The sequence below is a fragment of the Dreissena polymorpha genome, chromosome 1 (assembly GCF_020536995.1).
Source record: "Dreissena polymorpha isolate Duluth1 chromosome 1, UMN_Dpol_1.0, whole genome shotgun sequence".
NCBI classification, from domain to species: Eukaryota; Metazoa; Mollusca; class Bivalvia; order Myida; family Dreissenidae; genus Dreissena; species Dreissena polymorpha.
In genome coordinates, this window is record NC_068355.1 from 102169390 (window position 1) to 102313568 (window position 144179).

At 36.4% G+C, this 144179-nt stretch overlaps 3 protein-coding genes across 10 annotated transcripts in view; 1 reads left to right on the forward strand and 2 right to left on the reverse strand.

Annotated features, from left to right (window-relative positions):
• Nucleotides 1-9052: 9052 nt before the first annotated feature.
• LOC127865225 (malectin-A-like) lies at nucleotides 9053-42924 on the reverse strand. 3 transcript variants are annotated; one of them, XR_008042519.1, is made up of 5 exons: nucleotides 42492-42924; nucleotides 32481-32663; nucleotides 27429-27486; nucleotides 18620-19369; nucleotides 9053-18457 (listed from the first exon to the last, which is right to left on the reverse strand). XR_008042519.1 is itself a non-coding variant. In XM_052405231.1 (4 exons), exons 1-4 carry the CDS (start codon nucleotides 42876-42878, stop codon nucleotides 19146-19148), a joined length of 852 nt encoding a protein of 283 aa, XP_052261191.1. In that variant the 5' UTR covers nucleotides 42879-42924; the 3' UTR covers nucleotides 9053-19145. The 3 variants fall into 3 exon arrangements, 1 of the variants encoding a protein (XP_052261191.1); XR_008042520.1 differs by having other exon boundaries at nucleotides 9053-13216; nucleotides 13355-19369; XM_052405231.1 differs by having other exon boundaries at nucleotides 9053-19369.
• Nucleotides 42925-53765: 10841 nt separating this feature from the next.
• Nucleotides 53766-119916, forward strand: LOC127865161 (carboxypeptidase D-like). 6 transcript variants are annotated; one of them, XM_052405070.1, is made up of 27 exons: nucleotides 53766-54535; nucleotides 71335-71487; nucleotides 72596-72738; nucleotides 75854-76023; nucleotides 79045-79128; nucleotides 80593-80867; nucleotides 81540-81731; nucleotides 84465-84748; nucleotides 85561-85663; nucleotides 86993-87135; nucleotides 87626-87795; nucleotides 93999-94378; nucleotides 94534-94694; nucleotides 95306-95394; nucleotides 95702-95921; nucleotides 97720-97828; nucleotides 100754-100909; nucleotides 101729-101900; nucleotides 102827-103013; nucleotides 106382-106517; nucleotides 107518-107661; nucleotides 108285-108392; nucleotides 111137-111204; nucleotides 114747-114878; nucleotides 115258-115443; nucleotides 117466-117571; nucleotides 119033-119916. In XM_052405070.1, exons 1-27 carry the CDS (start codon nucleotides 53836-53838, stop codon nucleotides 119293-119295), a joined length of 5034 nt encoding a protein of 1677 aa, XP_052261030.1. In that variant the 5' UTR covers nucleotides 53766-53835; the 3' UTR covers nucleotides 119296-119916. The 6 variants fall into 6 exon arrangements, with proteins under 6 accessions (XP_052261030.1, XP_052261031.1, XP_052261032.1 ...); XM_052405071.1 differs by lacking the exon at nucleotides 53766-54535 and adding an exon at nucleotides 69853-69988; XM_052405072.1 differs by lacking the exons at nucleotides 53766-54535; nucleotides 71335-71487; nucleotides 72596-72738 and adding an exon at nucleotides 72845-72854.
• A 24068-nt stretch (nucleotides 119917-143984) lies between these two features.
• The window catches only part of LOC127865241 (uncharacterized), an 8082-nt gene continuing 7887 nt past the window's right edge, over nucleotides 143985-144179 (reverse strand). The window contains exon 3 of the mRNA XM_052405278.1: nucleotides 143985-144179. This exon is cut by the window's right edge and continues 5194 nt beyond it. The gene's annotated coding sequence lies outside the window, so the exon portion shown is untranslated.

The following is a 144179-nucleotide window of genomic DNA, read 5'->3' on the forward strand; positions in this document are numbered from 1 at the left end:
TATGTGTTTACCTATCGGAATACGTTTACGTGGGTGTTCAATACTCATTGAAATGTTCATAGACTGGTATACATTAATTTGTAATGAGAAGAGGCTAATAACATTTAGCCATAATTAATGTATCCGTTATACACCAATCGACTGTTTTAAATATCATTTTTAAGTCAACTGAACTGTGTCACAGTAAAAGAGACATTAAGGCGATTGTGGCCAGTTTGGATCCAGATCAGCCTGCTGTGGCTTAAAAGCTGTTTGCTTAAAAACGGTTTATCATTATTTGCATAAGTCAGAGGTTAATTCCGCCACGTCAGGTCAATAAATACGCACAATATCTATGAGTTAGCGGTCGATAGTCGCATAATTTGGTATAAATAATAATAATAATAATAATCAATAAATACGCCCAATATCTTTTAGTTATCGGTCGATAGTCGGATAATTTGGTATAAATAATAATAATAGTAATGTTCAATGTCAAATATCTCTAAAAGTAACAGATGTAAGGCGTCTTCTGATTGGCTAACTATCAAGGGTCAGTAAAGACTGAACGTCGAATTACAATTTTGTACATCGAAGTACAAAAAATGTACTTCGACGTACAAATTGTACGTCAAAGTACATTTCTCTTTTTACCTACTAGGTCTTGTTAACTTTCGACCCAAATGGTACGCCATAAATGTGTATTCATACTATTGCCTTCGAGGTACTTATCTGATGTTTGAAGGAAAGGGCCAAGAATGTGCGATTGTGGGTCAAGTTCCCCAGCGGTACTACGTCCCCGTACCCCCAATTTTTTCCGTACCAAAAGTTTTTCGTACCCAATTTTTTTCGTACCCAATTTTTTTTTTCGTTCCAAATTTTTTTTCGTACCCAATTTTTTGTCGTACCCAATTTTTATTGTGTAACCAATTTTTTTTGGCATACTTTTTTTGTTCCCAAAATTTTTGTACCAATTTTTTTTTCGTACCCACATACACAATTGTGATGATGTAGATCAACTTAAACTGGTGCTTTTATATATCCATCCTCTTCAAAAGCATCGTCACATTAGTACTGTCAGTACTTTGATTTCATATATCAGATGGTATGTATATTTCTGCAACGTTATGGGGACAAGAGTTTCCAGAATATAACACATTCAATGTTGATTTGTTTGAATTTTTAGAAAATGATATTTCATACTTTTCTGAATTTGGTAAAGATTTTGTTGCTGGCGATCTCAATAGTAGAGTTAGGAATAAATGTGAATATATTGCGCATGATAAAATCAATGTTGTTAATGATGATACCGATAACTATCCAGATATTGCCTCTGTTAGGACCTCAGTAGATTATTTGGTTAGGTAAAGCCATTAAAGCATTGAATACATTATTGATAAAATGTCATGACTTTGATATAAAACCAAAATATTATGTCAGTTGTTTGACTCCTTTGTTGGTTCTATATTAAATTATGCTTCAGAAGTATGGGGTTTCACGAAGTCAGATGACATTGAACGCATACATTTAAAATTGTGCAAACGATTGCTTCAGGTTAAAACAAATACACGTAATGTTTGTGTTTATGGAGAATTAGGTATATATCCATTGTTTGTAAACAGGGATGTTAAAACTATAAAGTTTTGTTTAAAAATTCTATACAATTCAAATATTATTATGCAAACTGTTTACAAACTAGCTTTAAACGATTGTAATAGTAAAAGGTTATAAAAATTGGGTCACAAATGTTAAGAACATGTTAAATAATTATCGATTCGGTTATGTATTTGAAAATCCCAATCCTTGTGCAAGTAAATAGTTTTGTTAGAGTTCAACTGTAGACTTGATGATAATTTTAAACAAGAGTGAAATGGTTAAATTAATAGCAGTTCTGAACTAGATATGTATAAAATTTAAAAATCCTCTTTAGAATACGAAAAAAATTAAGACTTATTTCTAGACGTTAAATTTTATTTTTTGTTAGATTTAATAAGTCTCTGCACATCCGTTGAGAAACCGAACTGGCAGATATGATCAGAACAACATTCCACGAAATGAACGTTATAATGTAATTCGATCGTATTTGCAGCCGTTAAACTGATTTAAGAAAAAATAAATATTAGCCGTATATTTTATATTAACCCATCTGTGCATAAATTCCACAAGTTGTTAGTTTCATGTGCTTGATTAATAATTCAAACTGTATGTTTATACATAAAAGAAGCTGTAGTTATAAGAAATGCGATCCTAAATAATACTGTTTAATAGATGTCATCACTCGATAGAACTTACGTGTTCTTCCATATATTGTTTTTTTTTGTATTTGTATTTTTTATATATAACTTTTATGTAACCTAATGATATGTTGTTATTCGTATTCACGTGACAGAAAATAATTTGTATATTTTAGAATGGAGACGATGTCCTGTTGTACAAGTCTAAATAAACTCTGTCTGTCTGTCTGCCCAGTTTATTGGGACCAATTTCCATGGGGTGTTTAACAATTATCACATGGCTATTTACGAAGGCATCAATCAACACTAGTGTAGCAGCAACAATGCAAGCACATTTATACATGTATATGAGTTTAAGAGTGTAGGATACTTCAACTTCAACAAGATACTATTCAACGCCTCGAGGACATCTACTGAAGAGGGCTAATAACTGTGCGAATGTAGAGTGCGGAGTGCTTCTTAAATTACGGATAAAAAAAGCGTTCGCCAACGTATAATACAATGTACAACTGGCCTACAACTCTAGGCGCGGAACACTGGCAGCGGCCGGACGGCACACTTGAATGCGTCCAGGCTCGGTGCTGTCACTACTGCGATGGGTAAGGAGTTCCAGATGGATACTGTCCTTGGGAAATACGAGCGTTGATATGCATTACTGATAGTTTGTGGAGGTATACAGTTTTGGGAGTTGCTTTGTCTGGTTGATCTGACTATAGAACGGTCTGGTAGATATGAAGCTGGTACGGCAATAAGACCATAAACAACCCTGTAGAATAGCACCAAGTCAAAGCATTGTCTGCGTTGTTGCAAAGTCTGCCAATTGAGTTAATTGATGTTACACTATCCGGCTGGTATGGGTTGAAAGGCTTGTTCACTACGAATCTGGCAGCATTACGTTGTATATGTTCGATTTGTTTCAATTGAGTTGTTTGTTTCTGAATAGGATTCCAGATAGGTGAAGACTATTCCAACTTTTGTCTTATCATTGATAAGCTTTTTCTTTAATTTGTTGAGGTTTCGTTTAATAAATCCCAAAGTTTGTGAAGCCTTTCCTTTGTTCGATGTGAGTGTCAAATTTCAAGTTGTCGTTTAATTCAACGCCTATACATGCATGATGGTATACAGTTTCTGAAGTTTCACCACTCATTGTATAATCATAGCGTACTTTGTTGGATGTGTTGGAGATATTTATTATTGTATACAGTCATCTGCAAATAATTGTACTTATACAGAGGAAAAGTCATCAGCAATATCATTGTTGTGAAGTGAATAAAAGGTTAAAATCGAAGTACTGACAGTACTGGTGTGACGATGCGTTTGAAGAGGATTGATATTAAAGTATCTATTTAAGTTTATCTACATCACAACAATTGTGTATGTGGGTACGACAGTTTTGGGTAGGAAAAAAAATTGGTACGAAAATTTTGGGTACAAAAAATATGCATAAAAATGGGTACGAAAAAAAGATTTGGTTACCAAAAAAAATGGGTAGGAAAAATAAATTGGGTACAAACAAAAATTGGGGTATGAGCAAAAATTTGGGTACGAAAAAAATTGGGTACGAAAAATATTGGGTACCAAAAATATTGGGTACGAACAAAAAATGGGGTACGGGAAAGAAGTACCCGTGGGGAACTTGATCCATTCAGCGTAACTGGGAGGCGGATTACATTCTCGATCAAATCTTTAAAAAGGTATTCGACCTGTATTTTCTGTACCACTTATTTAAAAAAAAAACGTTCTGTTGCAGTAAAACGTTTGTGGGTTATAACATTACGTTTCAGCATATAAATTCAAAACTTGACATGCTATTTAATTTCACATGTATATTATTCCTAACTGTATATTTCGTTCTTTCCTTTCCTTAGTTAATGATGCTATGTGTACGGACGTGATTTCACATTCCCATGTGCATGAACATATATTTTTCTCTTTTGATTATTGCTTTTTTCTCTAATTCAATAAGCTTAGGCATGTTTGTTCGTTAAGTACGGCAATACTTTCATGATGATTCCCGAAAGTAGGTATGAGCTCATAGCCGGACCCGTGTCGTAAGAGCACTTGAATACGTGAGTTCGCCCATGAACACATGGTAAGGTTAACTAAATCTCCGCGATATGACCAAATAGGTGTTTAAAACAGCAAACAATATCCAACAAACGAATGAATTATCAAACATAGTATGTGCACTGATGTGGCTCTGTAATTTCTTTTTGAAAAGTTGATTAAATATGCAAAATGAGAAAGCACGCATAAGAGCGAGTTTCACAGATGTCATATGGCTATTATGCTGTTTATATACCATAGTCGCTACAACGTTTACAAATTGCAGGTTCGAAATAATTCGTTTTCTTTACAGTTATGATCGTGTTGAAAGTTAGTTATACACATTTTAATTCTCAATGTATTTACCGAATCACAACAAATGTCAAATACAAAACAGAAAATGCATAGTTGTTTCATTGATCTATAAACATATAATGATCTATAAACATATAATGGATTGACTTTAACTGATTTAAATTAACGTTTTCAAACTATTTTTTTTCACATAATATGCTGTCCTATTTATAGCTGAGCGTCCTATACCTTTATCAATGATAATCAGCGAGGTATGCCGATTAGAAAAATCCAGCTATCTCAATCGGACTGGCTCGGTCTTTTACATAGGTCGCCATTGTGATTTTTTTTATGGTATGAAAACTTAGACGAGCTGCTTCGCATTATCGTCAAAAATGATTGATGATCAGCAAAAATTCTTGTTGTTTTATTGGGTTTACCACTATGTTGAATTTCTGCAAAAATAAAACAATCTGAAGTAATCGCAAAAATTAATTTGAGTAATGCAATCATTTTAATACGATATGTGGGTTGTTATGCCCTCGGTAGGATGGCATATAGCAGTTGAACTGTCTGTCAGTCAGTATATGTGTACGTCAGTCTGTCCGTCCGTCCGAAAAAACCTTTAACATTGGCCATATCTTTTTCATTATTAAAGATAGCAACTTGATATTTGGCATGCATGTGTATCTCGTGAAGCTGCACATTTTGGGTGGTGGAAGTTCAAAGTCAAGCTCATCCTTCAAGGTCAAAGAAAATAATTTCAAAGCGGAACAATAGAGGACATTGTATTTCTGACGAACACATCTCTTGTTTATCATGTTTCTGATTCCATGACCAGTTCCATCATCACCACCATCATCATCAATCAACATCATCATCATTGTGCACGAACATCCTCATAATCAGGATCAACTGGGGTTTACACACGGGCTGGACAGGATGTAAACAAAACGTTAAGAACTTTATTTTTTGCAAATATCCAAAGTTATTGAAATTCATTTGCAAAAATCTTTAGCCTATAAAAGAGTTTTCTTGTAGTTTGTTACGATATCTTAAGGTATAAGAGTAAATTCTTGAATACGTCTGAAATCGGTGACAAAATTTCACGTTGCGCGAAGCATAACCGTATAAATTTATGCAGTTCACATAGAATTTTTGAACAAGCACGCATGCTTATAAAATAATTCTGATGTATTTCACATTGCTATATGCAGCGTAAAAATCAGTCCTTTATGCACTAGTTGAAATTCAAAACAAAAAATTGCTTTAAAAGTTATTCGAAAACAAGGGACAAAATTGTCACAAAACCAGGTTTTCAATTTGAAAAAAGTCTGATAGACTTTTAAAAATGTGCATGGTTATCCCCTTGTGTAAGATACAATCTATGTTAACTCGTGGCGACCTTGATTTCAATTTAAAAAAAAAAGTCTGATTAAGGGAGACCAACTCAACGATGTGCATTGTTACTGATTGTTCAAAGTTACCCCCCTTGTTTAAAATCAATCTATTTTTAGTCGTGGCGACCTTGACCTTGGAGATATTGACATAATTCTTTCGCGCAAAACCGTGTCCAATGATGGTGAACAAATGTGCCAAATGATTTTAAAACCTCGCAATGAATGACATAGTTATGGCCTGGACAAGCTCATTTATGGCCATTTTTGACCTTTGAACTCACCTTGGAGATATCAAGGTAATTCTTTCGCGTGACACACCGTCTAAAGATGGTGAACAAATGAGCAAAATAATTTTAATATTTCACAATGAGCGACAAAGTTATGGACTGGACAAGCTTGTTCCGCCCGCCCGCCAACATTCGCCAATCTAATAACCAGGTTTTTCCTTCGGAAAACCTGGTTAAAAAAGCACCACTTACCGGTTCCCACAAAGTCACGTGATCCTGCACTCTGGTTAACATGGTTATAATATAGTTATATTAGGAAAACTAACGCTCCCCTTGTGGCCATGTTTTTCAACGAACCTTTAACATTTTCGAACCGAGCAGAGCTATCATTAGAACAAATCTTGGGACCAAGAGACATTGGACTATACATGTGACTGCAAGTGTTAACAAGAGAGCCAAACTGTCACAAGATACATCCGTTTGAAGGTTTTGGACACCATGCTCAATGCTTGAAATGAACTAAGTGACCTCGAGATCTAGTTATTGACCTGGCATGACCCATATTTGAACTTGACCTAGATATCATTTAGACGTAATATCTGACTAAATTCAGTGAAGATCAGATGAAAACTACTTCAATTAGAGAGCGGACAACATGCTAAATGCTTGAAATGCACTAGGTGACCTTATGACCTCGTTTTTGACCCTGCATGACCCATATTTGAACTTGACCTAAATATCATCTAGACACAACTTCTGACTAAATTAGGTGATGATCAGATGAAAACTACTTCAATTAGAGAGCAGACACCATGATTAATGCTTGAAATGCACTAAGTAACCTTGTGGCCTCGTTTTTGACCCGGCATGACCCATATTTGAACTTGACTTACATATCATTCAGATACAACTTCTGACCAAATTAGGTTAAGATCGGATGAAAACTAATTCAGTTAGAGAGCAGACACCATGCTAAATGCTTGAAATGCGCTAAGTGACCACGTGACCTTGTTTTTGACCCGGCATGACCCATATTTGAACTTGACCTACATATCATCTAGACACAACTTCTGACCAAATTGGTGAAGATCAGGTGAAAACTACTTCAATTAGAGAGCGGACATGATGCTTAATCCTTGAAATGCACTAAGTGATTCGTGACCTTGTTTTTGACCCGGCATGACCCATATTTGAACTTGACCTACATATCATCTAGACACAACTTCTGACCAAATTTGGTGAAGATCGGGTGAAAACTACTTCAATAAGAGAGCAAACATGAGGCTTAATCCTTGAAATGCACTAAGTGACCCCGTGTCCTAGTTTTTGAACCAGCATGATCCATATTCGAACTTGACCTAGATTTTGTCTAGACACAACTTCTGACCAAGTTTGGTGAAGATCGGATGAAAACTATTAGAATTAGAGAGCGGACACTGCTGTGGACGCTGCCCGCCTGCCTGCCAAGGGTGAAACTATAATACGTCCTGTTTTTAAAAACGGGCGTATAAAAAGGTTTTACTATAGCCACATAAGGAAAACTGCCCCTCCCCCTGATGGCCACGTTTTTTAAAAGACCAGAACCATTTTCAAACTCAGCTGAGCTATCCTCATGAAAAATGTTATGACCAAGTTTCATCAAGATTGGACTATAAATGTGACTCCTAGAGTGTTAACAAGGTTTTACTGTAGCCATATTGGGAAAACTGTCCCGCCCCTGGCGGCCATTTTTTTCAACAGACCGCAACCATTTTGAAACTTGAGCGAGCTATCATCAAGACAAATATTCTGATCAAGTTTCATAAAGATTGGACAATAAATGTGACTTCTTAAGTGTTAACAAGGTTTTGCTATAGGCATATAAGCAAAACTGCCCTGCCTGCCCTGACAGCCATATTTTTAATCCAACCGGAACCATTTAAGAACTCAACCGAGATATAATAAGAACATATGTTCTAATCAAGTTTCATGAAGATTGGACAAAAAAAAAAGACTTCTAGAGTCTTAACAAGGTTTTACAATAGCCATTAAAGGAAAACTGCCCCTCCCCCTGATGGCCACGTTTTTTAATAGACCAGAACCATTTTCAAAATCAGCTGAGATATTATAAGGAGACATGTTCTGACAAAGTTTCATGAAGATTGGACAATAAATGTGACTTCTAGAGTGTCAACAAGCTTTTCTCTAATGTGACCTAGTTTACCTCATGTGACTCAGTTTCTAAATCAACCAAGATATCATTGGAACAAATCTTCTGACCAAGTTTCATGAAGATCAGACAATCAATTTGGCCTCTAGAGTGTTACAATGTAACAAGGCAAAATGTTGACGACGGACAACGCATATGCTAAAAAGAGAACCTAAACATTTTTGGACACATGTTAAACTTAAAGGTCAAGTCAAAATCATCTTTTGGATACGTGAAGAACGCTGATGTTTACTATTGTGAAAATTAAAGCAAACAAATAAAACACTTCTTTTCAAGTGATTATACCCAGGTAAATCTTAAGAACATTCCCCTGGTAATTGATATAAACTTTAATGAACCATTGGAAAGAATAGATCTGGACTCCCCATGTAGTTGAGAATTTACTCTGAGACATAAAACAAACCAGGTCAATGGGAAGGAAATATTCACCTGTTTCTTCGAAAGTGCTCCAAAAATCATTGACAACAGTTAAAATACCATATAAGTGGATATCTTGAAAAGGGGGCACAACATTAGCAATTTTGAACCCACATGCATAACTACACATCATGTGGAACAAAGCCTCCATGTTATGTTAGTGTACGTTGAAACGTGTACTGTAGTAGAATGCCTCTGCACAACTTATGGTCAACATACATGCAAATGGACAATCAGACAGACATATACCTTTGGGCATTCTACTTTAGCCCCCTTTTACTATGTACCAAGGGTTATGATAGGCATCGCATAGAACTTTATTTATGTAAGAGCATGACAAAAGATTTACTTTGTTTTTAAGTGACAAATGAAAAAATGTTCCATAAACTGTCATTACTTTGTAAGAATGCATGTCATCTTGTTTCACCATCTCATCTCAATTACTTTTACATATTCAAATTTACTGTAACAAGATAAACAACCTTCTTATTTAAGTCAAACATTTATTGTTAAACTCGAATTGGAAAAATGAACTTTAATGAACTTTACAATATGATTCAATAACGATCCAATAACCATACACATTCCATAAACAAACTTATTTCCATGATAAAAGAAAATTATGTAGGAACAATTATTTAAAATAATAATTAAAAACCATGTGTTTTATAAATTTTGTAGCAAATGAAGCAGAAAAGCTATGCCCGTTAAGCATTTTTTTCTTTCAAACACTTTACATTGTTTCAAGTATAACATTTACACGTACGGTCAAAAGAATGAATCATACAGTAATCTACTTAACAAGCGTTCATGTAAAATCATATATTCTAACACAGCATGTGTACACAAAGCCGAAAATACAATCTGCAATAACCTTTATAATTATTAGTGGCATTAATACATTCCGAGAACATGTTTCAACAAACAATTGAGCCGATACATTTAACAAAGTGTGATATTTGTATTTTTATCGAAAAAGTCATGCAGATAAACGACTGCGTAAATTTAACCTAGTTTCCAAAGGCCTTAAAAATTCAATAATTCAAGCTATGAACACCCTGTAACAACGCACAGTGTGTTGTGATAAACTCAACGTTGCACAGTTTTGAAAGTTAGAGTTGTTTGTTTTTGTTACTTGTGCAACAGTCAAATGTTTACTTAAAGCATTAGCTTTTGTTGAAATTATTTCAGTTCAAGCTTACAACTAAGGTAATTAATTTCCATTCAAATTATGCTTTCCACAATAAATGGGGCTTAATAATACAAGAAACCTTTGGAGACGGATGATGCTCCCCAAAGTTTTTTTGGCCACAGTATTGCACTATATATTCAGATAAAAGGAAACGTCTTGAGGGGCATAACTTTGGACAAAATAATAATACGATGGATGGTTTAGCAACTTCAAAATTTCAAAGGGCCATAACTCTCAAAATAAATCATCTTACCAGAACCCACAAATAACATGCGCATCTCCTCAAGGTAGTTAAGCTTCCCATTGGCTTCATTGAATTCCAGTCAGTAGTCGGGCGGACAAGAATTGCACTATATGTACAGTTTATAGAAAATTTCAATAAACTCTGTGAAAAATCATCTGACCATAACCGGCTGATAATATGCACATCTCCTGTTGGTAGTGAAGCTTCCCATAAAGTTTCATTGAATTCCGGTCATTAATTGCTGAGAAATAGCTGCACGAAAATTGTGCACGGACGGACGGACACACAGACAGACGAAGCCGCGACTATATGCTCCACCCAAAAATGTTGGGGGAGCATAAAAACTGAGGGTATGCAAATAATAGAAAAAAAAGCCATTGCAACATTTATGGGCAGTACTTCCTAAAAAAATAGTACATAGCATCCAAGATTCAAATGAGGATAATGCTTAAGTCAAAAGCTATGTTAGAATAAGTTTATATGACAGTTTGTTGTACACTTATCCACGGCCTGAAGTTAAGATGTGTGGAATCTTGATTCGCACTCTTTGCACTCTTAGGCATCTCAACTTCTGGTCGTGGGTAAGTTGACAACAAACTAGGACAATCAAGTATTATTTCTTAAATAATAATAGTAAAATTAAACAAATCTGTTAAGCTAATGCAATGTGCAACTACATTCCATATACAAAAGACACTAATCATCTTACATCATATAACATGACAAACACATAACAATTAACTAAAAGAATTCTGCAATGCAATCATCTGAATGAAATTTCATTAAAAATAGATAGATAACAAGAGATTGCCAAGCAATATGGTCCCCTACCGGTGAAACTCCACCATTGTCAATGATTTTATTGTTTTTTACATTTGTTGCCATAGCAACCACAATTTTTGATGTAGGAACAAAATGAATTGACTTGCATAATCTCCATATTGCCATCTGTCCATGTTTCAAGTTTCATGAAAAAATATGAAGAACTTTTTAAGTTATCGCAGGATCCAGAAAAGTGTGACGGACTGACAGACAGACTGACACACGGAGCGCAAACCATTAGTCCCCTCCGGTTTCACCGGTAGGGGACAATTATTGATTAAGTGAAAATTCTTTCAATTCAAACATGACCTGCAAACATATCCTGAAATTGCTATGCAAACAACTCTATTTTCAGATTTGGTTCTATTTTTTCTTGTATATTTGGGTTATTTGAAAATTATACTTGAGACCATTTGTTTTTTTATGTTTAAATTCTTTTAACTGATGTCACTTATTTTATGAAACTATAGCAATAAAATAGTATAAAAGGTTCATATATAACTGCACTCTTGTCCTTATCATTGTGTGCAAATGATGCTCTATGTTGAAATTGATTTCAAACGCTGTGAGTTTATTCTTGCTGTTAAAACTAAATGTAAAAACGAGACTTTTCTTCTAAAAACGCAAACAAGACGTACACACAATCAGATTTAATCAGCTTATATAACATTGTATAATTCAATTGTGAACGCGTTGTCTGATTAATTTAGACATGACTTCTTCAGCAGATATTTTTCAATCTACTATTGTTTAACAAGTTTTAACAAGTTCTCCTAGGCTTGAGAGGTCTCAGATGCTTATCTCTTTCAGTGCTGGAACCGAATTTTGAAGGCCTTTGCAAACAGTTTGGATCCAGATGAGACGCCACAGAACGTGGCCTCTCATCAGGATCCAAACTGTTTGCTATTCTGATAGTATTCTTTAAAAAAATCGAAGAAAATGCTAATTATAGAAATTCAGCAGACGACATTTTAGCAGACGACAAATTTCCCAGCATGCAAAGGGTTATCTGAGATGAAACATAACGAAGATGCATGAAACCAAGATCAGCAGAGTCCATCTTAAATTCTAACTGATACTCTACTGAAATCCACACAAACATTTATATAAATATTGAAAACTAAAAGAAACTTTTACCTATATACCAACACCTCATAAAAACAATCAGAAATGAATCAAACAAAATGCTTTAGCAACCAAGTGAAGAATGACTATCTGCTTTTAATGCTCAAAGTTAATAAAAAAAACAACAGATGGCAAAATGTTACAACCTGAAATTGGTGATGAAAATGTTTAATTTTGATTTGCCTATTTTATTTTGAATACATTTATATGTAACATATTTCCATATGACTAAATTATTTGACAGCCCATGCAAACAATTGCATATTTGATTCTATTAATATTTAGAAGGATTGTCAAATTATTTTTGTCACTTGATCAATTATATAAACAATAAACCGTCAGAGACGGTAATGCTCCTGAAGTTTTTTTGTCACAATATTGCACTACATATTCAGATAAAAGGAAAGGTCTTGAGGCAAAATAAGTTGGGGGGACAATAATTTTTTTATAGAAAATTTCAAAGGGCCATAACTCTGTGAAAAATCATCCAACCAGTACCGCTGATAATATGCACATCTCCTCTTGGTAGTGAAGCTTCCCATAAAGTTTCATTGAATCCCGGTCATTACTTGCTGAGAAATAGCCCGGACAAAAATTGTGCACAACACACACAAAGCGGCGACTATATGCTCCCCCCAAAATAAATTTTGGGGGAGCATTATAACAAGGGCTGTTTGTAAAACACGCATGTCCCCCAAATGGGCTGTCAGTTGTAGTGGCTTCAGGTCACTGTGACCTTGAACTTTGACCTAGAGTCCTGAAAACCAATAGGGGTCATCTGTCTGTCATGAGCAATGTCACATGAACTTTCCTGATCCTAACCCTAAGCATTCGTGAGTTATCATCCGGAAACCATTTTACTGTTTCAAGTGACTGTGACCTTGACCTTTGACCTAGAGAACTGAAAATCAATAGGGGTTATGATTAATGTACCTATAAAGTTTCATGATCCTAGGCATAAGCATTCTTGAGTTATCATACGGAAACCATTTTACTATTTCGAGTCACTGTGACCTTGACCTTTGACCTAGTGACCAGAAAATCAATAGGGGTCATCTGCCAGCCATGATCAATGTGCCTATGAAGTTTCATGATCCTAGGCGTAAGCATTCTGGAGTTATCATCTGGAAACCATTTTACTGTTTCAAGTCACTGTGACCTTGACCTAGTGACCTGAAAATCAATAGGGGTCATCTGCCAGCCATGATCAATTGACTAAGACAGGTTTCATGATAAGTTAGGAACATTACAAACAAACTGCAAACAAACTGACATAACACTGGTTAAACTGAATATACATTTACAAATAAACAGACTTAATACATGATTCCATAATGCAATACAAAAACTTACATACCTAAACAATACTTAACAAGGTCCATTAAAGGGGTTTCTGACCTTGTATTTCATTCATTTGTTTCATACCCAAAAATTGAGAAAAGGTCAGTTTATCTATGATCGAACACAGACATGCATTTTTCGAGACCAATTAGCAACTATTACCTATAGGGTTACACGGTTAAAAATATTTAACCCTTAAAGGATATATTATGTTTTAGGAAAGAAGAAAATGCAATTTTTTTTATATAAAAAATGTGAATTAATTAAATCTAATTGACTAGGATTCACACAACTTGTATAAGAAGCATTATTTAACAAAACGAATCTTTCCAGTTAACTTCCGCTTTGCAATGATATTATATATGATTTTTGATTTACAAAACAAAATATCATAAAACAGCAATGTAAACTAAATGTTATATTAATTTTATTAAACTGGTGAAAATATCTAAATAAATGATGCGGTACCGAAAGCATACTATAAAGAAACCTTTTTATTTACAAATGAGGCATATACTGATATTTGAGCCACATTGTGCAAGAATGGGTCCTATGTCAGATGCAGCCAGCATAGCTCTAGACAAGCCTGCACATACAGACTGGTCAAAGGCTACCCTGTCAGTTAATGAGACCACAAAACATAGCATGACTTTATTGCAGGCATGTAGATGCCTTGCAAACAAATGTGAATATCCACCTAAAGCTATGCATTAAGCTTTCGGCATGGATTAAATATTCCACTACATGTGTACCTCAAATTAGAAACAGATTGTAATTTAATCAAGTGAGTACAGAAAAGAATCTTACTTTCATGCATTCATTGATGTCTTTTAGTCGTAGTATAACTTAGCCTTTCAAATGCACTCACTTTAGAACAAACAAGAGATGTGTTCATCAGGAACACAATGACCCCTACTGCGCCCATTTGAAATAAAATTTCTATTGATCAGTTTGCAGGTATAGAAATTATCTCCCTTTAAAGCTTATTACTTCCCTTGGATTTTGTCCAATCCAACCGGGGGGGGGGGGGGGGGGGGGGGGGGGGGGTCTGTAGAAACTGTATAAAGTAAAAAATGACCAAGTCACTGACAACCAATGCCTGTGGTTTATCAAAAAGATCATAGCCAGAGTTCATCATGTATCTATGGACATAAGTCCACAGGTATGTCACGAACCCTACCATTCACAAATTAGTACAGGAAAGAATTGATAATTATATCATTTAAAAAAAAAACTTTGACAAATCAATCATTTGAGTTATAAAAAATCGAAAAATAAAAAATCTGTGCAGTAACAGTGAAAAGAACTTAAATTCTTGGTAAGGAAATATTTAATCTGAGATTTATAATTATATAAATTACTTCCCTTGAAAATAATTGTCTCTTAACAAATCTCTATTTTTAGTAGCAAATAATTAAAAGTCATCACCGTGACTGTAGATTCACCACTCAAAATGTGCAGCCCCATGAGATACACATGCATGCCAAATATCAAGTTGCTATGTTCAATATTGAATAATTATCTCCCTTTAAAGCTTATTACTTCCCTTGGATTTGTATTTTTGACCTTAGACCTTTAAAGATGACGATGACCTTTTACCACGATGTGTTTGTCAGAAACACAATGCCGCCTACTGCGCCGCTTTGATTTATTTAACAAAAATATATCATTTGGCAGGTCAGATAATTATGTCCATTTCAAGCTTATTACTTCCCTTGGATTTGTTTTTTTCGACCCCGTGTCCTAGTTTTTTACCGGGCATGACCCATATTCGATCTTGACCTAGATATTGTCTAGATACAACTTCTGACCAAGTTTCGTAAAGATCGGATGAAAACTATTTGAATTAGAGAGCAGACACGAAAAGTGTGACAGACTGACAGACAGTGCGAATACTATATACCCCCTTTTCTTTGAAAGGGGGCATAAAAAGACTAACTTAAATATCCTTGTCAACACTATGCTAACACTATAACAAGATTTAATAATTAAGTTGCAATTAATGCTTACTGGAATCTATATAATGGTTTGAAAGAAGATATTTTTTATTGAAATGTGTGTAATGTCTTCTTAACCAAAATAATATTATTAATGTTTCAATCAATTTGAAATAGAATTTTTTTTTTGAGTATTTTTTGTTAAAAAACCAACAGAAACCCATAGCCTTTTTAAGTGCTTATGTTGGCAATGTGCATATTTGCTCAGTCTGGTCAGAAAGTTTTCTGTCTGCTATATAGTCATGAAAGGTTTTGTGTCCTCATTAGCGTACATAATAACTGCTCATCAGAATATATGGATGCCATATCTGCATAGCAACACTTTTCGGATATGTCCTTAGACGATGCGGCTCATATTGTCCCAGGTAGAAGAATGGTTTCAACCTGGGCAACATGACATACTAGACCAGTAAATGTTGTGACTATTTTGATACCTGTTTAGGAAATCATATACCCCAAGCTTTTGTGTGAAATATCCTTAACAAATCAATCTTCTTTTTAACTTTAATTTATTTTTCATTAAAAATCAAGCAATATCACATAAAATATATTCAAGTATGCAAGATTTTTTTTTAACTTGCACAGTCATAATGTGTGTGTATATTGCCATATTCAATCCATTGGACAATATAGCTGATGATATTTTACAAGTTCAGATGTTTGGATAAAATAATTAGCCCAAATCACACCTAACTTTATAGGATGAAAATGTGTACCATTATATACAGTTTCAATGTCAACATTTTAATCTTGTAATCTTAAACCAAGATGCAAATAAGACCAAGAAATGCCAACTTAAATTAATTAACAACCTTTATAGTACCATAAATCAGATAGTTTTCTTCAGTGATATACATTAAAAGGGAAGTTAACACCACAACCCACATGTATACTTGTAATTCTTGGAACAAACATCTGTGTGGTATGAATGAATCTGCACAAATTAATGGGGATTACAAACAGAGTATTGGTTTTGTGAACATGGAGGATTTTCTGCTGTACGGCATAACATTACTCGCCATTGTGTAAAACATCGTTTTTGTTTCAGGTAATACTAAGAACTTGTATTCTATTGTTTTTTATTCATCATTAGATGTGTTTTAAAACAAAAAGTTCTAAGACTGTTTTGATCAGCTAGTGTAGACATATCCATATTCAGACTGAAATTGTAACCAAGAATATAATTTTAGTTTAAGAACAAAACTTTAATATCTTACATTCTTTACAAATTTCAAAATACACTAATATCCATTATACAATTGATTAAGTTAGTTAAGAAAATTCATGAAGTTAATTGCTTAAATCATTTAGTTTGACTGAATACTTTTCAAAAATGCATGAAATTTTCAATAAGCAAAATAAGAAAAATTAAGTTTAAAGTGATATTATGGGCATCTTACAATTAATAGGTGTCTATCGCAACCGTTGTTTATTTTTGGTGTTTTCACTTCATATACACTTATATTTGTTAATGCAGCATCAACATACTAAAACAATATCCCGGAAAGAGAACAAGATCACCGCATAACGGGTGCCAGGCTTGGCTACGGGTGCAGTTTTTGAATAAATGAAAGCTTGTCAGAATTTATTGATTTTTTTTAAAGGTCACATTGACTGACCTTGACCTTTGACCTAGTGACCCAAAAATGGGTGTTGTGTGTAGAACTCATCAAGGTGCATCCACATATGAAGTTTCTAAGTTGTAGGTGGAAGCAATTTGATTTAAGAGCCAATAGCTGTACAAAACCATAACAAAATGTTAAGGTTTTAGCACGACGTGGATGACGAGCTGGCTATGACAATACATCGGGTTTTCTCCGAAAACGCCAAGCTTAAAATAATGCATTTGAATATCAACCGTACTTTCGTTTTGACGACTGATGACAGAAATGATTCGATTTACGATTTGAATCTAAATCTAGTTTTAGTGCAGATTCGTTCAAACGACACAAAGACACTATTTTGTTTTACGGATCATTTCGGTTTAGAGGACTGGGTGAGTCATGTAAAATATCGAATATAATATATACTTTTTATAAACAACTGGTAGGAAGATGAGTTGCAGATAATTGGTCAGTAACCACATTTTAACTAATTCTCTTGACCTATTAATTCTTTTCAGCTCAATTCAACAGTGAAAAATGCCCATAATATCACTTTAACAGTAACATAAAAAATATAATATTCACAATATCTCATTTTAAAAAGATTATACTGCGCTGTGGAAGCAGAATATATAAATGCTACATGATATTTGACCTGGGTTATGCAAAAATGGGTCTTGTACCATATAAGAGCCAGCATTGCTACAGGCCAGCCTGCACATTTGCAAAGGCTTGTTAAGGCAATACCCTGTCATCTACATATTATTACAAGTTTATGTGATGTCATAAGCAAACAGGGTACCTCCTGACCAGACTATGCATTACTCAGTCTGAGATTGATCTACAGGTATCTTGGCTGCATATGTCATACGACCCATTTATACAGATCATACATGTTAGTATCTATTACACAATAGTCTTCAATTCCTTAAAATACTTCTACTGGTCGCAGATTTGTTTCCAAGTCTGGAACCTTTAAGTGTTCATTTTTCTTTAACAACATCTCAAGATATATATAAAAAATATTAATAACAAGGGACAAAATTGTCACAAAACCAGGTTTTCATTGTGAAAAAAAATCTGATAAAGGGAGACAACTCAAACTGAACTTTTTAAATGAACAAACAAAATTAACACCCTTTGTAAGTTTGTTTTAAAATAAATCTATTTTTAGTCGTGGCGACCTTGACATTGGAGATATTGACGTGATTCTTTTGTGCGACACACCGTCCCATGATGGTGAACAAATGTGCCAAATGATTTTAAAATATCATAATGAATGACATAGTTATAGCCCAGACAAGCTCATTTATGGCTATTTTTTACCTTTGAACTCAAAGTGTGACCTTGACCTTGGAGATATCGACGTAATTATTTCGCGAGACACACCGTCCAATGATGGTGAACAAATGTGCCAAATGATTTTAAAATCTGACAATGAACGACATAGTTATGGCACGGACAAGCTCATTTATGGCCATTTTTGACCTTTGAACTCAAAGTGTGACCTTGACCTTGGAGATATAGACGTAATTATTTCGCGCGACACACCGTCCAATGATGGTGAACAAATGTGCCAAATGATTTTAAAATCTGACAATGAACGACATAGTTATGGCCCGGACAAGCTTGTTCCGCCAGCCCGCCAGCCAGCCCGCCAGCCAGCCAGCCAGCCAGCCCGCCCGCATTCGCCAATCTAATAACCAGTTTTTTCCTTCGGAAAACCTGGTTAAAAAACTTATTAATTACCACATATCTAGAACCTTTTATCACCTTCAAACTGTAATTGTAACTGTAACTGTAATTATATTATTCTCCCTGTTGATTATGACCATAATGACCTAAAGTATCATTCAGTAATTTTGTTAATAAAACTCTGAGACATACTGTCTTGTGCCAAACAATACACCAAACAGACTACACACTTAAAAACATTAAAAACTGGGAAAACAATGTTTCTTAATGGAATGAAGTTTGTGTAAAAAATTACAATATACAACTAACAAAACTGGTGTTACAATTTGCATAAACAATACAATAAAGGAATAAACGCAGCAACAGCAATGATTACAGGCAAGAGCATTGTGCTGGTATCATCTGTAGAATAAGGGTCAGTGACCTTGGGGCCTGAAGGTCGGCGCGAGGGTTTCTGTTTGGAATCGTTGAGCACTTCCTCGTCCTCCTCCTCCTCTTCCTCCATGGCGTCTGCACCTTGCAGGGGAGGTAACTTCGGCACGTCTGAAAATAGGAAGTAATGAGGAACATGTATCGACACACAAAGGTAGGTTATCAAGGTTTGGATTTTATACACATATAATGGGAGATTATCCCATTTGAAAAATTAATGGAAATTTGACCATAAGCAGGAGACTTTATTTTCAGGAGTCTATTTTTCGAACGTTAGAACATTGATCAAAGTTTAAAGTACCTTTAAAGTATGAATATCGGACAATAAATGTGGCCTCTAGAGTGTTAACAAGGCTACTACATATACATGTATAGCCATATTAGGAAAAATTGCCAGCCCACTGGCAGCCATTTTTTTTCCCCCAAAGGAAACCATTTTAGGCCTCGTTCAAGACATCATAGGGAAAATTCTTAAGACCAAGTTTCGTGAAATTCAGATAATAAATGTGTCCTCTAGAGTGTTAAAAAGGTTTTACAACAGCCATACACAGCTAGGTTATGAAAAAATAATGCCTTGTCCCCTGGCCGCCATATTTTTCAACCAAATCAAAACCATTTTTAAACTCGTCCAAGATTTCATTGGGAAAAATCTTCTGACCGAGTTTCATGATGATCAGAAAATAAATGTGGCCCGTTTAGTGTTAACAAGGTTTTACTATAGCAATATGAGCGGTGTCATTTTTCCTTATAATATAAGGAAAAATGGCCCCGCTTCCTGGCGGCCATGTTTTCCAACCCATCGAAACCATTTTTAAACTCGTCAAATATATTATTGGCACAAATCTTCTGACCAAATCAAATGTGGATTGCACAATAAATGTTTCATCTAGAGTGTTAACAAGGCAAATGTTGACGCCGCACGACAGATGATGGACAAATTGCGATCACAAAAGCTCACCATTCACCAAGAGCACATTGTGCTCAGGTGAGCTTAAAATGAATAGCTATATGGAAATACCCTGAAAACATTGCATGGAAATATAACATATCTATTTAAATTTTAATGCAAGTTAAAATAGTGATAATAATATAATGGATATTTCTTTTATTTTGCAAGCTCAATGATTATTTTAAGCCATATTTGCACTTTTAAACAGTGGATTTGCCTAATATAAAACTTTGAAATTTTGCTTTCAACCTTATTAAGTTATTTTTATTAATATGTTCCATTCCAAAGTAAGGTGCACATATATATATGAAAGTGATTATCATCTGATGATTTTTAGGTTACACATTATTTTGTCATTTAAATAAAACTTATATTTAACCTGTAGAAAACCCTTCAACAATGTGTGTCTGAGCATGACATAAATCATTCTGTCATGGCACATAATAAACATGTCACAATTACCTACATGGTGTGAAGATTTACAATTTATACAGACAATTGATTTTTAATTAAACAGTTGTCATAAGCATTTTTTAAAATACATTTTAATGTCCACCAAGTGTTACCAGTACAAATATGTACAGCTCTGCTGTTACACAGTTATGCACGTACCTGTACAGCGTTTTAGGAAAATATTACACTATAGCCTTCGTAATTTCATAATATGGCACAAATGAACCGATTAGCCATGCATTTCTAGCAAGTGACAGATTTGAACAAAAAAATGTTTTAAAATGTAACATGTGGAAAAACACATGGGTCCATATGTTTTTTAGATGTTATGTCCAGCTATTTTTATCAATATTCTTCTAGTTTGCCCTTATACATGTATCTAGACCTACATGTATATATTAGCTTAATTTATCCCTTAGTTTGATCCTCAAAATACATACATGTACACTTAAATGGGAGACATTGATCTGGGGCAGGGCCCTGTCTTTCATCTTAAAGGTTTTATGACAAATTTAATTTCAGACCTAATTTTATCATACTGCCTTAAAAGAGCCAGTGATGTGTGTCAACTTCGAAATTGCTATTCCAAAGAAATTAACAATCAAATCCGCCAGATTTTTGTTGCACTCAATCAAAATTATAATTTTCTTGTCAATTTGTCACTTTAAAAAAATAAGAACACATGCACGATGTGTGCACAACATTGTAAATATCAACTGATATTTAATTCAAATAAATTAAACACTGACATTCATTTTAAATACCCTGACAGGATTGGATGTCAAATTAAGGTATATCTCATATATTTTTTAAGATGAACAGCACATTTGCACCTCCAGGTTAACTTCTAAACAAAATAGCTAACATTTGTAAAATTCTTTACATGTTCAAAGTTTATATCAGCCACAATAGATAAAAATAAAATGTACTACGTGACCCGTTACCTATTTTTTAATCTTGCATGGCCCATGTTCAAACTTGGCCTTAAGATCATCTAGATAAAACTTCTGACAAACTTTGGTGAAGATAGGATGAAAACTACTTGAATTAGAGAGCGGACAACATGCTAAATGTTAAAAAATGTACCAAGTGACCCCGTGACCTAGTTTTTGACCCAACATAGCCCATGTTCAAACTTGGCATAGAGATCATCTCGATAAAACTTCTTACCAAGTTTGGTAAAGATATTGGATGAGAACTACTTGAATTAGAGAGCGGACAACATGCTGAATGTATAAACACACATAGTGACCCAATGACCTAGTTTTTGACCCGGCATGACCCATATTCAAACATGACCTAGACATCATCTAGATACAACTTCTGACCAAGTTTGGTGAAGATCGGATGAAAACTACTTGAATTAGAGAGGGGACACCATGCTCAATGTTTAAAACGCACCAAGTGACCCCATGACCTATTTTTTGACCTGCCATGACCCATGTTCAAACTTGGCCTAGAAATTATCAAGATACAACATCTGACCAAGTTTGGTGAAGCGCGGATGAAAACTACTTGAATTAGAGAGCAGACACCATGCTTAATGTTTAAAACGCACTAAGTGACCCCGTGACCTAGTTTTTGATCCGGCATGACCCATATTCGAACTTGACATTAACATCATCTACATACAACATCTGACCAAGTTTGGTTAAGATCGGATGAAAAGAAGTTGAATTAGAGAGCGGACACTTGACTTGGACCGACAGACCAACCGACCCACGGACAAGCTCACTCCTATATACCCCCCTTAACTTCGTTTGTGGGGGTATAAAAATGTACCTGTTAGTAGTTTGCAGGTATTGTGTTATCAGTATTTTCGGGTGGTCATAATGCAACAAGATCAAATGTCCTGACAATAGTAAAAAAATGTCCCAATCTTGACATTCAAACAAGAGGGCCATGATGGCCCTAAATCGCTCACCTGACTAACCAAATACAATCCAAACCCAGATTTCATCAAGATATACATTCTGACCAAATTTCATAAAGATCAGATGAAAACTGTGACCTCTATTGTCTACACAAGGTTTTTCTATTATTTGACCCCAGATGACCCAAATACAATCCCAACCCAGATTTCATCAACATAAACATTCTGACCAAATTTCATAAAGATTGGATGGAAACTGTGAACTCTATTGTCTATACAAGGTTATTCTATTATTTGACCTAGTGACCTAGTTTTTTACCTAGTGACCTAGTTTTTGACCCCCGATGACCCAAATACGATCCCAACCCAGATTTCATCAAGATAAACATTCTGACCAAATTTCATAAAGATTGGATGAAAACTGTGACCTCTACTGTCTACACAAACAAATTGTTGATGGTTTTTCTATTATTTGACCTAGTGACCTAGTTTCTGACCTCAGATGACCCAAATACAATCCCAACCCAGATTTCATCAAGATAAACATTCTGACCAAATTTCATAAAGATTGGATGAAAACTGTGACCTCTATTGTCTACACAAGGTTTTTCTATTATTTGACCTAGTTTTTGACCCCAGATGACCCAAATACAATCCCAACACAGATTTCATCGAGATAAAAATTCTGACCAAATTTCATAAAGATTGGATGAAAACTGTGACCTCTACTGTCTACACAAGGTTTTTCTATTATTTGACCTAGTTTTTGACCTAGTGACCTAGTTTTTGACACCAGATGACCCAAATACAATCCCAACCCAGATTTTATCAAGATAAACATTCTGACCAAATTTCATAAAGATTGGATGAAAACTGTGACCTCTATTGTCTACACAAGGTTTTTCTATTATTTGACCTAGTTTTTGACCCCAGATGACCCAAATACAATCCCAACACAGATTTCATCGAGATAAACATTCTGACCAAATTTCATAAAGATTGGATGAAAACTGTGACCTCTACTGTCTACACAAGGTTTTTCTATTATTTGACCTAGTTTTTGACCTAGTTTTTGACCCCAGATGACCCAAATACAATCCCAACCCAGATTTCATCAAGATAAACATTCTGACCAAATTTCATAAAAATTGGATGAAAACTGCAACCTCTATTGTCTACACAAGGTTTTTCTATTATTTTACCTATTATGTGACCTAGTTTTTTACCTAGTGACCTAGTTTTTGACCCCAGATGACCCAAATACAATCCCAACCCAGATTTCATCAAGATAAACATTCTGACCAAATTTCATAAAGATTGGATGAAAACTTTGCCCCCTACTGTCTACACAAACAAATTGTTGAAGGACGCACACGCGCACACACAACGGATGCCGGACATCACACGGTCACATAAGCTCACCATGTCACTTCATGACAGGTGAGCTAAAAATGCCATGTTTGAATTGAATTGCTTTATAAATCAAACCTTTAATTTAAAACCATTAAAAAACTTGACTTAAAGAGTGATTATGGACCGGGGAATGCAAACTCTACCATAAAAGAAACAACTAACTGTATTGTTCATGTCAATTAACAGTGATATATTACAAGAGCACCGCATAACGGGTGCCAACGCTCGGCTGCGGGTGCCGTTTTGAACAAGAAACTGTCAGAGACGGGTGATGCTCCCAAAAAATTTTTTTTGTCACAATATTGCACTATATATTCAGACAAGGGACAAAATTGTCACAAAACCAGGTTTTCATTGTGAAAAAAAAATCTGATAAAGGGAGAAAACTCAAACTGAACTTTTGAAATGAACAAACAAAATTAACCCCCTTTGTAAGTTTGCTTTTAAAAAAAATCTATTTTTAGTCGCGGCGACCTTGACAATGGAGATATTGACGTGATTCTTTCGTGCCACACACCGTCCCATGATGGTGAACAAATGTGCCAAATAATTTTAAAATCTCACAATGAATGACATAGTTATGGCCAGGACAAGCTCATTTATGGCCATTTTTGACCTTTGAACTCAAAGTGTGACCTTGACCTTGGAGATACACTGCAACTCCAATATATCGCGGTTGAAGGGGTCCAAAGATCGCGACCGTGATATATCCGGCGCGCGATATAAATTGTCAGTTTGTGTATGCATGTATATGTATACATTAGCATCATTATGCAATCTCAAAACACGCTATATATCCATATGTCATTCATTGGTATAACACAAAACATTATTCCATGTGAGTATTTTCAAATGCGTATAATTAAATTTTTAATCCGAAAAAGATTGCCGAGTTTTATTGTTCAAGAAAGCATGCACAAATTAGACCCATGTACAAAATGACGTCATTCATTTCTCATGAAAAGCATGCACAGCATGGGGTTTAATAGTAGAGCATTGTGACTAACTGATCTATATTGTATACTGTATCTAACGCACACAGATTGTTGAGATAGGTCAGTATTGACTTGTGACATTTACTGTTATAATTGTTTACACCTTCATGTGTGCACTGGTGCGTTTCGGCAGTTCAAAGCAAATTCAATAGAGAATTGTAACACCCGAAATGACCTGTCATGTTTGACAAATGGGTCTTTTGTTTATCGCAGTACACAGGTGTTAATGTGATGTACAATGTAAGCAAACAATCTGGTCAAAACTGGACAATGACTGTTGGATTAAAGTTGATGAAAAAAAGGGAAAAATACTTGCTTGAAACGGATTTTAATGCATCAAATTCTCAGATAAAAACATTTTATTTAAGGATTATGCTCGTCAGATTTTTGGGAGCCATAGCCGATTCGCGATATATTGGACAACGCAATATAACGGACCGTAATATATTGGAGTTGCAGTGTAATTATTTCGCGCGACACACCGTCCAATGATGGTGAACAAATGTGCCAAATGATTTTAAAATCTGACAATGAACGACATAGTTATTGCCCGGACAAGCTTGTTCCGCCCGCCCGCCAGCCAGCCCGCCTGCATTCGCCAATCTAATAACCAGTTTTTTCCTTCGGAAAACCTGGTTAATAAAAGGAAACGTCTTGAGGGCACTGTAGTTGGGGGGACAAGAATTTTTTATAGAAAATTTCAAAGGGCCATAACTCTGTGAAAAATCATCCCACCAGAACCCGCACATCTCCTCTTGGTAGTGAAGCTTCCCATACATAAAGTTTCATTGAATTCCGGTCATTAGTTGCTGATAAATAGCCCGGACAAAAATTGTGCACAGACGGACAGAAAGACGCACACACGGACAGACGAAGCGGCGACTATATTCTCACCCCAAAATAAATTTTGGGGGAGCATGATAAATGAAAGCTTGTCAGATTATTTTTTTAAGAGGTCACAGTGCCCTTGACCTTTGATCTAGAGACCCAAAATGGGTGTGGCATGCAGAACTCATCAAGGTGCATCTACATATGAACAAGGTTTGTTTGTAAAACATGCATGCCCCCCATATGGGCTGTCCATTGTAGTGGCAGCCATTGTGTGAATACGTTTTTTGTCACTGTGACCTTGACCTTTGACCTAGTGACCTGAAAATCAATAGGGGTCATCTGTGAGTCACGATCAATGTACGTATGACGTGGCATGATCCTAGGCAAAAGCGTTCTTGAGGTTATCAACCGAAAATCATTTTACTATTTCGGGTCACCGTGACCTTGACCTTTGACCTTGTGACCTCAAAATCAATAGGTGTCATCTGCGAGACATGATCAATCTACCTGTGAAGTTTCATGATCCTAGGCATATGCGTTTTTGAGTTATCATCCGAAAACCATTTTACTATTTCGGGTCACCGTGACCTTGAACTTTGACCTAGTGACCTCAAAATCAATAGGGGTCATCTGCGAGTCATGATCAATCTACCCATGAAGTTTCATGATCCTAGGCGTATGCATTCTTGAGTTATCATCCGGAAACCATTTTACTATTTCGGGTCACCGTGACCTTGACCTTTGACCTAGTGACCTCAAAATCAAAAGGGGTCATCTGCGAGTCATGATCAATCTACCCATGAAGTTTCATGATCCTAGGCGTATGCGTTCTTGAGTTATCATTAAAAAACCATTTTACTATTTCGGGTCACCGTGACCTTGACCTTTGACCTAGTGACCTCAAAATCAATAGGGGTCATCTGCGAGTCATGATCAATGTACCTATAAAGTTTCATGATCCTAGGCCCAAGCGCTCTTGAGTTATTGTCTGACAACCACCTGGTGGACAGACCGACCGACATGAGCAAAGCAATATACCCCCTCTTCTTCGAAGGGGGGCATAATAAGTTTCAAAGTTGCAGTTTGAAGAACTTTGATTTTAGAGCCAATGTTAAGGTTTTAGCTCGACGCCAGCGGACAGCACAACAAGCTGGCTATGACAAAACCTTGGGTTTTCTCCGAAAACAGCCGAGCTAAAAATGTGTGGGGTCAACCAATTACGTTCCATGGTCAAAAAGGGGCTGGGGGGAAATGCAGTAGTTCCAAATATTTGGATTTGTCTTTAATCATTAAGTTTAGGGTAAGACTTAATACGTAATAATTATAAAGTGTACTGTAATTGTTTTTATGAATTGCAATTCTCCTAATTATTATCTGCACACCCATGAAGTTTCATTTTGACATCTTGTGGTGTTTCTGGGATATAGCATGAATGTTTACATCATAAAAGAACTACGATAGGCAATTACTCTTAGTTAAGGAGTGCAGGGTTATGGCTCTTGTGAATTGCACTTCTTCCTATTAATTTCTAAAGACTAAAGAAGATTCAAAATTTGTATCGTATCAGTATTCTGAGATATAACCCTAAAAAGTTCCATCATACAAAAACAACTTGGCAGGGAAAATATATGCAAGAATACAATTTTAAAGATTTACCTTCGATGGTTCCACGCATTATGTACATGGCATTTATCTTTGGATTGTCTAACTCTCCCTGAAATATGGAAAATCTAAATGCATTCTAGTCATTGTTTGTTTTCACTGTATTAAATTATTAAAAATTGTTTACATTAGAAAACTTAAAATTTGAAATTTAAAATTTTGAATTTTAATTGTACCTTTACATTTCCTAAAAATGGCTATGTTTGTGTAAGAGAAAAATATATTAAAACTTTTTTAAATTGTTAAGTATGAATCATTGCAATATTGAAACACTCCGTAACAAACATTTAACAGCAGGTGATTAGCAAAATAATAACACAGAATGACTGGTCTATCATGTCAACTATTATTTACTTTATTCTTACCACTTTTCGCATTAATTTATTTCCTATCATCCCATATAATAACTAGAAATGGCGCGGCAGAGGCCGACGCGTATCCCCACGCCGAATGTTTGACCTAGGTGTGCCCCAGGGTTGGTAATGGGGCCATGCATAGCTGAGATTGACCATATTGTCATAAGAGAAGTTCATCATCAATTAGAAGTGAATTGGTGTAGAAATGAAGAAGTTATAGTAAAAGGCAATTTTGGGTGGGTGTGACATATGTGGGCAGGGCGCCCCAGGGTTGGTAATTGTGCCATGCATAGTTGAGATTGACCGTATTGTCATAAGAGAAGTTCAGTATCAATTTGAAGTGAATCGGTGTAGAAATGAAGAAATTATAGTAAAAGGCAATTTTGGGCGGGTGTGGTCTATGTGGGCGGGGCCCCAGGGTTGGTAATGGGGCCATGCATAGTTGAGATTGACCGTATTGTCATAAGAGAGGTTCAGTATCAATTTGAAGTGAATCGGTGTAGAAATGAAGAAATTATAGTAAAAGGCAATTTTGGGTGGGTGTGGTCTATGTGGGCGGGGCGCCCCAGGGTTGGTAATGGGGCCATGCATAGTTGAGATTGACTGTATTGTCATAAGAGAAGTTCAATATCAATTTGAAGTGAATCGGTGTAGAAATGAAGAAATTATAGTAAAGGCAATTTTGGGTGGGTATGGTCTATGTGGGCGGGGCCCCAGGGTTGGTTATGGGCCATGCATAGTTGAGATTGACCCTAATGTCATAAGAGAAGTTCAGTATCAATTTGAAGTGAATCTGTGTAGAAATGAAAAAATTAGAGTAAATGGAATTTTTTGGTGGGTGTGGCCTATGTGGGTGGGCGCCCCAGGGTTGGGATTGGGGCCATGCATAGTAGAGATTGACCCTAATGTCATAACAAAAGTTCAGTATCAATTTGAAGTGAATCCGTGTAGAAATGAAAAAATTATAGTAAATGGAAATTTTTGGTGGGTGTGGCCTATGTGGGCGGGGCGCCCCAGGGTTGGGAATGGGGCCATGCATGGTTGAGATTGACTGTATTGTCATAAGAGAGGTCCAGTATCAATTTGAAGTGAATCGGTGTAGAAATAAAGAAGTAAATGTAAAATAACCTAAAAAAATGAGTGAAAATTTCTGACGCGGCCCCACCCCAACCGCTATAACTTTTGACCCAGGGGTCAGATCAAAATTCCAAATAGTGCAGGGTCGCACATATGCTCATAGCTACCATGTGTGTAAGTTTCAAGGTTCTAGTGCTTTTAGTGTAGGAGGAGATAGTGGCCAGGACGGACGGACAGACGGACGGACGGACGGACGGCGGAGATAACCACAATATCCCCACCTTTTTTTCAAAAAGCGTGGGGATAATGATATAAAAAATCCATTAAAAATAGATCTTGACGAAAATGTTTTAAGCATTTCATAAGCACAAATGTATGCAATTTTTTCAAAAGTCTAGGTACAGAAAATAAAAAATTAAATGACAGAGGTATACTATCTGACTGAATTACTTTTGATATCAACAGTTCAAAATATTTTCTAACAAGGGACAAAATTGTCACAAAACCAGGTTTTCAGTTGAAAAAAGTCTGATAAAGGGAGACAATTCAAAATGTGTATTATTAACCCCCTTGAGTAAAATTGACCTTGATTTCAATTAGAAAAAAAAGTCTGATAAAGAAAGACAACTCAAAATCACAGGTGGTTAGCGTGTGGCTATGCTATTAATTAGTGAAAACATCATTTTGAATGATAAATAATCATATTATAACAAAAAATTAACTTTTCTGAAAAAAAAAAATTTTCACTATCAAATATATATATAAATATATTTGATAGTGAAATATTTTTTTTCAGAAAAGTTAATTTTTCGTTATAATATGATTATTTATCATTCAAAATGATGTTTTCACTAATTAATATCATAGCCACACGCTAACCACCTGTGCTAAAAATCAAAATGTGCATTGTTAGTGATTGTTCATAGTTACATAGTTGTTTCAAAATCAATATATTTTTAGTTGTAGCGACCTTGACCTTGGAGATATTGACGTAATTCTTTCGCGTGACACACCGTCCAATAATGGTGAACAAATGTGCCAAATGATTTTGAAATCTCACAATGAATCACAAAGTAATGGCCCTGACAAGCTCATTTATGGCCATTTTACCTTCAAACTCAAATTGTGACCTTGACCTCGGAGACATTGACGTAATTCTTTCGCGCGACACACCGTCTAATGATGGTGAACAAATGTGCCACATGATTTTAAAATCTGACAATGAACGACAAAGTTATGGCCCAGACAAGCACATTTATGGCCATTTTTGACCTTCAAACTCAAATTGTGACCTTGACCTTGGAGATATCGACGTAATTTTTTTCGCGCGACACACCGTCTAATGATGGTGAACAAATAAGCCAATTGATTTTAAAATCTGACAATGAACAACAAAGTTATGGCCCAGACAAGCTTGTTCCATCCGCCAGCCTGCCCGCCCGCGGACATCGCCAAGATTTCATTCATTAAAAATAACAAATGTCAATTGTTGATCGAAGCAACTCGTTCTATTTTCTCTAAACATAAAATACCAGGTACAAATGTAAATAACAATGACAGGTAATCCTGAAATTCATGTATACCTTTTTGAAACAAAGTCAACCACTTAAAAATAGAAATTTAACACTGACATGCAACGATTATAACACATGTGCAAGCTGTTTTCGTCATACATGTAGATTACACATGCCATTCAATCCAACAGCAGGTGTATGCAGCAATCTTTAACGCTACATAACGTTTTTATATGGACTTATGTCAGGAATGGAAGATTATGGAAAAACAAGAGATGTGTTTGTCAGAAACACAATGCCCCCTACTGTGCCGCTTTGAAATAAAATTTCAATATATCATTTGGCAGGTTTAGAAATTATCTCCCTTTTAAAGCTTATTACTTCAATTGGATTGTATTTTTTAACTTTTGACCTTGAAGGCTGACCTTTCACAACTCAAAATAAGCAGCTTCATGACCGGGGCATAAAAAAAGACAGTACCAACCACCTTTTATTGGATTATTGAACTCTACCTAAAAGCGAAGATTGTCATATTGAAGTTGCATGTACAGTCAGAGGGGGTAATCACGTGATAATCAAGATGAAAAAGAAAAAAAGATGGCGACGTCCATACCGAGACAGTTATTTTTCGCCGTTTTATACCCTTTATTACTCTTGTTTACTTTTTAAACGACGCTCACTTTCCAGCCAAATCAGTAAAAAAGTGGAAAGCGTTTATTTCGTATTTAAATTCGCTTTATATCTCGACTTTACTCCGCGCAAATTTTCTTAGTGGAGCCCTAATTAGGTCATTCTGCTAAGAAATTTCGCACCAAGTAAAGTGGAGATATAGAGCGAATATTACTATAAAATAATGCCAGTAACTTTCTTGCCAATATGGCTGGAAAGTGGGCGGATTTTTAAAAAATAACGCTATTAATAAAGGGTATGAAACGGCGAAAAATACCTGTCTTGGCATGGACGTCGCCATCTTGATAATCACGTGATTACCCCCTCTGACAGTGTAATTTGGAACATTTTAAATTCTTTTATACCCTTTCAGAAAGTTATTTGCCTTAAAAAACAAGAGGGCCTGAAAGGCCCAAAGTCCCTCACCTGAGATAACAAGATATTATTGGGACAAATCTTCTGACAAAGTTTCACGAAGATCGGAAAATAAATGTGGTCTCTAGAGTGTTAACAAGGTTTTACTATAGCATATAATGAAAAATGCCCTGCTCCCTAGCAGCCATGTTTTTTCAACCAACCGGCATCATTTTTTAACTCTTCCAAGATATTATCGGGATGAATCTTCTGACCAAGTTTCATTAAGATCGGACAGTAAATGTGGCCTCCAGAGTGTAAACAAGATTTTACTATAGCCATATAAGGAAAAACGCCCTGCCCCTTGGAAGCCATTTTTTTCAAGCAAACAAAATTAGTTTCGAACTAATCCAATATTTCATTGAGACCAATCTTCTGACCAAATTTCATGAAGATTGGACAATAAATGTGGCCTCTAGAGTGTTAACAAGGTTTTACTATAGCCATAAAAGGAAAAATGCCCGCCCCTGGTGGCCATGTTTTTAAAGCATCCAAAACAATTTTCGAACTCATCCAAGATGTCATTGTGACAAATCTTCTGACCAAGTTTCATGATGATCGGAAAATAAATGTGACCTCTAGAGTGTTAAAAAGGTTTTACTATAGCCATATAAGGAAAATAGCCTTGCCCCGGTGGTGGCCATGTTTTTCAACCAACCGGCATCATTTTTGAACTTGCCCAAGATATTATTGGGATGAATTGTCTGACAGAGTTTCATGATAATCAGACAATAACTGTGGCCTCTAGAGTGTTAACAAGATTTTACTATAGCCATATAAGGAAAAATGCCCCGCCCCTCGGCAGCAAAGTTTTTCAAGCAAACGTAACCATTTTCGAACTCATCAATTTTCATGAAGATTGGACAATATATGTGGCCTCTAGAGAGTTAACAAGGCAAATGTTAACGCCGCACAACCCACAACGGACAAAAAGCGATCACAAAAGCTCATCATGAGCACAACATGCTCAGGTGAGCTAAAAAAAGGTTTTAAAATTGATTGAATTCATTACCTACCTTAACAAACTCCACCGTTAATATTCCGTCTTGGATATCAGACGTTTCACCATTGACCTTGCATTTGCCATCGCTGATCTCAAAAGGCACTACTTCATCGTGGGCAACCCCTTTGCCTACTTTTCCAAAAATGTCTAGCTCATGAACCACTATATGATCGCCATTTAGGACAACATCAAATACCTGAAAAATTCACAAGAAAATAATTATTATGAACTGCTTGTTAAACAGTTATGCCCATATCTTGTTTAAAAGCAATTAGTACAAAAACAAGAGCTGTCAGAGGACAGCGCGCTCGACTATTCGAGTGCTTGACAGTATAACCTAAGCCATCATGGGGAAATTGTTCATATTCAATAATTTATTAGACAATCTATCAACAAGGGACAAAATTGTCACAAAACCAGGTTTTCATTGTGAAAAAAAATCTGATAAAGGGAGAAAACTCATACTGACCTTTTGAAATGAACAAAAAAAATTAACCCCATTTGTAATTTTTTTTTTTTTAATCTATTTTTAGTATTGGCGACCTTGACATTTGAGATATTGACGTGATTCTTTCGTGCGACACACCATCCCATGATGGTGAACAAATGTGCCAAATGATTTTAAAATCTCACAATGAATGACATAGTTATGGCCAGGACAAGCTAATTTATGGCCATTTTTGACCTTTGAACTCAAAGTGTGACCTTGACCTTGGAGATATTGACGTAATTATTTCGCGCGACACACCGTCCAATGATGGTGAACAAATGTGCCAAATGATTTTAAAATCTGACAATGAACGACAAAGTTATGGCCCGGACAAGCTTGTTCCGCCCGCCCGCCAGCCAGCCAGCCCGCCAGCCAGCCAGCCAGCCCGCCCGCATTCGCCAATCTAATAACCAATTTCCTTCGGAAAACCTGGTTAAAAATGAAAAAAAACATAATTTTTTGGGGGGTGTGGTCATTTATTGGATGATCTTTCAAAAATAAAAAAAGGAAAAATGATTTTTTTTTGGGGGGGGAGGTGGGGGGGGGGCAGGGATTCTTGGTTGGGGCGTGGGGTACTGTTCTGGTGGAATCCATTTTGGTATTCAGGTAAGTGTTGTTTTGTCAAAGTATTAATAAATCTGATAATAAATAAAGAAGTTATGGCAATTTAAGCAAAATGTTCAATTATCTAAGTATAAAAGGGGCCATAATTCTGTCAAAATGCTTGATACAGTTGTCTGCTCTTGTTTAAATAGGTTGGGGGTCATGTTGGTAAATAAGTATGCAAAATATGAAAGCAATATGTCAAGGGACACAGGAAATATTTGGGGTAGTACGCAAACTACAACATAGATTTAATCATTTATCAAGAATATGCATATTTTAAGTATAAAAGGGGTCATAAATCTGTCAAAATGCTTGATACGGTGGTCTGCTCTTGTTTATAGGTTGGGGTCATGTTGGTAAACAAGTATGCAAAATATAAAAGCAATATGTCAAAGGACATAGGAAATATTTGGGGTAGTACGCAAACTTTAACATAGATTCATCAATAATATGCATATATATATTCAAAGTAAAAAAGGGCCAATAATTCTGTCAAAATGGTTGATACAGTTTTCTGCTCTTGTTTATAGGTTGGGGTCATGATGGTCAACAAGTATGCAAAATATGAAAGCAATATGTCAAGGGACAATGAAAATAATTGGGGTAGTACACAAACTTTAACATTTACACGCTCACGGAAACGCCAACGCCGGGGTGAGTAGGATAATTCCACTATATATATTTCATATATAATAGTCGAGCTAAAAATCATATTAATCGGCCAATCTATCAGGTGAAAACAGTTTGACACCTATTATGAGCGTAATCTGCTACATGTGTATTAAGCTAATTTGAGAAAAAAGATACATGGGAATGCCACCCAGCTCAGGTTTCAACATTTAAGTCATTTTATTTAACTAATTTTGAAATCCCAAGCTATGTCCTCATGTAAGCTACCTACTCACATAAGTTGAAGTGTTGCAGCACTTACATTTAAATTGACATTTCGATGAAAGCCAGAGCTTATAAGCAATGTAAACTATGAAAATGACCACATTCAAGGAAACAAGAGATGAGTTTGTCAGAAACACAATGCCCCCTACTGCGCCGCTTTGAAATAAAATTTCAATATATCATTTGGCAGGTTTAGAAATTATCTCCCTTTTAAAGCTTATTAGTTCCCTTGGATTGTAGTTTTTGACTTTTGACCTTGAAGGATGTCCTTGACCTTGACTTTTCACCACTCAAAATGTGAAGCTTCATGCGATACACATGCATGCCAAATATCAAGTTGCTATCTTCAATATTGCAAAAGTTACAGCCAATTTTAAAGTTTTTGGACGGACGCACAGACTGACACACAGACGAACGTACTGACGGACAGTTCAACTGCTATATGCGTCCCTACTGGGGGCATAAAAAATTAGTAGAGCAAATGAATCATTGTTGTTAACCATTTTGAATGTGATTCTCATTTCAAACCTTTATCTTGTAGCAATATGTAAACGAATGCAAAACTGATCCCAAAAGCAATCACAAGCTAGGTCTGCATGTGAGCTGCAAACATTAAAGTTTAAGAACAATAGCTCCATCCAAACATTTTATTGAGCAGAGACATTTTTCTACGTATTTTTGCAAAAGTGATCTTTAAGCTTAACCCTTAACAGACATTTTCAATGCATTAATTAATAAATGTATAAACGTGAAATTCAGGTTATTTACCAGAAACTCCTTTATACTATTTTAAATACCAAATCTCCCCTGTGGTATGTTTATTTTTTAAGTGGGAAAAACATTTTGAAAATGTAGTTTGAAAGATCTACCACACACACACAATGCGGCAAGTAGAATCCTTTGCTTCAAAATGTTGAGTTTAAAACTAATTTAGTTCACTAATATGTGCATTTTTTATATATGAAATAAAACTAAATGGATCAAAATTTGAAAGAAAGTCAAGACAAAAAGGGAAAAGGGTTTCTAGTATACTGTAGGCATGGTTTGTCACAAAATATCTGTTTAATGTATTGAACAACTAAAGTTAATTTACAATGTACAGTAAATTAAACATGTTACATTTAACATAACATAAAGAATAATGTATGCCCAACAGCTTTTCGTCCTATACTGGGATACACATGTTTATATAGTGTTAGCAATCCGTATTAACATGAATGTGTCTCCTTAATTATAAGACTCTTCACTGCATCTATCTCCGTATTGCTCATAGGGTTTTTAATATGACCTGTGATATTGGGAATGTTAGCATTAATTTACTTATGTATAATTGCTTGATTTCTAACTTATGAATTAAACTTGCATTAAACAAAAATTCTAAACATACCTGTAAATATATTAGTTAAATGAATATTACAACTTTTAACACATTTCTATTGTTCTATATTAAAGAGCACTTTTTTTTCAAACATTCAAATTTTGGGAATGGATTTGGGAGAAAAGTTATTGGTACTTTTTGGATTGGCAATATGATCACATAATTTTTTAAAAAAAATTTTTTAAGAATGAAGTGTCTTATAACTTGTGTGACTAACCAGTGTTTGTTTTGGTAAAAAACATCTGCTATAAGGTTTTGACTGTACAGTAACAGTTCTTATCTCAGAGTGTAACTGTAACTGAAAAACAAAACTGCAGTACTTGAATAAACGTTGAACATGCCCAATATTGCATCTGTTTATATAAAGAAGACAAAATAACAAATAACAAGGGACAAAATTGTCACAAAACCAGGTTTTCATTGTGAAAAAAAATCTGATAAAGGGAGAAAACTCAAACTGAACTTTTGAAATGAACAAACAAAATTAACCCCCTTTGTAAGTTTTTTTTTTTTAAATCTATTTTTAGTCGTGGCGACCTTGACATTGGAGATATTGACGTGATTCTTTCGTGTGACACACCGTCCCATGATGGTGAACAAATGTGCCAAATGATTTTAAAATCTCACAATGAATGACATAGTTATGGCCAGGACAAGCTCATTTATGGCCATTTTTGACCTTTGAACTCAAAGTGTGACCTTGACCTTGGAGATATCGACGTAATTATTTCGAGCGACACACCGTCCCATGATGGTGAACAAATGTGCCAAATGATTTTAAAATCTGACAATGAACGACATAGTTATGGCCCGGACAAGCTTGTTCCGCCCGCCCGCCAGCCAGCCCGCCAGCCCGCCCGCATTCGCCAATCTAATAACCAGTTTTTTCCTTCGGAAAACCTGGTTAAAAACAAATTTATTTGTTAAACCACTGAATTATTTAGAATGATAAATTCACAATTTTTTCCCAAATGAGCCGTTTCATCGAAGCATAAATTCCCAAAATGGCCAATTTTGTGGATAAAAAATTCCCAATTTGGTCAGACTCCTTTTCCCAAAATAGGCAGAAAAACCCCTGCCTACTTTTGGGTGCAGGTTTGGTCCTACAACACATCAGGGCATATTCACATCATTAGGGAAGATGACCTTCACCGTAATATTGGAAATATAAGAATCAATACACTCTTAATAAGGAGAAAAAATAAAGAGTTTGAAATACAAAGATTGAAGATTTTGTGTTAAAAAGTACATAAACCAGTAAATTCTAAACATAAGCATATCCCTAAAATGGATATAACAACTTCAAAACTTTTTATTTATAGACTTATCATCTCTTTTTTCTGCCATTAAATCAAATGACAATTTGGGATTTATGTTGATTGCAAAACAGACGCAGGATGTGTGCATTGATTACATGTACATTGGTTATTGATGTCTTCAACAAACAGTCTAAATTGTGCTTAAACATTGGACATAATTATTCGATACGAACTTAAATTAATCATTTTGTCTACTGACAAATGTTTGGCCAATAATAACAGTTTGACAGTAATTGTTCAAATCAAGCGAAATTAAGATTGCAAGACAGAGTTTTGATATTAATCAGTAACCATTACAGCAAGGAGATCCTTATAGGTTGCTCACTTCAGCTACTACAATTTTAGCTTAAAGGCTATATAAAGGTGAAGATACGTAATTATTTACATATTTTAAAATATTTTTTTCATATTTTATTTATAAAGGTTCTCAAAAAACAATATAAACATGCTATTGGACATAATAATAAAAAATGAGCAATACAACTTGTTTTGAGCTCAAAATAAAGTGTCCTCCAAGTCAATTGTGTTTACAATCAATTAGTTTATTTACATTGCTGTTTACTCGCGAAAGAGAAAGTGACACAGGTCACCAAAAATATAACGATGACTTTTAATGTTTTCCGGTATCACTCCCAAAGTAGGTCTTTTTTAAATGGTTAAAACGTTTGAAGTGATCTAATAAGTTACTTTCTGCTGGTAAAAAGTTGTTAAAATAGAATTAAAATTGAAATTTCTTTCGGCTATTTTTAGCATATGTCAACGCTCTGAGGCTACACATCACCTTTGTTGCAAAAATGTAAACATTTCTTCCAATTATGAAACGGGTTTATCTTCCATAATTCTTGACAACGTTGTACCTAAGCTGTGATACTAGCAGTTTTTATGCAAGAGTTACTGAAATCCGGTAAAAATTAGACCAGTTGATATGCATAATAATTGGAATTGTGACCTTTATAGAGCCTTTAAACGCGCAGCTCAAAATCTGTCTGATGTTTGGTATTCATGAATCAAGTGTATCAAAATTATGCAGCACTAACATAATGTCAACTGTAGAAGATGTAATTTCCTCATGCCCATAAAACATTCAATGAATCAAAGTTTTCCAATAATGCTTAATCATAAATAATGCAGTAACTGAAGTGCTTGCACTGTTAAGTAAAATAATATAGACTAAAAACCTTTTTTAACAGACATGCAACAATTAGGTTACACACTTACTGCCACAACTCCACATGTTTTCACTGACACCTGCAGGCTGTCAGATTACAAACAAAAAAACTGTTGATGTTTTACATTGCATGCCACGCAAAACCAGTATTTTGAAAGGATGACATCATGTTCCACATATTATAAGCATGCATTTAAAGACATTAGCAATGGTAAACATGCCAAAACTGCAGTAATAAGACACACAAATGCTCCAAATAAACAAGATATGTGTATGTCAGAAACACTATGTCCCCTTTTGCGCCGCTTTGAAGCTATATATTTGACCTTTGACCTTGAAGGATGACCTTGACCTTTCACCCCTCAAAATGTGCAGCTCCATGAGATACACATGCATGCCAAATATATCAAGTTGCTATCTTCAATATTGCAAAAGTATTCATTAAATGAGCGATTTTGACCCATATATTTGACCTTTGACCTTGGAGGATGACCTTGACCTTTCATCACTCAAAATGTGCAGCTCCATGAGGTACACATGCATGCCAAATATCAAGTTGCTATCTTGAATGTTGCAAAAGTTATTGCAAATGTTGAAGTTGGGGCAAACAAACAAACACACAAACCAACAGACAGGGCAAAAACAATATGTCCCCCACTATAGAGGTGGGGGACATAAAAAGCTTAAATTAGAATCAATAAATACTAAGGAGAATAAATAATGGAAATAAAGGAATTGAAAAAAGCATCTGGGCAATAAGTTAAGAATAAAATTGTTGAGAAAGATATGGCAGTCAAAACATACAAGATTTTTTCAGGCTTCATTTGAAGCAGGAATATACAACTTTACTGTCACTGAATTATTTTCTCAATTTAAATCAAAACAAAAATAGGAATGAGGAATGTTGTATAAAATCAATTAACTATGGATTAATGATAAGATAAACAAGAGCATCGCATAACGGGTGCCAACGCCTGGCTGCCGGTGCAGTTTTGAATAATTGAAAGTTAGTCAGATTGTGATTTTTTTTAGGTCACAGTGACCTTGACCTTTGACCTAGCAGTGCTCCAGCTAGGATTTGAAAAGGGCAGGGGCGCTTTTTTTTTTCAAAAGAGCACTTTCGACGCGCAGTATTTTGTCAAAAGGGCACTTTCGACGCGCAGTATTTTGTGAAAAGGGCACGTTCGAGCGCGCCGGTGTTTCTGGAATGCTTCCTATTGCATGTTAATTTATATGTTAAATAATTGTTTTATTCCCATTATTATTAAACCATTTAAATATAATGTCTACAATGAGGATTAAACTAATTACAATGTAATAAGAGATTTATTACAGCGGAAAGACATGACATGACAATACTTCAGGTTTTCTCAAAAAACAGCCGAGCTATTAAAATGTTGTTTACAACAGGCCCACACCTTAATTTAGCATAGCCGGGAATGCCTTTATGTTATTTAAGTAAATCTGCATGCAAATTTGATTTATAACATCATGCTGACCGACTTCAAGAAAAATCAAAATATTAAAGATTATACTTATTTACTTTGTAAGATGTAATGGAAATAAAATTGAAACATCAGTTCATTTAATCTTTACCAAACGTCAAACTTGACCTAGATATTGTCCAGAAAAACATCCTGGTCAAGTTTCATAAATATTGAACCAAAAGTAAACTCTGGCGTATGGAGTGTTCTTGTTTTTGTAAGATTATACCTGGTGACCTATATTTTGAGTTGACCCCCCTTCCCAAACATCAAACTTTGCTTACAAAAATAAATACTTTGACCAAGATTCATAAAATCTGAAACACAATTGTGACCTCTAGAGTGTTAACAAGGATTTTGTATAATATATTGAAAATAAGGACAATCTAAGGGCAATGATTATGGCATTAATGATGTGATTTTGCTCATTGTCAAACTTGACTGAGATCTTTCAGCAACTTTAATAAAGAATGCTTGAGAAGTGTGAATGCTAGAGTGTTTACAAACCAAATGTGGATGAACAGAAGGCGGACAAAGACCAATTCTAAAACCTCACCTGAGCAATCAGGTGAGCTAAAAAGTGTGTTTCACCGATCTGAGCCATTTTCCAACTTGTCCAAGAAATCAATAAAACCAATGTATTGACTAAGTTTCACGATGATTAGGCAAAAATGAGACTTCTATAGTGTTTGATCACAAGGTTTCTCTCTATTCACATAAGGAAAACTGCCCCCCCCCTGGCGGCCATGTTTTTTTAACCGATCGGGACCATCTGAGATATACATAAAACCAATCATTTCACCACGTTTCATGATGATTTGGCAAAAAATGTGCAAAAGCTACAAGGTTTTTCTTTTTTTGACCTAGTGACCTAGTTTTTAACCCGGCATGTCCCAGTTTCAAACTCGACCGAGATATCATTGGGACAAAGCTTCTGGCCAAGTTTCATGAAGATAAGAAAAGAAATGTGCCCTCTAGAAAATACACTGTATTATTATGAAAACATTAATAGTCAAAGGGGAGTTACTACTGTAAACTTAAATGCAACATTTAGAAGAGTTGTCTCGCATGTTACATGACCTTAATTCACGATGTTTACAAGCCTTTTTACTACATGTATATAAATATAAGAAAAACTGCCCGTCCCCCTGGCAACCATGTTTTTCAACGGACCAGAACCATTTTCAAACTCCACTCTCATATCAAGGAAACAAATGTTCTGACCAAATTTCATGAAAAATGGGCCAAAAATGTGACTTCTAGAGTGTTCACATGATTTCACTATAAAATATAGAGAAAAATGCCATGCCCACTGGCGACCATGTTTTTAACCGATCTGGACCATTTTCGAACTCGTCCGAGAAATCAATAAAACCAATGTTTTGACCAACTTTCATGATGATTGGGCAATAATTGTGACTTCTAGTGTTTACAAGGTTTCTCTATAGCCAAATAAGGAAAACTGCCCCGCTCACTGGCGGCCATGTTTTTCAACGGACCGTAACCACTTTTGAACTCAACCAACATATCATTAAGACAAACATTTTGACAAAGGAGGGACAAAAACCAGTCACAAAAGCTCACCTGAGCAATCAGGTGAGCTAAAAATACTTGAAAAATAATTTCAAATTGTGCTCTTTTTTTCAAATTAGAGAAAGTTTTACCATTTTGAGTTGGCAATGGATTAATTTGAATGTGAGTTTTGTGAAAATAATGCATTGGAACATGAACAAGAGATGTGTTTGTCAGAAACACAATGCCCCCTATTGAATCGCTTTGAAATAAAATTTCAATATATCATTTGGCAGGTTTAGAAATTATCTCCCTTTTAAAGCTTATTACTTCCCTTGGATTGTATTTTTTGACTTTTGACCTTGAAGGATGACCTTAACCTTTGACCACTCAAAATGTGCAGCTTCAACATGCAACACATGCATGCCAAATATCAAGTTGCTATCTTCAATAATGCGAAAGTTATGGCCAATGTTAAAGTTTTCGGACGGACTGACGGACAGACAGACAGTTCAAATGCTATATGCCACCCTACAAAGGGCATAAAAGGTAAGCATAGCTTGTTTAAGAAATATCAGTGTGATTAAAGGCAATAAAACACTTTAAATTCATGGGTGCTGTATAAACTTGACATTTTGTGTGTGTTATTCAGTGTTTTCCAGAATAATTTGAGTAGCCATAGTTATAATTTCAAAGAAGCCGGCAACTAAGCAATAAAACGGTAGTATTTGTGGCATTTTAATTGATATTTTGGGGAAAAGTAGATGGCATCTAGATTGAATATAACAGATGAAATCGCCTGCTGCCAGTACTTCCGGAGAACACGGGTTATTAAATTAACTCAATAAATAAACTGTAGAATGATAGATTTGTTTGTATTATTGTATCATGATTTTGTATGCCCTAATTGGCCCAGTTTGTTGACAACTTTTTAAATTTGGTGAAAGTATTAGTAAGTGGTGACAACTTTTTGAAGCCCAGAGGAAATCCTGGGGTGAGTGTGACATGGTATATCTGGTAGTGGTAAACATTTTTACACAAGATAGAATGGTGTCACGCACAATTCTCAACTTGTGCAATAGTATATACAAAACATAAAAGGAATATCTTAATGTTAAGGGTGAAAACAAAGCAGCAGTAAAATAAAATGAAAACCTCGCCTCCTGTTTATACCTTTTGATTGGCTGTAGTAAACCACACCTCTGAAAACTTCAACACTAAAACATAGTCACCGTCTTTAGTTAAAGGAACATCATAACCAAAGCTGTTCACGTGATATCTCTCAGTCTGATACAAAATCTGATCCTGTGGTACAACACGCTGAATTACTAGTGATTTGCCATAGTCTGATGAAATGCCGACTGGCAGTTTATCTTCCTGGTATCGAATGCCGTTGATGTCGGTGTGAGCCTCCCCTCCGCAATTAACTGCCCAAATGACTTCACCAATACCCATGCAACTAGATAACAACGATATGGAAATGATAATCGACAGCATTGTATTGGACATATTCCGACGCAAACTTTGAAAACAGTTTGCAACTATTGATAAGAGGATCATCCTGTTGCAACGTGAGTTGACACCGGCCGGGAAGCTTAACCTGGAAGTGACGTAACAATTTATATAATTATAATATAAACGAAAATATTTTAAAGTCGTAGACGGCTGTTGTTGGTGCATATTGGCGTCGAGAATGAATGAGGGGGGGGGGGGGGGGGGGTCATTCACAAGACAAGAATATAAAGTAAAGCTTCAATAGTTAAGGTAGAAAAAAAGTAAAAAGTAAGAAAGTGTAGTAGAGGCCCCAGTTACGTTTCACACCCATCAGGTCAATTTAAGGTTCATGGGAGGGATAAAATTCATTAAAACTTTGCTTTGGTTTTTCTTCATTCAATGTGGTACAATATGGTCAAACTATATATCATTTTAAAGGCAAAGACGGATAGAATAACATAAACATATTAATGACATTCAATATTTTTTGCTTTATTCATATTTTTGTTTAAAACCAATACATTTTTACAATTATTTACAAAATCTCAATCTAAAGTTAGGAAGGATATGCACGACTGTAAGTTAAATAAATACAAAGCTATATACATATACAAGGTCAAGTTAGCAACATTTCACAGAAAATTATTGTCGGAAAACAACAAATGAGATATTATTCAACTGCATTTTTTGGATAATTTTCATAAACAAAGTTCTAAACATAACTAAACTGAACTACTTTTTAAAAATCCAGGTATGGTTGATAATAAGAGTCAACATTCTATTTCAAGGGCTTAATAATTTTGCTATAACCAAATGGAAAAATTGTAAACCATCTCAAATTGAAAGAAATTGCATACGACATATAAAATTGTTAATAAATAAAAAGAAATAGGTTTGGCTGGGTAGAAATCAGTGTGATAAAAGGAGATATTGCTCATCGATAACAAGATTTTATGAGTGTTGTGCAGACGACTCTAGAAAGCATAGTTAAACATACAAATACACAGCTAGGTATCATGGTTTTTTGTTTCTTCCTTCCTGAACAACTACTGTCCTTGTACCGGTTTGAATAATGTGTTCCTTTTGGCAAACCGACTCTTTTTATACATTTGTATATTGATTCCTTCTAGCCATTTGAAAGCGTGGCACTCGCTGTGCTCTGTAGAAAAACGTGCATTACAAATCGGTCGAAATCATGTGAAGTAGTAAGAAAACGTGGTGTGTATACACATACCTGAGAAAACACATCATTTTTTGACAGTTGGGTCGCGAATAGTAAAACAACCGTTAACATTAATCAGGAAGAGATCGCGCTTAATAACAGAAATGATCACACAGAGATATAATCACTTACCCCATTTCAAATATTTTCCAGCTGAGAATCCCCACCCCCCCCCACACACGTCTTTTTTTAGTGTATTTGTATTGTTTTATGGAGCCGAAGTGCATCTCACGGAACATCCATTCGACTTCCGTTGTTTTCACTTTCGTTATTAAAAACTCCGTTTAAAAGAATTATTTATACATTTAGGTTGTTGAAGCGAGTTATTATTATATATTATTTATAAAATAGTATACCGTGATGAATTGAACAGAGTTTCGTATCGATCTTTCTGTCAGTTTGTAAGCGTACTATTGTGTGCGCAATAATACAAGTGCATGTGATTCGACAACAATTGTAAACATTGGTGAAATGCTTCTTACAAAGTTTTTTTTAGTGTTTATGAGGTTTGATCATGCAGTTTGCACACATCAACGGAAAGATTACATTTCAATGCATTGGTCATCGTCAACCGTTTGGAATGTCAATAAGGCGATGAGTGAGTTTTTAGCATGTTTCTTTCGATTTTATTAATTTAAAAATGGCTGCTCCCATCGTCATGAAATGACATGTGTTCGAGTTTTGATATTTCTAGATATGTAAACTTTTTTTGCTATTTAAGCGTAACTTGCCCTCATCAATGTCGATATTATTAACTAGTTATATAATTTACCGCCGAAATACGTCGAATAAACGTCATTCAGATTTTTGAAAATAATGTCTATTTTTGTGTTAAAATCGCTTTGTATTTTTATTGATTATGTCGATGGTATGAGACGTTGCTGCACAAAATTGGTAGCAGTTTGAAGGAAAACCATCCTTTTAAGCAAATATAAATACATTTTCAATGTGGCACTCTTCGTTTAGTCAAATTTGAGTTCAATGCTAGGGGTCCCACATTTTTCAAACTGAAGCCTCTTCATGGACCTTTAGACCAATTTAGCTTCCGTGCAAGTACCAGGGCACAAGGCCCCGCCAACATAGCTCAAGTCCGTCATTGAATGCTTAATTCGTAACTGGGATGATGTCCCCTTAGAAGGTTAGGCTGGATAGCCCACTCTTGAAGATTGCCAGAGAAGGGGCCTCAGCAACGGCTGATTGTAAGATTGTTCCAAAGTGGTATACTGAGTGGGAAAAAGCTGTGCTTGAGGGTATCAGATGTAGGAGTGACTGGCAAGAAGCCTAATCCGTGCGGGTGTCTAGGCATATTTTTTCGTGGTGTCAGGTGCTTGTTGGCATCAATGTCAACCAGCTTGTTTACTATGCGGTAGAGCATTGTCAGTTGATGTTTTGTGCGGCGTGATTCAAGTGTTTCTAAGTTGAGCTCTTCCAGCATACTATCAACACGGCTTGTATTATTGAATCTGTTTGTTATAAAGCGCGCTTCACGACGTTGTACCATCTCGACCTGATACTTGTTAGTTCCATAGTGTGGACTCCATACTGTGCAGCAGTACTCTACGTTGGATCGAACTAATTCGAGGTAAGCATTTGTCTTGGTTTGTTGAGAGGTGTTTCGGAGATTCCGCCGCAGGAAACCAAGCATGTTATTTGCTTCCTTGGTATCTCCGTCATTTAGTGATGCCTCCAAGACAGTTCTAAGTCAAGATCCACACCTAGGTATTTAGTTGTTTTGTCGATGCACTTCTGTGGGTGGAAGTCCATACCCCAGGTGGCTTCCCATCCGGCTAGTGCATCAAGGTCCGCTTGGAAAGGCTGACGATCAAGGTCAGTTTAAATCTGGCGGTATAGAATGCAGTCGTCGGCGAAGAGGCGAACTCTTGACAGCAGCCCCTCAGATGGGTCATTGATGAAGATTAGGAACAATAGAGGTCCTAACACCGAACCCATAGCTTATTCAAACTATTGATGTGTCAATGGGTTTTTGATGAGTAATTAATGCATAAACACAAATAGGAAACACTTTCAGAGTTTAGTTCAATACTTTTTATTGCAATATTTTCACAAAAATAGCACAATTTTTTTCAGATAATATTTTAAAACCATATTTACACGATAGACACTATTATAACAGACAAACATTTACACAGGTAAAAGTCGTATGGTTTTTACTTTTTATTTCAATATTTTGAAAATATAAATGTTTAAAAATATTTATATGCACGTGGTTTTTATTTTTATTTCAATATTAACACACATTATCAAATCTTTACAATATGTACACACGGATACAAATTGATGGAATAACAACACTGTGTGTTCATTAACAAATAGTTTATAGACATATATCATAATGTCAACGTGAAAATAAATACGTATAGCTAAGTAACATATAAACCGCGTATATGATGTATACATACATACATGAATTTAAATAAGTTGTACGAAAAAAATGATAAATTTTACAATAATCAAATGTGCAAATTAGTCAATACTCTAATAACATTGCCCAACATTATTAAAATTAGGACATGCGCTAAGGTTCTACATTAATTAATTAAGTATTAAATTGTATAGCATGAATAATTAAAATATTTTTAAAGTATTTTGTTAAAGACGCTATTTCTTTAGTTGCCACCGATGAACTATTGGCTTTATCATACTTTAATTGAATCTTGCGCGGTATACAACGCCTTTTACACCCTTATCCGTGCTGTGACAAACATTAAAGTACAACTTTAATTGATTAATGTTTGGCCATTTTAATTATTGTTCGTTGTATAAACAGCTTTCACACCACTTACACACAGACATATTACCCGTAAAAAAAACGACCACAGTGTTAAAGAGACATTAAATATGTTCGTTGCAAATAACACCTTTTACACCTCTAACACACAGACATATAACCCGTGAAAACACCGAACACAAGTGTAAAATAGACATTAATTTTGACAACCGTATATTTAGATAATTAAAAAAGACATCATATCTATGATTTAAACTTAAAAACTACTTATTAACTACTGATCATATTATATCCTACATCTTTTTCTGAATATTTTTTGGGAGTGTGTGAGTTGACTTCAAAAGTGTTCTATTATGAATATATAACCGCGACTCTCTATAGCTGTCCCTGCGGCATGCCATTATGCTAAGCATCTGCATCAATGTGAGGAAGGTTTTTCTTCCTCACAACCTTGGGGCGCTATGTGAAAGATTGCCTTTATAAGTATCGGATGCAGGCTTTCGAAGCGTGTGGCCTGTCGATCGCAAACGTCTCTAAGGATGTTTTCCTCAACAGGCCGCTCATCTGTTCTTCTTCGCAGGTGTTTGTGATATTGCCCGGCCAGTGGATTATATGGATCTATCTGAGGCTTTTCATAGGCGGGTTCTGACGTTTGTTTCAGTTTTATCCAGGATGCTGCAGAGAAGCTGTCCACCTCCTGTAGAGCCTCGCATTGGATTGGAGTAATGAACACATTGCTCTTCCATGTATTGATGGTAATGGCCAGGGAACATGTAGCTGAGTTGTCAATTGCCATGTTGGTCTTTTCTTTCAATTCTTGCTGCATGTGGGAGAGAAGAGCCAGATCGTCGGCAAAGTCGATGTCGTCCAACTGCGTACAAAATGTCTACTGGATTCAGTTTTGCCCTGGTCCGTAAAGAGCCAGAATGACCACTAGGCGATAATACGCAGAATTCCTCACACCGGTTTTTGTTTCGAAGGTATCGGTGGGCTATCTGTCGTCTCTGCTGTTATTTCCTGTGGGTTTACGACTTACAGCCCAGTACTTCTTGGAATATCGATGTCACTGCTTCTTTTACAATACGCCACTTCTGTTAAATTGTCCATTCTTCAAACAGATAGTCTTTGGCATGGTGCTTGTTGTTTAAAGTGATTTCGAACAATTCTTGTTTCCATTTGTCTTTCAACGTAACGGTGTTGTAACTTTGGCGTTTGCTACACTCACAGTCTTACTATTGTTTTGCTTCAGTTTTAATCGGGAAGCATATTGAAATGATGATCCGAAGCAACGTGTGTTCCTTGCTTGACGCGTACATCCGAATGAGAGCGACGAAACTTCCTTACAATCTGCTTCTTTTTGACAGGTCTGGTGACACCCATGTTGCCATATTTATCTTGCTGTGATGGAAAACATTTCCTCCTATTTGGTTCTGTCTTGTATGCTGGTTGACTACCGGGGTATCTGTCGCAAAAGTTGTACTTCCAGTCTTTTTCGCTGTCGTGGCAAATCACTTGATCATGTCAATTTCGATTCTCGTTTTAGTTTTTTGCATGCAAACAACTTAGATTAATACCACGTTTTGCAAACCTGATTTGTTAGAGACCATTAACCTGATAACTGCCGCATCCGAGCCGAGAAAGAGTTGTATCATTTATGCCAGAGGTTTTAGTTCTTCCACTATATTCATTTACAAATGGACGCATAACGTGAAAATCGTGTTCAATGGAATGTTTTTGAACGAAGCGTATATATAAAAAACTCAATACACACATTTTTAATTAAAGATGTCGCGAAAGAGAATGTTAATGAATGATGAAAATAGTCCACTATTTGCTGCGTCGAATAACGTGATTTTTAATACTTTTTTTGCGCAGCACAGGCCATTAAAAAACTAAAACTACCGCTGATCAACAAGTATAGTGCTGTATCATCAGGTAACTTGCACTTTGCCCAACTGCGCGATGGTGCACTTAAATATTCAAATGAGCAATACACTTGGAGACTTTTTTTTAACACAACACGTATTCAAATCAATATAGCTCCCTTATTTTAAAACGGATTTTGTCGAAATTTGGATTCAGACTAATTCGACACATATCTAATACTTAATGTAGATTTAATTGACATTGATCAACATTAAAATATCAAACATAACAAATTAAAAAAAAATACTGAAAAAGTAAAATTCTCATAATCGTACATCGTAAAATAATAATGTGAAAAGTAAAACGCCTTAACTTACACGTCTTAATGACCGACCGGCTTGCATTTATTAATGTTATGTTTTCCTGGTGTAAAAACCCACCGAGAATGATAAAATTGAAATTAAATTGGAGTTATATTGCGTTGTAATACATATGGTGACTTCGAACGCAGCATTTATCAAACTTAAATATCGCAGTTATGAGTAAACATTTTTATTTAAAATTGTACATGTGATCATTTGACTACAGTGTGTGCAAGCAAACGATAAAACCATTCATCCGTTACGATCGGATGCTTTAGCAAGTGGGGAAGGTAGCCTGCAACATGTCGATTGCGCTATTGCGATCCTGAAATTTTATAAGAGACATATTGTTTTTTAAATAAATTTTATGTTTTACTGGTGTATCAACCCATCTTAAAAGAAGGCATGGAAATAAAATAAGAATCATATCGCTTTTCACCATTTTCACGTGCAAAAAGATGAAACCACGCCTACCCCAATTGTAAAAGCGCCCGATTGTCACGGATGAATGATTGTATCGTTAATTTCCGCGGAATTTAGTCAAATGATAACATGTGCAATTTTAAATAAAAATCTAAACTCATTACTGGATAATTGAGTTTGAAAAGTGTTTCGTTAGAAAAGTCTCAAAGTGTATGTTAAAAAAACAACACTAGTTTAATGATATCCTGATGTAAAAAACCACACAAAATGATGAAATTGAAATAAATTTAGAATAATATTGCGTTTCACGTTGTCCACGTGCAAAGAAACGAAACTATACATACCCCACGTGCTAGAGCATCGAACATTAAGGATGAATGATTTTATTCCGAGCTTGCTCGGAATGTAGTCAAATGATCACATGTAACAGTTAAAAATAAAATCTTAACTTATAATTAAGATATTAAAGTTTGCAAAATTAAGAAAAAACTCCATATAAATTCAGTATTAAACTATCAGTACTGATCACTCACACATTTAGCCAGCGATATAAGCATATATTTTGACCAGAATTTCCTCCACTTACAGTACATCTTGTGTAAAGCTTAGATATGTGAGTATTTTCTGAAAATCTAAGGAACGTTTGAACATGGGCTTTTGCTAATTTATGTCACTGTATATGTCCTGTCGGACAACATGATCTTTAAATAACATGAGATATGTGTTTGTGCCCCATACAATTAGACTGTTTGCTTATCGCAGTGGTTATTGAGTGTTTCCGTTGCACATGAGTTTTGTTTGTGGTCATCATACCGGGAAAGTGGAGTTACCTCCTGGCTCCCCCTCCAAAATATATTTAAATTAACTCAGACGCAGAAGAACCTCGCAAATTTTGCAATATACACACGATCTTACTGACCATGTGTACACTTTATGAAATAATTACGGTGATCGATCATTCTAAAATGGGCCTTTCCGAAAAATATTTATGTCATCATCAGGAACACAGACTCTATCTCGCGCCACAACTATCACGGAATCCTTGAGCTCCAACTCCTACACGGTTTTAAATTGAAAGCTCTTGCTGTCGATCTTTCATTCAACAATATAATTTATTCATATACTTGTGTACCTTGTTAACGCAGACCGCAATCATTTTCGTTCTCTGGGCCGTTTATGGAAATAACGTGTCTAATTATTAAACAAGATAAGTATTGATGCAAAGCATCAAAGGGCGTCGGGAAGTTCAGTGTAAAAGGCACTCAATGAAGTTACATGGAACTTTTTATTTCTACGGTAAATATTAATATATTGGCCGATTATTTTAAACAAAATAGAAAAAAGATACTGGTATAACCATTATCTGTGATTTCGTGTTATAACTCCCAAATAACCATTATCTATGATGTTGCGTTATAACCCCCAAATAACCATTATCAATGATTTTGTGTTGTAACCCCCAAATATTTCATAGTTCATTTTATTTACATTGGTTTCCTTTTTTACTGGCATCCGTGTGCAGTTTTCATTAATGGAACAGAACTGTGTAGATTTGAAAAAAATCAGCTTCATCTTGTAAGCGTAATTTCATATTTTTCTCAACTTCAAGGGGAGATGATTCTGAACTTATTCTTACGTTGCTCATTTACGTTAGGGGTTGAGTACTCATTGATATGAAAACACTGTAAAAGTTTTAATGTGTTTACGATCCCCCCCCCCACCCTCTCACACATATATTTCATGGGCATAATAAAAACAAAAAATTGTTACAATAAAACAGCATATTTATTCAAACTAAAATGTCTACATCAAACAAAAAGTTAACATTGAACACAAATAAAATAATTTGATTCTACTGGGGCTCGAACCTTGAGCCTCTCACATGTGAAGCGAGCGTGTAACCACTACACTACAGAACCGCTTCAAAAATCACCTTCTAACTAAGATATTAATAAGCTATTAATAGTCGGTTTAAATGTAAACCCGGAAGTTTAAACGCTGGATAGTGAGCGGGGTTAAAGGTCCATACCAAAAGGGTCCATACCACTGGCAAGATACGGGTCAGGCCTGCGGCCTTCTATATGTGGTTCTTAAAAAAAATCCTGTGGGAGGACTTGATAGTAATGAGACTGGGGTGCTGTGATGGTGCTCCTCATTGATAAGTGGCTGCTTCCTTTATCAAGAATCATTATTACAATTAATAATACGTGTCGCGCTTCGCGCTCTATAGAACCTTTATTAGTAACTAGGTGGTTGCAAGGATAGTGGAACAAAGAAGGTTTGTTTTTATACAAAACCAGAAAGTTTCACTGGTTCGCGTATTTGCCCAGTCCCTGTGATCTTTTATTATTGCCCAGTCCCTGTGATCAGTTATTAATTAAAAGAATTAGCTTCGCATTATTGGCAATAAATGCTGTAGTAAATGTAATAGGCACAAATGCAGTATTTATTTACACTAATTTACACAAAAAATCACCACTATGCAAGATATTCTGACAACAAAAATATATACATTGATCGTAAAATAACTTATCCTCCCACAAGCGAAAAAAAACGTATTACATACTAGTCGCCGCACTGCATAGCGATCTTCCGCTACCTGAGATCAAAACTTTTATATCATCGTGCTACGTTTAGTAACAAGTATAATAACAAGTAACAAAGTAACAAGATAGTTTAGCCAGTACGCGCTTATCTCCGTTATTCACCTATTTCAGTTCCTGTCTTATTCTAATACTTATTTTAGCATATATCTCGATTGGTCATTGTCGGCTCGGGTACTACTTAAATGTACCCCAGTTACCCTTAAATGTATCCTGGGTAAAAGAAATATACTCAAACGTACCCGGGAATTCTAACGCTTAACCGGTCGTTGTTGGTGTGTGTTTTTTTTCAAATTAATTATGGTCATATTTATGTCAATGTTTTATTAAATGACGACTATATTATCGAAACTCGTAATTCAAAAAGGATATGTTGAGGTATTTTTTGTTCGAAGATGATTCTGTTCCGTATTCCGTAGTGCGTTTAACGACATCGTATTTTTGGCGGGAATAAAACTCGGGTATTGGCCGGGTACTTGTCAACTTCCGCACAGAGATTTGACTGGAACCAGCATATATAGCTAGATCAATTCCCTGCCGTCATAACCAACCATGTGATGATAGCCAAGGCACCTCATACAATAATTTTACAGTTGTTATTTTTACTTTTTTGAATTTATTTTCTAATTATGAACCTTAACATAAACACTATGTTAAAACTATAAAAGAAAATGATATGACTTTTCATATTGTTATACTTAAGCAAAAAATAAAAATCCTACCATATCTGGTAGGATTTTCTGTTTTCACTCTTTTGAAGTTAATAGCGACTCAATTTTGATGCGGTAAATGGCAATTAGATGTAAAGTATATTCTTCGTTCGGTGGAATATCTTTTTATTACCAACTTACATTTTTTTCTGTTTTTTTCTTTCATTTCTGGACTCGCCAATAAATTTGAAGCCATGTTTTTTGACAGAAAGATACGGTTCTCTTGTCATAAGTATAACATTTTGACGGTGAGCGGAAAAGTTGTGGTATTCGCCCTATCATTTATGTGTACTTAAGAGTACCCGGGGTACGTTAAAGTAGGGCCCGAGTCGCCAATGTCCAATCGATCATTAATAAATTTGTTTAATATTATACTTGTTCCATTTTTGTAACGACAGTGTTCTCCCATTTTGTATAGTGGTTGTTTTGTATCTTCTGCGACGTTGTGACATGATGTATGTAATAGTATTATATATTGGGAAATTATCTTTCGGGACATTCCTATGTAATATTACTAAATTAAAAAAATCATTTTCTTGTGATGGCAGAGATTGTTTGTGAGAGCATGGAACAACAACTCTGCGTGGAGATTGTCAACGTCCGCGCGGATATTTGACTGGAACCAGCTCTTGTATATGAGAGCATGGAACGATAACTCTGCGTGGAGGTTTGACATGTCAGGTCATAATATACTAAATAGGTCCCCTATATATATCAATGTAACAGCGACATCTTTAAGCGAAAATAAATGCAACATTTTGCACATGGAGACCCCCATAACCATTCCTTTGATTAAAAGCGAAATCGATTTGTGCAATAAAAAAGATATGTCATGTACGAACCAATAAAGAACTTGACAAAGTCAAAATCGAGTTTTTGCAACTTTTTCCGGCCGTTTTGTGGTGAGAGTACAGCTCTATTATTTAGTATACTGTAACCTATGATTAAATAATTTCGTGTGAATGAGAATCTTATTTTTTTACTAAATTGCTGGACTGGTTGCTCAAATGTTTTATCAGTGGTTCGACAGAATAGTCAATAACAGAAAAACAAAACAGACTGTCACAACCCGGAAGTCATGATCGAAAATGTCTGCAAGTAAACAAATTTCCACGTATGTGTCGTGCAAAACGATTGTTCTTGTGATTTTAGCCTCAATTTTATATATTTCTGATGCAGGGCCAAGTTATATTCACAGGCGTGAAATTGACACAAGCTTTTATTACCATTATGAAAATTTGACTAATATAATGCACGAAATGAGTGCAAACTATCCGAACATTTGTAAACTTCATTCCATTGGAAAGAGCGTTCAACATCGAGATCTCTGGGCATTGGAAATCACAGACAATGTCGGAACAGAAGAAATAGGAGAGCCAAAATTTAAGTATGTTGGCAACATGCATGGAAATGAAGTTATCAGCAGACAGATTCTTATTTACCTGATTCAGTACTTGGTAGAAAATTATGGTAAAGATGAAAAAGTAACAAAGCTTGTCAATACTGTTGACATATTCATTATGCCTTCAATGAATCCTGACGGTTTTGAGCGAGCAGTGGAAGGACAATGTGATGGTACTGTCGGTAGAGAAAATGCCAATAATATTGATTTAAATAGAAATTTTCCTGATCAGTTTGATCTACAATCAGGAGATGATATACAACCAGAAACAAAAGCTTTGATTGATTGGATTGAAAGCACTCATTTTGTTTTGTCAGCAAATTTGCATGGTGGCAGTGTTGTTGCATCATATCCTTGGGATGATTCTTCAAAACATGAAAGCAACGGTATGTGTTTTGGATTATTTTCTATATTATCATAGTAGATGTATTTAAATTACTTCATAAAGCTCCTGTTTGGTAAACTACCATTTGTATGCCCCCCTTCAATGAAGAGGGGTATATTGTTTTGCATATGCCGGTCCGTCGGTAGGTCTGTCCACCAAATGGTTTCTGGATGATAACTCAAGAATGCTTATGAAACTTCACAAGTGCATTGATGCAGTGATTTTTTGTGCTTTTTTTGTTACAGCCTGTGGCATTTGGATTGGGAAAATTAGCGCGATAAACCATGAAATTGGGAAAAATAGCGCGATAAACCATGAAATTGGGAAACATTATAAATATGATTATAAGAACAGAATAAAAATTGCTAAGTTCATGTTTGACAGCATTTTTATATTATAAAGTGTTGCTTTCATGTCTTCTTACAACGTTTAGTTAATATCCTTCCACATGCATATTAAACCTGCAATAATCTATAGATTCTTCAATATACATGTACCATTATGATTTAATCATAATCTCTTTAAGAGTATGAATTTAATTCAGGATGTTTTTTAAGTAAAATATGAGTTGGTGAACACATTAACAAATATTAACAAACACACTTTTGTGTTCTTGCTGTGACAGTGTTAATATTGTATTAAATGGAGCTAAAATAATACATTTCATTTGTTTACCGTTTAATATCTTGCACAATTGACATCCTCAGTTCAATGCTATTTCACCAAACTATACAGCGTGACAAACATAATAAAGCAGAATATGCATATGAATCTGAATATACACAGATCCACTTACATATAAATAAAATCATGTTTGTCTCTTTCCATTTTCGAACGGTTCTCGTCTTAAATGCTTTAACTTTGTGAACTCCAATTTCACAACACAGATTACCGTGACGCACATTCACTGTGAACATTTCTAATAAATATTTGTTGTTGTTCATCTCAAACATAGTATTTTGCGTTAATTGACACACACATTAAATTATCTCCTTATAACCATGTGATATCCGCTATTAATTTTAGTGTTATTTATCATTTTCGCTGCTCATCGCAAACTTCTCGTCTGCTTGCCGCCATCTTGGACGTGTGTAAAAACAGGCGTTAACAATTGGGATACATCAACTATCGTCGGTATCCTCCGCAATATAGAGAGAGATGTGTGGATAGCAACGTAAAATCGTATTCGGCTACATTCGCGAACATTCGTAAGTCAGTTGTCATTTGGCGAAGACTCGACAAGCTCGATCGGCACTCGTTCTACGAAATTAACGCTTAATGACATTGTAATCTTATTGGCTTAATTGGGAAAATGTGGTCATTTTTTGGGAAATTTTTGTCAGATTTTTGGGAAAAAGCGTAATTTTTTGCAATTGGGAAGCAGCCGAATATCAGCGGTAATTTTGGGCAAAAAAAATCACTGATTGATCATGACTGAGACCCCTATTGATTTTCAGTTCACTTTGTCAAAGATCAAGGTCACAGTGACTCTAAACAGTAAAATGGTTTCCTGATGATAACTCAATATACTTAGACCTAGGATCATGAAACTTCATAGGTACATTGATCATGACTGGCAGATGACCCCTATTGATTTTCAGGTCACTAGGCAGGCTTTTTCAGCTCCATTTTGGGAATACCCCACACTGTAATTTTGGGAATTTCGCGTCGTAAAAACCCCCATTTTGGGAAATTTTTTTTTTGCAAAATTGGCTCAATTGGGAAAAATTATCGCATGTAAATAGTGTTTCTTATATTTCAAAGAAGCTGTTAACTGGTAAATAACGACTTTTTTGATAACTTATTATTGAAATTTTACAAAGTATTATGAACATGTGAGATAAGTGCAGGTTTTTTAATCTGAATTTGGGGAAAAGGCCTGGCCTTTTTTTAGGTGAAAAAAATCGTGCGAAGCGCCGGATTTTGAGGAAAATAAGGAAAGTCTTAAATAATCATTTACATATTTTACAGTTTTTAAAACAAATTCAAGGCAACAGATAATTTAATTCTGCAACACTTTCTATTTATACACCGAATCAGGTTAACCTATATATTTTAAGGTAAAAAAAAAAAATTTTTTTTTTTTTTTTTGAATTGGGAATTTATTTTTTCAACTGGGAAAAAAACAACCAGATTTGCATTGGGAATGGGGCCGAATTTCGGACCTGTGGCGTAGGGCGGAAAAAGCCTGCTAGGTCAAGGTCACAGTGATTGGAAATAGTCAAATGGTTTCCGGATGATTACTCAAGAATGCTTTAGCCTAAGATCATGTTACTTCATAGGTACATTGATCAGGACTGGCAGATGACCCTTATTGGTTTTCAGGTCACTAGGTCAAAGGTCAAGGTCACAGTGACTCAAAACAGTAATATGGTTTCGAGATGATAACTCAAGAATGCTTAGGCCTAGGATCATGAAACTTCATAGGTACATTGATCATGACTGGCAGATGACACCTATTGATTTTGCAGGTCACTATGTCAAAGGTCAAGGTCACAGTGATTCGAAACAGTAAAATGGTTTCAGGCTAATAACTCAAGAATACTTAGGCCTAGGATCATGAAACTTCATAGGTACATCATGACTGGCAGATGACCCGTATTGATTTTCAGGTAACAAGGTCAAAGGTCAAGGTCACAGTGACAAAAACGTATTTACACAATGGCTGCCACTACAACTGACAGCTCATATAATGGGGTGCATGCACAGGGCTTTTTTTCCTTCTTCGGACCCGCCGAAAAACGGCTCTTTCCCCTCAGATTTTTTTCCCCTCAGCAGGTAAATTTTCCCCCGGACTTCATTTTTTTCCCCTATAATGTTTTTTTTTTTTTTAACTTTAAATACATTTATAAGTAAACCTGATCCAGTGTAGAAAATATAACATAATTGCATAATTAAATTATCTGTTGCCATGAATTTGTTTTAAAAACAGCAAAATATGTTAAATTTATCATTTAAAGGGACTGTCCACAGGGTTTTTTTTTGGCCCGATTTTATAGCCGAAATTCGGCTATGTTCCCAATCCCAAAAAGTATACTTTTTTCCCAAAATGTGGCAAAAAATTCCCAATTTCCAAAAAAAAAAAAAAAAAAAAAATTTTTTTTTTTTTTTTTTTTTAAGAAGGGTCTTGTGCGTATTTTATCTCAATTTTAATCAATTACATCTAACAAAGTATTATATGATTTTGCTCTTATAATTTGAATGATTATAAAGAGTTATGTCAAATTTAGTATTTCCCTAATCAGTGGACTTATTGTGTGGAAAAAAAGACTATTGAATTTATTTTCCCAATTTCATGAAAATGCCGATAAAATTCCCAATTCCAAAGCCATGGGCTATCTTCCCAAAAAGGGGAAAAAAAAACCTGGTCCAACAGTCAAAAGCGTTGTTCGACGCGAATCGATATTTTGGCGAACTACGAGGATTGCTTATATAGATAAAAAAATACCTCTGCATTTGACGTGAGCGTGGATGGTCAAGTGGTAAAGTCGGGAGGGTCAGTGGTTCGAGTCATGTGGATGTCAACGTTTTTTCTTCTTTTTTAAAATTGTATTCTTATTTTTTACTGGAGATTTTTTGTTCAAATTTTTTAATCTATCAATAAAAATCATTTAAAGCAGTTACAAACAATGTAATGACAAGCTTTAATACATGCCAAAATCTGTTGGACAGTCCCTTTAAGACTTTCCTTATTTTCCCCAGAATCAGGCGTTTCGAGTGTTTTTTCCCCAAAATCCGGCATTTCGCACTGTTTTTTTCCCTCAAAAAGGCCAGGCCCTTTCCCCAAAATCAGATAAAAAAACCCTGATGCATGTTTTACAAACAGCCCTTGTTTTTTAAACCTTCAATTGGGATTTTTGCGGATAACAATAGGGAAAAAATCTCCTCTGAGAAAGTACTGTTTTCCAGTACATTATTAAGAAGGAAATTAGTTGCTGGCTGAACATGACAGAATGTACATTTATTGCCCAATCTTCATGAAACTAAATCCAAAAATTTGACCCCATGATCACTCAGCCAAGTTTGTTACTCGGTCACATGGGCTCAACAAGTAGGTAACTAGGTTAAATTAAGGAAGAAGCTTGTTAACACCACATTTGTTTTCATGAAACTTGGTCAGAAAACATGTTCCGATTATTACTTCGTCTTGGGCAATTTTGAAACTGGGTCACATGGGATCAAAATATGAGTCGCTAGGGCATATTAAAGAAAAAGCTTGTGGTCACTCCAAGAACCATTGCTCAAACTTTATGGATACTTGGTAAAAAATGTGTTTCATTGATATTTACGCTGGTTGTGAAAGTGATTTACAGAGCATCATTTTTTTTCATTCAAAATCTGGCCCGGTAATCGGTCCCTTTCCAGTGTCTTTTTCACCGTTTTGGGAATGGGGCCGGGTCCCTTTGGATTGGGATAATTCGCGGGGTTTTGACTAAAATTGGGAATTTGGTGTTTTTGTTGTTTTGCTAAAAATGCTTCAAAATTTAGCATACAAGTTTGTCCAGTATAACGGACCCGATTTTGAATGAAAAAAACCCACTGCATTCTGTATGGAAAAAAGTATATATATATATATGTCCCAAATATGAGTAAAAAATACCCAATGGAAGGTTTCCAACAAAATATAAATACATTTTTATGCTTTTTATACGCCCGTATAAAATACGGGACGTATTATGTGAAACCCCTTGGCGGCGGGCGGCGGGCGGCGGGCGGCGGGCGGCGGGCGGAAGGCATCACTTTGTCCGGACTCTAATTCAAATTGTATTCATTCGATCTTCACCAAACTTGGTCAGCAGTTGCATCTAGTTGATATCTAGGCCAAGTTCGAATATGGGTCATGCCGGGTCAAAAACTAGGTCATAGGGTCAATAAGTGCATTTTCAAAGGGGCCACTTTGTCCGGACTCTATTTCAAATTGTATTCATCCGATCTTCACCAAACTTGGTCAGCAGTTGCATCTAGTTGATATATAGGCCAAGTTCGAATATGGGTCATGCCGGGTCAAAAACTAGGTCATAGGGTCAATTAGTGCATTTTCAACGGCGCCACTTTGTCCGGACTCTAATTCAAATTGTATTCATCCGATCTTCACCAAACTTGGTCAGAAGTTGTATCTAGACAATATCTAGGTCAAGTTCGAATATGGGTCATGCCGGGTCAAAAACTAGGTCACAGGGTCACTTAGTGTATTTCAAGCATTTAGCATGGTGTCCGCTCTCTAATTGAAGTAGTTTTCATCCGATCTTCACCAAACTTGGTCAGAAGTTGTATCTAGACAATGTTTAGGTCAAGTTCAAATATGGGTCATGCCGGGTCAAAAACTAGGTCACAGGGTCACTTAAACCATTTCAAGCATTTAGCATGGTGTCCGCTCTCTAATTGAAGTAGTTATCATCCGATCTTCACCAAATTTGGTCAGAAGTTGTGTCTAGACAATATCTACATGTAGGTCAAGTTCAAATATGGGTCATGCAAGGTTAAAAACTAGGTCACGAGGTCTATTAGTGCATTTCAATCATTTAGCATGGTGTCCGCTCTCTAATTGAAGTAGTTTTCATCAGATCTTCATCAACTTTGGTCAGAACTTGTGTCTAGATGATATGTAGGTCAAGTTCAAATATGGGTCATTATAAAGTTATCAAGTTGTCCAAAGCCTTAAAACGGGCGTATCTTGTGACAGTTTGGCACTCTTGTTTAATATATCTCAATATTTTGTTCATCTCCCATCCATAAGATCTCAATATTTGTTCATCTCCCATCCATATAAGTTCAACTTAGGTAAATTTAATTCTGAAAACACTTAAATTCTAAATTTTAAAGAAGTTTTTAGCAAAAAAACAACACTAATGTTCCAATTTTAGTCAAAACGCCGTGAATTTTCCCAATACAAAGGGACCCGGCCAAATTCCCAAAATGGTGAAACAAAAACTGCAGAGGGTAAAAAAGTATTTTACTTGGTCAAATCAGAGAAAAAGCTTGAAAACACTCAAGAGGCCACATGAACTTTGGACAGAACATTTTTCCTCATGATATTTTGACCTGACTGAGTTTGAAACTGGGTCAAGTAAGGTAATTTAAATTATGGAAAAGATATGGGCACTATGTAGGCCACAATTTTCTTGTTCAATCTCGATGAAACTTGGTCACAACAATTTTTCACAGTTTTTATTATCTAGGCCTAGTTAGAAACTGGGTAATGTTGGATTAAAAGTTAGCTCTCTTAGTCAAATTTAATAACAGCTTGTGAAAACTTTAGTGGGCTCATTTTTTGCTAAATCTTCAGGAAACTTGGTTACATCATTTGTCCCAATCATATCTCTGGTGAGTAAGAAACTGGGTCACAAGGTTTAAATTGTTAGTTCACTAGGTAGGCCTTTTCTTACAGGTCCAATAAACGGACCCATACCCAAAGTGAAATGGGAAAAAAATCCCAATTTGAAAAACAATCCCAATTAAAATTGTGTGTGTCTGTCTTTGTGTTTTTTAAAAAGGACATTGCGCCAAAAAAGTCCTAAACCCCAAATTGCTTTTTACCTCACCTGATTGCTCAGGTGAGCTTTTGTGACTGGTCTTTGTCCGTCATACATCCGTCGCCGTAAACATTTGTTCGTTAACACTCTAGAGGCCACATTTATTGTCCGATCTTCATGAAACAGTGTCAGAAGCTTCGTCCCAATGAAATCTCGGTCGAGTTTGAAACTGGGTTGTGCCGGGTCAAAAACTAGGTCACTAGGTCAAAAAAAAGAAAAAACTTGTAAACACTGTAGAAGTCGCATTTCATGCCCAATCGTCATGTGTCAAAATGTTTGTCTTAATGATATGTTAGTTGAGTTCAAAAGTGGTTCCGGTCGGTTGAAAAACTTGGCTGCCAGTGGGCGGGGCAGTTTTCATTATTTGGCTATAGAGAAACCTTGTAAACACTCATGAAGTCACAACTTTTGTTTCCTAGATACGCGAGTTAAGTTTGAAAATGGTTCCCGTCTGTTGAAAAACATGGTTGCCAGGGGGACATGGCAGTTTTCCTTATATTTATATAGTAAAAAGGCTTACAAACAATCATGAATTACGGTCATGTAACATGTGAGACAACTCTTCTAAATATTGCATTTAAGAATACAGTAGCTACTCCCCTTTGATTATTAATGTTTTCATAATAACATAATCAAAGCGCTGAAGGCACTGAAGATGTTCGCTTTTGCATAATTTAACACGCAATTCATTTTTCAAAATCAATCGCAAGTTTGAAATGAACACACGCCATTCAACTTTAAAAAGTGTGTGTCATAGCGCACGGGTCGAGTTTTGTGTGCACTTTTTATCATCCTTATTATTTCATAGAAATAACTAAGACAAAATAAAAACAGCATGCTTTTTTGGAAGTTCTGAAAGCAAAGAAAGTATGATGAAAATGGTAATGAGAACTTAATATAAAGAAAATTTGCAGTCACCATCATATTAAAGGAATATTTTTTCTAATATCAAATGACTATCTCACCAAGAATATAAATTCATAATGAAAGTTCCCTGTACAAAACTTTTGATTTTTGACACCATATACAAATTCAAAATATACAATAATCTTCGTATCTTGTATATGGAGGAATAAAAGTATATAAACATTGCTGTTTATGCTTTACTTGTTACCCGAGCAGTTCACACGGTGTCAACAACGCTAACATAAACATAGGTATAGAGCACTAATGCGCTTTTAGGCGAAGCTGTTTCAGTTTTCATCTTTGTGACTTTAACATAACGCCAACAGACACGCATGAATATTTTCGAATATTTAATAAGCTGATTCGAGATACAACCTCTGAATTTTTGCTACATCACTGCGTATGTGCTCAATTCAAAGGATGTAGCACTGTTCAGTGTAAGGAATTCCGGACTACTCTCTGTATGCTCAAACGACACAAATTGTGGCCCTGTTACAATTACGCGTTACAATCCATCTCGCAGAATTTCAATTTCGCCTCCAAGATGAGAAAATCATTAGCGAAATAGTATAGTGTCACGATAAGAGAAAATCGTTTAATTATCATACCACAATGTTTGCCGTACTTGGTCAGCACGTCTGGAAATCATTCCTTAATGCGTCGATAGGCTGCCATTATTAACAAGTTTGCTATTTTGAATTCAATTTTGTATCAAAAAGTATTGTTTTTAAATGTGGGATTTTCAATTCGCAATGAGATTTGTAATGACCCTCGTCATGCGAAAATGGGTCTTATTCCATATGCGCCCATCATATAAATAGCCCACTCAGCTATCCCTCCTTCTGGTAAGGAGAAACATAACATATTGAGTGATTTTAAAGCGAACAGCGTCGCCTATGGCCTGACTGCGCAAGAGCACATGTTGGGTTTAACAAACGCTTGCCGAAACGCATAAGACCCATTTTCGCATGACGGCGCTATTGACGTGTGATTTAAATGTGACGAAAGAAAACTGCGTTTAAATCAAATATAAACATACGATATATTTCGATAATGAAGAAAGATACTCATAACAAGGCATATGAGGACACATATGAAGTGCTCTCCCGTAGTATATTTTTTATTTACTCACACTAATGTGTGGTTTGACAATGCTAACACACATTTCATGCGGTGAATATGCAGCTTACAAGTGAAAAACACAACACAATAGTTTAACTTTTGTTTAATTGTATTCAATTATTTAGAAAAGTATATTGCTAACTTTATTTCAAAGTCGGCGTATACGCCGACTACATTTTTAAAATTGTTATAAATATATTTAATATAATATATTTAGTTGTTTTCGGTTTTAGCGATTATAAAGCATTTTCGAGGTTGCCTATAGTATGCCTGAGTAATTGATGAACTCATATCCAACTGTCAATGTATTGAGAACTGTGAATATAAACAAGCTAAACCTTCTACTAAGCTTCTACTCTTGCGTTGCTAGCACCCGTAAATACAAAAGATCGCCGCTATGTGTTGAGAACCAAGAACGCTTTCCAGAAATACCCGATGTAGTAGCTTCAACGAGGTTATGAAACAGGTCATTCGTATTATTATTATAAATTATTTGTTATATTCGGGTAAAGCGATTATGATTTTTTTTAGTCTATCGTATCGCTGAAGTTATTGTTGAACTTATGTTCAACGTTTTATAAATTGAGAATATATTTAAGCGTCAACTTTTTCCCAAATCTCTCAATTTACGACCTGTACTACGTCATTGAGATGTATGTGAGAGCGTAACCTATTGCGTTGTTATCGCCCGTAAACTTTCCTTTGTGTATCGACAGGCGCATCTATTAATAGCCTCATATCATGAATGCCAAAACACCGGCGAAAAAGAACCACGTGACCAAATAGGACGCTAAACGCAAATACCATGCGACTACGACTTTAATTATGTAAGAACGCTCCGCAATTCCTCTGAAGCCGGGGCCTTGTGATTGCTTTTACGTAAAGAATTGACCTCTAACTGAAGTAAGCAAAGGAAACGCAGCACCTAATTGACCCATTCCTTCTATGTGCGAAGGCAGATTGAATTTTACTAATGTATGGTTTGCCTATTATAACACACATTATAATGCGGTAAATATGCGACTAAAAGTAAAAAACACTATAATTAAACTTTTGTTTTTAATTAAGTTATTTAGAAACCAAAATTCCAAACCTTATTTCAAAACAGCAAGACTTCATTTTTTAGAGAATATTCTTGTTATATTTAAATGTTTTTTAACAGTTTCAGCGATAATGAATCATTTTTATGTTGTCTATCGTATCCCTGTAATAATTGTTGAACTCGTGGTCAACGTGTTATTAATTGAGACCTGTGAATATAAACAAGCGTAACCTTATACTAGTGCGTAATTCTCACCCGGACTCCACTTTGTTTATCGCCAGCCTCAGATTTATGAATGAGATGAGCGAAAATACTACGTCACGCAGACGCAGCAGAAAGTGGACTATTTTAATCATTCATAAACAATCTCCTCCGCGACACGTGCAATACGATCATTGTTTTTTTTATTCTTTTCTATAAAACACCATTCGAAACTATTGCATTTAACACGATATTAATATAATGTTTCCATTTGTGAATAAACATAATTGGAGAACTCAAACCTCTTGCATAAATTATACAAATCTTTCTTCGCGCGTAGTGTAAGCGGGAATTGGGCTAATCATACCCAGGCCGTATCGACCTGAATTTTACATCAAGCACATTAGACGGTCGCTAAAGCGACCATCTAAAAACAGTGTAGTTGTGTTTCATTTAGGTGTTAATTGTTATTCGAGGTTGGATGTTTTTATGCCCCCTTTCGAAGAAAAGGGGGCATATAGTGATTGGACTGTCCGTCCGTCTGTCTGTCCGTATGTCCGTCTTTCCGTCACACTTTGCATTTAGGTTTCCAAAAATGCTCATAACTTCTATGTCCCTTGAGATATAACCTTTATATTTGGTACGCATGTGTATATGGACAAGGCCTCTCCTTACACACACATTTTTTTAGCCCTGTGACCTTGACCTTGAACTTAGGGTCCGCGTTTAGGTTTCAAAATCTGCGTTTAGGTTTCGAAAAATGCTCTTAACTTCTATGTCCCTTGAGATATAACCTTCATACATTATTTGGTATGCATGTTTATATGGACAAGGCCTTTCCATACACACACAAATTTTAACCCCTGTGACCTTGAACTTAGGGTCCACGTTTAGGTTTCGAAATCTGCGTTTAGGTTTCGAAAAATGCTATAACTTCTATCAAAGCGTTTATAGGGGGCATATGTCATCCTATGGTGACAGCTCTTATTTTTAGCTCACCTGATTGCTCAGGTGAGCTTTTGTGACTGGTCTTTGTCCGTCGTCCGTCCGTCCACATTTGTTCGTAAACACTATAGAGCAGGGATCATATTTTCCCGCAACATCAATCGGTCCGGATATAAATGGGGAAAAGTATCCGAAAATGTATATCCGAAATCATGACAAATGACGTTAAAATATATACCATTGATTTTGCCATTCATGAAGGTGGTATAGTACATGTACAAGTAAAATTTCCTTAGGCACTTTTTTTAAACGGAACGAGTTTTCTCAACTGGTTTTATCATTTGGTATTTCATTGTTGTTTCGTGTGCTGTTTTATCAGACTTTTTTCATCGTTGTCAATTTTATTTATCTGTGTAAGTCTATACCGATGTTTTTAATTGTTGTCGACTTGATAATAGCTTACAAACATGCACTGAACCAAACAAATGTCTGTGCGTAGGTTGGCTACTGACAACAACAACCAAATATTTAATAAATAATTTGTTGTCAAATAACCCACGGCCGATAGTTTAGATGCGTAGGGATTTAATCACGAGAGCGAAGCATTTGAAACCATGCATCTAATTTTCCGGTCGTGAGTTATTCAACAACAAAGTATAAAGTACACGAATTATTTCGATTCTAACACGGTTTTACTAAAGATTTATTCAATGTATATTATTTTTCTTGTGTACTATTGTATGTGCAGTTCCGTCCATAAAAATAACTTTCGGCTGTTCTGTCGATCAGATCCGCGACTTTCATTCATATTATATTACAGAATTATTACGCTGGTGGAAAATGTGCATTCAGACGAGTCATTTCGGATGCGTCTTTTATCCGCTGTTCACAAGTTTTTGATTCTTGGTCTGACGCGCAATAAACCGGTCCTGACCGGTTTAGAGACTGCAGCGAATGGTTATCACACCTAATCGAGATAAAAATGTCATTAGGGTGTGTTAGCATGTACACTGTGTAATCGATTTCATGACATGGGAATTTTAATAGCAAACAGAATCGGACCGACTTTTGGGATTTTCAATCGGTCTTTCATGACCCCAATCGGTCTAGGACCGACAAAACCGAAAAAAAAATGATCCCTGCTATAGAGGTCACATTTATTGTCCGATCTTCATGAAACTTGGTCAGAAGATTTGTCCCAATGAAATCTCGATCTAGTTTGAAACTGGGTCATGCTGGGTCAAAAACTAGGTCACTAGCCTCAAAAAAAAAGAAAAAGCTTGTAAACACTGTAGAAGTCACATTTAATGCTCAATCTTCATGTAACTTTGTCTATATGTCTCAGGGGTCTCGCGAGTGGGCGAAGTGGGCGATTTTCTCGCCCAGGGAATATTAACTTCGCTAATTAATTTCATGAAGGCGACATAACTTCTCAACCTTTTAATGATTTGTTTGTGCCACACATTGACCGATTAAAATCAATTTGATGTGGACAATTGGACACAGGAGAATTCTCAGCCATAAGTAGCCCCATTTACAGGTCATGCAAAGTTGAACATTCAAATGAACAGTCGGGAGCTATTAGTTCTTGAAATTGTTCATAGGTGATGCCTTGATTAATTGGCTACCAATAACTATACATCAGCAAAGTTAAATGGCCCATTAAAACAATACAAAGGAATGATCAATTGGGAAGAGGTTACCTAGCACTGTCAATAAATATGGGGCTCATTTACAGGTCAGATTTGGAATCTCTGCTGTAAAATGAGATTTTAAATGAATTTTTAATTTAAAAAAAAATTGTAACACAATATAAATTTGATTAAATGTTGAATTGCTTAAAAATTACAAGGAAGTAAAAGATTATGAACATTACTGGTTTTGTTACAATTGAAGTTTTATTTGATACACCTGTACTGGAAAAAAATAATTAAAAGTACCAGCATAATTTACAATCAATGACAGATAAGAAAAATGTAGGTTTTATACACTTAACATCTCTTATTATAAATGAAATGCAGCCTTTTGAAATCCACCACCCATTTCAGCCTCTATTATTAAAATTAATTTAGCAGTAGTGAGGCTTATCAGTTATTACATAAATAGCATGTTAAATGTTAAATAATATTACTTAAACTCAGTTAAATGCATCAATAACAAAACATGAACACTTAAGTGTGTGACTGTATTTGTAAATGTTGTCCCCCAAAGTGTGAAATGAGAGTTGTTTCTGATTAATGATTATTGGCATGGTGTAATGAGGGGTATAAGACAAGTAAAGAGTTGATTGAAAGCTAAACGAAAACCACTTCTCCGTTAAGTTGCCGCAAAATACATGTTAAATTAAGATCTATGATGCAACTGTACAGAAGTGACATCTTCCTAAATTTTGAGCCAAGCTAGCCCCTGGATGCATATGTACCATTTCTACCCAAAAAGTTGCCACTTCTCCCTATTTTTGCCTTAGGGAGAAGTGACTTCTCCCTAAATTTTGAACCTAGCTAGACCCCTGTGTCTGCGTTAATGATATGTTGGTTGAGTTCAAAAGTGGTTCGGATCCATTGAAAAACATGGCTGCCAGTGGGCGGGGCAGTTTTCCTTATATGGCTAAAGAGAAACCTTGTAAACACTCTAGAAGTCACAATTTTTGCCCAGTCATCATGAAAGTTAATCAAAACATTGGTTTTATTGATATGTCGGACGAGTTCGAAAATGGTCCAGATCGGTGAAAAAACATGGCCGCCAGTGGGCGGGGCATTTTTCTCTATATGTATAGTGAAACATGTGAACACTCTAGAAGTCACATTTTTGGCCCAATTTTAATGAAATTTGGTCAGAACATTTGATTCCTTGTTACGTGATTTGAGTTTGAAAATGGTTCCAGTCAGTTTAATAACATGGCTGCCAGGGGGGGAAGTTTTCTTATATTTATATTATTTATATAGTAAAAAAAAGCTTGTGAACACTCTAGAAGTCACACTTTTTGTCCAAAAAGCATGAAAAACTTGGTGAATAGATTTGTTTTATACATATCTCAGATGAGTTTGCAAATGGTCCCGATGGGTCAATAAACATGGCTGCCAGGGGGGTTGGGCAGTTTTCCTTATGTGACTATAAAGAGAGAAACCTTGTGATCGAACACTATAGAAGTCACATTCTTTGCCTAATCATAGTGAAACTTAGTCAATAAATTGTTTTTATTGATTTCTTGGACAAGTTGGAAAATGGCTCAAATCGGTGAAACACACTTTTTAGCTCACCTGATTGCTCAGGTGAGGTTTTAGTATTGGTCTGTGTCCGATGTCCGTCCATCCACATTTGGTTTGTAAACACTCTAGCATTCACATTTCTCAAGCATTCTTTATCAAAGTTACTGAAAGATCTCAGTCAAGTTTGATGATGAGCAATATCACATAATTAATGCCATAATTATTGCCCTTAGATTGTCCAAATTTTCATTATATTATACAAAATCCTTGTATCCCTACGCCAGAGTTTTGGTTCAATTATGATGAAACTTGACCAGGATGTTTGTCTGGTCAATACCTAGGTCATGTTTGACATAAGGTAAAGATTGAAACAACCGACTCCTCTCAGGTGAGCGAACTAGAGCCATCTTGGCCCTCTTGTTTCAGAAAATGGCCAGGAAAAGCCTGATTGGTCAAATAAAAGAAAGGCTTGTGAAATCACTATAGGCAATATTTATTTCCCCTTGGTGAGAACATTATTCCTTGTTATACCATGAATTTATTTAAAACTTGATAATGTAGGATCAAAAACAGGGTCAGAACATTTTTTCAATTGTCTGGGCACAGTTTGCAACTGTTATGGGGTAAAAAGCTAGTATTTAGTCCAAGTAAACTGTAAAGAAACAGCTTGTGAACACTCTAGGAGTCACGTCTCAAAATTCAGTACAGTAAAACTGTGATAACTCGAGGAAGCACGGGACCGACATCGATGCTCGAGTAATCGCAGGTTTCGAGTAATCCATGGTATTATTTGTTTTCACTGTCTCGGTTGATAATGCTAAATTCTGACTGCAAACGCTTTATTTACATTTAAGACGGTGCTAAAGAAAGAAAAGGCTTTGTAAAAATTGCTTAAGGTTACAGTATAATAAACAAAACAATTAAGATGATCGTAAATTCATTGAATTATTTCAACATACACACAAAACATATATATAATAAAAAATATCTCATCAATATTCACTGTACATGTAGCATAATTATTTTTTTTAAAAAGCACACAAGGTACGTACATGCGCATGAAAAAAACACACACTAAAAACAACATAATCACTACACACTTTGCATTTTATGTGCATTAGTCTGACTTGTGTTGCGCAAAGTCAAGGATTGAAGATTGTCGCAACCCATTAGCTTCCCGGAACTGATGGCGGAAGACGTTTCGCGATAATTATCGATTGCTGGTAATTATTTAATTATCATTAAAACTGTGTAGCTTTGATCTGCTTCTCAAAGGATGACAATTTGCAGTGTTCCACAAACTGCAACTAACTTCACACCTAATCGAGCGTCTTTTGTCTGCTTGATTGCGCTGTTATCACAACTCGAATATTTTTAGCACTGACCAGACGAGAAAGCGTCCTCGAATAATTGCCAGTTAATTAGGTGTGAAATGCGTTTCAGGGACCGGCACACGACCTCGAGTTATCGAAAATCTCATGTTTGAGTTATCGCAGGTATTTTTATATAGACATTAAAGGAAAATGCTAGGGACTTTCTTTAATGCTCAAGTAATCGCCAGTTTTCGAGAAATCGCCAGCTCGAGTTATTGCAATTCTACTGTATTGACAATTTTAATGAAAGTTGCTCTGAACTTTTGTGAACCAGGTTTTCCGAGGTAAAAAACTGGTTATTAGATTGACGAATGCAGGCGGGCTGGTGGGCTGGCTGGCGGGCGGGCGGAACAAGCTTGTCGTTCATTGTCAGATTATAAAATCATTTGGCACATTTGTTCACCATCATTGGACAGTGTGTCACGCGAAAGAATTACGTCAATATCTCCAAGGTCAAGGTCACACTTTGAGTTCAAAGGTCAAAAATGGCCATAAATGAGCTTGTCCGGGCCATAACTATGTCGTTCATTGTCAGATTTTAAAATCATTTGGCAAATTTGTTAACCATCATTAGATGGTGTGTCGCGCGAAAGAATTACGTCGATATCTCCAAGGTTAAGGTCACACTTTGAGTTCAAAGGTCAAAAATGGCCATAAATTAGCTTGTCCGGGCCATAACTATGTCATTATTGTCAGATTTTAAAATCATTTGGCACATTTGTTCACCATCATTTGACGGTGTGTAGCGCAAAAGAATTACGTCGATATCTCCAAGGTCAAGGTCACACTTTGAGTTCAAAGGTCAAAAATGGCCATATATGAGCTTGTCCGGGCCATAACTATGTCATTCATTGTCAGATTTTTAAATCATTTGGCGCATTTGTTCACCAACATTTGACGGTGTGTCGTGCACAAGAATTACGTAGATATCTCCAAGGTCAAGGTCGCCACGACTAAAAAAAGATTGATTTTGAAACAAGGGAGGTAACTGTGATGAACAATCAGTAGCAATGTACATTTTGAGTTGTAGTTGTTTTCCTTTATCAGAATTTTTTTTTTTGAAAACCTGGTTTTGTGACAATTTTGTCCCTTGTTCTTATTTTTTGTTTGATAAGTGAGATATGGTCATATCAATTGAAACACATTTTTACTATGCCAGGGTGAGGCATTTATTCGTATGTGGCTATCTTGAATCCACTTGAAATCTTTAGAATCTACATTTTTTACCCAATTATTATGAAACTTGCTTTGAATAATTAAAATTGTGTTGTCGTCATTTCTGGTTTGAGTTCAAAACTAACAGTTGTTTGTTAAAAAACATGGCTGCCAGGTGTTGGGACAGTCTATTGTGAAAACTTGTGAACACTACCTGCTTGGACCAGTTAAGTTGCTTGGGGTCTTGGGTGAGCGACTTAGGGCCTTGGGCCCCTTTTTTACATTTTATACCTTTCCGTTAATCTTCTTTTCAGGATTTTACAGCGCATCTCCAGATGATGCTGTGTTTAAACATTTAGCCAAAACATATTCATTCAATCATCGAACCATGCATCAGACTGGAAAACGTTGTGGAGACATATTTACTGATGGGATTACCAATGGAGCTCACTGGTATGATGTGCCAGGTAAGAGTCGGTCATTGTAATGAGCTGTTGGAATATGGAAGGCTTAATTCAGTGATGATAATTTTTTTATACTTTGAAATTTGAGAAGAATGTTGCAAGACAGGGTTTTTAACATCATTTGGAAATATGACATATACTGGTCAAATTGGTAATTTTAGTGTCAATTAAATTTACTTTAAATAAAGAAACTGCATGATATGATTTATTACAATTATTGAAGGAACTTATATAAAGCCTAAAATTTAAATCATTAATTGGTATATTTTTACTAAAACATCTTCAAGACTCTAACCATATTCTTACAGGCTCATGCTAAGATGTACCAATGACCATGGTTTTCTTTTACATTTGAAAAGCTGAAGCTGGAACTTTTGTGTCTCAGATTTGAACAGTTTTACTTCCAGTATATAGAAGTTTAAACATAATTACACAACATGAATAATGGTTTGAGAAAAAAATGAACTTCCATGACTGCATTTTTTTAACCCATTTATGCCTAGCGTCTAGAAAAACGGCCTTGGCAAACAGCGTAGACCCAGATGAAACGCCGCATAATGGGGTGTCTCATCAGGGTCTGCGCTGTTTTCTTAAAGGAATTTCTGTAAGAAATATTCTAAATATAGAAATAAATATACTAGACATCCCTAATTTTGGAAATAAATTGATCCAATTTAGAAGGATGGGAGAGTCCACTAGGCATAAATGGTTTAAAGTACTGTTCCAAAAAGTGGTAGTAAAGTATTCTCAAACTTCCATAAATAAAAAATCGGAACGACCACTGTTAATGTGGTAATAAAGGTAAATCATTACATTACAATTGCTGTTCATTGGTTTTACAGGAACAAATTATACATGTTGAGATAAACCATTTCAGTTTACACTGTAAAAACAACAACAACCTGCACTTCTCACTGTATTGTATTGTATCTGGGGACACAATATGATTATTCAAGTTTTGTTATTATTTCATCTAAAAAAGCTGACGAAAAAACAACATTGTACATGTATTTTAGAAAGTTAATTTCTTGATAATTAGGTATTTGTTTGTTGATTTCACTTCTTTAAAATTGTGATTATCCCAAATAGAATTGCGTCTTTTTTCCTTTAGGTGGTATGCAGGACTATAACTATCTGCATAGTAACTGCTTTGAGATCACAGTGGAGTTGTCCTGCTGCAAGTACCCACTTGCAAGTCAGCTTGCCATCGAATGGAACAACAACAAGGACGCCCTGTTGGCCTACATGGAACAGGTATGTACATAAGGGTCTACATGGAACAGGTATGAACATCAGGGTCTACATGGAACAGGTATGTACATAAGGGTCTACATGGAACAGGTATGAACATCAGGGCCTACATGGAACAGGTATGAACATCAGGGTCTACATGGAACAGGTATGTACATAAGGGTCTACATGGAACAGGTATGAACATCAGGGTCTACATGGAACAGGTATGAACATCAGGGTCTACATGGAACAGGTATGAACATCAGGGTCTACATGGAACAGGTATGAACATCAGGGTCTACATGGAACAGGTATGGACATCAGGTTCTACATGGAACAGGTATGAACATCAGGGTCTACATGGAACAGGTATGAACATCAGGGTCTACATGGAACAGGTATGAACATCAGGGTCTACATGGAACAGGTATGAACATCAGGGTCTACATGGAACAGGTATGAACATCAGGGTCTACATGAAACAGGTATGAACATCAGGGTCTACATGGAACAGGTATGAACATAAGGGTCTACATGGAACAAGTATGAACATCAGGGTCTACATGGAATAGGTATGAACATCAGGGTCTATGTGAAACAGGTATGAACATCAGGGTCTACATGGAACAGGTATAAACATCAGGGTCTACATGGAACAGGTATGTACATAAGGGTCTACATGGAACAGGTATGAACATTAGGGTCTACATGGAACAGGTATGAACATCAGGGTCTACATGGAACAGGTATGAACATCAGGGTCTACATGGAACAGGTATGAGCGTCAGGGTCTTCATGGAACAGGTATGAACATCAGGGTCTACATGGAACAGGTATGAACATCAGGGTCTACATGGAACAGGTATGAACATCAGGGCCTACATGGAACAGGTATGAACATAAGGGTCTACATGGAACAGGTATGAACATCAGGGTCTACATGGAACAGGTATGAACATCAGGGTCTACATGAAACAGGTATGAACATCAGGGTCTACATGGAACAGGTATGAACATCAGGGCCTACATGGAACAGGTATGAACATCAGGGTCTACATGGAACAGGTATGAACATCAGGGCCTACATGGAACAGGTATGAACATCAGGGTCTACATGGAACAGGTATGAACATCAGGGTCTACATGGAACAGGTATGAACATCAGGGTCTACATGGAACAGGTATGAACATCAGGGTCTACATGGAACAGGTATCATCTATTGTTTTAAACAATTTTATTTGGAAACTTGCAATATAAAGGAACTTTTGGCAGCAATTTGTGAATATTTATTTTGATTTAAAATTGGCAGGAATTTCAGCCTTACATTTGTCCTATAAAATCACTAGATGTGCCTTATTACATGTATTTCCACATGCCTGAAAATTGTGAATACAAGGTTATTTGGTGGAAATTTTACTGTCTATGTTTATTTTGGCTAGGACTATTTGTACCAACACACAAGGCTTTCATAACAAATTAATCTCAAATATAAGTGAAATTGCTGTAAAATATAGCAACAATCTCAAAACTGTTCTTAAGATGTGTGTGGTAAATACATGGTAGTTAAACAGTCTTTTTTAATTTTATTTTTTGATAATGTTTAACTCTTAGTCTGTTTACAACAACTTAAATGATGTAAGATATTGAACCAACTGACCTGTGAGATATGTCATGCAGATGTTTGTTATCAGTTGGTTCACAATACATTTTGTTGATATGGCCAAACATGTCTAGTCTGTATTTAGACTTATTGGACTGAACTGTCTCTTAGATAAACATCATTGTTTTGTATTGTGAAAATGGCTTGTCTTGCTTGCTCAACATACTAGTTATGCCTGCAATGAACTTAATAACTGTCATTTCACACGAGAAGGAATTTAAGTTTCAGGCATGCATTATGGAACTTCTTTTTTATGCTTTACCCATTGTTAAGGGTCACACAAACCTTACAAGTGTAAGCTCTGTTCCATTTTAGTTTCAGGCTTTTTATTTCAACTCAAAGAAAGCTATTTTTAATTCATTTATTTTTACTTGAATCTATGTGGATTATAGTGACAAGAAAGCATTCCACCAATTTGCCTAATTTGATAAAAATAAAATATTCCCTCTAAATTCCATTTATCCATACAAAAATCTGGATCACTACCAAATCTTATCATTTGCGTGTACCTTTATCCATTTCCCACACAGCTTATTTGTGCTTGTTTTATTGGCTGAATTGAGGCAGTAACCTCTTGCAAATAACCGTACATTATTGGTTCCAAAAACTGTCAGCTTAAAATTGTTCCCAAAATAAAATGAATATGTCAAATTACATTGTTTGACACTGTTATAAACAATACCTTTACTCATAATGTGTATAATATAAACTCAAGTGATCCATTAAAAAAAAAATGCAACAAACCATTAATCAATTGTAGATGATTGTTAACAAATAGTGTACAGTGTGCATCAAAAATCTGAACAAATTTCTATAAAAGGTAAAGTTGTTGGATTTAAAATATTTATAGTAAACCATCTAAAATAACAAAACCCACACTATTTTATTATAAGCTCGGCGTTTTTGGAGAAAACCCGAGGTATTGTCATAGCCAGCTCGTCGTGTCGTCCGCAGTCGTCCGTCTGACGCCTGACGTCTGCCGTCTGCGTCGTGCTAAAACCTTAACATTGGCTCTAAAATCAAAGTGCTTCCACCTACAACTTTGAAACTTAATATGTAGATGCACCTTGATAAGTTCTACACGCCACAACCATTTTTGGGTCACTAGGTCAAAGGTCAAGGTCACTGTGACCTCTAAATAAAAAATATAAAAAATTCTGACAAGCTATCATTTATTCAAAACTGCACCCGTAGCCAAGTGTGGCACCCGGTATGCTGTGCTCTTGTTTTATTATTAAATTTCTCCTTATCCAAACACACATATATTTGTACAATTTGCAAAAACAACAACACTGACACTTATAAAACAATGCCTTATTGTTGGAAGTAAACCGTATGCACACCTAATAATTTGGTTCTCCTTACATGTATGTATATACTCTTGTTTCTGACAATGTGTCCATACTGTTATTATCATAATTGCGTTAGTAACAATGACCTGCTCTTATCTGTTCATCTGTTCGTGTTCTGTTCAGGTGCACATTGGTGTGAATGGTCAGGTGGTGGACGGACAGACAGGGGAGGTAATCCCAGGGGCAGAGATCAGCGTTCAGGGTATAGGCAAAAACATCACCACAGACAGCCATGGCTACTTCTGGAGGCTGCTAGTTAAGGGGGACTATTTGATCACTGTGACTAAAACAGGGTAAGAGGGTTGTAATCATGTAGTTGTTTTCACTGTAATTATAATGTTGTAGGTCTTTTTATTTAAACTGATACTTTTTTATATTAGCTTAATTGCTATGAAAGCCTATTTGAGCTTAAAGGATTACTGAAAAACAATTTTATAAAAGAAACATAAGTCATAATGTATTGAAGGGAAATTTTGAGGACATTCACTCAATAGGAACTTAACCCTAAAACTAAGTGAAAACCATAGTTATTAACAACATCCTGGTGACATGTAGATCTTTTGTATGAATAATGACAAAGAGCAAAAAAATTTACAATAAATGACTGAAAAATAGATGTACATGCATAAACTCTAAACAGTAAATTTTAAAATACAAGTTTATTGATCAAACAGTTGCAAAAAAAGGTTCTCAAAATCAGTTGTGAACTAATTTAGCGCTGCAACAGTATCTATATTTTTTGGCCGTAGAGTTGGCAATTTAAAATGGACAGTAAGTCATCGTCAATAACTTCAATAAGTAAACCTATCTAAGTAACATATCCACAAACAGAACAAAAACTATTTAATCTTAAAAAAACATGTTACCAAATTGTAAATGGATTTTTAGCTCACCTGATTGCTCAAGGTGAGCTTTTGTGACCGGTCTTTGCCCGTCGTATGTCCGTCCGTCTGTACGTCCGTTAACATTTGCTCGTAAACACTCTAGAGGCCACATTTCTTGTCCCATCTTCATGAAACTTGGTCAGAAGCTTTTTCCAAATGAAATCTCGGCCGAGTTCGAAACTGGGTTGTGCCGGGTCAAAAACTAGGTCACTAGGTCAAAAAAAGAAAAACCTTGTAAACACTGTAGAAGTCACATTTCATGCCCAATCTTCATGTAACTTTGTCAAAATGCTTGTCTTAATGATATCTTGGTTGAGTTCAAAAGTGGTTCCGATCCGTTAAAAAACATAGCCGCCAGTGGGCGGGGCAGTTTTCCTTATTTGGCTATAGAGAAACCTTGTAAACACTCTAGAAGTAACAATTTTTGCCCAATCATCATGAAAGTTGGTCAAAACATTGGTTCAATTGATGTCTCGGACAAGTTTGAAAATGGTCGAGATCGGTGAAAAAACATGGCCGCCAGTGGGCGGGCATTTTTCTCTATGTGTATATAGTGGCAGTTTTCCCTATTTGGCTATAGAGAAACCTTGTAAACACTCTAAAAGGCACAATTTTTGCCCAATCATCATGAAAGTTGGCCAAAACATTGGTTTTATTGATATATCGGACGAGTTTGAAAATGGTCGGGATAGGTAAAAAAACATGGCCGCCAGTGGGCGGGGCATTTTCTCTATATGTATATAGTGAAAACATGTGAACACAGTAGAAGTCACATTTTTGGCCCAATTTTCATGAAATTTGCTCAGAACATTTGTTTCCTTGATACGAGAGTTGAGTTCAAAAATGGTTCCGGTCAGTTGAATAACATGGCTGCTGGGAGGGGGGCAGTTTTCTCATTATGCCCCCCCCCCCCCTTTCGAAAAAGAGGGGGTATATTGTTTTGCTCATGTCGGTCCGTCTGTCCACCAGATGGTTTCCGGATGATAACTCAAGAGCGCTTATGCCAAGGATCATGAAACTTCATATGTACATTGATCATGACTCGCAGATGACTCCTATTGATTTTTAGGTCACTAGGTCAAAGATCAAGGTCACGATCACCCGAAATAGTAAAATGTAAAATGGTTTCCGGATGATAGCTCAAGAACACTTATGCCTAGGATCATGAAATTTCATAGATACATTGATCATGACTCGCAAATGACCCCTTTTGATTTTCAGGTCACTAGATCAAAGGTCAAGGTCACAGTCACCCAAAGCAGTAAAATGGTTTCCGGATGATAACTCAAGAACGCTTATGCCTAAAATCATGAAACTTCATAGATACATTGATCATGACTCGCAGATAACCCCTATTGATTTTCAGGTCACTAGGTCAAAGGTCAAGGTCACGATGACCCGAAATAGTAAAAATGGTTTCTAGATGATAACTCAAGAACGCTTAGGCCTAGGATCATGAAACTTCATAGGTACATTGATCATAACTCGTTGATGACCCCTATTGATTTTCAGGTCACTAGGTCAAAGGTCATATTCACAATGACCCGAAATAGTAAAATGGTTTCTGGATAATAACTCAAGAACGCTTAGGCCTAGGATCATGAAACTTTATAGGTACATTGATCATGACTTGTAGATGACCCCTATTGATTTTCAAGTCACTGGGTCAAAGGTCAAGGTCACGGTGACCCGAAATAGTAAAATGGTTTCCAGATGATTACTCAAGAACGCTTATGCCTAGGATCATGAAACTTCATAGGTACATTGATCATGACTCGAAGATGACCTCTATTGATTTTCAGGTCACTAGGTCAAAGGTCAAGGTCATGGTGACCTGAAATAGTAAAATGGTTTCTGGATGATAACTCAAGTACGCTTATGCCTAGGATCATGAAACTTCATAGGTACAATGATCATGACTCGCAGATGACCCCTATTGATTTTCATGTAACTAGGTCAAAGGTCAAGGTCACGGTGACCTGAAATAGTAAAATGGTTTCTGGATGATAACTCAAGAACGCTTATGCCTAGGTTCATGAAACTTCATAGGTATATTGATCATGACTTGTAGATGACCCCTATTGATTATCAGGTCACTAGGTCAAAGGTCAAGATCACAGTGCCAAAAAACGTATTCACACAATGGCTTTCAAGGTCATGGTGACTCAACTTAGAAAAATGGTTTCCGGATGATAACTCAAGAATGCTTACGCCTAGGATCATGAAACTTCATAGATACATTGATCATGACTCGCAGATAAAATAATGATGAAACTTGACCAGGATGTTTGTCTGGACAATATCTAGGTCAAGTTTGACATTTGGTAAAGATTGGTAAAGATATTTAGAAGAAACAATGTCAATCTTAAACATATTAATGTTATGATTATGTTACTTAAGCATTCTGTTCATAGATATTATCTTCCACAGCTATGAGGACTTCCACAGCAATGCAATCACAGTGCCCGAAGATGCCGGGGTCAATGTGACATTCCATTTACATAAGAGATCAAGGTATCGGAAATATTTCAGATTAATTTCAAGTCTTTGCAAAACTGGCATAAAAGGCCATTCATCTGAACAGGCATATTTTGAAAAAGTGGCTGGTAAAACAAGAAATTGGTGGACAGAAAAAGGCATGCACTTGTGTTTAAAATGGAATATTTCACCTGTCACTTTCATCGAGATTTTCAGGAAATGTGCCGGTCAATATGAGTTAGTGCTGGTCAAGAGCCTGCTGGACAGACAATTTTTCAATGACTGAAATGCAAGTTTTGTGGACATAATTTCTAGGCCAAATATTATCAGCCAAGATACTTCAGAAGTTCAGGAGAATAATTCAATAATCTCATTGGGTTATTACAAATAAACCAGTTGCAGTTCTAATAATTAAACATTTTGCAATACAATAATGTGACCTGTTAATAATTACTGGTGATGGTGAATTAAAGCACTCTCAATCCAGTTGCAGCGCCTCACAATGAATTAAACATTTGTCTTTCACTGCATCATTTTTATGCCCCCTTTCGAAGAAAAGAGGGCATATAGTGATCGGACTGTCCGTCTGTCTGTCTGTCTTTCAGTCACACTTTGCGTTTAGGTTTCGAAAAATTCTATCTTCTATCTCCCTTGAGATATGACCTTCATATTTGGTATGCATGTGTATATGGACAAGGCCTTTCCATACGCACAATTTTTTTTACCCCTGTGACCTTGACCTTTAACTAAGGTTCCGCGTTTAGGTTTCGAAATCTGCGTTTAGGTTTCGAAAAATGCTCAGAACTTCCATGTCCCTTGAGATATAACCTTCATATTTGGTATGCATGTATATATGGACAAGGCCTTCCCATTCGCACAGAAAAATTTACCCCTGTGACCTTGACCTTGAACTTATGGTCCCCGTTAAGGTTTCGAAATCTGCGTTTAGGTTTCGAAAAATGCTCATAACTTCTATGTCCCTTGAGATATAACCTTCATATTTGGTATGCATGTGTATATGGACAAGGCCTTTACATACGCACTCAAATTTGACCCCTGTGACCTTGACCTTGAACTTAGGGTCCACGTTTAGGTTTGGAAATCTGCGTTTAAGTTTCTAAAAAAGCTCATAACTTATCAAGCGTTTATAGGGGGCATTAGTCATCCTATGGTGACAGCTCTTGTTTATTAAAACTTTACTGCATTAAATACAAATTGGTGTATGATTTTCAAATTCCAAAAGTTAAAAATTCATTGTCTGACATGTATGATCCTGACTGTATACTGGAGAGTACTTGAAGTTTTTATCTATTTATTTTCTCTTCATAAACTCCAAGGGGCTAGCCTTCTCAAATCACTCTTCTTTTGGTTTTATAATAGTGTGCACTTGCCGTCTTGAGAGATCATGATGAAAGTCACACAAGAACCTCAGAATGTTTGTCAGTTAAACTTTTGTGATCAGTTGATCACCGTAAAACATTTGCCTTGCTATGATAACAGCCCGCCCGCCAGCGTGCCAGTCCACAGAGAGTACACACTGGACATGCTGATCAATGAGGTCAACCTGCTTAGTGACTCAGCCCATCGGGAGGTCGTGACCTTTGTAGAGCCCACAGAAATCACTCACCATGACCAAGATCAGCTAGAGTCCCTGCTGCGGCGCTACAGTGAAGAGTACCCACACATCACGCGCCTCTACGACATCGGCAGCTCTGTACAACAGAAGACCCTCTGGGTGCTTGAGATCTCTGACAATCCAGGCCATCATGAACCAGGTCAGGCTAAATGCATATTTTTAAGTATTGTCCAAGATAAGCCTCTACATTGTTCACAGGCTTATTAGGGGCTTTCCGCCTAGACTGGATATTCGTTTACAAGAGACCTACCCAGGGTTTTTTTTCCACTTTTTGGGAAGATAGCCCATGGCTTTGGAATTGGGAATTTTATCGGCATTTTCATGAAATTGGGAAAATAAATTCATTAGCCTTTTTTTCCACACGAAAAGTCTACTGATTAGGGAAATACTAAATTTGATTTAACTCTTTATAATCATTCAAATTATAAGAAAAAAATCATATGATACTTTGTTAGATGTAATTGAATTAAAATTGAGATACAATACACATAAGACTTCTTTCTAAAAAAAAAAAAAAAAATTTTTTTTTTTTTTTTTTTTTTTTTGGAAATTGGGAATTTTTTGCCACATTTTGGGAAAAAAGTATACTTTTTGGGATTGGGAACATAGCCGAATTTCGGCTATAAAATCGGGCCAAAAAAAACCCTGCTACCTATACACAAAAATCGTGATTTCACAGACTGCTATGTTAAGCAGAGACAATATTTTAGCACTCAAACCTCACAATGTTCAATCAGTGTCTTCATCATACTCCCATGTACTTATTTATCATCATAGTTCTACATGTAAGTTTTGTGCATTACATGTTCAGGTGAACCAGAGTTCAAGTACATTGGAAACATGCATGGCAATGAGGTAGTGGGCCGTGAGATGCTGCTTCTGCTGATACAGCTCCTCTGTAAGAACTATGGGTCCAACGAGTTCATCACGGGTCTCGTCAATCATACGAGGATCCACATCATGCCTACCATGAACCCAGATGGCTATGCTGTAAGCACTCTAGGTATGGGCTGCAAAAGAAGTACTAGTATTATAGTAACAACAAAAAAATCCTCATAAATCTCTCCATTATTACTTGGGAGTCCAATTTAATTTGGAGTTGACATTTTTTGCCCCAACTTTCCATTCCTGACTGAAATACATGTTGGACAGCTCTGTGAAGATTCTAAGATGGTTGCTCCCACGGGCTGCTTGAAAAAAAATATAATTAAAAAGCCGCGTTCTGTGAAATGGATTTTAATACATGTGCCAAAAGTGTCGTCCCAGATAAGCCTGTGCAGTTTACACAGGCTAATCAGCGACGACACTTACCAGCTTATTTAGATTTTTGAAAGTAAAGAGAGACTTTCTTGAAATGAAAACTATCATAAAGCGACCTCATTTATTGTCCAATCTTAATGAAACTTGTTCAGAATATTTGTCTCAATTATATCTTGAGTCCTAAAATGGTTACAGTTGGTTGAAACATGGCCGCCAGGCCATGTTTAATTATTAGCCATGGACCATAACAAGCCATGTAATAATTATTATTATAACAATCATTTAAGAAACCTAACTACATTAATGTCATTGACTGTATTTCTTTAATTGCTATGATTTCCTATAAATACTGAAATTACAAGAAGGAACTTTATAAATACGCTTTTTTGGTGTAAATTTCTTCTGTTTTCCTTATGATGAGCAATACGGGTGACGAAAATAATCAAATAATGTTAACATTAATATAAGAGTATTTCAGATTTATTTATTCAAACAGAGAACCACATTAGTGTATATCATTTAACAAGGAAAAATGAAAAGGAATTTGATTGTCTTAATTTGTTTCAAGGTCTAAAATAAACATCGTAGTCACCATGAAATAGCATTAACTCCATTCTGGTGATTATAATGTATTATAATTTATTAATAATAAGAGATTTATTTTTGTTATTATTTGTTATTATTATTCATTTGGTCACGAAAAAATATATTTAAATATCAAAATAACACTTTCATATCAGAGCGCTAAATCCTCCTTCCAAACAAAATTTGTGTTTGTTGAAATAACAACTGTCTGCCCCTATTCATGTTAAATTTTAGTTATGATTGAAGATAGACAGTGTTTTAAAGTTCAGAAACCAAATCCAAAAACAATGATGTTTTTTTCCATGATGTTGATTTACCTCATTTTGAAATAAAAGGAAACCACATTTATGCAGTAAAACATATGCTTTTATGTCCCCCACTACAGTAGTGGGGGACATATTGTTTTTGCCCTGTCTGTTGGTCTGTTTGCGCCAACTTTAACATTTTGCAATAACTTTTGCTATATTGAAGATAGCAACTTCATATTTGGCATGCATGTGTATCTCATGAAGCTGCCCATTTTGAGTGGTGAAAGGTCAAGGTCATCCTTCAAGGTTAGAGGTCAAATATATGTGGCCCAAATGGCTCATTTTATGAATTCTTTTGCAATATTGAAGATAGCAACTTGATATTTGGCATGCATGTGTATCTCATGGAGCTGCACATTTTGAGTGGTGAAAGGTCAAGGTCATCCTTCACAAGGTCAAGGACATCCTTCAAGGACAAACATCATATAGGGGGACATTGTGTTTCACAAACACATCTTGTTTTAAATTTAATTGTTATTTTGAATTATAAATCACTGTATTGCAAAATTCATTCCCAGAAAATTCAAAAATAATAAAATTCATAATGTTGATTTTGATTTAAACTGAATGTGTTTGAGTCCAACCAAGTTTGAAACAGATGCTTTGACGTTAAAGATTATCTTGCAAAGGTTGTGACTGTCATCTGGAACAAAGTGATCTGATAACAGTCAATGACCCTGGGCTTGTTTGTATGCGATCTGATCACTTACTATAATCCAGTTATGTAAAAGACCAGATTTCTTGTGATGGATATTAGCTCAGACTACAATTACATGTATAGTGTAAAGTAAATATTTTGAAAAATTTTGAAAAAATTGTGCCCACTTTCAAAAACTTGTTGCAAGTTTTGACAATGGCGATGGGCAGCAAAACCCCTGAGTGACAGCTATTTTGGATTCCCAAAAAGAGTCCATTTTGATAACTAACAACGACCACTGTGATCATAACAATCGATGATTTACCAACTTTCAATAAAACAATGGCCTCCATTATGCTGTGATAGTCACGTGATAAACAGCTTAACTGTGCATGCGTATGGCGCCTTGGAGATATTGACAAGTGACAGTTTACTGATCTCCATAGCAGTTTTTTGTTTATTTAACACATATTGCAATAAGACACAACTTTTGGCCACCTGTGCTTCTTTTATGCATTTGACAGTTTGTCAACAGTGTAAGAAGTTGCCTTTTTATTTTAGTGGCTTGCAATTAATGTACTAATTGCCAAAAAAGTCAAAGAAAAGTTTGAGGCTTACATCAACTCATTAAGGAAATTTAAGGTCTTTTAAAAATTACAATGCTTATGACACACACATTTTGACATTCATTACTTTGTAAAATTTCTCTGTGATAAGACGTGCATCATATTAATTAAATTAACATATTGGAAGTAAACATAAAGTAAGAACAAGGAATTAGTGCTGATGTTCTAAGATCAACATTAAATTTATATACAAATTTAGACAAAATTACATTCTGGCAAGTTAAAGTAATGAATTAATAAACTAATGTAATCAAATTGCATTGTGAAAAAAACATTTTTCTTACAGAAAATTGTTTACATGCATTATTTTTGTATTTCAGGTGATGTGATGGGTGTTGCTGGTCGCGTAAACGCACATGGGGTCGACTTGAATCGCAATTTCCCAGACTTTTTTGAACAAACCAATCTTAACCTGAAACAGGAAAAGGAAACTCTGGAAGTGATGCGCTGGTTACAGGAGTACCCCTTTGTTCTGTCGGCCAACCTTCACGGAGGCTCCCTGGTGGCCAATTACCCGTTTGATGATGGTACCAAGGGGACAGTCTCCTACAGCACATGCCCTGATGATAAAACTTTTATTCAGCTTGCTGAGTCTTACTCAATGGTATAACAGATATACTTCTATTAGTTTTTTATGCACCCGGTAGGGTAGCATATAGTAGTTGAACTGTCCATCAGTCCGTCTGTCTGTCTGTTAGTCTGTGCATCCGTCCGAAAACTTTAACATTGGTCATAATTTTTGCAATATTTAAGATAGTAACTTTATGTTTGGCATGCATATATATCTCATGGAGCTACACATTTTGAGTGGTGAAAGGTCAAGATCAAGGTCATCCTTCAAAGTCAAAAGTTAAAAAAATATTTTAAAAAATAAAATCAAAGCGGCGCAGTAGGGGGCATTGTGTTTCTTACAAATACATCTCTTGTTAGTGGTTATAATTGCAAGTTTCTCTCGACATTACAATGTTTCTTTTTTGCCCCCTCCCCCTTCTCCCCCCACAACACAGTAGAGAGGGGTATGCTTGATTCATCATGTCCATTTGTCTGTGTGTCTGTATAAACAACTATAATACACAGTTTGTATTCCCTTTACAACTGAAAATTGGTTGGGTTTCTTATGATATGAAACTGTGAATGTTTAATGAAAATTGCTACAATTATTCCACTTTTAATTCATAAAACTTAATTATTACAACTTGGTTTCTATTGGGACACACAGCCTCATTGGGTATTCATAACTTTTTTTATCAAGCCCTAGTTGAAGTATTTGTATCATTATTTTGATGTACTTGTAACCCCTTATTGTTATCATTTATTGTAAATCAGTATACTCATCATGTGGCAATTAGGTTAGCACAATTGTTTCATCAAATCGTCAAAATTTGCAAAATCAACCACTTAAATCCTGGTTTTCAGGCCCATTCAACAATGCACGAGGGTCATCCCTGTCCAGACCTGAGTCCTAGCGAGTACTTCAAAGATGGCATTACCAATGGAGCCCAGTGGTACAGTGTCTCAGGTACCGGCACTTATATGAGCCTCCTGTGAAAACTGGGCTTGAAGGGGCAACAACATCCACCTAAATGTAGTTTTGTTCAAAAGAGACTGCCTTTAAGCAAAGTATTCCATGAAAGGAGAAGTGTCAGCCCTGATTAGCCTGTGTGCACATATGTTTATAAACACATGAATAAAGTTTACATAAAAATAAAATTAAATTTCAAACATTTTGAAATTATTTAATCTTATCAGATACAAATTTGAAGGTATATTCAATATTTGCTCATCTCCACTACAGAAATGATATCATCATTTATGTTAACATAATACATTCTTCCTAACTGGGAATTTTTTGTTTGTTATTTTTTTGTCCCACACAATACGCAAATGAGAATGTCTAATCATGTTGATTTAGACCATGTACTATGTACTAGTCTTGAATAAAGTGTCTGTCTGTCTGTCTGTCTGTCTGTCTGTCTGTCTGTCTGTCTGTCTGTCTGTCTGTCTGTCTGTCTGTCTGTCTGTCTGTCTGTCTGTCTGTCTGTCTGTCTGTCTGTCTGTCTGTCTGTCTGTCTGTCTGTCTGTCTGTCTGTCTGTCTGTCTGTCTGTCTGTCTGTCTGTCTGTCTGTCTGTCTGTCTGTCTGTCTGTCTGTCTGTCTGTCTGTCTGTCTGTCTGTCTGTCTGTCTGTCTGTCCTGTCTGTCTGTCTGTCTGTCTGTCTGTCTGTCTGTCTGTCTGTCTGTCTGTCTGTCTGTCTGGTCTGTCTGTCTGTCTGTCTGTCTGTCTGTCTGTCTGTCCTGTCTGTCTGTCTGTCTGTCTGTCTGTCTGTCTGTCTGTCTGTCTGTCTGTCTGTCTGTCTGTCTGTCTGTCTGTCTGTCTGTCTGTCTGTCTGTCTGTCTGTCTGTCTGTCTGTCTGTCTGTCTGTCTGTCTGTCTGTCTGTCTGTCTGTCTGTCTGTCTGTCCTGTCTGTCTGTCTGTCTGTCTGTCTGTCTGTCTGTCTGTCTGTCTGTCTGCTGTCTTTATGTCTGTCTGTCTGTCTGTTGTCTGTAGTCTGTCTGTCTGTCGGTTAGGTCTGTCGGCGTCGGTCGGTCGGTCGGTCGGTCGGTCGTCGGCGGTCCGGTCGGTCGGTCGGCGGTCGGGTGCAGGTCGGTCGGCGGTCGGTCGGTCGGTCGGGCCTGGGTCGTAGTCGGCCGTCGGTCGGTCGGTCGGTCGGTCGGTCTGTCGGTCGGTCGGTCGTCGGTCGGTCGGCTTTTTTTGATCTGTACCAGTGGACTGGATATGCTATTTCAATGAAAGTGTGCAACAAATATTACTTATTTTAAATTCAAACTCTTGCTCCATTCTGGATTTAGGGGGCATGCAGGACTACAATTACGTGCACACCAACTGCTTTGAGATCACCATAGAGATGGGCTGTGTCAAGTACCCACCTGCAGCAGCACTCTCCGGTTTCTGGGTCGCAAACAAGTTCCCACTACTTGTGTTTATGGGACAGGTGAGGCCCTGCCTGCATTGAATATTTCTGGTCTGGAAACTTACCTTTTTAGACATTGGTCATGTAATTTTAAGCTTTCATCTAGTATTTGTAGGGCAATTTTTAATTTACTGGCCAAAATATGTGCACTTACTATAGGTAAACCAGAAGAAATAATAGTAGCTTTTGATAATCAGGGTAAAAAGCATTTTAACAAACAAAACAAAGTAAAAACAAGCATATAAAACATTTGTTCAAGTATTCTGGCACAATGTTTTTGGTGGCCAAATTATGGTTTTTACTAATTAATTCTTCTTGTTTTGGTTATTGTATTTGAAAATGTTAAAATCTAATGGGACATTCATTGACCCAAGTAAGTTAATTTGTTAATGGTTTGCCTTCATTCCTTCATTTTTCTGTCTTTAAATGCCTGGTCCTTAAAAAGCCTACTTTTAGACTTAATGAACCCCTTGGCTTTGCTCTAATTAATTTCCCATGTATTCTATACTAGGTGCATAAAGGAGTGAAAGGGTTTGTGCTGGATGCGTCCACAAGGGCTCCAATCGCCAACGCAAGTATCGAGGTGGAGGGCATTAACCACACAATATACTCGGCAGCAGATGGAGACTACTGGAGACTGCTGGCTCCTGGCACTTACAACATCAGGGCTGCTGGGCCCGGGTAGGAACATGTTTTAGACTTGATTCACATATGAGCTACATTTTGGGAAAACAGAGCCTAATGCATATGCGTCAAGTATCATCTGAAATAAGCCTGTGCAGTCTGCAAAAAAAATCTGAATGAAAATCCAGTATAGGCAGAAAGTGTCATCTCCCAATAGCCTGTGAAAAATTAACAGGCCAATGTGGGACAACACTTTTCGCACATGCATTAAGGTCCTTTTCACAAGATTAAGGTTCATAATGCATTTATGTTGGTTTGTTATTGATTTCATACTGCAACGTTTGCAATCCACGTAAAATATCCAGTGTAAGGAAGTATAATGTTTTGACTGGCCAAGGTAGGAGCGTTTTTTACCCATATTTCCTTATGGTCCTGGAATCCTTAAATCCATTGGACATTCCTATTCGTGGATTTCATGCTTAAAACAACACAAAATGTGTCCAACACATAATTATTGTACTTATGATATTATTTAATTGTATTTTTTCACAGATCTACTCCAAACTGTATGATTCTGTTCTTGTATTTTTTAGCATCATCAATAAATTATGAAAAAAGTGTAGACCAAATTTATTGACCATTTTCTACTTTCAGATAATTTATTGTGAAGACAAATTATGGGTTGATGTTAGAGTGGTAACTAATATTGCTGCATGATCCAGTTGTTATGCTCCCGGTAGGGTGGCATATAGCAGTTGAACTGTCCGTCCGTCCAAAAAAAAAACAACATTGGTGATAACTTTTTCACTATTGAAGATAGCAACTTGATATTTGGCATGCATGTGTCTCTCATGGAGCTGAACATTTTGAGTGGTGAAAGGTCAAGGTCATCCTTCAAGGTCAAATGTCAAATATATGGCGTCTGTCCGGCCGAAAACTTTAACATTGGCCATAACTTTTTCAATATTGAAGATAGCAACTTGATATTTGGCATGCACATGTATCTCATAGAGCTAAACATTTTGAGTGGTGAAAGGTGAAGGTGAAGGTCATCCTTTAAGGTCAAATGTCAAATATATGGCGTCTGTATGTCCGAAAACTTTAACATTGGCCATAACTTTGTAAATATTGAAGATAGCAACTTGATGTTTGGCATGTGAATCTCATGAAGCTGCACATTTTGAGTGGTGGAAGTTTAAGGTCAAGGTCATCCTTCAAGGTCAAAGGTCAAAAAAAATAAAATCAAAGCGGCATTCTCATGAAGCTGCACATTTTGAGTGGTGGAAATTCAAGGTCAAGGTCATCCTTCAAGGTCAAAGGTCTTTTTTTTTCAAAGGGATGTTCTCATGAAGCTGCACATTTTGATTGGTGGAAGTTCAAGGTCAAGGTCATTCTTCAAGGTCAAAGGTAAAAAAAAAAAAAAAAAAATAAAATAAAATTCAAAGCGGTGCAATAGGGACCATTGTGTTTCTAACGAACACATCTCTTGTTAAAATGTTATCCTTGGATATTCCTACCATTGCTTTAATATTCTTATCCTTAGACAAACAATCTCATACAAAAAGAAAAATATTTTAATGTAAGCACATGCAAACAGTCACAGGGTTGTCATTATGATTGTAAACAAAGGATTATTTTGGAAAAGTAACCGATTCGGCCGGGGGTCAAGGGGGCCGCCTAGGCCCCCATGTAGGTCCAGGGCAAGGCCCTGGTAAGGGGGTCAGGGGGGCAAAGCGCCCCCCCCCCCCCGACCGAAAACGAATTCTAGACATTTTAGGGACAAAATACTGCTATTCTCAGAGCATAAAAAGTTAAAATGAGGTCTAAAAAGAATAGAAAATTTTAAGATTTTCACATGTTTAGTATACTGTACAATGTAAAAACATAATTTATTGATAGATCTTTGCATGTTCCAATTCTATCCATTACTGGATAATCCAGTATAATTACGATTTCTTTTTTTCAAAACCAAATTACGGAAAATATTGACGATGAATGTCGTCCGCCATTTTAACGCAAGTGCATACACAAATTGAATTGTTGGATTGGGGAATTCCCATTTAACATGTGTGAATCACGTGACGCGATTTGAGAGCATTGAAAATCGTTTATATTTAGTAATTACGACAAATTGACGACTCAGTCTAAACTGTTTCATGTACCTCCTTTCAGAAAAGTTTTGAGAGTGAAATTCTGAGAATAAAAACGCGCTATTCTTGAAATTTTACCAAGTATTTTTCATTCCGGATGGTGATATAATTTGTCAGGTCATTCATACATGTAGACCTATAAATATGCATAGTTTGGCAATCTCAAAACATGTTATTTACCTACTTATTACATTATGTGTTATGCCCATTTGTATAACAATATGCATTATTTAATTGAAGTATTTTCAAATGCGTATAATTAAATGTGTTATCCGAAATCATTTCCAGAATTCATTATTCAAATTAAGAAAATTCTAGCAACAGAGACACATTTCTCGTGTTTTTCATGCACAGATGAAAATCATGCCAAAATTATACTTCATGTATAACATCACGTCATTCTTCCTCGGGGAAAGCGTTGACTTTAATATTTAGATGCTGAATAACAACTTCGTAACGCAGAGGTCGCTAATATAATTTATTTTGGTACAAAATCAAACAGCTTTTTTAGCTCACCTGAGCTATTGTGATCACTCAGCGTCCGTCGTCTGTCCGTCCGTCCGTCTGTAAACAATATGTAAACATCTTCTTCTACTAAACCATTGAGCCAATTTCAACTAAATTTTATGTGGAGCATCCCTAGGTCATGGGACAAAAAAATTGTTAAAAAAAATTTGATCACATGACCAAGATGGCCACCATGACCATATATGGTAAAAACCTTTAAAAATCTTCTTGTCAGAAACAGCTCATTTGATTTTCAAAAAATTTCACAGGGATGACCTTTGAAGGCTCCCCTGTAAAAGTTGTTCAAAGAAATTTGATTTGTCAAAAAACATGGCCGCAGGAGCTCGTTGAACTTTGCATGTTTATTCGTTTTTGCCTATTTTGTGAAAACTTTCAAAAATCTTCCACATTTTTGTCCGATCCTTTCCAAACTTGCACTGTGGCTTTATATCAATGAGGACACGAACCCTATAAAAAATTAGCATTATTGGTCAATGAAGTACAGAATTATCTCCCCTTGAATTGAGAAAATGGTGTTTATGCAATAAAGTCAAAATTTTTCATCCAATTCTTTCCAAACTTGTTTATATATCAGATTAAAGAGAATAAATTTTTCTTTATTATGGTTTTTCTTTCATGAAAATCCATAAAGGATAAGTGTTATTAATCGTTGCTTAATTAATGAACAATGCGAATTATCGGTATTGATTTTTTTCCTGACATGCCGTCCCAGATATTAACCGCTTTCAGCTGTAGACTGTGCATCAATACATCGCCATGTTATTGACCTGAAAAATTCATACGCAGTCGGCATTAACACCGGTCATCGAGACAAATTACTGATGTGAAAACAAATCGTACATCGTAGAGGATTAAATAAACAATTACATCTGATTAAAGATTGCTGCCGATTTAAATCAATTTGAGTACTTTTTGCGTATATTTGATGCCGAATGGGAAGCTGTGTTTAGACTTAAGTTGAAGAAATGGCAACGAGATACTTGCCTGTTGGTAGCTAAAGAAACTTCAGCGTACAGTTTATAATGGGTGGCCATTCCCCGCTGTAGTCTACGGGCGGGTAGTGAACTTGTTGAGAAAAGTGGAAGCTTGTGGAAAAGCGGTTTGAGAAGTTTGTAAGAAAACCCTGAATTATCAGTCTTGTGGGAAGAAGGCATTGCGTCTCCACGCAGAGGGCCCTTATCACATAAAGAATATAAGAACCATCAAGACCAACCAGGTAGGGTTTTTATTTTTTTAAACTAACACCCCGAATTTGGTCGTATTTTCTGTTGCTAAAGTTTACTGTTTAGGTTGTTTTGCATCAAAAATCGGCAAGATAGATCTAGCAAATTTGCCAATTTTTTTTATTGATAACGTATGATTCATTGATTGTGAGCTTTTAAAACATTTTGACCTTTGAATAAAGCATAAATCAGGAAAAGAATTTTAACAGTAATTGAAAATACGATCAAATACGCCATTTTTGCTGACTGGGACAGGTCTTTTTTAGTTAAATAAAATGTTTTATTGTCCCCAACATATGAGCCCAGCAGCAAGAAATGGTGTTTTTTTTTACTTTTTGTAAAACAAATATGGGCAACCTACCGTAATCCAAGTTCGCCGACACCTTAATTCGACGATGTTCTATTTTTATCGATTGAATGGATGATTATTGTCTTGGAATCATTTCAAAGTAATACAGCCGAGTTTAAAATTATTATTTTGTGCTATTAAACATTCATTATTTCTTAAATTATTTGCTAAATATTGCTTCATGTAACCGTTACATCGTCAAATTTGGGTCACACCAGGATACAATTATTTAGCATTCAAAAAACGATTGGGATAAAAACTAGGGGAACCCATGCTGAAATTTTCAATTTTAACTGTTTAGCAGAAGCCACCATACCCAATTTTCTTAGGTGTATGTGGAGGCTTCTGGCAGCATGATTCTGTGAATATAAATGGTGACATTTGATTCTGCATTAATTAAACGTGTATTATTGACTTTTTTAAAGTATGTGTGAAAAATATAATTTGTAACCACTGTTACAGGTTTTATCTGGTTCTTCAAAAGCAACACCTGCAGTCGAGTCTATGCCAGACAGAGGGTGCATGTGAATGAATTGCCTTTTGACTAACTTTGTGTTCTTTATCAAATACATGAAGATTTTTAAATATATGTGTATGTTGTTTTTTTAAGAAAATAGAATCACCAGAACAGGTACAGGCACCCTTTAAATGTGTCGAATCCAGGAGCTTCTGGGGGCCTCTGGCCCCCTTGTCCCCTGGACCCACCGAGGGCCCTGCGGCCCCCTGGCCCCCAGCTTTAAGTTCAGGATTTTCAAAATATCCAACTTTGACCCCTTCAAATGCTTTGCTAAAACTTTGGCTACAGTTTCTAATATTTGGCTACACAAAATTCCATTTGGCTAAAATGTTGGCCACAGAAATTTTTGGGCAAGAGGAGCCCTGTTTGGATTGTATTTGGGTCATCTGGGGTCAGCAACTAGGCACTAGGTCAAATAATAGAAAAACCTTGTGTAGACTATAGAGGTCAGTTTTCATCAGATTTTATTGAAATATAGTCAGAATGTTTTTCTTGTTAAAATCTGGATTGGGATTGACTTTGGGTCATCTAGGGTCAAAAACTAGGTCAGATTAAAAAAACAAACTTTTGTAGACAGTAGAGGTCACAGTTTTCATTAAATCTTTATGAAATTTGGCCAGAATATTAATCTTGATGAAATCTGGGTTGGGATTGTATTAGGGTCATCTGGGGTCAAAAACTAGGTCAAATCATAGAAAAACTTTGTGAAGACAATAGAGGTCATAGTTTTCATATGATCTTAATGAAATATGGTCAGAATGTTTATCTTGATAATATCTGATTTTGGATCGTATATAGGTCATCTGGGGTCAAAAATTAGGTCACCAGGCAAGTTCTAGTAAAACCTTGTGTAGATTAAAGAGGTCACAGTTTTCATCACGTCTTAATGAAATTTTGTCAGAATGTATTAATTAATGAAATTTGGCTTGGGATTGTATATGGGTCTAATAAAATTTAAGTTCATGAAGCAAGGTTAGTCAGGTGAGCGATTCAGGGCCATCATGGCCCTCTTGTTTAATATGTTGAAACCTTTTCTCAAACTAAAAAAGCTTGTTAATTACGCTCTACATTGCTACATTCGTTGAGATACGGTCAGTAATAATCTGTGAAATGTACAGCTATTCGATACAATTTCACGTGGGGGTCGGCGTGTATTTGGCTGCCTGAGTGCTGATTGGTTGACGTGCTTACCATGAAGAATTTGATTGACAGCTGGAAAAATCAATATTGGGCACTCGCTGAGAAATTCATTGAAAACAGTAGCTCTTAGGCGGAGTTAATGGACTGACTGAATGGGCGTCGCTCTACTATACTATGGTTATTCCTCGTCAATTATTGTCGGTTTGCGTGATCAAAACTTCCGATAGAAATTTTAAAGATTCAGGAAAAACAACCGATTTTCTGGCGATTTTAACTGATGAATTCGATCGGCAATCGGTTAATAATGACAATCCTGAGTCATTAAAAATGTGTGTAATTATTTCTACTCGTAGTTACGAAGGAAAGACAGTGGCTGTCCACGTGGGCAATAACGCAGCAGCTGAGGTCAACTTCACACTTGTAAAGTCCCCAGTGCTCTCCTGGTCTAAAGAGGAGGACTACGACATCAGGGAAAATGTTGCCAAGAAGTACCTCACTAACCAGGAGATTCAGGACGAGCTACGTCATCTGTCTGTGGTGAACTCTGAAGTGATGGAGTACCAGATACTGAGCAAGACCACGTCAGGGATGGTTGTACCGTTGGTGCATATCACCAAAGATCTGAAGGATCATGCTGCTGATAAGCCTCACACTTTGTTTATTGGTGGTCTTCATGGGGATGATCCCGTTACTGTAGAGATGGCAATGCGTTTGATTAGACATCTCTTGCAAGGTAATAAGTGTGTACTTAAAGGCAGTAGTCAATTAAACAAAAACTGGTAATAAATTGCTTCATCACTTCCATTATTGAAAGAATTTAATTATAGTTTTATAAATTACTTTCAATCCCTGGGACACACTTGTACGTCACTTGTATGTCCAATTCAGGCTACCTACAAGAAGATGCAGAGATTCAAGATGTGCTGGCTCATAGTCACCTGTACATAATCCCAGTTCTTGACCCAGATGGAATTTTCAACGCAAAAGTGGGCGACTGTGCAGGAGCGTTGAATAACAACACCTCTGAATTCCATAGTCTTTCTCTTGAAGTATGCTGGGGTGCTTAGGGAATCGTGAATAAAGTTGTATTTAACCCTTTAAGTGCTGGAACCGAATTTTGAAGGCCTTTGCAAACAGTTTGGATCCAGATGAGACGCCACAGAATGTGGCGTCTCATCAGGATCCCAACTGTTTGCTATTCTGATAATATTCTTTGAAAAATCGAAGAAAATGCTAATTTTAGAAATTCAGCAGACAACATTTTAGCAGAAGACAAATTTCCCAGCATGCAAAGGGTTAACCAAACATTTCCTATCAATTTATATGAGTAATCTTCTGTTCTTACTTCGAATACATTATAAATCATTGAAAAATAATGTACAAACTTGTTAAAAACATTTTAATGCAAAAGACCATGCAAAAAATAGCAATAGATTCAGTAAAATTTCCAGATTTAAGGATTGTTGTTAAGATATACCCCTAAAGAGTTGTGTGAATATTGGCTCTGGACTGTTATTTACAAAATAATTATCTGAAAAAAAATCTTACAACTAAACTTACACTTGAATGGTACTCTGCAAAAGAATTATTATACAGTATGAAAAAGACATTTTAGGTACTTGCTATTTACATTTTCATGTTCCAAAATCATTTTTTTAAGTCGCCAGCCTTGAAAGCGCTACATGATGAATTTGAGAGTCGCAAGTTCAATATGGTGGCCAGTCTAGCTGCAGGGGGCCAGTATATAGTGTAAGTTGACCCCAGCATGTAATATAAGTTGACCACAGTAAGTAGTGGCAGTTAACCCCAGTATATGGTGTATGTAGTTAAAATAGTTCAGATTTCTGTTTTATAATTATTTAAACCAACATAATTTATTTCAATGTGTGTTTAATGTCAAATTCGAATTAGCTGTTGAACAAATTAGGCCAACAACCTTTTGGTGTTATTCCTATGCATCATATTTGCTGGTTCACATCAATAAACCCAAAAATATTTCCGTTTTTTCTATAATAAACATAAACAGTTCTCTTTACTTATACCAACGTCATTGCAGCATACCATGGGAGAACCCCATTAATGGCCTGCCGATGACAGATGATGAAGATGTCTTCCAGATGTTGGCCCGGTCTTTTGCTGATGCCTTACCGTCCATATACTCTTCAAGCACTTGTGAGAAAACCCTGCCAAGTGGTGTTGTGCATGGATCCAAACTGAAAGGTGACGGAAACGCTGTCATGATGGATGAAGTGTATAACAAGTACCACTCACTGATGGTATGTGATATTGCTAGGCCAATTATTTTTGCTATTTTTAGCGAGGCTGTTTTCGGAGAAAACCCGAGGTATTGTCATAGCCTGCTCGTCGTCCACTGTCAACTGACCGCCTGCGTAGTGCTAAAACCTTTACATTGGCTCTAAAATCAAAGTGCTTCCACCTACAACTTTGAAACTTCATATGTAGATGCACCTTGATGAGTTCTACTCGCCACACCCATTTTGGGTCACCAGGTCAAAGGTCAAGGTCACTGTGACATCTAAAAAAAAAAAAAAAAAAAAATTTGACAAGCTTTCGCAGCCGAGCATGGCACCTGTTATGCAGTGCTCTTGTTTTATCTAAAAGGTTTGCCTTGTAATGACTAACCAATCTCATAAAATGTCGTTTTTGAGCATTATGCATTGTTTTTGATTGTGCATGTGTCCAATCCTTTAAGCATTTGAATATGTGTATTTGTTCATGTGAACAAAAGCATTGTATGCCAATACTCTTGTAATAAAACTTACTGTCAAAACCTGTGTGTAACGAAAATTATTTACATATATATAATACAACACCAACTGCAGCAAAAAACAAGTTTAATTTCATCAAATCAGGTAAAAACAATTTGCCATTTCAATTCTTTAATGTACCGTAGGTTTCCACGTATCGCGTGCTCCCGTGTATAGTGCGCAGGCTGTTTTTTAAATGCAAAAATGGAGACAAAAATATTTAAAGACAATAAAACCACCAAATCGAACCAAAAATGGCCGCCATTTTACTTTTGCACAATCCAATAATCCGGGGCATTGGAAAGCTTAATTAAGCATTCAAAATAGGAAGCGTCATTATGACAAGAAGCATGGGTTGCATAGCCCTATAGTTTTCTCACAATTTTGTAATTTTCTAGCAAAAGATTAACAGTCCACGTGCATTTCGTGAAAAACGTGAGAAAATAAGAATGAGTGTACATCGTGTGATTTTTCCTCGGGGAAAGCATGGGCATTACAGGTAAATTTGAATGTCGCATGGGAGACGGGGATAGAGTTGTTGAGGTACACCACTGTTGAACGTTCAATATTTATACACACAAAATGCAATTGCATATCTTCACGTTCTCAAGTGTCAATTAGTGTCTCAAATGTCAATTAGCATCTTAACAAGACATGGCACATATAACTCAATAACATCTGCCAATTAAGCAGTGCAAAATGACCCCCTTTCACACCTACCGTTACCCACAAAAAAAAGACCTCGTTCGCACCTACCCTTGCCTGCTCTCCGGAATGTCGACAACAATCCCCATCAAAATTCATCAATAAAGAAGTGTAAACACAAACAAAGAAATGTCCGCAAGTTTATTCAAACAAATTTATTTTTGACCAAAACTTCTTCTACCGCATCCATATCTACCAGTAGCGACTTCTTGTTGTTTCGACCCCTCAGTCTGTACGATTATAGGGTGGTAGTTTTCTGGAAAAAAACATGGCGGCCATTTTGATTATTTATGATTACACAACATATTTTTTACCAATTTAGCAGCCAGGATAGCGTTGTATCAATGTATAGCGCGCACCTGCTTTTTAATTTGAATTTTGGAGGTAAAACACTGCGCGCTATATGTGGAAACCTACGGTAAATCAGTTGAGTCTTGTTCTGGGAAACTGGGCTTAATGCATATCCTTAAAGGGTCATACCAGATAAGCCTGTGCAATGTCCCGGATTAGCCTTTTTGGACCTCACAGGCTAGTATAGGACGACTCTTAATGCACATACATTAAGCCCAGTTTTCCCAGAACAAGGCTCATTTGTATTCAGCTGTCGGTGCACATGACCTGCTGCAAGTACCCCCAACCTGAGAAGGTCCCTGAGATCTGGATGAACACCATGACCCCAATGATGAGGCTACTGCGTACCTCCACACAAGGTAGGTCACGTAAGGGCCCTATGAATGTTGTAAAGATTGCCTGGGCACCTGGCTGAGCCTCGTCATGCAAAAATGGGTCTTATTGCACATGTCCTGAATAGTTCCAGACCAGCTTACCCATACAGGCAGTCCTGTCACAAGGTACTCTGTCTGCTAATGAGACCAGGAAACCATGTGTGTCTTCATAGCATTTGTGCTTGATATGGCTCTGACTTATCATATTCATATCAGAACATTTCTTACAGTAATGGAATGTCAAAATATTGACAAATTTGATGATCAAATGCATGTTTCATGCTCTGGATGTTGAGAAAATAGACACAATTTAATAAACATGTAGTCTGATAACAGTCGAAACTGACATGGCGGTCAACTGAGAACAATGGTCAACTGCAGACAACAGTCAGTCTGAATTCCCCCCAGACAAAAAACACTACATTTCACTTGAGAATAACAGGCAATTGTTCATAACAGCCAAGGACCAGTATACATGTATTTCACTAAGAAAGTCAATTTTGAACTGAGAACAATGGTCACAAGTCAGTTGTTTAGAGTTGAGAAAAGTAAGAACGCAAACGAACAGTTGCAAGTAGCAATAACAGTTTGTCTTAGTAGCAATATCAGCTGTAGTCATAACAATAAAGGATGAGCCCATGACAAAGTCAATAGATCTTTATTGCTGATAACGTCATTATAAGGTGTTAAGAACAACATTAAGCTGGCGAGTGTTGTCATAAGAAGGATAAAAGGATAAGTGATCGTCTATTAAGGAAAAACAGACATATGTAGAATTGCAACTTTTATAGCAAACTAAATAAATGTTAACAGGATGTTGGCGTCTTTTTTCTTTAAATGAGCACAAGACAGTTATACCGTACTTTCGGTTTATGACAGCGAATCTGCTTTTTATACTGGTCAGGTCTTGACGTCAATGACACATGACAACCTTTATTTTAAATATATCTCCCAATCAATATAATATGAACATTGGATTTACTGAATAAACCGGATGCACGAGTAAACAACAATACTATTGTTGTAGTATTGTTGTATGGTTGTTAAAATCATAGATTTATTTTAAAAAAAGGTATGAAATTAAATTTATAAGATATTATTCTGTATTATTCAATTGAAGTTATTCATGTTATTATGCTTAGTTATTGGCAATGAGCCTTTGTTTAACACTGTGTGTGAACAACTACTAACTGATCAACAATCTGGTGGTGATCCAAGAACAGCGGTTGATTGTAGACAATGGTCACTAGGGCCATTGCCCCTGCCTGACCACTGTTCTCAGTTTTGTCTGTAGTGTATGTATGGTACATTTTTCGTCTTCAGATAAATTTGAAATATGGCTTTCTATTGTTATGTAAGTGTTGTTGTTTGACACTGTCACTAGTCACAAGAGTCTTGTACTTTACTGTTGAAAATGACCTAAAAAGGAGAAAAAATCTATATCACTTTCATATTTCAAATTATTATCCCCACGCTTTTTGAAAAAAAGGTGGGGATATTGTGGTTATCTCCGCCGTCCGTCCGTCCGTCCGTCTATCTGTCTGTCTGTCTGTCCGTCCGTCCTGGCCACTATCTCCTCCTACACTAAAAGCACTAGAACCTTGAAACTTACACACATGGTAGCTATGAGCATATGTGCGACCCTGCACTATTTGGAATTTTGATCTGACCCCTGGGTCAAAAGTTATAGCGGTTGGGGTGGGGCCGCGTCAGAAATTATCACTCATTTTTTTAGGTTATTTTACATTTACTTCTTTATTTCTACACCGATTCACTTCAAATTGATACTGGACCTCTCTTATGACAATACGGTCAATCTCAACCATGCATGGCCCCATTCCCAACCCTGGCGCGCCCCGCCCACATAGGCCACACCCACCAAAAATTTCCATTTACTATAATTTTTTCATTTCTACACGGATTCACTTCAAATTGATACTGAACTTTTGTTATGACATTAGGGTCAATCTCAACTATGCATGGCCCCAATCCCAACCCTGGGGCGCCCGCCCACATAGGCCACACCCACCAAAAAATTCCATTTACTATAATTTTTTCATTTCTACACGGATTCACTTCAAATTGATACTGAACTTCTCTTATGACATTAGGGTCAATCTCAACTATGCATGGCCCCATAACCAACCCTGGGGCCCCGCCCACATAGACCACACCCACCCAAAATTGCCTTTACTATAATTTCTTCATTTCTACACCGATTCACTTCAAATTGATATTGAACTTCTCTTATGACAATACAGTCAATCTCAACTATGCATGGCCCCATTACCAACCCTGGGGCGCCCCGCCCACATAGACCACACCCACCCAAAATTGCCTTTTACTATAATTTCTTCATTTCTACACCGATTCACTTCAAATTGATACTGAACTTCTCTTATGACAATACGGTCAATCTCAACTATGCATGGCACAATTACCAACCCTGGGGCGCCCTGCCCACATATGTCACACCCACCCAAAATTGCCTTTTATTATAACTTCTTCATTTCTACACCAATTCACTTCTAATGGATGATGAACTTCTCTTATGACAATACGGTCAATCTCAGCTATGCATGGCCCCAACCCTGGGGCACACCTAGGTCAAACATTCGGCGTGGGGATACGCGTCGGCCTCTGCCGCGCCATTTCTAGTTTCCTCAATACTTTTTGTTTTTAATACATTATAAAGGAAAAGGCATTAATTTTATTAAATCGTCATTATACAATATACATGTAAACATATTTCTATTTAAGTGATGGGCTTATGAAAGAAGAATAACTTTTGGCTCGTATCATTAGTAGAATACATTTGAAAACTTGATACATTTTACAACATGCAGTCTTCAATTGGATGATTTTCTTCTTTGTTGTGAAATTCTCAGATGACCTTGAAATTCTCTACAGGGGCCCATGGCAAGGTCAGAAACACCAAAGGGGAAGTACTCTCTGCTGCGGAGGTGAAAGTAGACCAGCACCTGCAGACTCATACAGTCACTAACAAGGGAGAGTTCTTTTTTTTGTTGACAGAGGGAACACATATTATTGAAATATCAGCACCAGGTATTGGGAAGATGCCCTCCTTTTACATTTTCTGTGATTATAAAGGGACCGACTCTGGCAGACTCATGTCTCATTGTTATTTCCTTCCGAACAAAATATGTTTAATGCATAGTTAAGTATAGTTTAGTGTATCATTATTTATAACATGACCTACGCTCCAAGAGTGAAATAACGTAATGCTCAATTTTGTTTATTACATGGGTGTTATTACACTAGTTATATAACTGTGAAATGACGTCATTTTTGTGACGCAATAACCTCATTATTCCAGCGAATTTCTTCAGTTAAACTCTTTTACAGTGTGAATAAAAAGGTGAAAAGAGCATAAAATACAGAGAAAATGTGTTGGTCATGTTATAAATAGAATCTTAGATTTGTGGTCATTTTGTATTGAATTTATTAAACTCGTCATCTAAATAAAGATAAAATCTCGGCAAGCCTCGTTTTTATCTTTATTTAGATGACTCGTTTAATAAATTCAATACAAAACAACCACTCATGCAAGATCCTATATTTAGTGGATGCAAGTTCATTCAACAAAGGAACATCTAGTAAAAAATAATAAGCCTGTAGTCATACCAGCATAACAAAGAAGAGTTGGGTATTCTGGAATCAACATGGACATCTTTCTTTCTGTCGGTCCATCTTCATGCAATGTACCTTATAAAGTTGTGCAGGTGCAATTTTTATGATCCCACTCTTAAACATCTGAGTCAACCCATTTCAATCGATGATGAAAACTTGCTAGAATACCACATGGGATGAGTTTGGGCGTATGTGACAGGGCTTAGTTGTCCACTCACTGACTCTGTTGCCCAGGTTATGAGACACTGACAAAGCGAGTCCTGGTGGAGAGGTTCAAGGTCACATACCTTCAGGAGGTGGTTCTCTCCCTTGATGTCTCCAGGTTCAAGTACCACCAGTACAGCGACTTCCAGAGGTTCATGTCCAACCTGACCAGCATGTGTGCAACCAGGCTGACATCTGAGAGGTATACAGTTCAAGTCATTGTAGATTCTGTTTTTGTTTATGCCCCCGGATCGAAAGATCGGGGGTATATTGTTTTTGGCCTGTCTGTCTGTCTGTCATTCATAGTGTGTGTGTCCCAAAACTTTAACCTTGGTTAAAGTTTTGTGATAACTTTTACAATATTGAAGACCGCAACATGATATTATGGCTTGATTTTTATCTCATGAAGCTGCACATTTTGAGTGGTGAAAGGGCAAGGTCATCCTTCAAGGTCAAAGGCCTAAAAAAACAAATCCAAGGGAAGTAATAAGCTTTAAAAGGGAGATAATTACTAAACCTGCCAAATGATATATTGCAGTTTTATTTCAAAGCGACGCAATAGGGGGCAGTGTGTTTCTGACAAACATATCTCTTGTTTTGTATAGCTACCGTTTTCATGCCTCATCTCAAAGAAATAGATATTGTGTTAATTATAAGGTTGTTTAAATACTTATTTTTAGTATATAATCAATGCACTTATGTGATTGTCTGGCAGACAAGACCTAGACATTATGTTCTTTAAACTTGAAGTGGTCTTGAAAAGTTATTGTAATTAATATTGAAAACAAAGTGGTACAGAAAATGAAATTTTTATATGTATTCAAAATTACCTTGCTTTGTGGAATTAAAATGTTTATGAAAGCTTTCTCCTTGCACCCTGACAATGAGCAAAACTTAGAATAATTCATAGTTGCAATATGATGAAAGATCAATTGCCATAAAACAAAAAAATGACCACAATACTTTTTTAATATAACATAAATTGACCTCATGAAAAAAAATTGTGCTTGTTCTGTATTTTACAAGTTATCTTAGCAATTCAAAATAATACATATTTCAGACAATGGTGATTTGTGTATAATCCCTTTATGATGGGATTGTCATTAACTGCCAGATACTTTATTACAGCCTTGGCAAGACGGTAAAGGGCCAAGACATGTGGATGATCAGTCTTGGTCCCGCGGCAACGGAATATGTCCCAGAGATCCTATTGGTCGGTGGTCTCCATGGAGATGAAGGGGTGGGGTATGAGATGAGCATGCAGCTGTCTGAACACCTGTGCACCAATGCTGATAAGGACTTTAATATTAAAAATGTAAGATTGTTGTGTCAGACCCATACTGTGGTATATGAGAGATAACTATGCTCACAAATGGTACAGAGTACTGCTACAAAGAGACAGAGTGGCCAGCTAGACAAGTTTGGTGTCATTGTTGTGTGATTTGCTTAAGCTGGACAAAGTCTTCATCAGGGTTGTGATTTTTCCGCGGATCGGGTTGTCCCGGGTCATTTCTGTGAATTGTGTAAATTCAAAAAAAATTGATGAAAGTTAGACCGAATCCGCAGGTGTTTTTCATAAGAGGCCCGAAAAATCCTCGGCCTGCGAAACCTTTCAGCATATTACACTGGTATTCTGTCTTAGCATTTTTTGAAAGAAGCGATGTCATTGGCTTTCGTTTCCCAACCTTCCAATTAAAATAGGTCTTTTAAAATGTGTTCCATATTTCCTTGCTGATTCGATTGCAAAAGGGCCTGTGTGAATTCGAACGAACGAATCTCACAAAATCTCGGAGATTTAAAAATTATTGAAAAACAAAATTAAAAGGGAAAGGGAAGAAACAACAGTGGATATAAATGCAAAAGCGATACCACTTTCTGAATGAGTACGGAAGATCGAATGTCTTGGTAAGGCTGAAGTCATATTCTATTCAGTGAAAAAATCTTGAACTATGTAAACTGTGCTAAATTGTCGTAAGTTGGTCACTGTAACATTGTTGACCTGTAAAATTTAAAGGCATTGAGCTCAAACGAAAGATTGCCGTCATCGATTACAGGGATAGGAACACACATAGATTTTTATCACAAATAATACTGGTGACTTTGCATAACATGTTAAGTGATTTTAAAAAGATTTTCATAATAAAATCTGGTTTATAAGTTTAAGATGGTGTTTATTTAAAGTTATATTATGGGCATCTAACAGTTTATAGGGGTCTATCGCAACCGTTGTTTATTTTTGGTGTTTTCACTTCATATACACTTATATTTGTTAATGCAGCATCAACATACTAAAACAATATCCCGGAAAGAGAAAAATAATGCATTTGAATATCAACCGTACTTTTGTTTGACAACTGATCACGCATGTACAATGTCAACCTAAATTTAGTTTTAGTGCAGATTCGTTTATACGACACAAAGACACCATTTTGTTTTACGGATCATTTCGGCTTACAGGACTGGGTGGGTCACGTAAAATATATAATATAAAATATATTTTTATAAACAACTGGTAGCAAGATGAGTTGCAGATAATTAGTCAGTAACCACATTTCGACTTACACTTTTGACCTGTTAATTCTTTTCAGCTCAAATCAACAGTAAAAAATGCCCATAATATTGATATACCCCAGGTGTAACAGTTGCACTTACCTGTTCAATTGTCTGCCTTTTAAGTTGTTCATTCTATTCTGGTGACATTATGTGACTATATAAAACAATTGACAAATGTACACAACTGAGTCTATATAATCTAAACATCACCAGAACTTTTATCTAGAGGTGAGCCATCCATTTCAACACTTTCTTTTTTTTTGGTCAGTCACGTCACTGACCAATTTTGGTCACTGATACCCAGAAATCTGGTCATTAATGACTAGAATCTTGGTCACTTCCCAGAATCTTGGTCACTGCCCAGAATCTTGGTCACTGTCCAATTTTGGTCATCAGTATTGAACAATAAGTCAAAATAGCTGACAGTTGAGCAAAAGTTAAGATTTAAAATAGACGGTTTTTTTTGTTGAGAGACAGTCATTCATTTTTCGAAGTAAATACCTTTAAGTCGTAATCACATACGTTTTATAGTAATAATCCAGTGAATTGAAGATTGTTTACAAGAAGTAATACTCCTTTTGGAAGCGTTTTTAACACTTTTATTGTATTATTTACATATATTCTGAATGAACGCAAACGCAGAACTGTCTGATTGTGCGTCACATGTGTAAATTCGTGTAAACACTACCCTAGTATAATTACCGGGAAGCTGGCGGTTAAGAATAACTTACATTTTGTTGCTCACTAACGGGTTGTTTATTGCAAATATTTATCTTCGCACGAATAAATTATTGTTTGAACACTTATATTCGACTTGTGTCATATTTCAAAACGGATGGAACAAGTGTAACACTATATTAACAGCTATTTGAAAGCTATAAGTATTCAAGTATTTAAAACGGTATACCTCAAAGCAGAGGTACATAACAATATCACTTTAAACACGATTTGGGGAGTCAAAATCAGTCTACAGAATTTTTCTGAGCTCAGACTTCACCTCAATCACACCCTGTTCATCTAATACTTAATAGTTAGGTTTCAATGCTGTTGGTTAAATTTGCATTTAAACTTATAAAAAATATATTCAACTTAAAGATTGTCAAATTTTGTTTTTTAAACACTCCGAGACTGATTGGGTGCAAAAGGAAAAGGGTATTGCATAATTCTTTTTTGCTATAGTTTGTTTTTCTTAAACGTTACATTCAGTGTGAACACTTCTCTATTTAATACACAATTTTATCAAATATTAATGAAATCATTGCTGTAAGATTTTTATACGCCCGTCTATGACGGGACGTATTATGGTATACCCCGCGTCCGTCTGTCCGTCCGTCTGTCCGTCTGTCCGTCCGTCTGTCCGTCCGTCTGTCCGTCCGTCCGTCCGTCCGTCCGTCTGTTAATGTCGTACGCTACGTCAAATATCCTTTGACAGATTTTCTTCAAATTTTAACACAATCTTAATATTGATAAACCCTGATCCCCTTTCGTTTTTGACGGAATTCTGAATTGTCGTTCCAGAGTTATGGGACTTTGTTCGTCAAAATTTCGTGATTTCATTGAATGTCCTACTGTAGCTCAAATATCCTTCGATGGATTTTTTTCAAATTTCAACACAATCTTAATATTGATAAACCCTGATCCCCTTTCGTTTTTGACGGAATTCTGAATTGTCGTTCCAGAGTTATGGGACTTTGTTCGTCAAAATTTCGTGATTTCATTGAATGTCCTACCGTAGCTCAAATATCCTTCGATGGATTTTTTTCAAATTTTAACACAATCTTAATATTCATAAACCCTGATCCCCTTTCATTTTTGACGGAATTCTGAATTGTCGTTCCAGAGTTATGCGACTTTGTTCGTCAAAATTTCGTGATTTCATTAAATAAACTGAAGTAAAAAAATGATTCAAAGGGTTATTTATTACCTTACTACTTCATTGGCGAACGACGGGCGTATCATGCGCTCATGGCGCAGCAGTTTATTTAATTTTGTTGAATACCCCCTGATTTGATACTTTATAATTATAAAAGGCCACTTATAATAGGCAAGTTTCTATAGTTACTTAAAGGAAAGCAACAAAAAGCATATTTTCTATTACATGATTGCTTAAAATATGCTATTCTGTTTCAGATATTGGAGAACTCTCGTATTCACATCATTCCTACATTGAACCCAGACGGACTGCAGATTGCAGAGCCAGGAAACTGTGACAGTGTGAGAGGGCACCTCAACGCCAACAACGTTGATCTGGATCAGACATTCATAGGTATGACTGGCGGACTGGATTGAACGCAGGGGATTGTTAATCCATGATCAAATTCTAAAGAGGCCATGAAAATAATGAGTTTGTGTTTTGCTTTTTTTTTTCAAAATATTCTGTGGAGACTTTTATGTTAATTCTTATTGGAAGTGTACTGTTTATGCATTTTTAAATAAACAATATTTTAATGCTGATCAATTTGAAAGATTTGAAGTGCTTTTCTAATTTTTCCAGCTATGTATCATTAGTTTCATTAGTTAAGTTGTTTATAATTATGCTCACAAATAAGCTAATTGTGTTTTTCAATATATATATATATATAATATATTTCAAGGATTTCAAACACAATGTGTATGTTTTTATTTAGGAGGCCTAACATGGCACTAAGTTTTATCGCTATCTGTAGATTTTGACAATTGAATTACATTATATTTAATTTTGGAGCAGAAATTGGTTTCTTCAACAAAGTAATGATTTTTATTTGTCCAATCATTTTAATATTCTTTTACAAGTAGTCTCGTGCTGGCCAGCTCAGCAACATGACTTTTGTAGGGAGAAGTCATGAGATTATTTGAGCCGTGTTCCGAGAAAACTGGGCATAATGCATGTGCCTAAAGTGCCATCCCAGATTAGCCTGTGCAATCCACACAGGCTAATCAGGGACGACACTTTCCGCTTTTATGACATTTTTTCGTTAAACAAAAGTCTCTTCTTAGCAAAAATCCAATTTTGGCAGAAAGTGTTGTCCCTGATTAGCCTGTGCGGACTGCACAGGCTAATCTGGGATGACACGAAAGCGACTCATTTCTCTGACTGTTCCTCTTCCTCTAATTCAAGTACGGCAGTTGTCTGTTACTTGCACATTGTACTGGTAAATCAGACGACTCGGGGGAAGTGTGAGTTGGTTGATAGACCAATGTGATTGGAATGAAATGCTGTTGGAAACCTTTAAAAATCCGAATAAGAAACATTCCAAGTACCTGTGCTGTGTGTTTGTCCACCGCAGCCCCAGGCAGTTCCCTGACATCCAATATGGAGCAGGAGACCCATCTGGTGATGGAGCGACTGAGGAAGCTTGTCAACCCCACGGTCACCGTGATCCTGCGGGGCGGAGACTTTATGGTCCTCTACCCACACCACACTACACCTGGTAAATAGGGCTTAACAAGTGTTGTACTGACACACAGTTCTTGCAGTTTGTTTCTAGCTCGCCAAAAAATTCTTTATTTGATATTATCTTGGCCTTTTTACTGGCTACAAGTATTTGATACTGTTGTCTGGTCTTTGTTCACTGCTTATGATTTTGGTGACATTAGCATGACTTGATTCTTAACATTTTTGTTAAATTATCAGGACGTTGGTCTATTTCTTTCAAATTTGCTTTTATTTTGATCTTTTAAAGTTTTGCATATGTTTTCTTGGCGTTGATAACTAGAAAATTGTTCTTTTTACTGGATGAACTGCTATAAAGCAAATAAAAATTGTAAACTTACCGGTTATTGTAAAAATTGTAAACTTGATTTAGAATAATTTAAAATTAAAGTCTGACAGATCGTAAAGAGTATTCAAATTTTCAGAATTCATTGTTCATTTTACTAAGATCAATTTTCACTAACTAATGCAAGAAAAATATTCCCTTGTATGTGTTTATTGAATTTGTGGATCTTAAATATAAAGTTGAATATGTATCAATAAAACACACAAATAATAAAGATAATGTGTCAATGTGTCTAAGAATGAAGCCTATTTGACCAATTACTGAATCTTCCTTAGCCCCCCTGTCTGATGTGGACCGATCCACGCTGATCAATCTCGGTATGTCCTACACCACCAGCCATCCTGAGCTGAGCACAGGGCAGTTGAAGTGCAACACCTCCAAGGGTAAATGTGTACATAATGATAACACTTAAACCTTTGCATGCTGGGAAATTTGTCTTCTGCAAAAATGTTGTCTGCTGAATTTCTAAAATTAGCATTTTCTTTGATTTTTTTTCAAAGAATACTATCAGATTAGCAAACAGTTTGGATCCTGATGAGATGCCACGTTCTGTGGCATCTCATCTGGATCCAAACTGTTTGCAAAGGTCCTTAAAATTCGGTTCCAGCACTGGAAGAGTTAAGGTGTTTTATTAACAGTTTCCCACTTAGAAGCAAAGTGAAAATAGCTATGTGCAAACAGCTTAAAACCAGAACAGCTGCAAGTAACTTGCAGACTGTTCAGGTTTTATGCTGTTTGCTAGTCATCAATATCTTAGGGTTGGAAATGAAGCCTTTCAAACTTGAATATACTAAGAAAGGACTGTAATCTAATTTCATTTTCTAAAGGACTTCAACTGCATTAAAGTGCGTTTTTGATTGGTAAAGGGTTAAAAGACAAACAAGTGCAGCCTTGTGAAAGGGTCCTTTTCAAAGTGTGACAATGTGACAATCTTCCAACTTTCAAAGATTGACAAATTGACAATTTTTTAACTTGTCACACATTAAAAAAGTGTAAGACATGTGTATTCATGATAAACAGATTGAATAAAAAACTACACATCATGCCAACAACTATTTGTTTAAGTCCCTTCAACATACTTTAGTACAAAAAGTGCATTTATCAGGTACATGGAGACATTATTTTCTTCTTATTTTTAATAAGCTTACCCGATTGCTCAGGTGAGCTTTTGTGACCGGTCTTTGTCCGTCGTATGTCTGTCCGTCGTCCGTACACATTTGTTCGTAAACACTATAGAGGCCACATTTATTGTCCGATCTTCATGAAACTTGGTCAGAAGCTTTGTCTCAATAAAATCTCGGTCGATTTCGAAACTGGGTCGTGCTGGGTCAAAAACTAGGTCACTAGGTCAAAAAAAAGAAAAAACTTGTAAACACTGTAGAAGTCACATTTCATGCCCAATCTTCATGTAACTTTGTCAAAATGTTTGTCTTAATGATATGTTAGTTGAGTTCAAAAGTGGTTCCGGTCCATTGAAAAACATGGTCGCCAGTGGGCGGGGAAGTTTTCCTTATTTGGCTATAGAGAAACCTTGTAAAAACCCTAAAAGTCTTTATTTTTGCCCAAATTTTTGCCCAATCATTATGACAGTTGGTCAAAATGTTGATTTTATTGATATCTCGGACGAGTTCGAAAATGGTCCAGACCGGTGAAAAAACATGGCCGCCAGTGGGCCGGGCATTTTTTTCTATATGTATATAGTGAAAACATGTGAACACTCTAGAATTCATATTTTTGGCCCAATATTCATGAAATTTGGTCAGAACATTTGTTTCCTTGATATGAGAGTTGAGTTCGAAAATGGTTCCGGTCAGTTGAATAACATAGCTGCCAGGGGGGGGGGGGGCAGTTTTCCTTATTTGGCTATAGAGAAACCTTGTTAACACTCTAGAAGCCACAATTTTTGCTCAATCATCATGAAAGTTGGTCAAAACGTTGGTTTTATTGATATCTCGGACGAGTTCGAAAATGGTCCAGACCGGTGAAAAAACATGGCCGCCAGTGTGCAGGGCATTTTTCTCTATATGTATATAGTGAAAACATGTGAACACTCTAGAAGTCACATTTTTTGCCCAATTTACATGAAATTTGGTCAGAACATTTGTTTCCTTGATATGAGAGTTGAGTTCGAAAATGGTACCGGTCAGCTGAAATATATGGCTGCTGGGGGGGGGGGGGCAGTTTTCCTTATTTGGCTATTGAGAAACCTTGTAAACAGTATAGAAGTCACAATTTTTGCCCAGTCACCATGAAAGTTGGTCAAAACATTGGTTTTATTGATATCTCGGACGTGTTTGAAAATGGTCCAGATCGGTGAAAAAACATGGCCGTCAGTGGGCGGGTCATTTTTCTCTATATGTATAAAGTGAAAACATGTGAACACTAGCAGTCACATTTTTGGCCCAATTTTCATGAAAATTGGTTAGAACATTTGTTTCCTTGATATGAGAGTTGAGTTTGAAAATAGTTCCGGTCAGTTGAATAACATGGCTGCCAGGGGGGGGGGGGCAGTTTTCTCATATTTTTATTGTAAAAAAAGCTTGTGAACATTCTTGAAGTCACATTTTTTGCTCAATCATCATGAAACTTGGTGAAAAGATTGGTTTTATATATATCACATAATTAATGCCATAATTATTGCCTTTAGATTGTCCAAATTTTCATTATATTATACAACATCCTTGTAAACACTTTAGAGGTCACAATTTTGTTTCAGATTTTATGAATCTTGGTCATAATATTTATTTTTGTAAGCAAAGTTTGATGTTTGGTAAGGGGGGTCAACTCAAAATATAGGTCACCAGGTCAAATCTGACAAAAACAAAATCACTCCATATGCCAGAGTTTTGGTTAAATTATGATGAAACTTGACCAAGATGTTTGTCTGGACAATATCTAGGTCAAGTTTGACGTTTTGTAAAGATTAAATGAACCGACTCCTCTCAGGTGAGCGAACTAGGGCCATCTTGGCCCTCTTGTTTAATGAAAAATTAACAGTCTTGAAGGAATATGATTTAAAGTATCATCAAATATTGCAATAGCTTATTTGCATGAATGCTTATTTAAACTGTCAATGATTTGAGATTAATTGGATATTTGACACACTGGTTGTTGTTTTATTTCACAGGAGGTGAAGCTAGAGAGATGGCTATTGCAGAAGCTTCTACATATCACAGGCATGCAGGCAGTCTCATGGTAAGACATGCTCAACTGTTGTGGTGTGTGATACATGATTATAGAGTGCACCAGTAATCTCCTATAGGATCATTTCATCTGAGAACTAGTAAGGTTCCGGGGATAGTGTTAGGCGCAGGAGATGTTATGTTCCATAGATGACCTTGAGCGTTAAATTGCCCGGTGCAATACACCTAGTGCACAGTTCCTTGGTATGATACACCAAGTGCACAGTTCCTTGGTGTGATGCACCTAGTGCACAGTTCCTTGGTGTGATGCACCTAGTGCACAGTTCCTTGGTATGATACACCTAGTGCACAGTTCCTTGGTGTGATGCACCTAGTGCACAGTTCCTTGGTATGATACACCTAGTGCACAGTTCCTTGGTTTGATGTACCTAGTGCACAGTTCCTTGGTATGATACACCTAGTGCACAGTTCCTTGGTGTGATGCACCTAGTGCACAGTTCCTTGGTATGATACACCTAGTGCACAGTTCCTTGGTGTGATGCACCTAGTGCACAGTTCCTTGGTGCAATGCACCTAGTGCACAGTTCCTTGGTGTGATGCACCTAGTGCACAGTTTCTTGGTGTGATGCACCTAGTGCACAGTTCCTGGTGTGATGCACTTAGTGCACAGTTCCTTGGTGCAATGCATCTAGTGCACCGTTCCTTGGTGCGATGCACCTAGTGCACAGTTCCTTGGTGCAATACACCTAGTGCACAGTTCCTTGGTATGATACACCTAGTGCACAGTTCCCTGGTGTGATGCACCTAGTGCACAGTTCCTTGGTATGATACACCTAGTGCACAGTTCCTTGGTGTGATGCACCTAGTGCACAGTTCCTTGGTGCAATACACCTAGTGCGCAGTTTCTTGGTGCAATACACCTAGTGCACAGTTCCTTGGTGCAATACACCTAGTGCACAGTTCCTTGGTGCAATACACCTAGTGCACAGTTCCTTGGTGCAATACACCTAGTGCACAGTTCCTTGGTGCAATACACCTAGTGCACAGTTCCTTGGTGCAATACACCTAGTGCACAGTTCCTTGGTGTGATGCACCTAGTGCACAGTTCCCTGGTGTGATGCACCTAGTGCACAGTTCCTTGGTGCAATACACCTAGTGCACAGTTCCTTGGTGTGATGCACCTAGTGCACAGTTCCTTGGTGCAATGCACCTAGTGCACAGTTCCTTGGTGCAATGCACCTAGTGCACAGTTCCTTGGTGCAATGCACCTAGTGCACAGTTCCTTGGTGCAATACACCTAGTGCACAGTTCCTTGGTGCAATGCACCTAGTGCACAGTTCCTTGGTGCAATACACCTAGTGCACAGTTCCTTGGTGTGATGCACCTAGTGCACAGTTCCTTGGTATGATACACCTAGTGCACAGTTCCTTGGTGTGATGCACCTAGTGCACAGTTCCTTGGTGCAATGCACCTAGTGCACAGTTCCTTGGTGTGATGCACCTAGTGCACAGTTTCTTGGTGTGATGCACCTAGTGCACAGTTCCTGGTGTGATGCACTTAGTGCACAGTTCCTTGGTGCAATGCATCTAGTGCACCGTTCCTTGGTGTGATGCACCTAGTGCACAGTTCCTTGGTGCAATACACCTAGTGCACAGTTCCTTGGTATGATACACCTAGTGCACAGTTCCCTGGTGTGATGCACCTAGTGCACAGTTCCCTGGTATGATACACCTAGTGCACAGTTCCTTGGTGTGATGCACCTAGTGCACAGTTCCTTGGTGCAATACACCTAGTGCACAGTTCCTTGGTGCAATACACCTAGTGCACAGTTCCTTGGTGCAATACACCTAGTGCACAGTTCCTTGGTGCAATACACCTAGTGCACAGTTCCTTGGTGCAATACACCTAGTGCACAGTTCCTTGGTGCAATACACCTAGTGCACAGTTCCTTGGTGCAATACACCTAGTGCACACTTCCTTGGTGTGATGCACCTAGTGCACAGTTCCCTGGTGTGATGCACCTAGTGCACAGTTCCTTGGTGCAATACACCTAGTGCACAGTTCCTTGGTGTGATGCACCTAGTGCACAGTTCCTTGGTGCAATGCACCTAGTGCACAGTTCCTTGGTGCAATGCACCTAGTGCACAGTTCCTTGGTGCAATGCACCTAGTGCACAGTTCCTTGGTGCAATACACCTAGTGCACAGTTCCTTGGTGCAATGCACCTAGTGCACAGTTCCTTGGTGCAATACACCTAGTGCACAGTTCCTTGGTGCAATGCACCTAGTGCACAGTTCCTTGGTGCAATGCTCCTAGTGCACAGTTCCTTGGTGCAATGCACCTAGTGCACAGTTCCTTGGTGCAATACACCTAGTGCACAGTTCCTTGGTGCAATGCACCTAGTGCACAGTTCCTTGGTGCAATACACCTAGTGCACAGTTCCTTGGTGTGATGCACCTAGTGCACAGTTCCTTGGTATGATACACCTAGTGCACAGTTCCTTGGTGTGATGCACCTAGTGCACAGTTCCTTGGTGCATAGCACCTAGTGCACAGTTCCTTGGTGTGATGCACCTAGTGCACAGTTCCTTGGTGCAATGCACCTAGTGCACAGTTCCTTGGTGTGATGCACCTAGTGCACAGTTCCTTGGTGTGATGCACCTAGTGCACAGTTCCCTGGTTTAATGTCTTATACAAATACAAGTTGAGTTGCATCTTTCATAATTGTTTATAAGGTTCTTACTCAAATATGCAGACTTGTCTTGAGCAACGGGCCGCGTTTGACATTAAGACCCATTTTTATGCCCCCAGATCGATTGATATAATATTATATAACAATATACTAATATTGTTTTTGGCCTGTCTGTCTGTCATTCTGTCCCAAAACTTTAACCATGCTCATAACTTTTGCAATATTGAAGATAGCAACTTGATATTTGGCAAGAATGTGTATCTCAAGGGGCTGCACATTTTGAGTGGTGAAAGGTCAAGGTAATCCTTCAAGGTCAAATGTCAAATATATGGCTTCAAAGTGGCTCAGTAGGGGGCATTGTGTTTCTAACAAACACATCTCTTGCTTAATGATGCATGTCAGTAAGACTGGAAGCGGGACATCAATCTTACGACCCCTGAGTTCTGGTGCCAGTGTGATCTGGCTATACAATGGATCATCCCTTAAGTTTTTGGTCATCTGATGTGTGGACATTTATATTGTGACAGTTGACAGTTAACACTTTTATGAGAAATCTCCAACAATTGGATTAATCAAAATTTTCTGGGGTAAAAACGAAGAACACCTGCAGGTTAGCTATGTTATTTAGTAATCATATTCCTTAATAAAATCCTGACTGAATATGGACTCATGGTTATACAGCAGGCTTTGGAAAAATAACAGGCCTATATGCAGTGACCTCTCAATGAGCTCAAAAACATTAAAATTGAACAAAACAACCAAACGTAATGCCATGGGCAATTTAGTTAGTATTTAGTCATCCAGCTAAAATAACGGTTTGAAATTGACTTAAATAACAGCCTTCCATTGAATAGATGAACATGACTACTAAAAGTAGTTTCTTCCAATGTCTGGACTTTTGCAGGACTACATGTATGACAGTTTGCACACTGCGGTGGTGTCTGTATACCTGAGTTGCTGTAAGTACCCCGGCCCTGCCGACCTCCTGGACATCTGGAAGCAGAACAGGAAGTCTCTCATCAGCGTGCTCCAACAGGTAAGGCAGTTTTATCAGGCCACTGGTTGTCATCAGCGTGCTCCAACAGGTAAGGCAGTTTTATCAGGCCACTGGTTGTCATCAGCGTGCTCCAACAGGTAAGGCAGTTTTATCAGGCCACTGGTTGATACAGGTATACTGGTTTCATCTGGTGGCAGACTGAAAGAGATAAACTTTTAAATCTTGTAAATCTTGTATTTTTCTTAAATTCTTAGACTAATGACTGAAACACTTTCCACCTACACTGTATTATCATTTTGAAAAGACTTCTTTTACCAAAAAAATATATAAAAGCCTTTGTGGACTGCACAGGCTCATCTGGTATGACACTTAACTTACATTGATTAAGCCAAGTTTTCCCAGCTCATTTTGCTTGCAGGGACGCCTTGGTCTCCATGGCGTGGTCCTGAACTTCAAGAAGGAGCCACTGCCTAACGCGTCTATCACCATCACAGGGTCAGGACACATCCACAGTGTGGATGAGCAGGCTCGGTTCTGGGTCTACCTTGTCCCGGGTCAGTACGAGGTCACAGTGACCTTGCCTGGTTATGAGCCTCTGAAAAAGGTGAGGTAGATGTCATTGTATAGTTTGTTTTTCAAGACATGGTTGAAGACGTATATATTTATAATTGCATACTCTGAAAGAAAGATTTGAACATATTTTGATTTAATCCATTTATGCCTTGTGGACTCTTCCATCATTCTAAATTGGACAAATTTATTTCCAAAATTAGAGATGTCTAGTATATTAATTTTTATATTAAGAATATTTCTTACAGAAATTCCTTTGAGCAAACAGCACAGATCCAGATGAGACGCCGCATCATGCGGCGTCTCATCTGGGTCTACGTAGTTTGCCAAGACCTTTTTTCCTAGACGCTAGGCATAAATGGGTTAAACCTTTTTACAAAACTACACAATAATTCAAAGTTGTTCAAAACTTTCCACCCAATTGATAAACAGATTATTAGAGATAACAATATTTAAAAAATACAAACTTTGAAAATCGTCTGAAACTGCATGAGTCATGGGTTTAATATTTGATGTGAACATTGTGTTGTGGGCCTCGAATAAGGTTTTTGAAGTAATGCACCAGGGTTCAAAACTGATCACGTTGCAAAGGTAATGTAATCAAATTAGACAAATATAGTTAATAAAAACTTTCTCCTCTGTAAGTGCAATTCTCAGGTGTTTAATTTGTGTTGTTAAACATTATGTGGTTCTCCTCTACTAAATTGAATAAAAATCATGTCCTATTTGGGTTACTTGTTTTCTTTATATGTGTAAATTATTTTGGTTGTAAAATTGTATGGTGGTCCTTTTCAAGGTTTGTTCAAATTATGCTCATAGGGTGAACATTGGCTCCTGGGGTTTCTTGTTTTCCTTATATGTATTCAGTGGAATATTTTATAATGTTCTCTGAAACTGCATGGCACACTGGTTAGGTACTATATGCATGTAACAAACTTATTGTTGTTCCTAAAGAAGTTTGTTAAAGTCATGCCTTTGGGATTGAAACTAACCATGCCATGGGGTTTACATGATTTTTTTTGTGTTATGTATTTAATTTAACATGAAAAGTATTTGTATCAGAATTAACAAAGCCCTCTGCTTTAACTATTTAGTAAGTGACACCACATATGGGTACATAGTTCACACCGGGGGTTGGGTGGAAATTGGCGACACCCAAGTTGTCACATGATTTATATAGAGTTTTGTAGTAAATAAGTTTAATAATCGTCTCCTAAACTGCTTGGGTTTGGGGTTTAATAATTGGTGTGGTCCATCGTTTTGTGATTCTCTGCAAAGTTTGTTTTGCTCCTGGGGTCAAAGACCATTTGCTCATTACATTGGTGAGTCATCTACGGCCCTATTGTTACTGACATGCTGTCATATTTTCCCAAATAAAAGACATAGAGTTTAGAAGGCATTAGCATCACACTTTTCAAAGATGTTCATCAAACTATGGCATTTGCTGGATGTATCTATATCTCTTAAATTAGTTTACTCTAGAAATGGAGCTTTGGCAACATGGTGCAGTTTTTGCCTTCAGGCTTCTAACCCCTAAACAACCCTAATTATTGTTTTGGGGTTGTCCGTCCTTCCGTCTTTCCGTCTGGCACTTTTGTGTCCGGAGCCATATCTTGGAAGTGCTTTGGCGGATTTCATTGAAACTTTGTATGAGTATATATATGGATAAGAGGATGATGCACACCAAATGGCATTGTACACCATTGGATAATAACGGAGTTATGGCCCTTTGTATCTTAAAAAAATGCTTTTTATGTGTGTCCAGAGCCATATCTTGGAAGTGCTTTGACGGATTTCATTGAAACTTGGTATGAGTATATACATGGATAAGATGATGATGTTGACATTGTCCATCCATCCAGAAATATTTGTGTCCAGAAGTTATTTGGCGGGGGATACAAAATGTATCAATTCAACGAATTTGCTTGTTTTGTACATGATTATGGTACACAGTTTCTGACTTTAAATCTTTGAGATTTTGCAACATAGTGAATTTTCAGTTTCAAGCTCCCCACAATTCTGATAATTTCCCACACAATTGCCATTCATTTTGCAGAAATTGACCGTAGAGAAGGGATTCGAGACAGCTGAGCTCACCTTGATACTTCCTATTGTTGAAGTGGAGGAGGGCTACACGCACACATTCCTTGTGCTTGGCGTTGGTGAGTACTGGGGCATTCAGCAAGTCCAGTTTGTATATATGATGAGTTCAAACTGTAGATTTAGTTTGCAGATATAGTTTTTTATGCCCCCGGTAGGGTGTCATATAGCAGTTGAACTGTCCATCCGTCAGTCCGTCCGAAAAGTTTAATATTGGCCATAACGTTTGCAATATTAAAGATAGCAACTTGATATTTGGCATGCATGTGTATCTTATGGAGCTGCACATTAAAGGTGGTGAAATGTCAAGGTCATCCTTCAAGGTCATCCTTCAAGGTCAAAGGTAAAAGAAAATCAAGGGAAGTAATAAGCTTTAAAGGAATATAATTTTTATTTATATGGACTGACAGTTCAACTGCTATTTGCCACCCTACTGGTGGCATAAAAAAATTATCATTAGGCAGCTACAGATCACTTTTACATGGGAAGTAATAGATTTATTATATCCCTTTTGAAAAATATTACTTCCCTTGTAAAAATTATCTGACGCTGCCAAATGATAATTTTTTATGCCCCCAGTAGGGTGGCATATAGCAGTTGAACTGTCAGTCCGTTTGTCTGTCTGTGTGTCCGTCAGAAAACTTAAATATTGGCCATAACTTTTGCAATATTGAAGATACCAACTTGATATTTGGAATGCATGTGCATCTCGTGAAGCTGCACATTTTGAGTGGTGAAAGGTCAAGGTCATCATTCAAGGTCAAAAGTCAAAAATTACAATCCAAGGGAAGTAATACGCTTTAAAAGGGAGATTATTTCTAAACATGCCAAATGATATATTGCAACTTTATTTCAAAGCGGCACAATAGGGGGCATTGTGTTTCTGACAAACACATCTCTTGTTTTTATAATAAATCAAAGCGACGCAGTAGGGGGCATAGTGTTTCTGACAAACACATCTCTTGTTGTTATTATAAATGTACACTAACAATATATTATACAATAAGTTATCGAAATTATGTTTATTATGTTTAGTTGATTGTATGTCGCAAATTGTTACTTTGAAATTAGAATGTTTTAATATTTTGACATAATTCACATATCTATAGTTTATTCCACTAACATATATCATCATCTGATTAAGTACCAAACTGGATGTAAGGTCTGGTTTTCTTAATGGTTTTGTTATTTTAAGTCTCCAGAAAAATAAAGTTTGTTAGGGGCTACCCTGTGTGCTTATCACACCACAAACTTTTAGGGGCTACCCTGTGTGCTTATCACACCACAAACTTTTGGCGACTTGGGTGGAGAGCATATCTTTTGGGTGTAGAGTGTATCTTTTTAACAGGCTGCGCGATTGCACAGGCTGGTCTAGAGTGATGCTGGTGGCACAAGATTTTTCTTGAGTTACCTCTTATCAGACCATAAACCCTTGAGAATAGCTCTTGACTAGACTGTGCAACTGGATGGATATGGCATAAGACCAATTTTCCCATGATGCAATCTATTCATTTCTTTTTCAGCAATTATTGTCCTCCTACTGATTTTTGTGATAACCACCATCATGTGCCTTCGTAATCGCAAAGCCAGTCCCTACTCCTCTGTGGGTTTCCGACGACTAAACGTTGACGACTCTGACGAGGAAGATGAGATATTCGGCGATCTTGGAAAACCAAAGAAAAAATTGCTCAAGAACGGTACATCAGAATACCGTGATTATTCAGACTCTGATGATAATGATAAGGAGGAACACAAACTGTTTGATTCACGCTTGGCAAGGACCTAACAATGCATATGGTTGAGGGCTGGAAAGACTTGTGATTGAAGAGCCATTGTGATCTGCACATGGAAATATTTTTGTTCGAGGTGCTTGGGGGCCGTTTCATAAACGATCGTTCGACAATTTTAACTTACGAGAGAATTTTTTAATCTTAATAAGTAGACGAACTAGCTCGCCATGCTTGTCAAATATATTTGGCGCTTGAGATGCCAATGTAATTAATAAAGTACTGAAAATTTATGATCATATGATATGGACTTTAGCAATATTATGTGTCTTCGAAAAAGGTATCGTATCGTAAATGTGTTCTACGATGTTTATTGCAACGGTCCCCCGTTTAAAACTGTTATGAATGATTAGTACCAATGAGAAGTTGTTAAATTTTTATGTTAATTAAAAAGGTTAAGGTAAGGAGTAGTTGGGATACTTACAATTATACAAGTTTTAGGCTGTACATTGCCTGTATAAGCAATATTCAGGAATAATGAAAGTTTATTTTGTTATGGATGAATTTAACGGTTTTACTCATAAGCAGGCATCTTTACACTTTTTCACCATGGCTTCAGGAATGTTATAAGTAGTTTGTGAGATTGGTCTCATGTTTGAAATAAATTTTCCTATTTGCTCTGTTCACTTTTATCTTTCTTATTAAAATGAAATTAATAGTTTTTACCATCAGCAGGTGTTGATTTATCACAATATGATGCTTAATACAGCCTTTTTTCATGGCATTGGAAACTTACCGCATATATTCTATGCTGGCCATATGTAGCTCCATTCCAGCCTGTGCAGTTTGGTCAGGAGGTACTTGTCCACTAATGAGAGCTCACAACTTAGGGTACCTTCTATAGCCGAGAGGGTTGCTGCGGACCAGACAGCGCAAATGGCACAAGATTCTTTTTGCATAATGCATCTCATTTCTCATACACACATTTACTTTTTAAGACAATAAGATTTTATCATGATCCTTAGCTGCTTAGGATTCAAATCAACATACATTCATTGATTAAGTTGCGTTCATTGTTAAGGTCACTCTGTGGGTGTTGAGCTGCTTTAGATAGTCCTCTTAGTATCTGTATGGGGCTATCTTCCTTGAAAGTCTTTCACGTGATTTCCACCGATATTCAAAATCTGTTAACTGATTACATGTATTTATTTATTGAAAAATGAAACATTCACTGGTACGCATTTTTATGCCCCCGTATTGAATGATCATGGGTATATTGTTTTTGGCCTGTCTGTCTGTCTGTCTGTCTTTCTGTCATTGTATGTGTCTGTCTGTTCCAAAACTTTAACCTTGGTCATAACTTTTCTAATATTGAAGATAGCAACTTGATATTTGGCATGCAGGTGTATCTCATGGAGCTGCACATTTTGAGTGGTGAGAGGTCAAGGTCATCCTTCAAGGTCAAAGGTAATTTTTTTCTAAAATAGCTGCCATGTGGCCTCAAGGCGCATTAGGGGGCATTGTTTTTCACAAACACAGCTCTTGTTAGGAGATATGTTGCATATATAATATTCTAAAATAAAGTTAAACCATATATGATGAACAGAAATCTCAATGTGTGCATTTTATAATAAACATTGTAACCTTTTGTAATGTTTTTGAAGGTATACTGTTATAGGGAAGGGTAAGTTAGTCTATTTTTTTATGATTTGTATTCCTTGATGGGAATACATGAAATGATATAATTTATTTGATGTTAAAAAGATATATAGAGGATATTTGTTGGATTCGGTGGATTATCTATTTAAATTCACGAGTGATCATAGAAAAAATATTTTTTCTGTTATCAAGAGTGAATTAAAATTGATATTCCACCGAATCCAACACATTTATTTTTTATTTTATGCTTTTTTGACAGTTAATATACATTGTTAAAGAGTTTAACTAAAGAATTTTGCTGGCATAATGACGTCATTTCATCAAACGTCATTTCACATTAAACAGTAAAAATTATCGATAATTTTCATTATTACCTGATGTCTTATATAAATGATAATTATTTTTTGCTATTTCCTCGTCGGAAAAGAAATTTGCAATGTTTTAAACTGTTACCGGTGAAATCGAACTGTTGACCGGTCAACAGTTTGAGCTGTTGCCCGCTGGAATAATAACGTCATTTCGTCGAAAAAATGACATCACTTTACAGTTAAACAGTCAAAATTATTTATTTTATCGATTACTGTTGTATGTAAATCAAAATCTAGTTTGCTTTTATTTCTATGTTGGAAATTTGATCAGGTAATAAAACACTTATTTCATGGATGCTTGGTGAACAGTCAAAACTGTTGTCCCTCGGTATCAGGGCTGACATTTGGAACTGTTGCCCTCGGCCTTTCCGCCTCGGGCAACAGTACCAAAGTCATCCTTGATACCTTGGGAAACAGTTTTGACTGTTCACCGCGCATCCATGAAATAAGTGTATACTGTTAATTTTCACTGTTTGAAACAGTGAAATTATCAGTTTTAATTCACTGATATTTCTCTATAAACCATCGGAAAGCATAAAATAATAAGTTATATTTAATAGCTGAATATAATTTAATATATTGAATTATATTAAATGTTCAAAAGATATATAGCTATTTTTAATACCTATACTAAAGCAGTAAATTGATTTTTTAGTTTTTTACGTTAATGTTTTTGGTAAATTGTTGAGACACGTGTATGGAACTTGTTATGACAATTCACTTCAAAATTAGAGATGGACTTATGTATGTTCTATAAGGATGTTTTTTTTGTATAGAATGAAACATTAATTTTACGTTATATCATTATGATTAGAGATGGGAATGAATATGGAAAACAAGATTCAATTTTTAAAAATGAGATTTAAATATTCTAGCTAAAAGAATCGCAATTGACGAAAAAATAAAAGTTCTAAATTACCGTATTTTTTTACATTTACTAGTTTATATCTATTAAAATATCAGGACTGATATTACATTACTTGAAAAAAGTTTTTAAAGTTTTCATATTTTCAGTATATTCAGTAATAAATTTTACTGGGTATGTCTAACAGGTAAATACCAGTTAACTATAAATAATGCAAGTAGATTGATCATCATCGTCAAGTGGTAAAACCAAGAATGCAAATTGTGCATTTGTAGTGAATTGTTTATATTATATATATATAATGATCAATCTACTTGCGTTATTTATAGTGTGTATATCGTTATGTCACCTATTTTCGCGATGTACTTTCCATTTCACAACGCGAAATTTTATTACCCAATATACTGAAAATATATTTTTTTTCAAGTAATGTAATATACCAGTCGTGATATTTTAATCAATATAAACTAATAATTTAAAAAAAATACAGTATTTTAAAACTTCTTTTTTCGTCAATCGCGGTTGACAGTCCCTTTAAGATTGTCAAGAGCAAATTATTGTTCCTGCATACCACAAATATTGCTATATATTTTGTATCTTATAAGCATCTATGAGAAAGGGCATCGAGTAATCATTTTTAAAAACAATAAAAATAATATTGTTTTTCTTCACTCAATTTGCTGCATTAAATTTAAGAAGATATTTTTGGTATACAATGACCTGCATTCTCATTTATTACATTATTATACATTTAGATTACTTTCGATAATATGAATGCTTTTGTTTTCCCAAAAATTTTCAGAACGGACCACAGGACATCTCCAATGTCAAAACAAGGATAGAACTTTGATAATACAATACATTCTAATGTAGTATTTAGATTCTAAATTGTAGATGTGTCAAAAAATATAGTTTGAAATGAAAGCACTCGGGCCTTAATGAATTGAAACTTATTTCAAACAAGTTTGAATAATTAATATTTGACCAATTAACTTCTGTTTATATTATCTTGATTTAATATATGGTGCTAGTATTTAAAATTATTGGCCATGTAAAACCAATAAAGACACTGCCACACTCTAGATACCCACCCTTGTGCCAATTATCAATATGTTGAATATGTTGAACTTATTTGTCAAGACTGGATAAAATATGTGTATTTGCCCACATACATTTTTTAAAGTTTCTTTGCATAATAGATTTGTTGAATATGCACTTTGGATTAAAATATTAAACAATTTTTTAATATTCGTTCCCATCCCAATTTATGATACATGTAGTGTGCAGTCTACAGTTAAAGTTTGATTACAATATTTTATGAGAAGGGATATTTGCTCACCTTTGACTTACAAGAAATGGAATTTTTGTGTTATTCACCCATGGCTTTTGTAGTTATTTTAAGGAATAAAATGAGTTGCCTTATGGGAAAGTGAGTATTCTGCCATATGCAGTTATAGTTCCAACCCAGCCTGGGCAAGTCTTCTGCCATATGCAGTTAGCATAGCTCCAACCCAGCCTGGGCATGCAAGTCTTCTGTCATATGCAGTTAGCATAGCTCCAACCCAGCCTGGGCAAGTCTTCTGCCATATGCAGTTAGCATAGCTCTAACCCACCTTTGGAAAGTCTTCTGTCATATGCAGTTAGCATAACTCCAACCCAGCCTGGGCATGCAAGTCTTCTGTCATATGCAGTTAGCATAATTCCAACCCACCCTGTGCAAGGCAGACCCACCCTGTGCAAGTCTTCTGCCATATGCAGTTAGCATAGCTCTAACCCACCTTTGGAAAGTCTTTTGTCATATGCAGTTAGCATAGTTCCAACCCAGCCTGGGCATGCAAGTCTTCTGTTATATGCAGTTAGCATAATTCCAACCCACCCTGTGCAAGACAGACCCACCCTGTGCAAGTCTTCTGCCATATGCAGTTAGCATAGCTCTAACCCACCTTTGGAAAGTCTTCTGTCATGCAGTTAGCATAGTTCCAACCCAGCCTGGGCAAGTCTTCTGTTATATGCAGTTAGCATAACTCCAACCCAGCCTGGGCAAGTCTTCTGTTATATGCAGTTAGCATAACTCCAACCCAGCCTGGGCAAGTCTTCTGCCATATGAAGTGAGCATAGCTCCAACCCAGCCTGGGCAAGTCTTCTGCCATATGCAGTTAGCATAACTCCAACCCAGCCTGGGCAAGTCTTCTGCCATATGAAGTGAGCATAACTCCAACCCAGCCTGGGCAAGTGTGCTTTATTTTCAGGAGCTACAATGTCTGCAATAAAGTCATGCAATGTTTTGTGGTCTAATAAGCATGCAAGGTAGCGCTCGAGACAAGACTGTGAAATGACATAAGGCTCATTTTTGCATCCAAAACTCAAAAGCATGTCAAACATTTATTATTTATTTCTCAGTGTAGTTAAACATGATTCACAGTCAAATTTATAATGCTTGAAAATGATAAAAAATATGTTTTTAGTCTAAGATGTTGTATTGTCTGTTGTTGTTACATGCAAACTGTGATTCTAAATCAGTTAACAGATTTAATGCTTTTTTTTACATATTTAATTTATTAAAAAGTACATGTTTATTGTGTATGGTCCATTGATAACTCCATGACAATTATTACTGTATTGTGTTTTCTTTTGTTGTTTAAAATTATTGTTTTACAAAATTGTTGGTGCTAGTACTGATAAAACATTGTATGTAAGCTATGTACAGCATTGGTATTCGAACGTGGGAGAAAAAAATATGGATCACAAGGTTGTGTATAAAACATAATATTATGAAAACTAGAAGTCACCTGTTTACCCAATTAGGAAAATTGCGAAGAACATGTGTCTAAATCATATCTCAACTTTGTTTAAAAATGGTCTTAACTGTTCAAAAACATGACCACAAAGGGGCAGGTCATTTGTTTTTTATATATTGCTATTGTACACCTTGTGAACATTCTAGAGGTCACTTGTGTAAAATAATCTTTTTTGTAACTTGCACAGATTTCGTGTCCCCATCTTAACTTGGTCTTTTGGGGTCAAAATATAGGTCAACAGGTTAAATTTAAATACTGGTTTTTGAAAATAAGAGGTCTTATTTATTGTCCATTCTTCATGAAACTTTGTCAGATCATTTGTTCAAAAGGTACAAACTGGGTCATGCTGGATAAAAACTGGGTTACTATCTCAAATTAAAATATTAACATTTGAACACTTCAGAGGCCACATTTCTTGCCCAATCGTTATGAACTTTACTTAATACATTTGTCCTTAGTGCAGAACTGGATCACATGGAATAAAAAAAAATGATCACAATGTCAAATAAAAAGCCTGTTAACACTCTAGATACCTTATTTATTGCCTAATTTTCATGAAACTTTGTTAGAACACTCTAGATACCTTATTTATTGCCTAATTTTCATGAAACTTTGTTAGAACATTTGTGTCAGCCTAATCTTAGTTGAGTTTTAAACTGGTTCACGGTTTATTAAACAACTATATTACTGGGTCAAAGTTATTTAAAAGCTTGCAAATACTCTGATGGCCACATTTTTTTACCTATCATTATGAAACTTGAATATTTGTTGTAATTATATATTTGCAGAGTTCTCAAAAGGTCCTTGTAAATTAGAATTAGCCGAGCAAAACCATTCGGTTCCTTTAAATCTAAGGTGAACGCATTAAAGCCTTTGGGTTTCTTTTTAGCTCACCTGAGCACAAAGTGCTCATGGTGAGCTTTTGTGATCGCTTTTTGTCCGTCGTCCATTGTGCATTGTGCAGCGTCAACATTTGCTTTGTTAACTCTCTAGAGGCCACATTCATTGTCCAATCTTCATGAAATTCGGTCAGAAGATTGGTTTCAATGATATCTTAGACGAGTTCGAAAATGTTTACGTTTGCTTGAAAAACATGGCTGCCAAGGGGCGGGGCATTTTTCCTAATATGGCTATAGTAAAATCTTGTCAACACTCTAGAGGCCACATTTATTGTCTGATCTTCATAAAACTTGGTCAGAAGATTCATCCCAATAATATCTTGGATGAGTTCGAAAATGATGCCGGTTGGTTGAAAAACATGGTCGCCAGGGGGCAGGCCATTTTTCCTTAAATGGCTATAGTAAAACCTTGTTAACACTCTAGAGGCCACATTTATTTTCCAATCTTCATGAAACTTGCTCAGAAGATTTGTCCCACTGATATCTTGGATGAGTTCAAAAATGGTTACCTTTGCTTGAAAAACATGGCTGCCAAGGGGCGTGGCAATTTTCCTTATATGGCTTTATATGGCTATAGTAAAATCTTGTTAACACTCTAGAGGCCACATTTATAGTCCGATCTTCATGAAACTCGGTCAGAAGATTTTATCTAATAATATTTTGGAAGAGTTCAAAAATGATGCTGGTTGGTTGAAAAACATGGCCACCACGGGGGTGGGGCTATTTTCCTTATATGGCTATAGTAAAACCTTGTTAACACTCTAGAAGTCACATTTATTTTCCGATCATCATGAAACTTGGTCAGAAGATTTGTCCCAATGATATCTTTGATGAGTTCAAAAATGGTTTTGGTTGCTTTAAAAACATGGCCACAAGGGGCGGGGCATTTTTCCTAATATGGCTATATATGGCTATAGTAAAACCTTGTTAACACTCTAGAGGCCACATTTATTGTCCAATCTTCATGAAATTTGGTCAGAAGATTAGTCTCAATGATATCTTGGATGAGTTCGAAAATAATAATGTTTGCTTGAAAAAAATGGCTTACAAGGGGCGGGGCATTTTCCCTTATATGGCTTTAGTAAAATCTTGTTAACACTCTAGAGGCCACATTAAGTCCGATCGTCATGAAACTTGGTCAGAAGATTCATCCCGATAATATCTTGGACGAGTTCAAAAAAGATGCCGGTTGGCTGAAAAACATGGCTGCCAGGGGGCGGGTCATTTTTCCTTATATGGCTATAGTAAAACCTTGTTTACTCTAGAGGCCACATTTATTTTCCGATCTTCGTGAAACTTGGTCAGAAGATTTGTCCCAATAATATCTTGTTATCTCAGGTGAGCGACTTTGGGCCTTTCAGGCCCTCTTGTTTCAATTTGGTGTACATTTTATAATGTGTAAAATGCTCTCCAGTTCTTTTAGTTGCACTTATATATATTTCATGACCAATAATGTCTGATTTGTATTGTGTCATTAATATCATATATTTTATGCACAAACCTTGAGACTTTGAGAAAATGGTTTGTTGTTTATATTTCCTTAGATTTGTTAAGTTGAGGGCCTTACACTTTTAATTCTGTTTAGTAATCAAAGAGATGATAAGTAATAATTGTATTTATCAATTTCCTGGAAATATAAACTAGATATCATGGGTATTTTTAAACAAAACAAGGTTAAAATTAACATATATGTGTTAAATATATATCTTTAATAAAAATCAAACAAGTCTCTTAAAGGGGCCTTTTCACGGTTGAGTAAATTGACACAAGTGAAAAATATTGTTTCAGATTCTCAAATTTTCGTTTTACTTATGATATTTGTGAGGAAATAGTAATACTTAATGTTTACCATGCTCTAAAATAGCAATTATATGCATCTTTTGACAATTTAAAAACCTGAATTTTTTTAAATAAAATGTTGAAACGCGAAACGAATTAGTAATTTGGGGAGTTTTGTTGTTGTCATTTTATATCGTGAAACTACGAGGATTGCTTATATAAAGTATAAAATACATCATTCATTGTATCAGGAAGGTTGGCCGAGAGGTCTAAGTGGGAGACTCAATGGGTCAGTGGTTCGAGCCCTGCTAAGGGTTACCTTTTTTTTCTTTTTTAAATTTTATTCTTGATTTTTTACTGGAGCTTTTAAGATGCAATGTTTACATTTATAAATATAAAGTATTTAATGACAAACTTCAAAACATGCCAAAATCTGTGAAAAGGACCCTTTAAATTGAATTAAGATACTTTATATTGTTGACTTTTGATGCGATTAAACTGTTGGATTGTTTTTGTCTCAGTGGCAAACATGTGTTAAAGTACACCTGATTGAACATGTAACATGTTTACTTTTTTATGTTGACTACTTTTCGAAATTCCAATTAATGGTGGTGGTTTTGGTTGTTAAACATGTACATTTATTACAGTTATTTATTTATGCAAATGTTACATAATACATATAATTGCATCTTTTTATGCAGGTTTTTTTATTGTTTTTATGTTATTTATATGAAAATTGTGTGTGCAAACATTATGATTTTCTTGTTGAATAAGTGGATTTATTAATATATCTCCAGCATCAATGCATAATTTGTCGACACAGTGACATTGTAAGTATGCATTGATTTTTATCAAAGTTTAAAGTGTCAAATAATTTTTTGGACTTTGATAATTGTTAATTTAATTTAAATGGTGATAACTAAAAATACCACTATTCAAGCACATTCATTATTAAAAAATAAGAACAACACAATTTTCTTTCAAAATGATTATCACATAAAAATTGACTTTGTACATAGTTGAATAGCGTGTTTGTTGGTTAAAATTAAAAATGTCTTTAGTATAACAAAACAAAAAATAAGCATTTACACATGTATAGTAAAAATCAACACCTTTGTCCAATGATATGGCAATTTAACAGTGTTTGCATATGTTACGACAGTAACTTTAACTTTTGAATGGGTTGCACAAAAACTTTGTACTTATTGCAATGTTATAAAAACAACATTCATGTTACTTTTACATATAATTATGTCGTATATGTCAGAAAACCTTAGATGACAATATGTGCCTGCAAATTAAAATATTTAGTTGACCTATAATTAACTTCAATTGTGACGTTTGTATATGCAATTTTACTTCATGTAATCCCACTGTTCTTGTACTTATAAAGAGGTTATTACATGTACATGCTGTTCCTGTTAATTTGGTTTCAAAAGCTCAGTAGAACTTGTTTTTGTTATGTTTTGCTTTGACTTTGTAAATAAAATTTACTTGACTTCATGACTGGGCTAGGGTTATTTGTGTTGAATATTGTCATTAGTGATGCAGTCTTCCTGTATATTATCATAGTTTTCTCTTAATTTTACAGTTGATTTTTACTTCACATGTTGCATTAATTGTTCAACATACAAATTGCCAATACAATAAATTAAAATCTGGTTTTATGTGTTATTAATATGGGGAGTGCGCAGAAAAGTCACATGAACTTATTTTTCAGACATGGTTAGTAAAACGTGACTTTAAAACACAACCTTGTCCTACCCCCAAATCAAATAAGTATATTAAACTGTAGTTTGTTGAACATTTGCTATCTGATTGTCAGCAAATGCTTGTTATTTTGTAGTGCTACATCGTTGTCTACTCCACTTAGATTCTGTTGTTATGATGCAAATCTGAAAGGGGCACTGGTTTGACTGGCCAATCCTTTATATTTTAAAGGTTTCCTTCAACATACTCAAGTCATTAAATTAATTGGCCTAGATATTCCTGTTGTAGGATGAGTATATGAAATGGGAATGAATAGCAGTAATAAGAATCCTGTTGCAGGACAAGACAGTCTTTCAAGTGTCAATGTTAGTTTACAGCCTTTACACTTAGATATGATGCAATCTGTCGCAGCATTACAAGGTATATAGTTGAAGTCAATAATAGTTGAATTTGTTTGTTCTAAATGTATATTAAGCCATCAAGGCAATCTTGCACAACACCTTGTGTTTAATTGTGTCACCACCAGAAGCAAACTGAGAAAGAGGGTAATAAAGTAAAAACAAGCAAATTTGTTGAATTTATATCCCCCGCCAATATGATTTTTGACACACGTACCAAGTTTCAATGAAATCCGCCAAAGCACTTCAAGATATGGCCTCGGACACACAACAAAGCAGTTTTTCAAAATGCAAAGGGAATTAACTCTGTTATTAGCAGATGGTGTACAATTCCATTTGGCGTGCATCATCCTCTTAGCCATATATATACTCGTACCAAGTTTCAATGAAATCGGCCAAAGCAGTTCCAAGATATGGCTCCGGACGGAAAGACGGACGGACGGACAACACCAAAGCAACATTCCTCCGCCTATGGCGAGGGATAATAAAAGGCACACACAACTCAACCCGAAATACTTGTTGTGGTCTATTACATATTCTTGAGTTGTTAATACATTCACCACTTAAGATCGTGCTGAAAATGTTATTGAACGTTAGTGCAAGTATACCTATCAGTACTGTCATAAATAGTAATATAGTACTGTCGTTTATCATATAAACTATATAAAGGAAAACTTACCAAAAGCCAAAAAGGCTGATTTGATAGACGTAAGTATTAGCCAAATTGAGATACATTTTTTTTTAGCTAACCTGATTGCTCAGGTGAGCTTTAGTGACCGGTCTTTGTCCGTCGTCTGACCGTCCGTCCACATTTGTTCGTAAACACTCTAGAAGCCACATTTATTGTCCGATCTTCATGAAACTTGGTCAGAAGCTTCGTCCCAATGAAATCTCGGTCGAGTTCGAAATTGGGTCGTGCCAGGTCAAAAACAAGAGGGCCATGATGGCCCTGTATCGCTCCACTGCTGAATAAAAAGGCTAAAACAAATATTCTAGGCATGTGCAAATACTTAAGTATAGGCCCAATTTAAGCACATGCACACTTTTGTGACCCCCTGGACTGGGTCTGTGCAAATACTTAAGTATAGGCCCTATTTAAGCACATGTACACTTTTGTGACCCCCTGGACTGGGTCAAATTTAACCCCAGGGGCATAGTTTGAGCAAACTTTGTAGAGGACTACTATATCTCACTACATACAAAATGTGCTAGCCCTAGGTCCTAGAGTTAATGACAAGAATATTTTAAAAGTTTTCACAAAATAAGCAAGATATAAGCGTATATAATGGTCAATTGTGTGATCCGTGGGTCAGGGTCAAAGGGCATAATATGAACAAACTTGGTAGAGGACTATAAGATGTTACTGCATACCAAATTTGGTAGCCATAGTCCGAATGGTTTTCGGCAAGAAGATTTTTAAATATTTCACAAAATAGGCGCTTTATAAGCGTTTATTCAATTTTGTAACCCCCCGGGGCAGGGTCAAAGTTCACCCCAGAGGCATTATTTGAACAAATTTGGTAGAGGTTTATAAGATGTCACTACATACCAAATTTGGAAGCCCTAGGCCCAATGGTTATGGACAGGAAGATTTTTAAAGTTTTCACAAATTAGGCCCAATATAAGCGTATGTTCAGTTTTGTGACCCCCCGGGCAGGGTCAAATTTGACCCAAGGGGCATAATTTGAACAAACTTGGTAGAGAACTATTAGATGTCACTACATACCAAATTTGGAAGCCCTATGCCTTATGGTTAAGGACAAGAGGATTTTTAAAGTTTTCACAAAATAGGCACTATATAAGCATATAATCGATTTTGTTGCCCCCAGGGCAGGGTCAAATATGACCCCTGGGGCATAATTTGAACAAACTAAGTAGAGGACTATACAATGTCACTACATGCCAAGTTGTGTAGCCCTAGGCTTATGGTTATGGACAATAATTTTTTTAAGTTTTCACAAAATAGGCATCATATAAGCGTATGTACAATTTTGTTACCACCGGGGCAGGGTCAAATTTGACCCCACGGATAAGATTTGAACAAATTTGGTAGAGGACTATTAGTTGTCACTACATACCAAATTTGATAGCCCTAGGCCGGATGGTTATGGACAGAGTTTTGAAGTTTTCATAAAATAGGCCTTATATAAGCATATGTTCAATTTTGTGACCCCCCGGGGCAGGGGCAAATTTGACCCCAGGGGCATAATTTGAACAAACTTGGTAGAGAACTTTAAGATGTCACTACTTACTAAATTTGGTAGCCCTAGGCCCAATGGTTATGGACAGAAGATTTTAAAAGTTTTCACAAAATAAGCCCTTTATAAGCATATATTCAAATTTGTGACCCCCGGGGCAGTTTCAAATTTGACCCCAGGGGCATAATTTGAACAAACTAAGAACAGGACTATTGCATGTCACTACATACCAAATTTGGTAGCCTTATGCCATACGGTTATGGACAAGGAGATTTTTAAAATTTTCCCACAGTAGGCCTTTATAAGCATAAGTTCAATTTTGTGACCCTTGGGCTAGGATCAAACGTGACCCCAGGGGCATAATTTGAACAAACTTGGTAGAGGACTATAAGATGTCACTACATACCAAATTTGGTAGCCCTAGGCCCAATGGTTATGGACAAGAAGATTTTTAAAGTTTTCACAAAATAAGCCCTTTATAAGCATATATTCAATTTTGTGACCCCTGGGGCAGTTTCAAATTTGACCCCAGGGGCATAATTTGAACAAACTAAGAAGGGAACTAATACATGTCAATACATACCAAATTTGGTAGCCCTATGCCATACAGTTATGGACTAGGAAGATTTTTTTTTTAAGTTTTCACAAAAAAGCCTTATATAAGCCTATGTTCAATTTTGTGACCCTCAGGACAGGATCAAACTTGACCCCAGGGGCATAATTTGAGAAAACTTGGTAGAGGACTATAAGATGTCACTTCATACCAAATTTGGTAGCACTAGGCCCATTGGATATGGGCAGAAAGATTTTTAAAGTTTTCACAAAAAAAGCACTTTATAAGCATATATTAAATTGTGACCCCCGGGGCAGTTTAAAATTTGACCACAGGGGCATAATTTGAACAAACTAAGAAGAGAACTATTACATGTCACTGCATACCAAATTTGGTGGCCCTATGCCATACAGTTATGGACAAGAAGTTTTTTTTAAAGTTTTCACACAAAAAGCCTTATATAAGCATATGTTCAATTTTGTGACCCTTGGGGCAGTGTCAAACTTGAACCCAGGGGCATTATTTGAACAAACTTGGTAGAGGACTATAAGATGCCACAAAATACCAAATTTGATAGCCCTAGGCCCAATGGTTATGGACGAAAAGATTTTGAAAGTTTTCACCAAAAAGGCCTTATTTAAGCAAATTTTCAATTTTGTGACCCCCGGGGCAGGGTCAAATTTGACCCCAGGGGCATAATTTGAACAAATTTGAAAGAGGTTCACCCCAGGAAAAACTTGTCAACACTGTAGAAGTCACATTTCATGCCCAATCTTCATGCAACTTTGTCAAAATGTTTGTCTTAATGATATGTTGAGTTTAAAAGTGGTTCCATTCCGTTGAAAAACATGGCCGCCAGCGGGCAGGGCAGTTTTCTCTATTTGGCTATAGAGAAACCTTGTAAACACATTGGAAGTCACAATTTTTGTCCAATCATCATGAAAGTTGGTCAAAACATTGGTTTTATTGATTTCTCGGACGAGTTCGTAAATGGTCCAGAACGGTGAAAATACATGGCCGCCAGTGGGTGGGACATTTTTCTCTACATGTATATTGTGAAAACATGTGAACACTAGAAGTCACATTTTTGGCCCAATTTTCATGAAATTTGGTCAAAACATTTTTTTCCTTGATATGAGAGTTGAGTTCGAAAATGGTTCCGGTCCGTTGAAAAAATGGTGTCCAAGGGGACGGGCAGTTTTCCTTATATTTATATAGTAACAAGAGGGCCAAGATGGTCCTATTTCGCTCACCTGAGAGAAGTCGGTTCATTCAATCTTTACCAATTGTCAAACTTGACCAAGATATTGTCCAGACAAACATCCTGGTCAAGTTTCATCATTATTTCACCTTCGAGTCATGATCGATGTACCTATGAAGTTTCATGATCCTAGGCGTAAACATTCTTGAGTTATCATCCAGAAATCATTTGTCTAAGTTGAGTCACCGTGACCTTGACAGCCATTGTGTGAATATGTTTTTTGGCACTGTGGCCTTGACCTTTGACCTAGTGACATGATAATCAATAGGGGTCATCTGCGAGTCATGATCAATATACCTATGAAGTTTCATGAACCTAGGCATAAGTTTTCTTGAGTTATCATCCAAAAACCATTTTACTATTTCAGGTCACCGTGACCTTGACCTTTGACCTAGTGACCTGAAAATCAATAGGGGTCATCTGCGAATCATGATCATTGTACCTATGAAGTTTCATGATCCTAGGCATAAGCGTTCTTGAGTTATCATCCAGAAACCATTTTACTATTTCTGGTCACCGTGACCTTGACCTTTGACCTAGTGACCTGAAAATCAATAGGGGTCATCTTCGAGTCATGATCAATGTACCTATGAAGTTTCATGATCCTAGGCCAAAGCGTTCTTGAGTGATCATCTAGAAACCATTTTACTATTTCGGGCAACCGTGACCTTGACCTTTGACCTAGTGACCTGAAAACCGGGGTCATCTACGAGTCATGATCAATGTACCTATGAAGTTTCATGATCCTAGGCCTAAGCGTTCTTGAGTAATCATCCGGGAACCATTTTACTATTTTGGGTCATCATGACCTTGACCTTTGACCTGAAAATCTTGAGGGGTCATCTACGAGTTATGATCAATGTACCTATGAAGTTTCATGATCCTAGGCCTAAGCGTTCTCGAGTTATCATCCGGAAACCATTTTACTATTTCGGGTCATCGTGACCTTGACCTTTGGCCTAGTGACCTGAAAATCAATATGGGTTATCTGCGAGTCATGCTCAATGTATCTATGAAGTTTTATGATCCTAGGCATAAGCGTTCTTGAGTTATCATCCGGAAACCATTTTACTGCTTTGGGTCACCCTTACCTTGACCTTTGACCTAGTGACCTGAAAATCAATAGGGGTCATCTGCAAATCATGATAAATGTATCTTTGAAGTTTCATGATCCTAGGCATAAGTGTTCTTGAGTTATCATCCGGAAACCATTTTACTATTTCGGGTCATCGTGACCTTGACCTTTGACCTAGTGACCTGAAAATCAATAGGGGTCATCTGCGAGTCATGATCAATGTACCTATAAAGTTTCATGATCATTGGCATAAGCGCTCTTGAGTTATCATCCAGAAACCATCTGGTGGACGGATGGACCGGCATGAGCAAAACAATATACCCCCTCTTCTTCAAAAGGGGGTCGGGGGATAATGAGAAAACTGCCCCCCTCCCAGCAGCCATGTTATTCAACTGATCGGAACCATTTTTTAACTCAACTCTCGTATCAAGGAAACAAATGTTCTGAGCAAATTTCATGAAAATTGGGCCAAAAATGTGACTTCTACTGTGTTCACATGTTTTCACTATATACATGTAGAGAACAAGATGTGTTTGTGAAACACAATGTCCCCCTATATGATGTTTGACCTTGTAGGATGACCTTGACCTTGTGAAGGATGACCTTGACCTTGACATTTCACCACTCAAAATGTGCAGCTCCATGAGATACACATGCATGCCAAATATCAAGTTGCTATCTTCAATATTGCAAAAGTATTCATAAAATAAGCGATTTGGGCCACATATATTTGACCTCTGACCTTGAAGGATGACCTTGACCTTGACCTTTCACCACTCAAAATGTGCAGCTCCATGAGATGCACATGCATGCCAAATATCAAGATGCTATCTTCAATATTGCAAAAGTATTTATAAAATAAGCGATTTGGGCCACATATATTTGACCTCTGACCTTGAAGGATGACCTTGACCTTGACCTTTCACCACTCAAAATGTGCAGCTCCATGAGATACACATGCATGCCAAATATCAAGTTGCTATCTTCAATATTGCAAAAGTATTCATAAAATGAGCGATTTTGGCCACATATATTTGACCTCTGACCTTGAAGGATGACCTTGACCTTGACCTTTCATCACTCAAAATGTGCAGCTTCATGAGATACACATGCATGCCAAATATGAAGTTGCTATCTTCAATATAGCAAAAGTTATTGCAAAATGTTAAAGTTGGCGCAAACAGACAGACCAACAGACAGACCAACAGACCAACAGACAAACCAACAGACAGACCAACAGACAGGGCAAAAACAATATGTCCCCCACTACTATAGTGGGGGACATAAAAATGTCCCACCCACTGGCGGCCATGTATTTTCACCGATCTGGACCATTTACGAACTCGTCCGAGAAATCAATAAAACCAATGTTTTGACCAACTTTCATGATGATTGGACAAAAATTGTGACTTCCAATGTGTTTACAAGGTTTCTCTATAGCCAAATAGAGAAAACTGCCCTGCCCGCTGGCGGCCATGTTTTTCAACGGAATGGAACCACTTTTGAACTCAACATATCATTAAGACAAACATTTTGACAAAGTTGCATGAAGATTGGGCATGAAATGTGACTTCTACAGTGTTGACAAGTTTTTCCTGGGGTGAACCTCTTTCAAATTTGTTCAAATTATGCCCCTGGGGTCAAATTTGACTGCCACTATATACATAAAGAGAAAAATGCCCCGCCCACTGGCGGCCATGTTTTTTCACCGATCTTGACCATTTTCGAACTCGGCTGAGACATCAATTGAACCAATGTTTTGACCACCTTTCATGATGATTGGGCAAAAATTGTGACTTCAAGAGTGTTACAAGGTTTCTCTATGGCCAAATAAGGAAACCTGCCCCGCCCACTGGCGGCCATGTTTTTCAAATGATCGGAACCACTTTTGAACTCAACCATGATATCATTAAGACAAACATTTTGACAAAGTGACATGAAGATTGAACATGAAATGTGACTTCTACAGTGTTTACAAGGTTTTTCTTTTTTTTTGACCTTGTGACCTAGTTTTTGACCCGGCACAACCCAGTTTCGAACTCGGCCGAGATTTCATTGGGACAAAGCTTCTGACCAAGTTTCATGAAGATGGGACAAGAAATGTGGCCTCTAGAGTGTTAACCAGCAAATGTTAACAGACGGACAGACATACGACGGACAAAGACCGGTCACAAAAGCTCACCTGTGCAATCAGGTGAGCTAAAAAGGCTTGTAAACAATCATGAATTAAGGTCATGTAACATGCGAGACAACTCTTCTAAATATTTCATTTAAGTTTATAGTAGTTACTCCCCTTTGACTATTAATGTTTTCATAATCTTGGCCCTCTTGTTTACTATATAAATATAAGAAAACTGCCCCCCAGCAGTCATGTTATTCAACTGACCAGAACCATTTTTTAACCCAACTCTCGTATCAAGAAAACAAATGTTCTGACCAAATTTCATGAAAATAGGGCCAAAAATGTGACTTCTAGAGAGTTCACATGTTTTCACTATATACATATAGAGAAAAATGCCCCGCCCACTGGCGGCCATGTTTTTTCACCGATCTGGACCATTTTCGAACTCTTCGGAGATATCAATAAAACCAATGTTTTGACCAACTTTCATGATGATTGGGCTATAATTGTGACTTCTAGTGCGTTTACAAGGTTTCTCTATAGCCAAATTAGGAAAACTGCTCGCCCACTGGCGGCCATGTTTTTCAACAGACCAGAACCACTTTTGAACTCGACCAACATATCATTAAGACAAACATTTTGACAAAGTTACATGAAGATTGGGCATAAAATGTGACTTCTACAGTGTTAACAAGGTTTTTTTTTTTTTTTACCATGTGACCTAGTTTTTGACCCAGCATGACCCAGTTTAGAACTCAATCGAGATATCATTTGGACAAATGTTCTGACCAAGTTTCATGAAAATCGGACACAAGATATGGCCTCTAGAGTGTTTACAAGGTATCTCTATAGCCAAATAAGGAAAACTGCCCCGCCTACTGGCGGCCATGTTTTTCAACGGACAAGAACCACATTTGAACTCAACCAACATATCATTAAGACAAACATTTTGACAAAGTTACATGAAGATTGGGCATGAAATGTGACTTATACAGTGTTTACACGTTTTTTCTTTTTTTTTACCTAGTGACCTAGTTTTTGACCCGGCATGACCCAGTTTCGAACTCGACTGAGATTTCATTGGGACAAAGTTCTGACCAAGTTTCATGAACATCGAACAATAAATGTGGCCTCTAGTGTTCACGAACAAAATTAATGTGGACGGACGGACAGACAACGGACAAAGACCGGTCACAAAAGCTCACCTGAGTAATCAGGTGAGCTTAAAAGCTTGTGAACACTCTAGAAGTCACATTTTTTTACCAATCATCATGAAACTTTGTGAAATGATTGGTTTTATATATATCTCAGACGAGTTCCCAAATGGTCCCGATCGGTCAAAAAACATGGCCGCCAGGGGGGGGGCAGTTTTCCTTATGTGACTAGAGAGAAACCTTGTGATGGAACACTATAGAAGTCTCATTTTTTGCCTAATCATCGTGAAACTTAGTCAATACATTGGTTTTATTGATTTCTCTGACAAGTTGGAAAATGGCTCAGATCGGTGAAACACACTTTTTAGCTCACCTGATTGCTCAGGTGAGGTTTTAGAATTGGTCTTTGTTTCAGATTTTATGAATCTTGGTCAAAATATTTATTTTTGTAAGCAAAGTTTGATGTTTGGTAAGGTGGGTCAACTCAAAATATAGGTCATCAGGTAAAAATCTTACAAAAACACTCAATATGCCAGAGTTTTGGTTCAATAATGATGAAACTTGACCAGGATTTTTGTTTGGCCAATATCTAGGTCAAGTTTGACGTTTGGTAAAGATTAAATGAACCGACTCCTCTCAGGTGAGCGAACTAGGGTCATCTTGGCCCTCTTGTTTAATCATTGCTGCGGTTATTGCTCAGAAAATGGAAAAAAAAAATAATATGTCTACATTAAAGTATGTATGTCAGACTGATTGACCAAAAACTGAAAAAATGTCACATAAATGTTCACACTTAAAAAAGGTCTACCATGATGGCTCTAAAGCACTTACAAGAGTTAAAAGTCTACCTAGAAGGACCATGATGGCTCTGAAGCACTTACAAGAGTTAAAGGTCTACCTAGAAAGACAATGATGGCTCCAAAGCACTTACCAGAGTTAAAGGTCTACCATGATGGCTCTTAACACTTACCAGAGTAAAAAATCTATCAAGAGGACCATTATGGCTCTGAAGCACTAACCAGAGATAAAGGTCTACCATGATGGCTCTAAACACTAACCAGAAATAATGGTCTACCAAGGAGGACCATGATGGCTCTAAAGCACTTACCAGAGCTAAAGGGTCTACCTAGAAGGACCATGATGGCTCTAAAAGCACTTATCAGAGTTAAAAAGGTCTACCATGATGGCTCTAAAACACTTACCAGAGTAAAAGATCTACCAAGGAGGATCATTATGGCTCTGAAGCACTAACCAGAGTTAAAGGTCTACCATGATGGCTCTTAAGCACTTACCAGAATTAAAGGTCTACCAAGGAGGACCATGATGTCTCTGAAGCAATTACCAGAGTTAAAGGTCTACCTAGGAGGACCATGGTGGCTCTGAAGCAGTTACCAGAGTTAAATGTCTACCTAGAAGGACCATGATGGCTCTAAAGCACTTACCAGAGTAAAAGGTCTACCATGATGGCTCTTAAGGACTTACAAGAGTTAAAGGTCTACCATGATGGCTCTAAAGCACTTACCATAGTTAAAGGTCTGCCATGATGGCTCTAAAGCACTAACCAGAGTTAAAGGTCTACCATGATGGCTCTGAAGCACTAAACAGAGTTAAAAGTCTACCAAGGAGGACCATGATGGCTCTGAAGCTATTACCAGAGTTTAAGGTCTACCTAGAAGGACCATGATGGCTCTTAAGCACTAACCAGAGTTAAAGGTCTACCAAGGAGGACCATGATGGCTCTGAAGCACTTAGCAGAGTTAATGGTCTACCATAATGGCTCTAAAACAATTTCCAGAGTTTAAGGTCTACTTAGGAGGACCATGATGGCTCTGGAGCACTTACCAGAGTAAAAGTCTAATTAAAAGGACCATGGTGGCTCTAAAGCACTTACCAGAGTTAAAGGTCTACTTAGGAGGACCATGATGGCTCTGGAGCACTTACCAGAGTAAAAGTCTACATAGAAGGACCATGGTGGCTCTAAAGCACTTACCAGAGTTTAAAGGTCTACCTAGAAGGACCACGATGGCTCTAAAGAACTTACCAGAGTTAAAAGGTCTACTTAGAAGGACCATGATGGCTCTAAAAGCACTTATCAGAGTTAAAAGGCCTACCATAATGGCTCAAAAACACTTACCAGAGTAAAAGATCTACCAAGGAGGACCATTATGGCTCTGAAGCACTAACCAGACTTTAAGGTCTACCATGATGGCTCTAAACACTAACCAGAGTTAATGGTCTACAAAGGAGGACCATGATGGCTCTGAAGCACTTACCAGAGTTAAAGGTCTACCTAGAAGGACCATGGTGGCTCTGAAGCACTTACCAGAGTTAAAAGTCTACCTAGGAGGACCATGATGGCTGTGAAGCACTTACCAGCATTAAGGTCTACCATCATGGCTCTAAAGCACTAAGCAGAGTCAAAGGTCTACCTAGGAGGACCATGATGGCTCTGAAGCACTTACCAGAGTTAAAGGTCTACCATGATGGCTCTAAAAAACTTAAGAGTTTAAGGTCTACCTAGGAGGACTATGATGGCTCTAAAGCACTTATCAGAGTAAAAGGTCTACCTAGGAGGACTATTATGTCTCTGAAACACTAACCTGAGTTAAATGTCTACCTTGAAGGACTTTGGTGGCTATAAAGCACTAACCAGAGTTAAAAGGTCTACCATGATGGCTCTAAAATACAATAGTTTAAGGTCTACCTAGGAGGACAATGATGGTTCTGAAGCACTTAGCTAGAGTTACAGGTCTACCATGATGGCTCTAAAGCACTTACAAGAGATTAAGGTTTACCTAGGAGGATGATGATGGCTCTAAAGCACTTACCAGAGTTAAAGGTCTATCTAGGAGGACCATGATGGCTCAAAAGCACTAACCAGCTAAAGGTGTACTTAAGTCTATAAATAGGAGGACCATGATGCCTCTAAAGCACTTACCAGTTTAAGTAACATTACTACTCAAAATCAACGAAAATTTCGTACAATCTTTTGTAAAAAAAAACATAGCCAATTAAAAATCAGTGTTCCTTATGTCAATTGCCGAAATTTTAACATCAGATGTGCTCTGGTAAAATAGATGTTTGAAGATACAAAAGGCTCTTTGTTTTTCCATTTTAATTTTCCACAACGATATCTATTCATACGACACATGAACACTAACATAGGTTCGTGTGTCGTATGAATAGATATATTCGCGGGAAATTAAAATGTGTCACAAATAAATAAAAATGACCATTTTGTATCTACGAAAATCTATGTAATCATACCACAGCTAGCGTTGAAATTGTGGCTATTGCTATCAGGAACACTGATTGTTTAGGTGTTAATTTTATTTTACTTAATACTTTATGAAATTTTCGTTGATTTTGAGCGTTATAGAGACTTTAAAAGTCTACCTTTTGTCATTAAATAGGAGGACCATGATCGCTCAAAAGCACTTACCAGTTAAAGGTCTACCTTAAGTAAAAGACTTATAAAGGTATGTGTAACCTAATTTTCAAATCCAATAGAACCCAGATTAATACAGGGCCTATATGGTAGTGTCAGCATTCTCACCATGTTTCATCAATCCCATAAATGTTTCTATGGAGTGTTTTTTTTACAGCTTAAACATGGTAGCCTTTTTTTCCATTAAACTAGACCCAGGTTCAAACTTTGCTAAGATATTGTAAAGAGTAATCATCAAGATTGAATCATAAATTCCCCTTCAGTAGTGGAAACAAGGCTTTTCTAAGATTTGACATGGTAACCTAGTTGACGATGCTGCGAAGCATCGTCTAAGTTATCATATCATGAAAAAATTCTTCACAATGGCAACCTATGTAAAAGACCGAGCCAGTGCAATTGAGATAGCTCGATTTTTCTAATCGGCATACCTCGCTGATTATCATTGATAAAGGTATAGGAAGCTCAGCTATAAATAAGACAGCATATTCTGGGAAAAGATTTAATAATAGTTTGAAAACGTTAATTTTAAATCAGTTATATTTAATCCATTATATGTTTATAGATCAATGAAACAACTATCAATTTTCTGTATTGTATTTGACATTTGTCGTGATTCAGTAAATAAATTGCGAATTAAAACGTGTATAATTAACTTTCAACGCGATCAAGAGTGTAAAGAAAACGAATTATTTCAAACCTGTCATTTGTAAACGTTGTAGCGACTATGGTATATAAACAGCATAATAGCTGTAACATATCTGTGATAATTGCTCTTCTGCGTGCTTTCTCATTTTGCATATTTTATAAACTTTTCAAACATAAATTACAGAGCCATATCAGTGCACTTACTATGTTTGACAATTCATTCGTTTGTTGAATATTGTTTGCTGTTTTAAACACATATTAGGTCATATCGCGGAAATTTAGTTAACCTTACCATGTGTTAATAAGCGAACTCACGTATTCAAGTGCTCTTACGACTATGTGCTCATACCCACTTTCGATCCGGAATCATCATGAAATTATTGCCGTACTTACCGAACAAACATGCCTAAGCTTATTGAATTAGAGAAGAAGAACAATAATCAAAAGAGAAAAAGTATATGTTCATGCACATGGGATTGTGAAATCACGTCCGTACACATAGCATCATTAACTTAGGAAAGGAAACAACGAAATATAAAGTTTGGTATGATATACATGTGAAATTAAAGAGCATGGTGTAATTAAAGAGCATGTCAAGTTTTGAATTTATATGCTGAAACGTAATGTTATAACCCACAAACGTTTTACTGTAACAGACAGTTTTTTAAGATAAGTGGTACCGAAAATACACGCTGAATACCTTCTTAAAGATATTTCTTGTTATATTTGATCGAGAATGTAACCCGCCTCCCAGTTTCGCTGAAAGGATCAAGTTCCCCACGGGTACTACTTCCCCGTACCCCCAATTATTTTTTCGTACCCTACATTTTTCTTACTCAATTTTTTTCGTACCCAATTTTTTTTTTAGTACCCAAATTTTTGCTCGTAACCAATTTTTTTTTCGTACCCAATTTTTTTCCTACCCAAATTTTTTTCGTAACCAAATCTGTTTACGTACTTAATTTATTTTTTGGCATAATTGTTGACCCAAAATTTTCGTACCCATTTTTTTCCTACCAAAAATTTTTGTACCCACATACACAATTGTGGTGATGTAGATAAACTTTAATAGATGCTTTTATATCAATCCTGTTCAAAAGCATCGTCATACCAGTACTGTCAGTACTTTGGGTTTTTTAATACATGTGACCCAGATTCGATCTTAACCAAGATATTGTATAGAAAAACACTCAGACAAAGTTTCATCAAGACTGAATGGAAATGTGGCCTTACACTTTTTGAGAGGTAAGGGGCATCTGGTTTACCTCAAACGATAACAGATCACTATACAATTGCTCACCTTTAGGACTTCGTTATCACAGACAAAAGTTAAAAAGAATTCCTCTTCCACATTTACATGACTGGTAATATGCAAAATGTGAGCAACTTTTTTCAAATTGTATCGAAATACAAATAAAACAAGCAAATTCATTGAATTGCTATCCCCTGCCAATATGCTTCTGGACATAAAAGTATTATAAATGACACTCAGATAAAAAACATTTTTTAAAGATGCAAAGGGCCATAACTCCGTTACTAACAGATGGTGTACAATGACATTTGGTGTGAATCATCCTCTTATCTATTAATATATATACTCATACGAAGTTTAATTGAAATCCGCCAAAGCACTTCCATGATATGGCTCCAGACACAAAAGTGCCGGACGGACGGACGGAAAGATGGACGGACAGAAAGACGGATGGACGGACAACGCCAAAACAATATCCCTCCGCCTATGGCGTGGGATAAAAAAAGCATCAAAATAAAGCACAAAAGCTAGATATTGAGTCATACAAAAATAACAAGCATGAAAAACCATGTTCACATATATTGCTTCAATTAAGAATGTATGCATAAAATAAAACTCACAAAACACGAAAATAAAACCTTAACATGTGACACTATAACAAACTATTTTTACAAAATTGTGTACTTTGCAAGATAAAGGCAAAGTAGAACATATCTAAAAACATTTCTTAAAGCAACATAAATACTCAAAATCAACAGA

Bases quoted from the DNA above. Each gene is read 5' to 3' on its own strand.
- LOC127865161 (XM_052405070.1), top strand. From the start codon at position 53,836: ATGTCTGCAAGTAAACAAATTTCCACGTATGTGTCGTGCAAAACGATT. The intron at 95,922-97,719 runs GTATGTGATATT...ATTTGTATTCAG, and splicing joins ACAAGTACCACTCACTGATG to CTGTCGGTGCACATGACCTG. The intron at 111,205-114,746 runs GTAAGACATGCT...GGACTTTTGCAG, and splicing joins GGCATGCAGGCAGTCTCATG to GACTACATGTATGACAGTTT.
- LOC127865225 (XM_052405231.1), bottom strand. From the start codon at position 42,878: ATGATCCTCTTATCAATAGTTGCAAACTGTTTTCAAAGTTTGCGTCGG. The intron at 27,487-32,480 runs GTAGGTAATGAA...TCCATATTTCAG, and splicing joins TAACGGTGGAGTTTGTTAAG to GGAGAGTTAGACAATCCAAA. The intron at 19,370-27,428 runs GTAAATCTTTAA...TCCTATTTTCAG, and splicing joins AATGCGTGGAACCATCGAAG to ACGTGCCGAAGTTACCTCCC.